Source organism: Poecilia formosa, unplaced genomic scaffold, assembly GCF_000485575.1.
Source record: "Poecilia formosa unplaced genomic scaffold, Poecilia_formosa-5.1.2 Scaffold198, whole genome shotgun sequence".
In the NCBI taxonomy this organism is placed as follows: Eukaryota; Metazoa; Chordata; class Actinopteri; order Cyprinodontiformes; family Poeciliidae; genus Poecilia; species Poecilia formosa.
The window spans coordinates 180,659-314,907 of NW_006800137.1; the positions used below are offsets into that span (position 1 = coordinate 180,659).

General features: G+C 41.2%; 5 protein-coding genes across 13 annotated transcripts in view; 4 read left to right on the forward strand and 1 right to left on the reverse strand.

The window, feature by feature from the left end:
- The window catches only part of LOC103148119 (bleomycin hydrolase), a 21,893-nt gene extending 17,497 nt beyond the window's left edge, over positions 1-4,396 (forward strand). The window contains exon 12 of the mRNA XM_007566748.2: positions 4,097-4,396. Within this exon, the coding sequence (XP_007566810.1) occupies positions 4,097-4,245 (149 nt within the window). The 3' untranslated portion in view covers positions 4,246-4,396. The remainder of the gene's footprint in view (positions 1-4,096) is intronic.
- A 2,003-nt stretch (positions 4,397-6,399) lies between these two features.
- On the forward strand, positions 6,400-27,190 carry slc6a4a (solute carrier family 6 member 4a). Of its 3 annotated transcripts, none has more exons than XM_016678990.1 (14): positions 6,400-6,506; positions 14,446-15,339; positions 17,205-17,339; positions 17,742-17,964; positions 18,838-18,976; positions 19,523-19,657; positions 19,766-19,869; positions 20,615-20,742; positions 20,833-20,945; positions 22,308-22,439; positions 23,338-23,437; positions 23,613-23,713; positions 23,821-23,988; positions 25,544-27,190. In XM_016678990.1, exons 2-14 carry the CDS (start codon positions 14,871-14,873, stop codon positions 25,616-25,618), a joined length of 2,022 nt encoding a protein of 673 aa, XP_016534476.1. In that variant the 5' UTR covers positions 6,400-6,506; positions 14,446-14,870; the 3' UTR covers positions 25,619-27,190. The 3 variants fall into 3 exon arrangements, with proteins under 3 accessions (XP_016534476.1, XP_007566812.1, XP_007566811.1); XM_007566750.2 differs by lacking the exon at positions 6,400-6,506 and adding an exon at positions 10,358-10,516; XM_007566749.2 differs by lacking the exon at positions 6,400-6,506 and adding an exon at positions 12,731-12,928.
- Positions 27,191-36,631: 9,441 nt separating this feature from the next.
- On the forward strand, positions 36,632-73,845 carry ssh2a (slingshot protein phosphatase 2a). 3 transcript variants are annotated; one of them, XM_016678995.1, is made up of 16 exons: positions 36,632-36,838; positions 41,054-41,097; positions 55,730-55,842; positions 56,597-56,661; positions 57,015-57,136; positions 57,359-57,424; positions 57,580-57,645; positions 57,984-58,178; positions 60,534-60,627; positions 60,910-61,038; positions 61,299-61,345; positions 61,662-61,808; positions 61,879-62,079; positions 62,547-63,426; positions 64,238-64,968; positions 72,728-73,845. In XM_016678995.1, exons 1-16 carry the CDS (start codon positions 36,776-36,778, stop codon positions 73,422-73,424), a joined length of 3,660 nt encoding a protein of 1,219 aa, XP_016534481.1. In that variant the 5' UTR covers positions 36,632-36,775; the 3' UTR covers positions 73,425-73,845. The 3 variants fall into 3 exon arrangements, with proteins under 3 accessions (XP_016534481.1, XP_016534480.1, XP_007566813.1); XM_016678994.1 differs by lacking the exons at positions 36,632-36,838; positions 41,054-41,097 and adding an exon at positions 49,650-50,248; XM_007566751.2 differs by lacking the exons at positions 36,632-36,838; positions 41,054-41,097; positions 72,728-73,845 and adding an exon at positions 49,652-50,248 and having other exon boundaries at positions 64,238-66,056.
- A 1,429-nt stretch (positions 73,846-75,274) lies between these two features.
- ankrd13b (ankyrin repeat domain 13B) lies at positions 75,275-121,241 on the reverse strand. Of its 3 annotated transcripts, XR_001664044.1 has the most exons (17): positions 120,770-121,241; positions 99,314-99,449; positions 95,352-95,476; positions 94,394-94,439; positions 93,964-94,107; positions 92,659-92,899; positions 89,378-89,444; positions 88,089-88,170; positions 86,144-86,208; positions 84,935-84,967; positions 84,703-84,842; positions 83,793-83,950; positions 83,410-83,598; positions 82,013-82,176; positions 79,270-79,346; positions 78,325-78,442; positions 76,779-76,864 (listed from the first exon to the last, which is right to left on the reverse strand). XR_001664044.1 is itself a non-coding variant. In XM_007566753.2 (16 exons), exons 1-16 carry the CDS (start codon positions 120,980-120,982, stop codon positions 76,663-76,665), a joined length of 2,082 nt encoding a protein of 693 aa, XP_007566815.1. In that variant the 5' UTR covers positions 120,983-121,240; the 3' UTR covers positions 75,275-76,662. The 3 variants fall into 3 exon arrangements, 2 of the variants coding, with proteins under 2 accessions (XP_007566815.1, XP_016534482.1); XM_007566753.2 differs by lacking the exon at positions 78,325-78,442 and having other exon boundaries at positions 75,275-76,864; positions 120,770-121,240; XM_016678996.1 differs by lacking the exon at positions 76,779-76,864 and having other exon boundaries at positions 78,324-78,442.
- Positions 121,242-123,645: 2,404 nt separating this feature from the next.
- The window catches only part of git1 (G protein-coupled receptor kinase interacting ArfGAP 1), a 23,536-nt gene continuing 12,932 nt past the window's right edge, over positions 123,646-134,249 (forward strand). The window contains exons 1-9 of one of the 3 annotated variants that reach the window (XM_007566754.2): positions 123,646-124,055; positions 129,156-129,289; positions 129,400-129,512; positions 130,704-130,809; positions 132,447-132,533; positions 132,649-132,779; positions 132,864-132,958; positions 133,596-133,638; positions 134,122-134,148. In XM_007566754.2, the coding sequence (XP_007566816.1) occupies positions 124,004-124,055; positions 129,156-129,289; positions 129,400-129,512; positions 130,704-130,809; positions 132,447-132,533; positions 132,649-132,779; positions 132,864-132,958; positions 133,596-133,638; positions 134,122-134,148 (788 nt within the window). In that variant the 5' untranslated portion in view covers positions 123,646-124,003. The remainder of the gene's footprint in view (positions 124,056-129,155; positions 129,290-129,399; positions 129,513-130,703; positions 130,810-132,446; positions 132,534-132,648; positions 132,780-132,863; positions 132,959-133,595; positions 133,639-134,121; positions 134,149-134,249) is intronic. The other 2 variants (XM_007566756.2, XM_007566755.2) reach the window with 2 other exon arrangements.

Genomic DNA, 134,249 nt, shown 5'->3' on the forward strand with positions numbered 1-134,249 from the left:
GGCAGCAATGCGCCATACAAAACAAAACACCCACAGTTTACAGGACACACTTCCTGCTAAAGAGCCCCCTGGTGGTTGAAGAAAAATCCACATATAAACCGGAAAATACAATAAATGAAAAAAAATTCTGAATGCTCTCTGGTATTGTTCAGGGCCGTAGTTTGGGGACCCCTGACTTAAATGATTAAATGTCGAACAACAGTTTATCAGATTACAAGTAGTTCCAATGGATTAACTAATAAAGTCCACCTTGACCTTCTTTCAGTGTTGTAGTGTGGCCACCATCCAGAAGAGGGCGTCACTGGTCATCCTTAAGCAGAGCCAGTTGATCCAGAAATAAAGGTGACGGAGGGATCTTAGAACAGGAAGGTGAATAGTTCCAAAATGAGTCTGGCGTGAGATGCAAGATGCACTTTATGACGTTATGTTTTTATATATAAACACTCGACAAGCTCCTTAAGCCTCATGGAGGATTATGGTTTGTGACAAGTTCGACCAAGGTTTGCAATATGAAGGTGATGTGGTTCATTAAAAAGAGAGAGAGAAAGCGCTTTGAGTTCAAAATTTATTGAGCTTTTAAGGTATGTTCATAAATGTTAGATCTTTACGTGTATTGGTTTAGTTTCTTCCTTTTTCCTTTGTTAGCAGTGCGTCTTTGCTCCTTAGGTCCTCTTGTGTGTTGATTTTTCTATATACATATGTAATCGCCTGTATCGCCTTGCACTGGGAGTCGGTCTGACGGTTTTTTTCGTTTTTTTAATGTGTGTTTTTTTCTTCAAGTCAGTTTGTCTCGGTCTGGTGGCAGAGTACACCTATTGCGTTAATCCTCAAGTGAAAGCAAACGGTGATCTCAAGCTTTATTTCAAGGCTGGATTATAATTATAGGCTTCTGTCTTTTAAATGTTTTTAAGGCAATTTTTTTGTACGCCAAAAAAAAAATAAAAATACTAGAGAAGACGAAACAAAAGTCACAAACGATTAATTATTCTTACAAGAACAGCAGATACTCCTGAGGTTTCTTCAACTCTCTCTGCCGCTTATCTCGATCTCTGGCCTCAACAAGCCTGTGGAAGTTCAGGGTGCCAAACACACACAGTTGTGTGCATTTAGGCACACAACTGTACTCACAATATTTGCTTGAGCCCACAAACCTTAGAGAGTATTAGGAAAATATGTAAAAGCCCCCTCAGTCAAATCAGATTTATTTCATGCAGATCTTATTCCATAAACACCAGCAGACAGGGGATGAACACCCTCCAAACCTAACCCATCTGTAGCTAAATTCATAAAGTTGTCAAGAACAAAACTTTGAGAAGTGGAATTCGTATGAAAGACAGGCTTTCTAGGGTAAAAGGTGAATGAAAGGTTGAAAAATAAGTAGAAGAGGCTCCGCCTGAAGTAAAAACAAAAGCATGTAGATTTGGTGAGAATTTGGGAACAGCGGCAGGGAAGAAATCAAAGTTTTTGTGGTAGAGAGTGAAGAGGGAGCAGTTATGGAGATAATAGTGTTTGTAAAAACCAAATGCCTCCCTTTAGATCTCTGGATATTCCTGCTTATTCCACAGAGGACACAGGAGAGATTTAACTCTCTGTTCTTTCACCTTTAAACTCTGTCAGACGCTATAATTGCGCCGCTCTCTCCACAACTCATTTTTATACCATTTTAAACAAATATCTGGCTACACTACTGTGGGTTTTATTTTATACTTTTAAAGGAACATTTGGCCAAGCCCGAGTCCCAAACATTTAGCATATCTTGTATCTGAACCTGGAATTATTCTGGCAGATAAAGATGATGGCTTAATTTCCCCCCAGTTCTACTCTGTTGTCAGGCAAACTCAAGAATAATATGTTAATTTGTGTGGAAGAACTTTGAATAAGAGGCTTCATTAGCTTTTAACTATGTTTCCAATCCATCACAGTTATTCCCACCCAGTTATCTGTCGCTGCACCTCACTTAGAGTCCCGCTTTCATTTCCTTTTGAAGTAGGTTAGGAAGTGCCATTTGTTTTCACAATTATGTTTTACTGTCGTCGTCAAAGCTACAATGCCTTAGCACCTCGTTCCTCAATTTGTGCAATTCCTTCTAATTTCCCCAAAGTTGCCTTTCACCCATGACCTATTTGTGCAGAACCTGTTTATCTCCTTGCTGTTGGTAGCAGGTCTCGTGCGTCCTTTGGGCATTGGGTTGGAGCATCTGAAATTTGAGCTCGTTCCCAGTGCATTACCTCACACACTGATCCAGTGAGGGAGCTGGAGATTTTTCTATATTGTATGGGCCATTTAATTTAGCCAGGGAACTGATATACAGTCCAGACAATAAGTTAAATATAAAGAACTTCGTGGAATGCAGTAGCTATTGGCTAAAATATTCCAAGTATTGAGTTATCACTTTGCATATCAATATAAAATTCATCCTGCTGGATAGTCTTCCTACAGTCCAAGTCCACACCTGACACAGACCTGACAGAGGTCAAAATGCTAAAGGTCACAGAGCGAGCTGGAATATATACATTTGTGTCCAATGTCTGGTACCCCAGTGTCTTCTCTTTGGCTGAAGAATGAAGCAAATGCAGAAGTATGAAAGCCCAAAGTGCCTCAGATGAGGGCGGCTCCCTTCGGTGCTGTGCCCTGTTGAGTTAGACAGATGAATGCAGTGGCTGCTACCCAGACCCTAAGTATTGTCATTGTTCTTCTAAAACACAAAAATGGAAAGCCTTTTGCTGCAACTTGCCTTTTTTTTATGCAAAATGCAAGACAGCTGTTTTACACTCTCCCAACTCCTACTACATCAATCTGTCCTTTGCTCTGTCAGCCTAAAGGCAAATAACACCCAACATTTCCACACACACCATGCCACCCAACATGTGCGTTCCAGGAACATCACACCAGCTCACAGGAATACCACAGTGGGAATCGGGCAACGTGCCATACGAAGACATGCGTGCTTGGAAGAACGTGAATACGCAACACATGCCATCTTGATGCATTGTTTTGAACTGTGGCACGTTCTTGCAGTTACCCTGACGTCCTTGATAAGTGTACTTGACAGTGGGAGTGTTTTCTCAACTCTGAGCATGTTTTGAAGAGAGGAAAAGCTGGTTGAATTCAGTTTTTAACAGGATTTTAGCTGTTGCCAAGTTGCTTTCCACATTCAAATGCAGACAAATTTTGAAATCATGCTGAGCGATGATGTTGGAGGAACCAGGCAAACATTTTGTTTTTCACTGTGGTTGTGCCATGAATGCCGAGTACAACGTAGAAGGCGGTGTTAAGTTATGAGGACGTCTGCTGAAACAATAGCTTAGCAACGAAGAGCATTTAAAGCCTATTGACATTAGCAAACAAAGACCAAAAATTGTCACTTTTTCTTTACCTCCTCTACGTGTATTTAAAGAAAGGAAAGTAAGAAGTGGTTAATGTAACGTTGCTTGTTTTTTTTGTTTTGTTTTTTTAAAGGGAAAGTGTAAAATTGGTTCACTTTCTTTGAGGCGAAAGATGAATCTGTCTGCACAGGACTGAGAAGTGTTGCATATCTTTCCCATGATAACTGCTTACCCATGCTAACTGAGCTGTGCTCTAATGAAAAGCTCATGAAAGAAATAATGGGTAAAGTTGTCCATGCAAGGAGAAAAGATCATAACGTAACCAGAAAAAAATATTCCGCTAAATCTGCTGGTTGCAGGTTTGTTTGACCAAGAGTCATTTAATGTGTTTGATCTCTAAAATAATGAATCTGCCCTTTGTTTAGACTTCAGCACCTACTACCTGTTTAAACAGGACTGTTAGAGCAGTTTATCATGGATCCCGTCTTGATAGTTTTATATAAGAGAACATGTGCACATATTTTGGTACAGAAGGCGGAGAAAGCATAAGCAGAAAGTCTTTCTGTCCAATAAGATATTTAGACTTCTTTTCCATTCTCCAGGTTTTAGGAACGTTCTAAAATGAGTGTAGGAAAAATCTGTTATTATTGCTACGCACAATGTAATTGTTCAACATAAGTTTGACTTGGATTTGTTCATTTCTGTCTTTTATTTTTAAAGTTAACTGTTGCTTTTTCTCAAGTCTAAGCAGTATGTCCCGTTCTCTGCAGGTTATCTCATCATGACGGATGATTGGTTCTCGGAGTATGTCTACGAAGTGGTTGTGGACAAGAGGTTCCTCCCTCCTGATGTGCTGGAAGTGATGCAACAGGAGGCTGTTGTACTTCCTGCGTGGGACCCAATGGGATCATTAGCATAAATCCAGAAATCCAGAGCCCCAGCCCTCGGTCTGATTGACTCCGCCCTTTTCCTCAGCCGCTTTTACCTCCAATACTTCCCTCACAGCCACACCCACCCTCCAAAAGAGCTTGTTCTTATAGGAAAAATAAAAACTTTTCTTTTTTACTCGACTACCAGTGTCTTTTGTTTGCATCGCAAGTAAATTAACATACACATGAAGTCTGCACTGTTTGCTTTTCATCTTGGTGAATTGAGCTTGTGTTCTATGCTCTGTATAGCAAAGATCAAGAATGTTATGGCATTAGATTTAAGTCATTAAATGACCAACTTCTTCCTGTGGTGTAGGCCAATGAGGTATGGATGTTTGCGTGTTATATGTGGTTCATTCATTACAATCAGGAATTCAGATTTGGCTTACTATAGGAAATGGAGTGAGAGACAGCAATTAAGCTGTTCTGGCTGAAAGCTGAAAACATCTTTTAGGGCTGTTGTTAATCTCACCATAATGCATAGTTAAACATCCATGCATGCGCATAACAGTGGGGAAAATAGGACCTCCAGTTAGCCAAGCATCCAGGTTTTGAACTGCCTAATTACCAGGGGGGAACTCCTGCATGCGATAGGAAAACATACAAGCTCCACACAGAAAAGTCCCAACCTGACTGTGAACCCAGGACGCACTTGTGGTAAGGCGGCTTCCCTAGAGCCTGTTCAAAACACTGGAGAGTGAAAAACATTTGTTTTGAAGTTTCCTTCCTTTTTAACTGTAATTTAACTACCTCTGCTAAAACAATTGAAGCATGTAAATCTTTTACAGCTTTAATCTACAAGTCAGATACCTAAGTATCTGCAAGTATGCTTGTGTATCGAGATTCATTTGATCCTCCGTTTCCTCTCTGACAACTGTGGCTTTGGCAAAAGGATGCCAGTAAACAACTACCCTGAAAGGACGGGTAAAATGCATAATTAATCAGATGTATCATAATTATTTTACGTATGTAGAAGAAAAGATGCATAAAGTAAAGGTTTTTTTTTGTGTGTGCACGCTCATGAAACAATTTTGCAACTTTAGTTTCTACACTTTTAACCAGTTTTTCAGGTAAAGATGGAAAACCTTCTGAAATTATTTCATGATTTTTAGTTTTTACGTCACAAAAGCCTTGGAAATTGATCGGAATGCCTACACTTTTAAGATCCACTAAACCTTGCCATCTCCTTTGACTGCAACTATACGCATGTTTGCAATTTATAAAACCGGTGTTTCATGCGGTTTTCTCTTGCGAATGCAGTCCAAAGGGACTGGCGGCTGTTACATTTATAGGTGCAGGGCGCAGAACAAAGCCCCGCTGTGAACTTACGAACCCATGCAACCGGGCTTACGGGTTCTGACGTCAAAAATGAGTCTTACGATGGTTTCAAAGTAGCAGCTATTTGTGTCTGACAAGAAGAATTAGCCCATCAGTGAACCATACAGGACCAGTCACTACACAACAGGCCTCCTAGCTGTCTGCCAATTTCTCTTTTTCTCTGCTGCCTCCTCTTTGTTGTTTGTGTGTCTGCAGTGACGAGGATTAACCCAGTGCGTCGGCTGATGCTGATTGGAATGACGGTCAACACCGAGCGCAGCTACAGCACAAAGAGGGCATGGTGATTTAAGTGTCACCCTCACGGTTACTGTGTTTTCTGTTTCAGCCCCTAATGGTGTTCCCTCTACCCCTTCTCTCTGCTTCTAATTCACACACACACACACATACACATACACACACAAAATGAAGGCTAAGTTGATTCCACTGTACTACTGTACCTGGCAGGAGGCCACTTGGCTCTGAGGGTTGCAGATGGTTGGAAATGGGTTACTTTGACCAGGGCTCAGACTGTCTCAGAGTTCAAAAAGCTTTCTGCAGTTTACATCACATCTCACATTTTTCTGATTTAATTACCACTGCTATGTTCATACTCATGTTTTTCCCTACACCTTTTGTGTATATTTGTAAATATGTGTCAAGCCGTCCTGGATTAGGGGCAAGGATCTTGTTTTAAAGCTCTGTGTGGGAGTGTGGGAGTGTGTGTGTGTGTGTGTATGCACGAGAAGGCGCACACGCATGCTTTAGAATGTGTGTTTGCGTCGTAAGCCCGACCAAGCAGAATACGGCCTGCTGTAAGCCCAGGCATGTGGGATTTGTGTGATTGGGTTTAGTCAACGCTGATGGGCGACGTCTTGGGCTCTGGATGACCAGACACTCCGTGGACGACGCAGACCGCCCTGCTAAAAATATCAAGGTAAGACCTCACAGTCACCCTGACTGGACTCATTAAAAGCAGGATGACCATTACCAGTCGTAAACTTGAAATTTGTTGCAGGACCTGATGTGTTTGTTTTTAAATTCGGTCTTCTTTTAAAACTACATCTGAAATCACAACGTGAAACTTGTTACTTAAAATATAAATTTTATCTGGATTTTTTTATTATTTTTTTAAGGTTACAGGGTTTATAGGTTTTCAAACGGTTAAGTATTTGTTTTTAGCTAATCTGAACGATTAGTGCGAGGTTACGTTTCACACTCCTATGATCCGGCTCTTGCCTGAGGGGTCGGAGAGGTGGGGGGCAGGGGGTGAGGTCTTCATGTTCTGTTGAAAAATGCAATTTCTAGGCATTAAGCTGTTCATCTTCTGAGGAACTCCTGTCATAATTAACACAACGCCGGTCGTAACCTTTTAACTGCCCCCAGGCTGGGCCTCTGCCGCTTTTCAAAGTGAATTCTCCGTAGCTCAACGCTTGAGATTTTAACCTCAGGAATCTTGCAAGAATGGAAATGTCAACATGGGGTCACCGGGGTGTTATGATCTTCTTAGAGCAGGAAAAGAATATGGCAGCAATTTGCAAGCAAATATTGTGTCTCGTGAATAATTGGGGTTAAGGTTTATGGTCACTCCCGCTCTAACAGTCACATTACTGCTCTAAGCTCTTAGTCTTTGCACCTTACGGAAAATTGAATTTCAATATTTCAAAACAACAACTACAACATTACTTATCAGTTTTCAAAGCCACCACTTTATATTTTTATGTCGTACTTTTTTCAACAAAAAAAGTCTCACCATTTATCACAGATAAGTCAGCCAATCAGCTGCTTCATCAGTACACGCTTGGTAAAACGTTGGGTCTCATCTTTTAAGATATGTGGCAAAATTGATGAAGAGAGCTCGTTCTCTCTTAGACTTTATAACTGGAATATTCAATATTTGTGTGTAACTTCGGATTCACAAGGATTAAAGGTCTTCACGTTCCCAGTTTTAATAACTTTAAATACAGCAACTTACAAAAGTAAGTGTCTGATCACCAGTTTCTGGCTGTAATAACCTAATCTGTGCACTTGCTCTTCATCATTCCTCTTTAGGTGCAAAGATAATTACTTCAGTTTTGTTTCTGTTCAGGTGGAGAAGGTTATGGCACATCCATGCATTGATTCTTTTTTTTCCCCCTAAGCACCTGTTCAGTGCTGCATATCATCCGTGCAGTTATGATAACTAACTTATTACTTGTTATAGCCTGAGCTAGCGTGAGCAACCTCGCGGTGCCCCACATGTGAATTGTCTCTGCTCCGATGAGAAGTTATTTATTAACGCAAAGAAATCCCTGTTCTCTAGTTAAGATTCGAACCAGTCAAGTAGCGAACCAGAGAGTCCAACCCGGCCGGCTCTCCAGTTGCTTCAACAATACATCACTGTCAGCCGTGTCAAATTCTGCACTGAGGTCCAACACAACCAGCACTGTGATTCTTCCACAGTCTGTATTTATGTGAATGTCACTGAAAACCTTGAAAAGGGCAGTCTGAGTACTGTGGTGAGCACAGAATCTTGACTGAAAGTCATCAAATCTGCATGTAATAACTTGAGATTTACATCTTTAATTGTTCTGATTCTCTCAGATGACCGTTCTGCTGTTCCTTGGCTTTTTTTTTTTGATTTTTTTTTAAGTCCTTTATTTCTTCATTGACTAGAAGGTGAAACTGAGGACACAAAACAAAATCTCATCACTGAAATTGCTCTCTGGATGCATAATTTAATTGTGCTTGATGCATATTTATTCTGATTATTTTTTTTCTGTAGCATCTCTGAGCCTCTAGATTACTCCTGGCAGCTTTATTCAATGATTTGAATTTCAATCTGACATTTAAGCTCAAGCACTGAAGAGGTCAGAGGGACAAATTAATTCATGTCTCACAAGAATGTTTTTGCAAGCTGTGCAAGAATTGATAATGAAAAGGAGAAAGATTTCAGACAATTTTCTTATAATAAAGGCCAAAGGCCATAATGTGCTTTTCCCATGTTACCTAACTTCTCGTGCAACTACACCGTCAAGAGAATTAATCTCTCCTTCAGGGCAGGATGCTGTGAACTCCGCTTGCCACCGAAAATGTGTTTTCACATCTGCTTATCAGGCCTTTTCAATACAGCATGTACAAAAAAACCTGTTTTTCTTTTCCTCTGGGAGTAGTTTCCTCATAAAGTACTACAAGTTCCTTTGGCTTGTTAAGTGATGTTTGTGCAGATGTGGTGGCAGTGCTGCCTTTCAGACTCTCAACCATAGTTTTCTCCTCTCATCCCATCGTTAGTTGTTTATTTTACAATTGGCCCTAGATTGGAATTGCATGATGTCAGGAAGGCACAGGATGTTATAGAAGAAAACAAGGATTTTAATTATTAGGGTTCAGAAGACGTTTTGTCTTCCATGTATTCGTGCGTTCAACATGTGAATGCGTGTGTATGTGTGTTTGTGTAGTGAAATATTTTGCATTTTAGCAGCTTTGCCACACATAAACAGAGCTCCTCAGGCTTAAATTTTTGAAATCATTTAAATTATGGCAGGGAAACTTTCCTGGTAGACGTTCAACATAGATAATCAAACCTGACAAGTTGATTTAATTACACGTATTAGTTTATCACACTCCTTCACAGAGGCAGAAATAACAGCTAGATGCAATGAAGAAAAGGGTCCAGTTTTGAAAGGTTTGCACTTACTTCATTTTTTTACTCAAGTGGTCAAAGCTTCAGGTAAAAATGTTGAAAACTCAAACCTTTGATGGTGCATTCATTCATTCAGATTTAATCTGAGATGACCACAAGAGGAAGGCTCATTTTGTGTCTGTCGAAAAGCTTGAGTATTCCCCGGTTTTCAAAGAGCAGACTCTAGCAGATTTTTTAGCAAAAATGCTCTGGTATTTCGAAGAACGAATGAAGCCATTCCCAGAGTCTATGGAAGAAAAACAAACCCACAGCATTATATATCCTCCCCTTTTCTTAATGGGTAACAGTTGCTTTTAGCTTGTGCTATGTTTTATTACAACTTAGAGTCTTTGTTGCAGTCTTATTCTCATCAGGCCAAAGCCGACAGTTCCAGTTAAAATGCCAGTAGAATAGACGTTAGTCCACATGTCTGCATTTGTGATGGAAAGACAGAGAAGGCTTTCTCTTGCCATGCGTCCAAAAGTCAAACCAATCACCATTTGCATAGCCACACAGGTTAATTTTCAAAACATTGTCGCTGCGTACCTGTTTTTTTTTTCAGTCTTGCACTGATGACCACTAAAGGTTAACACACCTCTGCTTAACCTGAATTATATTTTCTCATGTCTGTCCCAAGTTAAAAGTGTGGCTGAAAGAGTCATAGTCCTATTTCCAAGCCAGGTAAGCAGGAGGTCATGGAATATGAATGAAATGTTCCAGTCAGTCTAAGAAGATAAAGTTGAAATTCACAAAATGCTTCGATTTATTTCAGGGGTGCCAATGAGGTTTTTATATTTACTCAAATGAAACCAAATCATGTTTAAGATAAATGTACTGACTGTCAGATTGGAGTCAATCTTCGATAAATCATGCGTTCATTATTAGATCCAACTCAAACAGAAAAGAGGAAAGTTGGCTCACAGTGCTGAAAAGTGTACGTTTGTCTTAAGTCCAGACATTTTTCAGGAAAGCCCCTGGGAGTTGTCGAAGCGGAGTGTGATAAGAGCGTTATCTTTCCACACCCTCTCCTTACGTCTGCAGTCCGTCCTGCAGGGCGTTATGTGTTTAATAAAGTTTTGATTTGTCGTCACGTCACAGAAACACGGAACAGGCACCAACTGAGATCTGGTCGGGACTTCAGAGGAAATGCTTTCTACTCGGGCACTCATTAAACTTCTCGGCAGCGACCATTACCTCAGTCCCACCGTGTGATTGCAGACCTGCAGTCGTTTATGCAACATGGACATGCGTGACAGCGTGAACCCTGAGAGCAGAAGCTGTGTTTGGTAAAGTGTCGGCTTTCATGTCCTTGAGCTTTCCATAGATTATATCACAGTCCAGATGGAAATGTTTTACGTTTACCTTCATCATTACATTTATTTCAGTTTCTAAGAAAAGGACTTTATAAAAAAAAAAAAAATGCTTTGGGTCTTTGGGTGCAACTTGTGCTGAAATAGTTGGGATCCTCTTCATGTTTCTAGATGTCCATAAGTGGCTAAGCTTTTTAATAAGTTCCCACATGGAGTTCCCACATGGTTTCACTTAAAGAACCGAGGCTCAGAGTAAAGAAGCAGTGAATATTTCACAGAAATAAAAACAAATTGGCTTTTCTTTCTCTCCCCTCCCATTAATCATGTTATGACCTCCACCCTTTATTGGAAACCGAGGGCCCAAAACAGTTGCATTGTCTTGTTCGTAGGGGCGGTCCTTCAAGAAACAGTTACTTTTACTGCACGTGTATTTTATTTGCACAAAAATAGCAAGTAATTGAAAAGGGAAAATAATAGAAGTTGTTTACGTAGGTATCAATCTGAATTTACTCCAAGAGCCCTAAATAAAATCAAGTGCCACCAAATGGATTCAAGAGAAACGTAAACACTACATAGAATCCCCAGGCATATGATTCACTCCCAGTATGGACGCAATGTTTGTGTTGGTGGTGTCGTGTTATGTCTTTGTTTTATTGCTTGCGAACATTCACAGAATGAACTTTGCCTCTGCAAACCCACTGAAGTTTATAGCCCTGGAGGTGATGTTTTCTGCAGCTGCTAATTGAATTGTCTCACTGTCCTTTGGTATGAAGGAGATGCTTGAGAATCTGCAGGCAGAGGTGGCAATGCTGGCACTCTGAGGGGGCATCTGAATGTCATCCGTGTAAACCTGGCTGAGGGGCTTTCACCTTAATGGTGTTGGATAACTTTTTTTTTTTTTTTCCATAAAATGTGACATGAGATTTGAATGGCATGTCCTGATCAAAATTAAAAGCAACATTTTTGTACTTTATTACTGGAGGCCAATTTAATCTCATCCAGATTAAGTGACTGACTGAGCAGTTTCGCTTTCAGGGGTTTTGCTTCAAAGAGAACAACTTCTGTCTTGTTGGTATTTAAAAGCAGAAACTAGAGTCATACAGGTTGTTGTGTCTTTCAGCTGCAATTACATCGAAAGGTGGTTCTACAAAGTGCTGACATTCCTTGCGGTGCAACTTGTCGTCCTTCCATGTCACAATTATGTAACATCGCATGAAGCATCAAAAAGATAAAGTGTGCGGTTGCAACATAGCGACAAAAAGCTTCGGATACATTTACAAGGCACTGAATCTCTACTGATTGCCGATCCCACGCTCAAAACATTCCAAAGCTTCTCTGGATTACAGTCATAATTCAGGCTGTTACTCAAGTAGAAGAAAAATTCTCAATTTACAGGAATAACCTGGAGGAGTTTGGTTATGGAGAACCAGGTGGGGGGGAGGGGGAGTTAGTCACTCACGGTGCGTCTTCCCACCGCCTGGCACCAAATACGGTTCGAAACATAATTCCTGGAAGAAAACCTCCGACTACCTTTTTAAATTAGTTTAATTTATTCCTAAAATATACTTATGATGAAGTCACTGGTTTTTTTTTATGAAAAAAATAATAATGGAATTAGAAAATTGGCCAAAATGGCTCAAAATAATAATAATAAAAAAGTTTCACCTCTGAAGAGCAGGTGTGTGTGACTAAATGTAAGTTGGACGGAGGGGGGAAGTAGGAATAGAGATCAAAGTATAACAGGTGGGAACAGGGAAGAAAGGAAAAACATGAAGGGGAAAAACAGAGGGTAGGGTCTCCAGAGTAGGGCTGGTGTCTGGTGTCTCTCTGTCTGCAGCGCCCTGAAAGTTGCCAAACATCTCCGTGAGGTTCGGGCTTCCCCCTGTCTGCACTGTGAGACTCTGTGCTTTAATGTGAGCTCTGCCATGACCGTGCCGAGTCAGAGCCACGCCACACTCCATGGCTTCTGTTTGTCTTATTACTCCATCAATCCAAGCATCTGATACTGTGATGTGCAGGTCTGTGCCTGCAGCACGCTCCTGCATTGTCTGAGTGCGTGCATCCATGCATCCATCCATCCATCTACGCATATGTCTAAGCTGCTGCGGGTCTCTGTATAAAGCATGTGTGTGTGTGAGAGTGTGTGTTCCAAGCCAGTGAGAGAGGGGCAACAAGGGAGGGAGCGGGAGGGAGGGAGAAATGAGAGAGGCAGGAGAGCTCAATGGGCAAACACGACGTCCTGATGAGCTAGTGAGGCTGTTTCTCTGGCAAGTTTTTGCCGCACCTCAGGATTCTTTAAGTTTTAAGTAGAAGTTGTTGCTGCTGCTCTTTGCACTTTACTACTTTTTTTCTACAGGTCTTTTCCTCTTCTTCTGTTTCCATCTTAAGGTAAAGTATGCACCTCAGTCAAGATGAAACAGTTTTGGTGATTTAAACTTTTTTTTTTTGTATATTTGCCATTTAGGGTAAAATGTTTGAAATAATGTCTGCTGTATAGGTTAGGATGAGATATTGGACGATTCAGAAATGGTTCTGTTCACTATGGGATTTCTATATTGTGATGTTTACTCGCATATTTTATTTAAAGTATTTAAATAAAATACTTAAATATTTTTATTTAAATAACCATAAGAAACTGTTGCTTTACTAACCATCAGAAACTGTGCTGGAAGGATTTTTCTGCTGTTAAAACTGGAAAAAACACATTTAATACCTGTATAAATTATGCATGCTGTTTATTTATTTATTTAATAATTCATGAGATATGGGATACATGTTTCTTAGTCTGCCTCTTAGTTGCTTAGTTAGGAATGGCAGTTTAAGCTTTTTCTGAAATTGTTTTTTTTTTGTTGTTTTTTTATATAATTTTTCTGTTATGAATGAGACAGTTAAGTGTTGAGCTTAAACAAAAATTGTTTTCATTTACATAATCAATCTCTAAAAAAAACAGTATTTTTACCTTCTAACTTCTTTTGCTTTAAATAAAAATAAACATATATATATATATATATATATATATATATATATATATATATATATATATATATATATAGTTACATTTCAAATTGAGCAATCTTATTCAGAGTAGAAAAGAAAATGATCAACAGGTAAAAATATAACTTTGTTTGAACACAGTTTCATACACAATGTTTTCTTGGCTTTTTATTTTAACAGAAAGTCAAAAGTTTTGTTTTTTTTTCCCCAACTACTTTTTAAAGTAGCTATTTATCAAAGTAAATAGCTATTTTTATTTTGAGTTTCATAATACCAGTCAGGACTAACACATAATAATGTCAATCATTCTGTTTATTCCTGAAGTGCACTTTAGGTTTTTTTTTTTTTTTTTTTTTTTCTGTGAATCTAACATGCGGTGGAGTTTAAAAAACTGAATGATGGGTTTTCCAAGAATTGCATTTCCTAGTTTGTTTGTTTGTTGTTATACTGTGTCAGAAATGCAAACAGCTGTATTCTCCATGCTTTCTCTATGATATACCTTTAATAACAAGAACGCTAAAAATAGTTGTGCAACTGACATCTTGCATGAAACTATGAAGAAAGCACAACGGTGGGTAAATTGACTTGTCCAAACACAATCCTCCTCAATTTGTGTTTTTTAGGATTAAGCAAATACTAAAACGGTGAGACAAAAACTTTATTCTTCATATGACTACTATGATGGGCTGCCGAGAGTCCACCCCATCTCTTACCGAATGTCCACTGGAGATGTGCACAAACGGAGCTGTTAGCTGACAAGGAATATGTGCAGATAGACGGATGTACTGTACAAGCACTTTTCAGTCATGTCCTGTCGGATAGAAAGCTTCATTTCAAAGTTTGCTGAGGACTGAATGATGCAGATAACCTTTCTGTTTTGAACGATTTTGCTTTCTGTCTGTGTGTTGCAGTTTGCCCTGCTGCCAAGTGTCTCAGAAGACGATCTATTTGTGGAGAAGAGCCAAGATTGTTGAAACTTTTGCGTTACCCTACATTCTCCTCAAGCCCCTTTCTCGTCTTGAACACCCTTCTTTGCCTCTCTTGCTCAACAGACGCTCCAACATTCAATTGTCTCACATACACGCCCATCTGCCCTCATTTCTATCATTTAGCACCCTTCCTCTTTCCCGATTATCTTTTACCTGTATAAAAAGGACAGACTTTACTCCCCTCAGAACTGTCCCACACTGTCTCCACACCCTTTCCTAGCTCACTTTATCCTTCTGGCCCCCTCATGGGCACCGTATCAGCCAACAGCGCCAGATTCCCTTCATCGTCACTGAGAAGCTCTCTCCACCCCTAACTGCTTTGCCAACATCAACACCAACACAGCCCAATGGAGACAAAAGATATGATGATGACTAGCGTGTCAACAATGGACAAAGAGGAGATTGGGGGAGAGCTGGGCAAAGGGAGAGAGGAAATAGAGGGGCAAGAGGAGGAGACACAACAGGAAAATGGTAGATTGGTTCTGGCTGATGGTCTCGGAGAGAGAGGACCAAAGAGCTTGACCTCTGGTTCCGGTCAGCAGGTGTCCAATGGCTACACAACCTCCACCCCTCAGAGCCCCAGAGAGGGATCAGCACCAGGATCGGCTGCAGGGGCAGCGCCCGGGCCCACGGGGGGAACTGGGTTAACGGCGCCGCTGGGAGGCCTGAGAACTCTGGTGGTCCAGCAGACCAGCTTAGAGAGGCCCAGAGAGACCTGGAGCAAGAAGATGGACTTCCTGTTGTCTGTGATCGGCTACGCTGTGGATCTCGGAAACGTCTGGCGATTCCCTTACATCTGCTACCAGAATGGAGGAGGTGAGATTTCAAGAGATGTTTGGAAGACAAATAAAGGTCAGGTAGGAGGGTTAGTTGTGAAGTGAAAGCTTCCATGTAAAAGGTGAAGGATTTCATATTGGAATGTGGACAGCACCATAGAAAGCCTCTAGGTCAGATTAATGAATGGGCAGTTTTTCACTGGCAACATTTTTCACATAAATGGTACAAAAAAGAGGAAAAAGAGCACCATATGCTTAGTTGTTCATGAGTAACTTTTTTGTGCCAAATCTCAGGGACAACAAAGGTAAGTTTGTGCTTCCACAAAGCCCGTGTCACCTAACTTGCTCTCTCCTTCACCATCCACACCTAGCACCAAACGAGGCCTCCCTTTTTATTGAATTTGCAATAATAAAATCTTTGTAATTTCCTGTGCTCCATGCATGTGTGCGTGCCACCGGCGAGGTAAGAGATCGAGACCGGGAGACACTTGATAGAGGCAACAGTATTAATTGTGCTTTTTATGAGCGCGCCCTGAGTCTCAGTCCCTCTCCATGCTTAATAACCTGTCTTCCAGGCAGCTGCTCAATCAACCCCTTATCTTCTCTTTCATGTCACAATGAGGCTCTGAGCATGCAAGTACGCACCGCCCTGTTCGCGCACGTGCACACAAACTAAGTTTATGATCAGATAGCAGGAAAGGCAGCATTAGATCTGTCCAAACATCTAATGTGCCCCTTCTCTGCACTGTTCTCGGCCGTGTAATATTTATTTATTTTTCTTACTTTTGAAGTTTCTCTGTATTACCAAATCCCAGTACTTATAATTTATTTATTCAGAAAAGTGAACAGTTGATAAAGCTTAAACCAAAGAAGACAAGAAACCTTTTTTTTCTTATCTGACATGAAATCAGACTAAGCCTTTCCTGATTATAGGCCAGTTAGTATTTCCAATGTTACTGTTATATGTTGCTAAATGTCTGAACAAAGTAACAAAATTATCTCTCCAATTGTTCTAAGTCAGTAGTTTCTATGCACTAGCACTGCTGGGCCTTTAAACAATTTGAGAAAATCCAGATGATGCTCCTGTGGCGTTGGAAACTTCCTATAGGCTAATTCATAGCATTTGAGTTAAATGAAGGGGAAACTTGGATTATATTAAGGAAGCACCTCCTGGTATGACAGTGTGGATACATTCAAAGAAATCATGCCAGATATATAAATGAGAACTGTGGATTGCCAAAAGACTTTTTTATTGTTGGGTACAACATAAGATGTCCAGATGATGCCACATTAACTGCTAACAATAAAACTCTATGATGGCTTTCATACAGTTTAAAGGCAGCAAATGTGCCTTGCCGAATGAGAGGTGGGAGAAAGAAATGAACCAACAGCCCTCCGTTTGCAAAATAACTGCTTGACCTGAGCCACAGTTTTGACCATTGCCTTTAAAGAAAGTCTGTGATCAACCTCTGACTTGGAAGAAAGTCCAAGCAAATTGTTCAAGAAATCATCTTAGTCGTCCTAACTGACATAAAACAAGAAAAGTCTTACTTAATGTAATGCCTGTAGCCAGCAGCCATTGGACGAAAGGGCGACGTACAGCCTTCACAGTTCACCAGTCCATCATAGGGCAACGCAGAGACAAACAGAACAATTATGGACACATACACACTCAGACCTAAGGGTAACTTGTAGCGGCCAATTAAGCTAACACAGCAGATGTACCCAGAGGAAACCAACAATGATTTTTTTTTTTTTCGGTTAAATATTCTTCCAACATTTTGCTGCCTTATTCATTCGCAGAGATGGTATTTGAAAGAAACAAATAGTGAAATAATTGCTTAACTGATACTTTTTGTTTGGTTTCCACATCTACTTCTCCTCCGTGTCGTTTCTTCCCTCCAGGTGCCTTTTTGCTGCCCTACCTGTTGATGGCTGTGTTTGGAGGAGTACCTCTCTTCTACATGGAGCTAGCGCTAGGCCAGTTCCACCGCAGCGGCTGCATCTCCATCTGGAAACACATCTGTCCCATCTTCAAAGGTAACTGAAGGCGCAGGGTTGCAGGTAGCAAACCACTCCGACATGAAGAGCTCGTAGAGCGAACAAGAAGAACCGTGAGGGTCTGACGGACAGCCCGTTTAACCTCTTTGCCCCCCTTCGGTTTAATCCCTTGGTTCCTTGTATTTCTTGATAGATGAACCAACTCTCTGTTATGGAAATTGTCCCATTTTCATGCCAAATGCCAAGTGCTTAGAAACAGAGTAGTATGTAAATTTGCGTTGTTTGGAAATGCCACCCTGATACCAAACACGGACTTGAATACGCTTGCACACACTCATCTCTTTGGATGGATTTTGACTGACTGCTGTCATGTAATTAAACTTTTTTTTTTTTTTAACCTTTCTGATCTCCTCTAAAAACATTTTTTCTCCACTCACTCAGGAATTGGTTTCGCCATCTGCATCATAGCCCTTTACATCGCCTTCTACTACAACACCATCATGGCCTGGGCCCTCTACTACCTGCTGTCATCTTTTCGACCCACCCTGCCCTGGACCACCTGCACCAACAGCTGGAACACGGCCAACTGCAACCACTACTTGTCCTCGGACCACAATGTGTCCTGGTCCAACTCGTCCACGTCCCCCGCCGAGGAGTTCTATACGTAAGTGCATGTAAGTCAGATGTTGAGACGTGGAGAGAGAGAGAGAGACAGAGAGCCAAGCATCAAGAATGGCGTCCAGAAAAGTGATGGCAGTGGTCTGTTTTGGTGTTCAGGAGTTTTGATAACATTACAAGCATTGAAGAAAAAAAAGAATTCAATTCCCTTTGCCTTGCAGGAGGATGCTAACAGCATTTCCATTTCAGTGTGGTATAATGGTGATTACTTCAAGTCAGGTTCCCCGCCCCCCCCAAATGTTTCATTCAGAAAATAGTTTTGTCGATGTCTCCGCTGCGAATCTCCTCAGTCTTATCAGACTCTTGCTGCACCGCCTCCGAGGCCTTCCATCGAGGGAAACTCAGGCTTCGTTCACGGCTGACTTCTCCTAATGCGCGTTTCAAAGAAACAAATTCCTCAACTCCGTCTGGCGCCAGAATTTCCTGTTTTCAGCTTAAATCCCACAGCTGCATTATCATCCAAGTTCTGTGAGCTTAACCTGTGACCGGATATCAACCTTACAGTTAATTTCAAACTCTCTTTTTTTTTTTTTTTTCCACAAAGCACTTTTTTTCTCCTTGGCTCCTTGACATGAAGGGTTGGAGACTGCCAAGACAGTCTGCTGTGCACTCAGATGAACTCTGTACTCATTGAGTTACTTTTTCTAGCCACCCATATTTGATTAATAATATATATTTCCACTTTCTGTCCTAAACAGTGCCCTTTTGCACAGTCTTATTGTATTTTTTTTCTATCACATTTTCTCTCTTCAAACCTGTTCTCAGAGTTCCAAGAATCCCCGTCCTCACGATTGTTTTTCCTCTCAGCTTCCTTCCTCCTAGCTCACAAGTTCTCCCATCTTTTGCGACCTCTTGCCAGGCGCCACGTGCTGCAGGTCCACCTGTCCCCAGGTCTGCACCAGCTGGGATCCATCAGCTGGCAGCTGGCCCTCTGCTTGCTCTTCATCTTCACCATCGTCTACTTCAGCATCTGGAAGGGAGTCAAGACGTCTGGAAAGGTAACGGACGGGGGCGCCTGCGTGGCTGATGGGCTTGTCAGTTAGAGTCGATGGATGCATGTGTGGATGGCGAAAGAGGCAGAGAGAACGCGGAAACTCGTGTTATCACGTTACCCTTGTCATCATCCATCATTGGTCTGTTGAAAGCGAGCCCAACGTGTTGCAGTAAAATCAACAGGTCTGGCCTTAAATTTTGAGAAATAATCACACGAAGCGTTGGCATTGAAACGAGGTTCATCTGAAGTTGCATGCACTTGACTTTCCTTGTAGCCATTACTCTAATCCCTATTTATTATCTGTTGATAAAAAGAAATGCATATCTAATTCAGTTAAGCTTAATTTAATTTAGAGTGCACCATTGTTTTTTTATTACTCCTGATGAGTCTACCTTATATAGTGTGACAAGTGATCACAATCTACAAACACATAACAGCAGTTTTATAGAGAAAGAAATTCCTTTGTTTTCAGTATTTACACTGCGTTAATTCCTGAGTATGAACAGATGAAGGTTGATCTGTCTGTTTTGTTGCTTCCCACACACGTTAGGTAGTGTGGGTGACTGCAACATTTCCCTATCTGGTTCTCCTGGTCCTTCTCATCCGAGGGGCCACGCTGCCAGGGGCCTGGAGGGGCGTCGTCTTCTATCTCAAACCCGATTGGGAGAAGCTGCTTAGCACGACGGTCAGCCGGATTTTCTATTCCGAGTTCTTGTCGAACATCCCAGATGGCTTTTGCCTTTTTTCTGACACTCCATTAATCGGCATGACTAACTTTTTAACTTGGTCAAAGGTATGGATCGACGCGGCAGCTCAGATCTTCTTCTCCTTGGGCCCCGGCTTCGGTGTGCTGCTCGCCTTCGCCAGCTACAACCCCTTTCACAACAACTGCTACAAGTAAGAACCAAAATTCAGAGTTCACATTGGCTCGCCAAAGCAAACATGCCTCTCTCTGTTACAATGTGCAGCTTACATGACATAAGAAGGGGAAATTTCATCACTGAAAAAGAAACGATTCTTCTTCTGTCAAATAAATTTAAAAAGAATCAAAAACTCATTACAATGAACTGATTGCATAAGTATTTTAAAACCTTACACCAATACTTTTTGGATTCATTTTTGTATTTAGTTCCAGCATTCAGTCATTTTTGGCAGTCGTCCATTAGCATCCAACACTCACTGTAGGTTTGCTGTTTTTTTGATGATGTGCACCGTGCTTTTTGTGCTAATCTTATATTTTGGGATTGTGTTCCAAAAGTTCTGGTTTACTGTCACAGACCATAAAAAATTCTCCTATAAGGGTTTGGGAGAACTTATCCAGGCCTGGAGGTTTTGAACTGATGGAAAAGACTTCTGCGCTGCAACCCAACTTCCTGTTCTACACATGAAAATACAGGATCTTGTTGTCACACGTACAACACATCCACTCGCAGGCAGATATTGACCTTTCTATACTAGGATAAAATGTTGTACGTGGAAAAGCTTTATTGTGGTCTCCCTATTTCCCATTAACAACAACTTAGCATTTTGGCAGCATTGTGCTCATATTTGAGAGCTGCCTTAGTAGCATATCCTCTAAAATTACCGGTTGTTCACTAATAATAACTCTTTTTAAAGCTTTGTTCTTTTATTTTCCTGTTAGAGATGCGCTGGTCACGAGCTCGGTGAACTGCCTCACCAGCTTCCTGTCCGGTTTTGTCATCTTCACCGTTCTGGGCTACATGGCGGAGATGAGAAAGCAAAATGTGGACGATGTGGCGAAGGATGCAGGTAACATCGCAGTCCACACGAAGGTGTTCCTGCATTTATTCTCTCGCTGTTTTCTCTCTCCTTATATTTACCCTCAACGTCTCCTTCCAGGCCCCAGCTTGTTGTTCATCATTTACGCTGAAGCCATAGCCAACATGCCTGCTGCCACGTTCTTTGCCATCATCTTCTTCCTCATGATCATAATGTTGGGTCTGGACAGCACGGTCAGTTTGCTCATTAGTCTACAAGCGGTCCGCTCTCCTTTCTGTTTTAACCCAATCTGTTGCTGCCTACATCCCAACTCCCGTTGTGCTTCATCCAACTCCACACAGAGATTTCATGCTTGCCTTGTTCTCCTTCCCCCTTGCTTTTGAGAGGCTCAGGTAATCTTTTGTCCTCTCTTCCCTTCTGAATGACAGTCAATGAAAACAATGTGATATGAGTTTCATATCCCCGTCTTCGTCAGCCCATCTCCATGAGCCTTTGTTTGTTGGCTCTGAGGCGGCCAGCCAGCGACCCGCCGTGCTCTTATCGTGAACTGATAATCAGTTTAGAATCGGCTCTGAGATACAGGAGTTTTATGAGGAGAATCAGGAGGATATTACTGCACAACGTGTCAGAGTACACAGATTCACATTGAACTGGCTTAAAATTTCATCTCGTTCAGTCAGTCTGTGCTTTGGATGTAGTGCCTTACAAAAAGTAGATCGACAAAAAGTAGCACATAATTGAGATGTGGAAGGGAAATTTTAATTTTTTTTTTTTTTTTTTACAATTTTCTAACTAGTATAAATCTGAAAAGTGTTAGCAGACATTTGTTTTCATCTTCCCTTGTACCAATACCAAAAATAACACCATGTGCAGCCAGTTCCCTTCAAAAGCCACTTAGTTATCTTTGTGTGATTTAATCTCAGTATGAATCCAGCTGCTCTGTAAAAATGTCAGGGTTTTACTAGAAGAACACAAATGAACAAGCAGCGTCAAGGACGCCCCAGAACACAGAAGAAACATCAGGGAGAAAGTTGCGGAGAAGTTTAAAAACAGGGTTGGATTACTGAGCAATATCCAACACTTTGAACATTTCTCAGAGCAATGACAAGTGCAAACCTACCAAGACACGATCTTCTGCCTAAACTTACAGACCTAACAAGAATGTGATTTATCAGAGAAGCAAAAAGGGATATGGTGACTGTGGAGAAGCGCTTCACAAATCTGGCCTTCATTTGTAGGATGAGTGACAAGAAACATCTGATGTTGTTTCTTGCTCATCTGTTGCCATGCAGATGAGAAAACACGGAAAAAAACAAAGGAACCACGGAAGAAGGAGCTTTAAAATTATTTTTGCAAAGTGTTCTATGTGAAGGAACTTTTCCAAAGTCTGACCACACAATTGTTTGCTTGAAATATGGAAGAGAAAACCTGTTGAAAGCTGCAAAACATCTGAGACAGTGCGGGGGTGTAATAGATTTTTTTTTCTTGTTCTAACTTCTTGCTTTCTTGTCTTTTGCTCATTGTTTTCGCCATCCTGCCATTGATCTTCTCCCTATGTCATCCTCCCCGCTCCCTGTGTGTCCTCCTCTCTCCAGTTTGCAGGTTTGGAGGGGGTAATTACCGCCATGCTGGATGAGTTCCCTCATTTCCTAGCTAAGAGACGGGAGTGGTTTGTCCTTGGCCTTGTCTGTGTGTGCTACCTTGGGGCTCTGTCCACTCTCACATATGTAAGTTACTGACCAACGTTTCCCACAGTTTAAAACTGAAATAATTACTCGGGTTATCATCTGTTTCTGTCTACATGTGTAATGTTACTCTGCTCATTCAATGTTTTGATTAGTGAGGTTAGAAGACGACTGGTATCAGGGTACATGGCTGCACATCTTTGATAAATATCTGTTTGTTTGTTTGTTTTTTCCCAGGAAGTAACTTGCACATTGACCTTGCCCTTTTTGTTGCTTTTTTTTTTTAATTAGAAAATCTTTTTTTTTGTTTTTTTTAAGTCGATCCATTTTTTTGCACAGCCATGACTGTGCTAGAATCAATTTGATTTATTCTTAGTCAGCTCTATCCACTCCAAAATTAGTTGCCATATGTGTGTTTGGGATCATTTCCTTCTTAGATCAACTAATCCACCTTTTGCAAAGCAACAGTGGATAACCACAAGCAAAGCAGCCCCACAGCATGATACTGCTACTGCCGTGACATTTACATAATAAATTCTGACTTGTGCAGAAAAGTCTTTTTCCCTTGAACAAATGGACTTGAATTGATTCATTTTTTTTGTACAACTTCATTCATTCATTTATAACAGATGATAAACATTCATGTCTATCCAGATTCATGTAGGTTTTCTCATGTTAATTTAACACAACAGCTATTTTGTCACATGATTAGAATGTTAAAAATAAGATTGGATAAAATTAAAACAGTGTTTGTACTCCATGTTTTCTCAGAATGAATGACTGTGATACATGTTATTTAGCACAATATGCTGCGAATACCAATGAGCTGAATTTAGATTACAGCAGTGTCAATGATGCGTTTCTTCTTTCGCCCTGATTTCGTAATGATAATGATGGGTTTCTGCTCTAGTATTTCTGGATGTCTTTGTGATGCGTTCAGGGAGGAGCATTTGTGGTGAAGCTGTTTGAGGAGTACGCTACGGGTCCTGCCGTCATCACCGTAGTTCTGCTCGAAGTCATCGCTGTATCCTGGTTCTACGGTGAGAGATGAACAGCAGTCTGTGTGTTTACTATCACAGCTGCAACAAGAAATCCACAAAAATACTTGTGATAATAATTTTACAAAGTCTTTCCCAAACATTGCGTTTGTGTTTCAGTACGGTTGTATGCTTGATATTTGAGGTTACAGGTCTGTATGCCTGTGTATGTCTTCAGGTACCAACCGTTTCTGCAACGACATCCAGGTCATGCTCGGCTTCTATCCCGGTGGGTTCTGGAGGGTTTGCTGGGTGGCCATCTGTCCCTGCTTCCTCCTGGTCAGTCTTAGACGTTTAGAGCACCTCATGAGGCCTTTGTCAGAGAAAACTGTTCACGGAAAGGTTTTAATATGGTATCTCGTTTTGTGTGTTTTGTTCCTACACAGTTCATCATCATCAGTTTCCTGGCGTTCCCTCCTGAGGTCAAGCTGTTCCACTACCAGTACCCATCGTGGACAACTGTCTTGGGCTACTGCATTGGAGTGTCCTCATTCATTTGTGTGCCTGCTTACATGGTCTACCACTTACTTAACTCTAAGGGAACATTCAAACAGGTACAAAACTCACCTGCAATATTTATCTTTTTTTTTTTATTATTCCTGCGTTTGTTGTCGTCCGCTAGTTCTTATACCATCATGCATCTTCTACTAATGTCTTTTCACTAACCAGCTACAAGGAGCCGTTCCTCACTGTCAGGGTCTCCCCTCTGCTGCGAACACATGACTTGAGATCAAGATCAAAGGAGAAAGTGCAGACCAGGGATTAGAGAGAGAAAGCAGCATCTAGAGCAGACATATGCACCACGCGCCCAACCACACGTTCGCATTATGCCGTGGATGTACAGCTTATCACGTTACCGACGGTCAAGTCAAAAAGATTAATAACCTTTCTCGATTCAGCCAAATTAATATTTGAGGTATTCGTGAGACAGTTATTCAGATTTTTTTTATGTCTAATATCGACATCACGTTTAGAGTTGTGAGAGGGTTCACAGGGGGGAGAAGGACATCAAAGAGACTCACAGACAGACGTTCTCTGGCTGCTGTCCATTGGTGTCAGCTCACACAAAGGGATCAGCATAAGTCAACAAATAGGAGCTGGGCTTTGTGTGCAAACGCGTTGGAGGGGAAGGAGGCAGCGACCTTGTAGATCAGGAGGTCAGACGAGTACGACCAGGTTTAACTGTTTCTGCATCTGATTATTAAATTAAACGCTGATTTAAAACAGCAGCGTCAGTAATAATGGGCGTTGTTGAGGGCTTGTGGGCAAATTTAGTCGTAGTGTTTTACATGCTTCACTAGTGACAGTAGTTTACATTTTCACCATCTTATTGACTCTAAAAACAGACAGCTTACCACTCGTCTCAATAGAAGCCTTTATTTTTGTTTTTAAACTGCATGAATCTAAGTGTTGTCCTCAGCAACAGCAAAGATGAACATTACTAGGTATAGTCACCAGTGTTATTTTCCACAAGACAAAAACTGAAAATGGAAATGAAATTATTTATAAAAAAAAATAAAAAAATCTCTTAACTTTGGGTTAAATTACTCATCTTTTAAACGTTCACCTTTCTTACTTCCAGCAGCAACTAGTTTTACTGCATTACCATCGCCAGCTTGTACTTGTCCATCGGCAGACTTGACTTCACAATTTTATTTCTGTCCTGTCCTGGCAAGGATTTTAACGATATCTAAAGCAACGATGTTTCCCGTTTACAACTTCATCATCACTTACAGGAGTGCAAATATGATGTAATTTCCCATTTCTGAAAATGCCATCCAGTTGAAGTTGGTATGAAGTTGGCTGATGAAATTAGTATTGAAGAACCCCCAACACGTTAGATCATGTTTCAGGGACTGAGTGCACCCAATAGTCAAAAATTAAACAGTGACAGATAAACATTTTGCAGACACTTCTTACATATGCCACTCTTAAGAGCTAACGGTATCTAAACAACATAGAAAAAAATAGAGTTGTAAACTGCTCTTTTTTCCTGGAAATCTAATATTGTGTATCAAATGATCTCAATAATGTAATGCAAAGTTGCAGCCTTTGTCTGACGGCAGGAGTTCTTGATGATTTTTCTTGTTTGTCTTTCCTTCCCCGCAGCGCCTGTTGAAAAGCATCACTCCTCAGCCCAGCACCGACAACCACAGAGATTTATTTGTGACCAACGCAATCTGACCAAACCCGTAGCGCAAGACGGCGCAAATCCCAATTACCTGGAGCGCCCTCTTCTGCACATACTGAAAAACTACAGGGCAAAGGGGGCTGTCTTTCATCGTTCTCGCATCTTTTCAAACATCTCCTTCCTGTCCCAGTGAGATCTAGAAACGTAAACCTGCTTTGGTTCTCCATGCGGATTCGGTTCTCGAGAACATTTATGTTTCTTTAAAACATACTTCTCTGAGTTTCACCGCTCTGTGGTTCGTGTCCCTTTCTTTGAAACACAAAAAGCGATAAAGTAACATATTTTGTAAACTTTTAAGTATGATAACGTCATGTAGACATTAAAAACAGACACTTAAACAAGGGATGCTGCTCAATTAGGGCAGGTCACATGCAAACACTACTTTCTATTCTCATTACTTATGACTGTAGTCTCATATAATGCTGTAAAGTTATCCATCCCAATATGTAGCAAAATTCAGGTATTTTTACATCTGTTGCTGAAGCCAAATATTCAAGATTTGTTCTGTTGCTGTTTCATAGCTGTTGTTGTGTCATGCTGTGTTGACTGTCAGCCTGTGTTAATCTGATAGAATCTGGAGCGACCGGCAGACTTTTGCAATGAGGTCCCTACACTGTGAAGCACTGTGACATGAGTGTGTGCGTGCGTGTGTGTGTGTGTGTGTGTGTGTGTGTGTGTGTGTGTGTGTGTGTGCGCGCGCGCGCGCGCGCGTGTGAGTGAGTGTGTCTGTTTGCATGATGGACTGTTATACCATCCAGAGGAAAATGAATCACAGACAGGAAAACCAATTGTGTTCACTCTGAGATGGCAATATGGGATAAATGTATTTATTTCTGAATGTGTCAGTGCTGTCACTTGTGTCTTACCTCGCCCGCTGTTGCACCATCATGGGAAACGCTGCGGAAGGTCCTCATTTGATCTCAGTGGTAGAAGCCAAATCTGGGTCAGAGCTAATACCATTACCATTATCGCACTCTGGAAAAAATAAAAAATAAATCAGCATTAAAGCTCTTTATTTTCTACCAAAAAATAAATAGAAATGTGTGCTTGCTTGCGTGTGCGTGTGCGTGCATGCGTGCGTGTGTGTTTTGGGGAGTGGTGTGTGCAGGAGCAGGACATAAAATTTGTGGGAGCACTGTACATCTACATGTGTAATTACTAGTCCTAATTGGTATTAGTGTAATTTATCTTGTGAAGACCTGCTTCCGCCTTCCATGGACGTGGAGCTGCATGTGCGTTCAGTGCTTGCGTGATTGTCTGAAGCACCTTTACATGTGCCTGTCGTGGTGCGCGAGTGCGCATGCGTGTATGCGTGTGTGTGTGCATGTGTGTGTGTGTGTGTGTGTGTGTGTGAGTGTCAGTGATGTGAACTCATGTTGTCTTGTTAAATGCCAAAATATCTCATGAAGAGCGTAATTCTCCCCTTTTCGCCTCTTTCTCTCGCTTGAGCTTATGTAAGATCTGTGTATGTCAAACACGGCTGTACTGATAAAACATCTGTATAGAATGAAGATATATAAATATATGGGAAATAATAAATAATAATAAAGATGTATGGAAATTAACACCTGCTGTGTGTAAGTTTGTTGCTAACTTTTACATATACAAGTTAAGTCTTGTCTTCTTTTTACCTGATTTTGAGGAGCTGATATTCAGTAAATAGTTCAAATAAAAAAACAAAATAGTTACATTTTGACCTAAGTGCATCACTTGCTTCCCCTATTTTGTTTACTAACTAGGAAAACTGGGTCTCTGTCCTGCCATAGAATGTTGTACTAAATAAAGTCAATTTACACTCTAATCATCTTTTGAAAAGGGAAATACATTTTTAAAATTATTCTCATAAATCTGTTGCCACAAAACACATTTTGCAGAAATTCATGATTAAAAGGTTTGACATTCTTTTCTTTTAAAAAAATGAATCTTTGTGTTTATTTAGCTGGTTATAAAACTCATCATGTTTCCTTGTCAATCATGGAATCTGATGCAAAGAAGCCCATCATGGTTGAAAATGAAATAAACTTACAGTTTAATAAATGGATTTGAGATGTTCTCCCCATGCACATGTATGGCTTCTCTCCAGGAACTCCGGCTTCCTCCCACAGTGCAGAAACATGACTGTTAGGTTAATTGAATTGATTGGTGGTTTTGAGATGGCTTCCTTATTGGCTCTTTTCTGCTATCCACAGAACCTGAACCTTTGACGCCTGATCAATAATGACAGCTCTGATCAGTGGAACATAAAACTGCCCAGAGATGGTCTAAAAAAATACCCACTTTTAAATTGGATGTATCAAATCTTCTTTTTGAATTCCCCAGACAGATTGCACACTCACGTTTTTCTGCTCTATGTTGTGACAAATCAACAAACCCTGTTTTTGTTTTCGTTGACCATAGGTCAGATTTAAATAACTTTTTTTTAGGGAGATACAGCACTGCTTTGGTGAGATGATTGTAACAAAACCATGAATTATATTTTAAACATCTTGATTAGTGACTGGTATGAATTAACTTTATCGATTCCTTCATTTATTCCTTCTGATTCAAACAGTAAAAGTATCATTGCCAGCTACGTTCCCATAATTTTCAAACCAAAAGGCTACAATCTTTGGCTACCATCAAATCTTTCCAACTCTATGAAGCGGTGCTCATGGAGAGCAACGCCTCTATTAACTCTTCCTGTCAACTGCATAATGACTAACAGTCCAGATTTGATGCACAACAACTGAGATGAGCCTTTGAAAAATAATTACAGCACGCCAATTTATCAAAAATCCAGCACAGTCTGTTATGACTCAACTAATTTACATGAAAATAGAGCGACGTAGCCGTGAGGAGTGAGCTGCTTCCCGTTCAAAGGCTGCAGCCGAGCAGAAATCATCTGTTACTTTGAGCCTCTTTAAATCCTGGTTTTCCTGGCTCGCCAGGACAATAATGGCTCCCCTGCCAAACCGTGTGTGCCGCATTGTGCGTCTGCACAAAACATGATAGTTGCTTGTCAACACTGATTAATCCAGTTACTGAGGTCTGCAATCAGCAGCTCCGACAAGCAGCCTTATGTCCACATGCAGACAGAGAATACACCGTGGGGACCAAAAGACAGTAAGATTACACTGCTGCTGCAAGGACAGTCGGTTATGAGTTCCAGGCTAATGAAAGACACGTATGCAGACAGGATTTATGCAACCAAAAAAAAAAAAAAATAGAACACTGAGACTGAGTTTTTCATATTTCATAAGATTACACATTATATCTCACTGGGATCCGATTGGGATTTAATGTGACAAACACAAAGTGTAAATGAATAATGAAAGATGACTATTGCATCTGCCTTCAGTTGATTTTTTTCTCTGCTACCCCTAAATGAAACACAGATCAAACCTTCGGAATGCCTTCAAAATTAGAGCATCCTGAGCTCAACCCATCACCCAAATGCAGAAAGAGTGCGTAAACCTACAAACATGTGGTCATCCACCTAAAGTCATGGTCCTGAAAAGGAAAACATTAATTAGAGAAGCTCATGTTAACTAAGGTGGAATTGTGGAGAGTTGCAATTCAGGTGGGAAAATGTGTTTGAAGGATACCAGTAAGTTGTGCATTCCACAATTCTACCCTTGATTTAAGGATGAAACGGCAAGAAGAAGGCCACGTTTGCTGTGTGCCAAGTCATTAAGGGTACACAGGAATACAGAGTTCTTGGAAGATGAAACCAAATAGAGAAACTCTATTGCCTATATAGAAAATGCTATGTGAGACAGAAGGTTAACCCTGCACCTGACCCTGACGCTCTTCATCCAGTCTTTGATTTACGGTGAGTGGGTGAAGCACATCCCCCTGCTTCTTTGTATTGATCAAGTCCATAAAATTGAAATAAAAATACTTTGAACTTTGTGGTTGTAACAAGAGAAATGTGAAACGATCCAACACTTTCGCAGGGCATTGAAAACTTAAGCTTGCAAATAACTTACTCTGTATTTCCACACACCAGCAGTTTGTTTGGTTTGGTTTGAAATGAAAATCCATGTATGTTCTGTGCTTCAATAGCACCAAACTGAGTTGTGTGTTTTGGGGATACCTCCTAAATGTGTGTGCATGCGTGCGTGTGTGTGTATGTACATGCTTTATTGTGGCAATTTCCTCTGAACTCCCTTTCCCTCTGCCTTGCCTTATCGTTCCTGATCTATATTAAACAGCGACAGCGCAGGATGCGTATCCCTCCACCTCTGTTGTTCCTGTCATCTCAGCATCTGCCATCCTGTCTGCCAGCTCCCCTCCTGCCCCCCCATCACTATCAGCCGTCTATCTGGACCCCCAGCTCATTTCATCTCTCCTTCCCGTTCTCATATCTTCTTATTTTCCTCTTTCTCATATTCATATGGTCAGCCAGACCCTGAGCTCTCTGCCCAGGTCCATCTGCGGAGCCACTCTCTTGCTCACGCTCACTCGTGCACAGCTGTGGTTGCTTTGAGTTTGGCAATTTCCTCGCAGGATCATTTCAGGAGAGATAACCTTTACACTTGCAAGAGCTTGCATTGACTTTCCACTTCTCGGAGAGAAGACGGGTTTGACATATCTTTCAACTCCATTTTTGCCGGCCCTTCCCCACAAAATCCTTGTGAATATCCTTGGCGACGATACACAGGGTCGCCCCTTTTCATTTTGCAGAAGAATCCTGACATTTACCTCTCTAACTTACTCTGTCTGTCTTTACGCCGTCTCCATTTTTTGTCCCCCCTGCACCACGCCTCTCTGCTGATGTTCTGATACCGTCGCTGCCTCTGAAGAACAGGAAATGAAACTCCTTTTTTACCTCCAATCTGCCGCTCCCAACTCTTTATCACACAGAAACCTTGATTCCCTGCAAAGACTCCTTCTCCCTCCCCTAATGAACTCATTTTGCACGAAGGGAGAATACCGTCTTATCTCCGTAGACCAAGCCCTCCTTTTTGCAGCGAGACACTCACTGCACTCCTTTCTCCGCCACTTGCTGCTCTTCTTCACTCCTGAGTTCATAAAGGTGTTGCTAAGGTACACCGAGAACTCGTTGATCTGTTTTCTGTATATTAGAAGGGATGAGATTCGAAAGAGAGAGAAAAGCAAATCATGCCTAACTGCTCCTCTGACAAGCATATGCTTTGTTTTTGATAGATTTGAAAAAAGAAAACATGACTATCATCTACTATCAGCTCAGTTTCATTTGGTTATGCCAATATTTCTTTTCACAGTGAGAGCCATCTGATAAAAAAACATTAGACTCATGTCCGCTCCTTTGTGCACTAAGTACATTTTGTTGCAGGAGTATTTGTACTCCTTGACATTTTCCTGTGTTACAACTGCAAACTTTTCACATGTTGTATTAAGACTTTACCGGACAGATCAACACAAACTGAAACATACGTGTTAAGCCCAGAGCATAAAATCCATCATCGTCTACAGCTAGAACTAAGAAAGGTTTGGAGTGCCACCTGAGTCAACACTTTGTAGAACAACGTTTAGTTTCAATTACCTGTTTACATTTGGAGACTGAAATGTTTCCTCTATTCTTCTTTGCTAAACAGTTCAAGATCCATCAGACCGGACATGAGTGTATGTGAATAACATCAGTTTTGTCACTGGTTCTTAATTTTATTTACATGTGGACTTTGAACAATCTCAACTATTCCATTATAACTCAATGTTTACATTTGTCATCGTGCTAAAAGGTGAACCTTTGCTCCAACCTCGAGTGGTTTGCAGATTTTCTACCAGTATTGTTTAGCATTCAGCTCCAAGCATCTTTGTATCAACTCTGATCAGCTTCTCTGCCCCGGCTAGAGAAACACATCCCCACATCATGATGCTTCCAACATCATGTTTCACCCTAATGGTGTGTTGATGGTGTTCAGCTTTAGTTTTCCCACACATTTCACCTTCTTCCACCGATTTCCTGCATTGTTTATTCTGAAATACAAATAGAAACTCCTACAGCTTTAAATAAACTATGTTAACTTTTCAAGAAAAGAACTGATTTGTGAAGGCCTCCAGAAACAAAATGGGCAGACTAGCTGCTCCTCTGATTAAAGCTTCCATTGTGGACATTGTTTTATCACCTAACCAACCCTGCTTTAAGTTTCTCCACAACTTACTTTCTGACCTGTCAGATGTGTTTGTTTCTTTTTGTGATGCTGTTTGTTCACTACTGTCCTCTTACAAACCTCTGAGACCGTCACAGAACCGATGTAGTTATACTGAGATCAAACTAAACATAGGTGAACTCTCTGTAAGTACTGTGTCTTCTGGAGGCAGTTGATCTCACGGGTTTTTCTTTGGATACATCAACGTACCGACTGAATACCAATGCACACAACGCTTCCGACTTGAATCATTTCCTTTTCTCTTCCCTATTATCCACCAATGTAAGTTGGTAAATCGCATAAAATCAAAACAAAAATACACCGAGGTTGCAGCTGTGACAGGAGAAAATATTAAAAAGTGAAAGGGTGTGAAAACATTTGCGAGGAACTGTATGCCGGTATCCATGCAGTTCCTTGTTGCCTGCCACGGCTCTGGTTTTTCGTGAGCTCATATCCCCCCCTGATGGTTTTACGGGGAATTAGGTTCAGAATGTAAGACATTCTCAGCTGTTCTTCATCTCTTCAGTGGGTGGCGGTGAACTAGCGCCACCTTCAGCATAATATAGTATTGTTCTACAGAGTGTGAGGGTGGAACGTGTGAACGCGTGAATGTAGTGCGAAGCAATTTGGGGCCATCTGGACTTGGTAAAGTGTTATTTAAGAACAGGCCATTTACCACGTCTGTTGAACATTCTGTGGATAAAACAGGCAAAGTCACGATTACTGGCACTTCTGGTAAAAACAAACAAAAACGTATGCTTTGATTTTGCTGGACAGAACAAATTAATGGAACAATTAACTTAAGGGGGTATTATGTAAAATCAACTTTTATATCATGTTATTATGTTATTCACTCATCAAAAACATACCTGGGGTGTTGCTTTGATTCTTTCATTCATGTTTGAGAAACTCAAATATATATTTTTTTATGTAGGACCATGTTGTTTTGGATGACATTAGTAAATTAGATTATCATTTGAACACTGCATTTTGCATTCACTCTGGATATTTTTCTGGTGTGAAAATATGTTTGATGTTGTGACACAAGTGTGAAAAAAAATCTGTAAGAGAACAAATACTTTTTCACAGTTTGGCATTTATACCCCTAGGTGACATTATGTTTCTGCTTACTGGTTAAGCTATATTTCTTGCTCTGTTGCATGTCTCTAGTTGTTTGGATTGCAAATAACTGTGAAGTCAGTTATCTGCATAAAAATGTTTTTTCTTATTAAAATAAACCACCAGAGGGAAGCACATGTACCTTTCTGGCAAGAATTTATATTCGATTTGAACTCAATCTTAACACAATCTCTCTCTCTCTCTCACACACACACACACATGTTTGTGTTGCTATCTTTGTGGGGACTTTCTATTGACTTCCATTCATTTCTACAGCCTAAACCTTACCTTTATCCTTTTCCTAACCCTAACCATCACATACCTAACCCTAACACTAACCAAAACTCAATTCATACCTTAGCCCTAAATCTGACCCCTGACCCAAAAACAGGGTTTCCCCTCGTGGGGACCAGGCTCCAGTCCCCATGAGGAGCAATTGGTCCCCACAACGTAGTATATGTCAGGAAAATCGTCCCCACAAGGTATTACAAACAAATGCACACACACACACGCACACACACTGTTGTGTGATCCAGTCTCAGGAGAGGAGCGGAGCTTTAATTACCAGGAGGATTGTCTTTAGTCCTATTGTCTTTACTTTCACAGAGAGACAGAATCATCCTCTCTATCTGATCCTAATCTTGTTGTCTCCAACACGCTCTCACTTTTTCAGCCTCTTTGTTTGTTGTGGGAATCTGTCTGTAGATAATCTATTCTTCCTTCAATCCCACTTTGCTATCTCAAAGACTAGGTTACTTTCTTGACATAAATGTTCTTTTGTTCTCCATGCGCCAATGGCTGGGCCAGTGGCTATATCACAGAACCAAGCACATCTTGTGTGACATTTTGATGCAATCAAAAACATCTAAAAGTGGAGCTACAAACACATCTGCTGGATTTCACACATATTAAATAGGCCGCACTGTAGGATTGGATGTGGTATGTGGGGGTTGTTTGGAACAACACATCATTTATTACATTGTGACTTCCTTCATTTGCAGTTATTTTTATCATGTGCTTTTCCTGTTTTTTGTTTTTAATATATATCTCACTTTCTTGCTCATTTATATTCACTAATTCTGAGTGCAGTGAAGTCGTTGCTACCTATTAACCACGTAATTCTATTTTCTTTTGTTCTTGCTTGTCTTTTGAGCCTTTAACACCAGAGCTTATTGGAGGATTGATGCAAATGCAAGGAAAATAAAAAAAAGGGAGGAGGAGAGGGAGTGCCCCAAACAGAATCATGGGAGAGGAGAAGGAGAAAGACAAGGGAGAGGATGAGGAGGCAGTGACCCAAATAAATGGAATGAAGAGTTTCAGAATGAGTCTCCTGTCCTCAGTGCCACACCCTGTCAGGCCTCCCTCCTGTCTGCTGACAACACTGCTCCCATTCTCTGAATTTTTGTGAATAAGTCAATCAGAGGGAAATATCTGGGTTGTCCCTGTAAGAACAGCGACCATGGGCAGAGCAAAAGAGTTAATCTCTTGGTTTTATGTTGTAGATAAAGGCTTTTAAGGCTCTTTAAAATGTAAAGGTTTATTATTTTTTCACATCTATCTTGTCCTCTCCTCTTCCTGACCCTTTCCTGACTCCACCATCCCCTATCATCTGATTATTACCCCTCCCCCTCCTAAATTCACACCCATCGCCCTCCTCCTCCTCTTCCTCCCATCTCCCACCGGAGGGGTGGTTAAATGCAACACACCATGATGTGAGGCCAGGCATTCTTCTTCAGCAGATTCTATACCATAGAAACATACTCTCAGGTGGATTATTTATGATTCATAATCATAAATTATGATTATGAATCATAATTTATTCATAAATAATCATGTGTGTGATTATTTGTGTAATCACACACACAAATATAGATTATAACTTAAGAATAATTTCAATTTAAATACAATAATGATCTATTTTTATTTATTTATTTATTTGCTAATGATCTCTGCACTGTGACTGAATGTGTGTGTAAGCATTCCTCGAAGTGCTATTACCACGTTTGACAGCAGGTGAGTTCTGCGCATGCGCTTAGTACCGGTCTAATTTGTTAAGCGGGCGGTAAGCAGGGAACCACAGACACTAATTTCTATCAAAATAAAAGTTTCAATTTAAAAGCTTCAAATTTTCAATTGTAGTGTGGCGGTATCACGGTAATAAAAGTTAGGCTAATTATTAAAGAAATAATAGGAAATAAGAGTATCTAATTACGTTTTTTTTTTCCCCTGAGTTAAACATAGTCATCATTTCACAGTGAAAAGTGACATTTGAAGAGTATCAAATAATTGAAATGATCCATCTATTTATTCTCTATAGCTGATTATCCTTGCAGGACTGCAAGGGGCGAGAAGCAGAGTCCACCCTAAACACACCACCAGCCCATCACACCGCAACAGTTAATTTATTTGGGAAGAAATGTTGCCTGGTGTCTTGGATTAGCAGAACATGTTGGTTCTGTCATGTCAACTCAGTCAAATGTTAAGGCTGCTATGTTTGCATGCTCTCATTGTGAATGTATACTTAGTTGGTAAAGGTGGAGGACTGAATAATTTTTACTTAATGGAGGGGGGTCTGGGGGGTGGATTCTTAGAGGCTCCCTGTTATACTCAGCCCCGGCTCCAGACGAACAGAGGGGGGGAATCAACTTTTTGGGGGGCAAAATGAATCGTAGCTGAACATAGACAACACCAGTAGCCTACAAGCTACTTGTTAACAAGCTTAAGGTGCTGTATTGATATTAGCTAGCTAGTCATCTTTTAGCTAACTTTACCTGCATCCAACAGCTTTACTCAACTCATTCGGTTAGTTTGGGGGGGAAAATGTGAAAAGTTCTTTGCGTTTTGCTGCCATGATTCTAACACACCTGTGTATCTCTGCGCAGCAGCAGCAGGTCTCCTTCACTGCCGCACAGGTGTAAACCCAGCGCGAGCGTCGCAGCGCTCATGTTGCGTTTAAAGGCGGCTCGGAAAAATAGGTTACGACATGTTAACAATGGATTAAACAGTTTTAACTCCTGATAAAAGTGACAGAGAACACAGATATGGTAAGTGTGAAAGCCCCTACTGTATCAAATTGACAGAGGAATAACAGAGAGTTGGCCATTCTAGGGTACCCAGCGCATACAGCGTTCATGTTTTTTTTGTTTTTTGTTTTGCATCCAGACAGCTTCCCGCGCCCCCCCTGCAATGGCACAGCGCCCCCCTTAGGGGGCGCGCCCCACAATTTAGGAACCTTTGACTTAATGTAACTTTAATTAGCTTATGACTAATGATAAAGTTAATCTTGCTGTGCTTCTCAATCCTGATGCAATCACTGACTGTAACATTGCAGCTGTAGTTCTGTACTTCTCTTCTTTATTTAATTTAATTTCACAAAAAAATGGTAATTTAGTAACAATCAGTCAGAGCTCAAAGACGATTATTCTTAGCAAACAATGTTTAAACATCTGTTTTTATCCTTTTAATTATGAACTGTTGATTGTACAGATGTTTTCTACTTTTATTTGAATAACAAAGATTGACAAACATATTTATGTCTATAAGAGAAAAATGTACATTTAACAGATTTTAAAGTTGGATATAAAATCCAACAAATTTAAATTATTAATGAAACAATATTTGATTGTTTCATTAATATCAAGAATTAACAGGATTTTTTTTATTAACTGATAAATCTGCTTTAGTACCAAATATTGCTAGAAATAGGATTTGTTTGTAAATGTGCGAAATTTATTTTGAAAGAGTTCATACCGGAAACGGACAATTGCACTGTTTTACTTTACTCGAAAAGGCAGCTAAGCAACCTCCAGAGAAATAACATCAGGAGCTCCTTTTTCACTGTAGTTCCTTCCTAAAATAATGTCTTGTGTCCCGGGTTTCCAGTCTCTGAGGTGACCGGGATCAGCAGCAGCAGCAGGGATGGCGCTGGTCACCGTACAGCGGTCACCGACACCGAGCACCACCTCCAGTCCGTGTGTTTCTGTAAGTACTTGTCATCTGGATTGACATTAGTGTCAGTTAGTCCCAGCAGTTAGCCCCGCTTTTCCCAGTTTGTTGGTCATGTACATGGGAGGCTAACTTTTACAGCTGCCGGTATTTTACTGTAACATTAAAGGAAACTGTTTCAGTCATTCCACAGGACTAGAAGTTTGAACTTTAAGTTGTTTGGCTTTAGCACAGAATGCAGACTTGGGTTTATAGGTATATTAAAAAGTTATTTTTTTAAAACTTAGCTATTCATCGTTAGCATTATGTGGCTGATTCACTTCCTCCACTAGATGGAGTGTTGTCAGAGAAGTCTGTCTTAATAATAGTGGTTTTAAACTCTTTATTAGCTGCTCAAGTTGCTCTTACGCCGTAATCGTATATATATTTTTGGCCATATTAGCTTTCTTTGTGTTTCACCGTATTGACTTTACTGAAAAAAAAAAACAGCCACTGAAAGGTTGTGGGTCAGTAGAGCAATAGAGAGGAGGGTCGCTGCCCCGGAAAGCGGCTAACTGGTTCAGTCTTGTCAGTCTCTGTTGCAGGCTGTGAGGCCGTCCCGTTATCCGCTCTGACACTCAGCAGGCTCTCCAGCCTCCTGGCAGATCTAGTATAAATGTGCTGGTGTGGCTGCCAGAGATAAAAAAAAAAAACAAAACAACTTATCTCATGATTGTAACAAACTGTAAAATGCTGAAGGGGCAGCGCAAATCTGAAGGGCCTTACTGTAAGTTTAATTTATTTGGTGATGGAGAAAACCATCATTAGATGCTTCATGCAGTCGAGCTTATTACAATGGTGGCTATATGGCTATATTTATTTTTTACTTGCAATATGTCAGAACACATATTAAATAAATAAATGAATTTTGTATTTAGATTTGCATGGATCAAATGTTTTGACCGATAACCATTAACCATTATTACAAACAAAGCTAATGTAATGTTAAAATATGTTAAATTGAAAATTTTATTTTTGTTATTTCTATAGCTGATAACAAATGACATGTATTGTAACGCTGCAAGCTACACATTAAACTAATTGCATACATTTTCTCAATTATAATGGATACCACGCAGCCATTCCCCCCTTCTTTACAGAACTAATTGGAATGCCCTATTCCTTAGAAACTTAGGGTTAAAGGTTAAGAGATAAAATGGTATTCGGCTAAAGAGTAGCAAACGCTGACACTAGGGAAAAACAGCACCCTATGACAAACAAATGCATGTCATGCAGAGTTGATAAGATGCTAGAAATTGTGTTGCTTAAACTAAAACATTAAAAATGAACGAACAAACGAATAAAAACATATTAAAATATGCCGTAGTGCAGTTCTTGAGCTGAAACAGGAGGTTCAATATTTTTGGACAAATTTAGTGTGTTGACAAGGCAATTCCTGTTTTGCAGACTAATGGAGTTGAACCATCAGATGAAGGAAACATTGTCAGTGAGAGAGCAGAAGAGAGTGGTGTGAAGATTCATGTTTACCCCAAAATGTTCTCAGCTTCCTGTTGTTTATATCTGGAAAATATCAGGCGAAGAACGATAACGCGTTAAGCCAAAGGAACGGGTGCAATATGACTATTTCAGCAAAAGCTGCTNTATCCGCTCTGACACTCAGCAGGCTCTCCAGCCTCCTGGCAGATCTAGTATAAATGTGCTGGTGTGGCTGCCAGAGATAAAAAGAAAAAAAAAAAACTTATCTCATGATTGTAACAAACTGTAAAATGCTGAAGGGGCAGCGCAAATCTGAAGGGCCTTACTGTAAGTTTAATTTATTTGGTGATGGAGAAAACCATCATTAGATGATTCATGCAGTCGAGCTTATTACAATGGTGGCTATATGGCTATATTTATTTTTTACTTGCAATATGTCAGAACACATATTAAATAAATAAATGAATTTTGTATTTAGATTTGCATGGATCAAATGTTTTGACCGATAACCATTAACCATTATTACAAACAAAGCTAATGTAATGTTAAAATATGTTAAATTGAACATTTTATTTTTGTTATTTCTATAGCTGATAACAAATGACATATATTGTAACGCTGCAAGCTACACAATAAACTAATTGCATACATTTTCTCAATTATAATGGCTCATACCACGCAGCCATTCCCTCCTTCTTTGCAGAACTAATTGGAATGCCCTATTCCTTAGAAACTTAGGGTTAAAGGTTAAGAGATAAAATGGTATTCGGCTAAAGAGTAGCAAACGCTGACACTAGGGAAAAACAGCACCCTATGACAAACAAATGCGTGTCATGCAGAGTTGATAAGATGCTAGAAATTGTGTTGCTTAAACTAAAACATTAAAAATGAACGAACAAACGAATAAAAACATATTAAAATATGCCGTAGTGCAATTCTTGAGCTGAAACAGGAGGTTCAATATTTTTGGACAAATTTAGTGTGTTGACAAGGCAATTCCTGTTTTGCAGACTAATGGAGTTGAACCATCAGATGAAGGAAGCATTCTCAGTGAGAGAGTAGAAGAAAGTGGTGTGAAGATTCATGTTTACCCCAAAATGTTCTCAGCTTCCTGTTGTTTATATCTGGAAAATATCAGGCGAAGAACGATAACGCGTTAAGCCAAAGGAACGGGTGCAATATGACTATTTCAGCAAAAGCTGCTCTTAGTGGCATTGGGTTCAAAAGCCAAAAGTCATTCACCAAATGATTTTTTGGCGAATACGGATTTCAAAAGCGAGACACTGAAGCGATGAAGTGATTGTATATGCAGGGTACCAGCTGCTTGTCATGAGACCCGTTTCTGTTTGGGAGCAGCCATGTGAGCGCTCTTGTGAGGTGTCTGCTGCTGCAAGGGAAGGACGAGGCCGAAACTGTCAGGAGGAAAGTTGTCTGGAAAGCACTTCAGGGCTGACTCTGATTAGGCTCTTCAGTAGTTTTTATTAAAAATGTAGCTAAAAAGGCATAAAATACTTACATCTTTATTTAGATTTTATATGAACCCAAGACTCTATTTGACACCCTGTTTCCATTTATTCTGACCCTGATCCCTGTTTTAAAAACCAGATCGTTTTTTGGAAATATGACAGATTATGACCCCCTCCCCCTGATCTAACCAAAATGACCAATCAACTAAATTCTTAGTTGACTGCTCTGTTTCTTCATCTGGAAGCAGTTGTGCTCTGAATCGAGCCGACATTATTATATTTACTGACAGAGGTGAAAAGCTGTAGTTTAGTTAAACAGGCCCAATCAGCCAAGCAGTAACCTGATCCCGTCTTCTCATTCTCTTTATGACCACTCCCCTACTCTTGCATGTGGAGACATGGTAACTATGGCGATTAGCTCACACCTAACGTCTAATGGGATATGGTTTTAAAGCTATATGACAGGTGCATAGAGCTATATCAGTGTTATGTGTGAGTACGATTAGCCTATGGCTGTGCCTATAATCTGCTGAGAAGGCATTTCCTCAGGTGTGTTTGAACAGGAAGCATCTGCTCCAGTTCCTGCTGTGTATTCTGTTTGGAGCTCAGTTTGCTGATGCAGGGATCACCGTTCGGGCTGCTGCCTCTTCCAGGCCAGCTCACATCTGCAGCAGCACACACAAGAACGGATAAAATCGAAGCTTCGGCTCTTCCTGACCCAACCCACAGCTGCATCCAGCTTCCTCCATCTTCTTACCTCCATTATTATCATCTTTACTTTGTTTTCCTCCCCGTCTTGTGATTGAGACGGGGGGTTTTTCACAGCTAAAAATGTCTCTATTATGTTCGCTTTGGCCTGGTCGGAGTTGGCAAATTGATGCCATAAAGAGGAAGTTGTCAGATTTTTATTTTTATATTTTTTTGGAGGGATTACCGAAGCAGGATGGGATTAAAGCTGTGCTGGTTGCAGTGGTGGGGGGAGGGATGATTGCGTTTTGGAGGAGGAGGGAGCGCATGGTGTGGGGGTGCAGGGATGCTCAGCCTCTAAACGTCACTTAAAATACCAGCCTGGCTCTGTTTTATCTGATGGAAAAGCTCCATGCTGACACTCCACTCTTGCTGCCACCCACTCTAGCTCTTGTTTATTCAAGCATAATTGCATCTTGACACAGCATGTGATGGAAACATGTCGCCCAAATGTTTTTATTCATGATGATTCTGATTGTTCAGAAAAACACTGCTTCTGGTAGCCTGACATGAGGAGATGGAAGCCCTGCATAAATATTTCTGTGTACTTGTTCCTCTGCAGGAGTCGGGGAGTGCAGAGGATGACCGCCGCTCCCAGCCCAGGAGGTGAGAACATTCCCCGTTTGATCAGGTCACTGGGTGGAAATGGTCCGGTTTCTGGAGGAACATCCTGTTAAAAAGCTGCCAGTGCATGCAGACACCACTAGGGGGAGACTGCACATCAGCATTAATGTGTTGTTTTTTTTTCTTCTTCTTTTTAAGGGTTTCAGTGCATTATTACTATCATTGTTATTTAATTGTAGTTTTATAATCCACTTATAGACCAAGTTTAATTTTAGTTATTCAAGACCACAATGTTGCATTCGGGGTGTATCAAATGATGTGTCAATCAATTACACACTTTGATCGGGGATAACATTATGTCCTCTTTGCTGTGGAATCCTTTAGACACCTGAATGTGCAGCGGATCCTTTAAATCCTGTAGGGTTTCAAGTTGGGACCGCCGTCGATCGAGCCCTTTATTCCAGCTTGGTTTTGGTTGAGATCGGTGAACATTGGAGGCCAACTCACAACTTCAAACTTGTGTTAACACAAGTAACTACGCAAACCATGCCTGGGTTATTTCTGCATTGTGTCAGAGCGCATTGTCCTCCTCAGAGACGCCATCACAGAAATCTGCTTCCACCCTGACCGGTGTATGGCTATGCAGACTCTATCCTACACCAGTGGTAGTTTCCCCTGTCTGTTGGATCGAACAACACCGGCCAGTCCTCACTGCCCTTGTGCATTACTTATCCTTGACCCGGCTGCTGGTCAATGTCTTACTTTCAGGAGACACTGACCAATGGTCAGATCAGAAACATCCCACAACGCTGTAGCTTTGGAGATGTTCAATTCACATATTAGTAGTTATATTGTTCTTTCTGATCAGATTTACATGGTTCAATTTTAGGGAAATGCAACCAAATGTGTTTCTGTTTTCATAATCTGAACTCGGTGTGTTTATTATGTCTATATTTAGAACAAAATTTGCAAGAGTTTCGTAAAGCATGATTTTCATGTCATATTTGTGCCAAAGGAACAGCGAGACCTTAGTTTCTGTTACTTGTGCAAAGACAAATGGCGCCTTTGTATGCATCTTTTGTAAATATTTGGTTGGCCTACCAACGTCACGGCCTGTGGTTGATTTGCATAATGCAACCTGACAGTTGTGGCAGAGTTGATTTGCTTTTGACGTACGCAGCTAGATGGTCATAAAAGACTAGGATGTCAACACTGTTGTTCCTTTGTTTTGTTGCCCTTGGTGGCCCTGATGTTGCAGGGTCACTGCCCTCTTTAGATCTGTTTAGACATTACTTTGAAAAATGTTGTTTTTTCTTTTTTTTGCTCAACATCTATTTGGTGGTTTTTGTGCAAATGTGATATTTTTCAGAAATGCACAGGTTTATCATGGTTCCTGATCGCCCTGGAGTTGGTGCTTTGGGAGATTCTAGCAACAGTCATTAAAGAGGGAGTGGAACATGAAAGGCTCTGCAGCCTATCCTGGACTTTGTAAGGGTCTTTTGTTGACTGAGCTAACGGCTGAAGTGCTGTCTTCATAATCTAGATTTATCTTTTCACTGTATCCTGCTTTCATAGGTGCTAACTTATTTATTTTTACTGTAGTTATCACTAGACACTGTTGAATATAGCATACTATAAGACAGTAAAACTCTAAATGCTGAACTCAGTTTAACATCTTGGTTGTGAAGGCCTTCAGGTTAAAAAAAATGGTTTGTGGACAAAGTTTCTGTCCAGTCAGCAGGTTACAAACAACAAACTGAACTAAACAAATTACAGCAGCTTTCTTCAAAAATCCAGCAAGCTGCAGAAAAATGTATTTCAAGACTGCTGTGAGTCCAGACTCTGCAAGATTTAGTGCTATGAGTTTAACTAAGACAGAAACAGACATGTTTGATTATTATTTATTTATTTTAACTATTAATTGCTTTTTTATCCTTCTCGAGTTAGAACTGTTTACAGTAAAGAACATGAGTGAAATGCATTAGTAAGGAGCCTGCTGAGGCTCCCTTTGCCTTGCATGCTGGAAGGAGAGGTTTCAGTCACATGCTCTGTCATACCTCAGAGTTAATGTACACTAACTGTCAGAGCTGGGAAGTGTTCATTCTGCACGCATGCATCAGACTGACGAAGGAATGATATTCAGCACCATTGGGAATTTACTCCCTATACAATGCAGAGATGTAGGAGAAAAACTGTTCAGATAACTGGAGTTTTCTCCTGCTGTATGAAGTTCTGCATATAAAGCCTCTCCACCCGGTGCTGTACACTGCAGATTAGCTGGCTTAAAAAAAAAAAAAAAGAGATTGCTACACTGTTTTTCTGGCTGAGAAGAAGTGGTAAGTTAGCATTCTGCTGGGAAAAGCTCAGGCAATCACGGTGGAGGTAAAAGTTCATAATGTAGTTCATCACCATTGCACCTTAGTCTACTTTTGCTCTATAGCAAACAAAGAAGGAAACGGTCTGATACTCTGAATGTATATTAGTGTGTATGCTATATATTGCTTTTCTAATCCTAAAACTGTAATAATAATTTTTAATAGGTTATTCTATGTTTTCTTAACTCTTGTATAAATATCGGGGGAAAAAACACAGTGAGCATTGTTTTCATACCGCCCCATGCATTTACACAAACACACACATTTATTTTGATTAATACAGAAGTTTAGATCCGTGAAAAAACCTTTCAATTTTTAGATTTTATTTGCCAGCAATATTCTTCTAAGGATAAGAACTGATACAAATTGACACGTTTGTTAAAGAAGTGTATTATCTGTAGTGCATAATATACTGTAGAACTCAATGTGGGATTATTGCTGATATAACTCCTTTCTTTAACATGCCCTGATAGACATTAGAACCCCATATGGTCTCAATTATCGGTTGAACTCATACCTTTGGCGAGTGTATTCAAGCACTCTCACACACGCACGTACACACGAAACACACAAGGCCCCCACTTCACACTGTAAAGTATTTTACAATTTGGCTCAGTTACCCGGCTCCACATTTCAGATTCACTTTAGCGAAGAGCAGGGTGCAGCCAGAGGTCTTGCTGTGTGACCTCTGATGTGTATTACATGAGAACTTGGGTCCAATTAGCTGTGCAGGCCCCACCTCGCATCGATGGTGCATGCCAGTAGGGCCCGCTGAGACCAGGGGGGACCTTCCCCCTGCAGTGCAGAGTTGTTGTTTTTTTGTCTCTTTTTCTCTCTCTCTTACCCAGGCAGCTACTGAGTGACTCTTGCACTGCCTGTCTTTGTGTCAATGTCTCTTTTGCACACAGACGCACTCAAACAGCTGTCTCTCTGCCCCCCTGCACCACGCCTCTGAAGTATAGTGTTGCTGCAGTGCAATAATGAATCTCTCTCTCACTCACACACACACACACATGTAGAGACATATACTTCTGCTGCCTCGGGGCTAATACTGTCAAGGACAGAGTTGGCAAAAAGGTGTTTTTTTTATTCAATGTGCTGCAACCATTTTCTTTTTGCTGAGTAAACATTTAAATGAACAGTGAAAGCAGTGAATCGAGTTTTTCTGAATCCTCACCTTCCTGAGGATAAACTGCTGCAGGAATGTGCCCAAAACACATCAGATTGTCTGTTTGTATTTGAATGCTGGGATTTCCTGAAAATGACCTTTTCAAATGTTTGTGTGTATGCATATTTATGACCCTTTAGCATTGCAACAATAAAAAAAGGCCACTTATTAAGATTTTTTTTTTTTACGGCTAAGTAAAGTAGCTAATGTGATTTCTAAGATTTACACAGAAATAATTTATTGGCTCATTTGTCAGGTTTACTTGCCTAAAAAAATACTTTAAATATTGCAGTTGCCATCTACTGCAGCAATGTGTGGGGTGATCTGATATCTCACGCATGAATTGCATCAGTAATGTCTAACTTGTTTAGTAAACAGTTCCTAAGGTGATATGTAAGCCAAAAATACAGGCTCCTCCAAGCTCCACCTTGTCTATTAGCCTTCCCTCACCCTGGGTGTCCATTGTGTCCATGCTGTGCAGCATTTCACGTCATCATATTGTTTGATTAGTTCTGTTTGCCCACAGCAATAATCAGGGTTTGTTTGAGATATTTAGCCCGAAGCATCAAGAGGCTCTACAGCAAACAAACCTGATTCATTGTGACTGCACTTAGTCATAGGTACTTGCCTAACAAGTCTTTGTATTGTTCTGTATCCATGTTATGGGAGTCGTCCAGCAGCTCCAGTGCCAGGTGCGCACAGGCAGAGCAGGTTAGTCGGGCCAAGAGTTTAAAGTGGCTGCTGCCAGAACAAGAAGAGCAAGCAGCACTAACGATCACTCCGACAGAGGAAAGCTTCTTAAACACAGGCTGCTCCTGTGCGGACATGCCTGTTTGGGTTTAAAGGTTTTTCTCTGTCATTTGCAGCTTTCTGTCTTCCTTTAGTACACCTGCTGTTTAACACGGAGCCCTCCCGCCATTATTGTCCACACTGGCAGTTTTGCATTAAGCGGATGCGGTTAGACTAGCATGGATTGCATTTGCACAACATGTCGATTTAATTGGAATGGGTCCAGCACCTTGCAAAAGTATTCATATCCCTTGATTTTTTTTTCTCCCCCTCTGTAACCATGAACCTCACTGTATTTTGCAGGAATAATAGCCATAAGCCTGTGGTTTTGTATATTTAAAGACTGAAAAATTTGCTCTTATTTCTTTGAAACATAGGCTAATCTGTGTCAGATCGAGTGCTGTTTGTTAATATCAGTTTCAAATCTTGTTAGTCTGTTGAAGTTATGAATTAACTTTGATTTTACCTCTGACTGTATGTTTAGTGCCATTCTGCTAGAACAGAGGTGGGAAATCCTGGTCCTCGAGGGCCGGTGTCCTGCAACTCTTAGATGTCCAACACACTTCAATGAAATAGCTGAATCACCTCCTAAGTGCAATCGAGTTCTCCAGAGTCCTGCTAAGGACTTCATTATTTGACTCAGGTGAGTTGAAGTAGAGATGGATCTAAAACTTGCAGGATACCAGCCCTCGAGGCCTGGATTTGGCCCCCTATCAGGTTTCCTTCCATTTTGCCACCAACTTTACCCAGTTTCACTTTCCCTGCTGAATTAATCACAGCCACGACTTTCTCCCATATGCCCCTAATGTTCCCCATCAGGCCTCTGAAGCCTTCACAGATGAGCTGTATTTACACTTGTGATAAAATCACACACAGGTTCACTTTGATTAAACCACAGAAGCCAGCTCAGCTCTACCTTCCTCCTGTGGTCCCAAAACCTGCATGCTAGCTTAATTGGTTAAGTTGCATGCTTGTTTCTCCTTTGTCTTTCTATGGTGTCCTGTGATGGCCTCTCCAGTGTGTAGTCACAGTGACCCTGCGAGGTAAGCTGGTGTGTAGACAGTTGGTGGATGAATGGTGTCTGAGCAAGGCCCTGTCCACACAGACAAAATTTCAGGTGTATCCACAAAAGTATTTGTCGTTTATTGACCTTCCTTTTGTTTTGTGTTTTTTTTTTTTCCAACTAGTGAGTCTTTTTCATCTGGCCGCCTTGAGAGCTTATTGGTTCTCCAAGGTTAAGAGCCCACATCACAAGTGGGTGGGATAAGTAGCTGGTAAATATTTAAACTGAATGTGTTGCAGTCTAAGCTATTGTGTGGTTTGTTTTTCATCTCCTGGACTCATTTTATGAGCATTTGAAATCATAATTGCTGTTTCAGCACTTTTTTTTATCACAGCACCTTAAAAACCTTTTGTAATTTAGATTATGAATCTTTCTAAATGAAAGGGGAGTGTGTTTATAGTATAACATGGTGCCAACAGTAGCTTATCTTCAGCTCGGGGGTTATGCTAAACATCTGGCATCAATCACGGACTTATCAAGCAGCAGAATGCTGGAGATTCCACACACACACACACAGACACACACACACACACGCACTCACGCATACATGCACCCACACGCACACACAGGTTGACCTGAATGCCTCTGCCCATTCCCTGGAAGTGACAAAAGGGAAACACGCTGCGAAAGGCGGTTGTGCAACTGGCCTGAGGCTCAGCTAAACACCACAGCACGCTCTCATGTTACGAGTCCTCAGAAAAATAAGTTTCCACTGTGCTGGTAAATTTGATGACACTAAACAAGACCGCATGACAAGAACACTTAATGTCTGTTTGCATGTTCAGCCCGCTGCTTGAAGTTTTTCCCAGACCCAATGTGTGACAGAAGCAAAGCGCAGCAGGTGTAGCTGCGTTTGTTTTATCTGTGGCGTGAGAACACCAGGACATTGTTACAAGTTGATTTAATATTTTTTCTAAAATATTTATGCTAGTGCATCATGGAAACATTTTTAATGATTATAGCACTATTGTTAGTTGGTGTTTATCTGACTTCGATGGAAGTAATAAAGTCAGTGAATAATCCCGCCCTTTAATCTTATGGTAGCATTTTATAATGAAGGATTCTGTCATTTATTATTTTGGTGTTGTAAAGTAACTTCCTGGTCATGACAAAATCGCTTTGTGCTATTACCTGTATCAACAATGCATCATCATATCTAGGTGTAATTTCCACCTCTAGTTATAAGTCACGTAGAAAACAAAACGTCAGTGACTACTGGAAATGTCGCACTGAGTAAAATTAGAAACTTGTGTTAAAGTAAGAAGGCAAAAACACAATTGTTCATTGACCCAGACCTCACAGAAAACTATAACAGCATCCTGGAAAGCACCAACTCCTGAGCCAACGTTTTTTTTTTTTTTTTTTTTTTTCTGTAGATCAGAAAACTGTTAGCATTCCTAACAGTGATCCATTTCATTGGGTCAGACTTATGGTGGATAACTTCTCCGATGGATTATTTTCAAACTTGAGCTTCTCCCTCAGTGTTCTGACGCCCAGCTCCACCAGCTAGTCAACAGGTCGTCTGCTGCAGGTGGTTTTGGTTTACAGATTAGGACACTTGGCACACATTGGTGTGAAAATAATGAAGGCTGGGGTTTTACTGTGTTTTCATATTACTGTCAGCTTACATAAAACCACACATGCTGGCACGCCTGTGGAAAGTAAAATGTCGAATTGGCCATAAAAGGAGACCAAACATTACATCTCATGGAGTATCTCAGTTTATAAGTGAGACAACTATGATGTAGGAGTCTATTGGTCCAAGAGACTTCCTCCAACCCCAGTTCTTCTTCTCTTCGTCCAGGATTGCACATGCTCACTGCTGCAGTGGCTCAATAAGTTGAGTCTGTTTCTCATTTGTTCTCTTCCCTTATGTAACTAAACCACAAGGTTTGTGTGTTATGGGAAATGGGTGGAGGGACAATTGAAGTCTGACTGCAACCTCTAAAAACCCCATGTGGATTTAATTCACTATATTACATTATCACAATTATAATTACACCCCAAATTGACTCCCTCTGTTACCAAGGCACTCGATCAGCTGATTGACTGTTGGTAACATCATCGCATAAAGGATTTGTACTTAATCAATAGCTAACATACCCCTTATTATTATTTTTTTAACTTTTGTTTGAAGTACGGTCTTTCCAAAGGAGGGATGTTTTTTTTTTCAAATCTGAAAAGTGTGGTGTGCACTTGTATTTATCCCATTTACTCTGATATTCCTCAATAAAATTTAGATTCAACTTATTCATTTGGAAGAGTCTATCAGGGTTATGTTAGCAAGGAATATACCAAGATTTTAACATCCCACTGAGCATTTTTCCAATCCATCATCAGAAAATAAAAATATAAACACAGGATTTTGGCAAAGTTTTTGAAGAGCCAGTTCTGCCCCTGCCCCTGTTAAATAAACATTTTCTGTAGTTGCAAAACTTACTTGATTCATTAGGGGAAAAAAGGTATAATTTCTTTTTCTTTTTTTTTTCAAGATTCCTTAAAATGTAGCTTTATTGTAAAGTTTCTAACATTTGTAATTTTAAGATTTTTCAATGAGTACTTCCCATATTTATGAAAGTAATATAAAGGCTTGCTGAAAAACTAAAGCACCTAGTTTGCAGCTGAAAAACAAATAGCATAATAAAAACTTGTAAGGATTAGTATCAATCTGTTGTAGAATTTTGCATTCAAAAACTGTTGTGTTTATAATTTAAGCCTTTATAAAAAAAAATGTAATCATTTACGCTTAAAGTTAATGAAAGACATGGTATTCGAGCCGACATCAGGGGTTTACGAAACAAAAATGATAAACGAAAACTGTTAGAGCCTATAAGAGATTGCAATAAATTCAGACCTACAATAAAATGGTTTAAAATAAAATGTGTTTGTGTGAATGGACAAAGTCAGAGTCCTGAACCCAAACCACTCCAGTCATTTGACACTTTAATGAACTATAGATCAGCAACAATGTGACATGTGGTAAACTACCCAAAGTATTTTCTCCAAAGTATTCCAGATAAGAACACAGTGAATCAAAGAGGAGGAACTAGACGGTATAATAAATCTCGAGCGTAAGCAGCAGCCTTGCGATTGTTTTGTGAAGAGCTGTTTTGCTTTATCAGTTGTCCATGCTGAGTTCCTGCGCTGCTGGGTGTGGGCGGGGCTTCCTCCTTCGTCTCCTCATTGGCTCCTCGTTTTTCCCAAAAGCACATGGGCGATGCTCCGCCTCCTTTCTGACTTCTCCACTGAGAGTAGAGTCAACCAAGTCATATGTCTCAGTACTGTATACGGTGACGGAGTTTCTGATGTAACAGAAATGAAGTATGTCGACAAAACGCCACAGGAGTCCGTCTGATATTGGACTTTTTTTTTTGGAAATGATGGACAACCAGACTCAACTTTCGGCGACAGGGAGACACAGCGCAACATATGGTTTCCCTGTTTAATTTATTGCAACAGAGTTTACGGCTTTTCTTTTTTTTCTTTTCCGGTACTGTTTTCGGGGAAGATTTCGCCACTTTTTCACAAGAAAACTCCACTCGCTTGAACTCTTTGGTTGTGGGAGCACATGACTGTGAAAGAGGAGCAGAAGCTTTTCCTCCAACCGAGAGCACCTGACGCCTCTTCTCCTCCTCTCCTTCACCCGACCCTCCACCCTCCAGCCACCGACATGACCCTCGGAACGATGTCCGGCTCTGAGAGCTCTTCGGCGGTCAGCTTCTGCTCCTGCTGCGGGGCGAAGATGGTGCCCTACTTTAACGACGACGCCGTGGTGTCCAAAAATCAAATCAACCAGTTGTAAGTTCAATCAGAGGCAAAGCTGTATATCATCCCCTATAGTTGGAATGCGGTCAAGTTAAATGAATTAAATGAAACTGGACAATTAGTTGTTCAGTGTACTACTTAGATTTAAATCAATTTAGATTTGGATAGTTTTAAAGTGAAGGCTGACTTTTTTCCCTTATTAATTTTGACACAATGAGCTGTTGCATATAACAGTTTTGCAATATGAGAGCAGACCATTTCCTGATGATGTAGTAGCCTTTACTCATCCCTGAGCTTCCTTTTGACCTAACAAAGACATATTGGTGCTCCCCAGGTCCAATGAATCATCCAACCTGTTGAAGGAATTCAAACACACTTAATAAAAGGATGTTTCATGACTAATTCTGTACTTTTTATAAGCAGTCATCATCTGATTGCCACATCAAGAGATTATCAAGGGCATTTTCTGCCCCCATCTCTTTGTTTGTCTTTGGGTGGAGGATATCGTTTGATCTTGAAACTTGCAATAGTTGTTAAATGGAGATTAATGCCCAGTCTTGCTCAACCTGTGACTCACTGTTTGATAATGTATTGTGGAGACTAAAATCATCTGGAGAGCATGTCACTCAGTGAAATCCTAATAGACTAAAGTCACAGACCTGAACATTTGAAACTACTTTGGCTCTGTAATAGAGCAGCTGTAGGCTTATCTCCAATCCTGCTGTGTCTGCAGAGGTCAGTGTTTGTTTTTGTTGGAGATATGTAAGAAATGATTTAGTTGATTTGTACATGTGGTCTGCCCTTCAGAACAGATCAAAGGCTAGCATGTTCCAACATTTCCAAACACTCCTGCAGTGCTGGCTCTGATAAGCCTCACAAACTTGGAGAACCACAAATGAAGAAATCGGTAAAAAAAATATTGGTGTGGCAGTTTTTTATCAGCACAAACTCGTTTCAGGTGTATTGTATGGGGCTTTCAGTAGCCTTTTGCTGTTACTTTCATGGAATCGATGCGACGCAATCGTGTGTCACAGTGGCATTGTTTTTCAGCTGTTTAACTCGTGATGTTGTGGTGTGGTGGTTGAGAAAATTGGACATTTAGCGTTTATTGGGCCTGCAACCGGCTTTTAGGGAAACTTCTTTTTCTCTAAATGCGAGTTTGATTAAGGTCGGTTTATGGGAAGACGCTGGAGCAAGACACGCCATGTACTGGCAGTCACATGTTTGCAAAGCAGCAGCAGATGTGAGAATTTAAAGTGCGCTTGTTCCAAATATGCTGTTTTGTTTTTACGTCAGAAATACTTTACGTTGCACTTTGATATATGGTTTGTTTAAAAGTTAGTGACGTTTTTTTCGTAGTGGAGTCTACGCTCTGTCCACCTGCTGCAGTTCTCACCTGTTCTATATTCCTTACTTAATCTACTGGAATAAAAGCACTTAAGTTGCATGCTCAGCTTAGGAAACTGAGCATGCAAGTTTCCTAAACCTAATAACTCAGGTTTTGAGTAATGACGTACTCAAAACCTGAGTTATTAGGTGGAATAATGTGCAAGCAGCACCTTTATTGGTAATTACAATCCCAGGGTCTGCCCCTGGAGTTAAGTGTTACCTGTGATTCCTTTGCATCCGGAGTGTCAGTATCATCCTGCCAATTTTAGAAATACCCATGAAACCTTTCTTCCGCTTCACCTGTGAGGTTGTGTTATTGTGCGCAGCTTCCAAGGTAAACAGAAAAAGCCCCAGTGAGGAAGTTCAGAAAATATTCTGAGGAATTTCAGCCACTGCTTAAAAGGTACCAGTGCTTGCTCCTCCTTGTCAGTTCCTGCAGCGCGTGTGACGCATCACAGGCTGCAGGGTCTGCGGACATTTTAGATTTTCTGATGTTCTTCACCGTGTCGAGCAAAAATCAGTGTTTGTGTTGCAAGTCAACAGTTAATGGAAGCTATTTTTAGTTTGACCTGGTTTGACAACTCTCTCTTTATCACCCTCCTGTACCCACTTCTCTCCATCTCCTGTTGGTATTTAACTAGTTTGTTTTTGTTTATTTTCAGTCCTCCTTTTTTAGTTACGTGGACAATATACAGTTTTATTTATTTGTCTTCCAGTCATAGTGGTTGTTGCATATTCTCCATTAGGCAGGCACCTCTTGTGTTCGCTATGGGTTGTATTTGCCTCGGGTTCAAACTCATAAGGCCACAGCAGGGCCTGCCACCGTATAGAGCCAGGCCCTATATATATCCCGCTCTCTCCTCTACACAGTGACTAATATGGGCAGGAGCAGGAGGAGGGGGTCACCCAGTTATCTGCCCACTATGCGGTGTGGTCCTTACATAGTGAGGATTGTGTCTGGCCGTTGCCCTAACAAGCCTGCCACCTCACTTCGGTCCAGAGCCGGGGTTGGTTAAAAGCCAAACGCATGACCCGCCCATTCTGGACTGACTGGTCTTCTTTCTTTATCCTTCACCCTGGAAAGCCTGCTGCTCCTTTACACACTGCATATGTGGAGAGCATTTTTAATGAACTTGGTGCCCTCTTCCCATCCCCTGGAGCAGGAGACCATGGGATATTCTTGCATTGGGAACAAAAATTACTTTATGGCTAAAACTAACAATTATTTTAGTAAATGATTATTCTATTAATTGATCAGATAGGGAAGAGAGCACATTCTGCAGATTTACCACTTAAGCCTTTTTTTTAACAGTGTTGGAACACATAGAAAGAGGCAAATAAATATTTCAATTCCTTTTTTAAATAAACACCAGGTGACGCTAAACTTATGCAACTTGAGGAGTTTTGTGTAGAATATGTTTGCAGACAGTTTTTTTTTCTAAAATGCATAATTTATTTAATTCTTAAAAGACTCCAACATGTAGATTTGCTGTACAGTTTATTATTTCTGCTGAGTATGTTTTTTTTTTTAATGTCCTTTTTTTTGAGGCTGTATGCTTAAGTTAATGATGAATCAATTACTAAATTAGTTACTGATTATTTCAACAAACAATTCATAACAGTTAATCGTGATATATTTCCAAACAGACCAATTGATATTTTTGTAAGTCAAATAAATATGTATTGCATTTCTTTCAGCCAGCTGGCCAACAGTGAGCAACAACATATAGAGGGGGACTTTTTAGCTTTAACTTTTTTTTTTTTTTCTTTGAGCCTTGAAACTGCAAGTTTTAAATAACTATCAAACTTTTATCCTTATTTTGGGTTGTGGGTACATAATTCAGTCCCACTTGTATGAAAGTGGAGCTGGACACTGTTTACAGAAGTTATGCTAGTAATCCGCATTTATCAAACAGGTTATTGTTCTTTATCTTTGTGCCATCTCCTCGTGTCCACACAGTCAAATTCATGTTCCTCTCAGTCTGCAGCATGAAAACAATCTCAGTGCTGAAGTGCATCAGTGCGCCTCCACTGCTGTGTCACAGAGAGGCCTCTCTGTACAGTAAGGCGACTGCTCTGATGAATACAGTCTATCAATAGCTGGGACTTTTAAAGGACTGCTCTATTTTTAACCCTTCATTCGAGAGTCTGTCACAGCCGTCACTTCTCCGAGCATCCAGCTTACGTTTCGCTTTCCCTGTTTCTTTCTGCAGGTGTAAAAGCGTATGTATGCGTCTCCATGGGATATTTCCAGAGAGAGCAGGAGTATTGCATTACAAATGACATTGCCCCGTAACCCAGTTTATGCGCGGCCGACGCCAAGTACAGTACATTAGTCAGGAGCGGGACCGCAGCAGGAGATAATACAGTAGGGGCAGGAAAAGGACGGAAGATAAAAAGTGGGACAAACTTGCAGGAAGTAAAGGAAAATATGTGAGAGAGAAGAGAGAGAGGAAACAGCTGGGTCAAGGGTGGGTGGGTTATGGGAAATGAGCTCAGCACAAAGCTGTGGTTTTGTTTTCGCTCCCATGTGTCTGTTGTCTCCAGATTATCACCAAACTCAGGAAGGTTTACTGGATGGAAGAGAAATGAAGTGGATGTCAGGAAGTGGAATTGACTACATCACCATTCTTATTTAACATTTTTTTTTAAAGTGACATAAACCTGACCGCTTGAATGTGGTTCATTGAGTGCATCATCGCAGCCAAAGGCTAAATGCTTTATTCATCACTGTGGTTTACTGTCGCATAAATCCTCCTAAACACGTCACAAGAAGCACGTCAAATATCTTTACTTGATGTCGTCACCTGCAGCCGATGACACCTGCTGAATTGCGCTTTACGCATGTGTGGTCTCATTAGTTCCTACACCCGGAGGCTACGAAACCAATGTTTTTTGTTTTTTATTCCAAGTGGAACCGGTCTGTCTGCTCCATGAATCAGATTGTGCTCTTGGTCCAGTAGCAAGTAGTACGGAGAGAGAGCTGCAGGGTAAACTCTAATTGCATTTGACGTGTTGAAAATGTCGTCATCGCTGGTTGAGTCGCTAGAATATTCAGCAAATAACTGGAAAGGAAGTCCGTTTCTAGTCAAATCAAGTTTATTTGTGTTGCACATTTCAGCAACAAGACAGTTCCAAGTGCTTTACATCATAAAACCATAATACAGTTACAATTATGAAACAAGAAATTGATGTTGCATTTTGTCCAAAATCATCAAGTTTCTGTAAAAACGATGACAGTTTAGCTGGTTAGCGTGGACGAGGCTGCTCGAGTATCTGTGCATAGAATCAGAACGGCAGCTTCTTGTTATGGAATCCGTTTGAAACTCCAAAGAAGTCTATATTGTAAAGACGGTTCCATCCATCACTTTCTCTGAGGTAAAGCTAGAATGCCAGGAATGCTGCGTCTGCCGGCCAGATTGCAACACCTTACTCCACATCTCTAATGCAGGATTGTTGGTCCCGTATATACCGTAAGCACGAAAAGGCCTGTTTTATAGGTGTTATGGGGTGACTCATGCATTCCCAACATGCTGTTTTAAGTTTAGTGTAAAACCCTGACCTCACTCCATGATGTGTCCTTCTCAGCGAAGTGACCTCAGTCACACTTAATAAGATTAGTGAAGAACCAAGCCCGTTTTCATTCAGGCCCGCTCTTATCTTGTGGAGGAGGAGCTCTCTCTCTTGCACCATCTTCCCTCTTGGACCCCTGCTCTCCTCCCAGTCTTCCTCCCCGTCCCTCCCTACTGGCAGCTGTTAGCGCCGTTAGACTCTGTCAGTGTAATCCAGCTGTGCGGAGGAGCAGGGAACATTGTGTTCCGAGTTCACGTTGGGGCTCGGGTCTTGTTTTGCCAGCATCGGCGTGACGATGCTGGGGTTTTGGGAGGCACGGCCCACAGGGCTGAATGGCGCATTGTCACCCGTGACAAAACCGGCCCTATTACCGGTCCAAAGCCCACGCTTGTGTCTTTTTGTGAAGCGAGGGACTGCATGTGCGGAGGATTACAAACATGGTGATCTTTAATGGTCACTTAAGTTCCACCTCAGATTTGTAATGTGATTAGATCGAGTGGCGTTTCAGCTTCCTGTCTGCGTCTCATTTTTCTTCGTTCTGTTCTGTTCCAGCATCAGTGAGAGTTTCCTCACAGTGAAAGGTGCAGCCCTCTTCCTCCCCAGGGGGAAAAGCCCCACGTCCAACTCTGCACCTCGTATCAGCCAGCGCAGGAACAAGCATACGGGTACAGACTTGTGCGCACACACACACACACATCTCCAACACACACACGAAACACAGCTGCAGTTTCTTCAGATAACTGAACTCATTTGAAAGAGTTTACATTCAAATATTTTCTGCTAGTTGTGTGTGGCAGGGTTCATAGGTGTGCTTGAAATCCTTGAAAATACTTGAATTTCAATGAGATGTTTTCAAGGTTTGGAAAGTTCTTGATTTCTGTATAAGGTCCTTGTAAGTGCTTGATATTCAAGCTGCACAGTCTTGTAATAAAGTGCAGTCTAATGTTTGGTTTTAACTTTAAACAGCGTTTTACAAACTTGGTCTTTTTAATCAGATATTTTTGTACCCCTAATAAAAATGCATATTTCTCCTCACTGTCTGAAGTTGAGTCAGACTAAATTCTTCTTGCTTTAGGTTTTCAAATTTAAATTTGTGTAAAATTAATTAAATTATTTTTTTAATTAATATAATTTTAATAATTTCCAACAGTGTTTCTATTTGCTAAAAGCTAGAAAACAAAATACTTTTTAAGAGATCTTTTGTAACTTTATTTGTATATTGTGTTTAAGCATTTAAATAGTTTCTGCCTAGAAATAGACTAATATGGAGGAGACTCTCTTATGAATTCCTTCCTCAGAGGAATGACACATTGCCATGGGTTTTATGTTTCTCTTTGTTTTCTAATCCTTGGATTAGCATCCAAAATAAACTGAAACCAAAGCTAATTGTCTAAAACTTTCTTTTTCTCCATCCTGCAGGCGACCTCCAGAAACATCTTCAGACCATGTTCACTGTGCTGCGGCCTGAGGACACCATCCGACTGGTCAGTAACACGCCACCTCAAACCACCTCAAAACCAAACATCCCGGCACTGCGGCAGGCTGACAGTACGATCAGTCACAGCGTACGTCAGTGTCGGGTTTCACTTCTTTGTTGGCTGCCATAAAGAACTGAAACTTGGCTTTGGGTGTAAACCAAACGCAAGAAAAGACAATGCTTGGAGAAAAGAGGGGTAGTACATCTACTCGTCCTTCACACTGCAGCGGGGGATTAAAAGATGGCACAAACCTTGTAGTGAAGTTTACAATGCGCCTCTAAGCCAGTGCTGTGTATGAAATCAAAACAAAACAAGTCGTTTCTCACGTCTTGGTTACTGTTTTCCATCTGTCCTCGCAGGCAGTGCGTCTGGAGAGCGCCTACCCTCAGGTGACCCGCTACATGGTGGTGGTCTCCACCAACGGCAGGCAGGATACAGAGGAGAGCATCGTGCTCGGCATAGACTTCATCTCCTCGGATAGGTCAGCACCATGGCAACAGTATACCACTATGGTTTTAGTGTTAGGACAACAGCTCAGCAGAGACTTCAGCTCGTTTCGAGGGTGCAGCTCTGTTTTCCATCCCTCTGTGCTTCTTTACATTGGACTTTCCTCCTGTACCCATAAAGCACCAGTTTTCAGTCATAAATGTTTCTGCTGCCCATCATACTAACCAGTGATGTGTTTATTGATGTCTCCCTGCAGCTGCTGCACGGTGGGGCTGGTTTTACCTCTGTGGAGCGACACTCTGATTCACTTGGACGGAGACGGGTAAGTCGCCACACCTACGCCATGCTTCCTGTCGCTGCCACCCCCCCATACCCACTGACTGCTAAGGACTGTGTTTTAACTTGCAGGTCTTACTTGAAGCTCTTCTGCTTACACGGCGTCTTGTCTTATAATCTGTTAATTCTGTGTCTCTGCAGAGGCTTTAGTGTGTCAACGGTGAACAGGGTTCATGTCTTCAAGCCGGTGTCGGTCCAAGCCATGTGGTGAGTAACTTCTGTCTTTAGAACACACTGTGCTGCCCTTTTTGACTTTGACCTGCTTCAGTTTTCTTTCTTATCTTCCTTCTTCTTTTTGGTCTTGCTGTTTCTCAGTTTTCCGCTCCTCTCTCGTACACATGCCAGTGCAGACTCCTCATTTCCTCATTTTGTTATCCCTCTGCTCTTCCTTCTTACTTCAACATCCTCTCATTGAACCCCAGCTCAGCACAGCACAGCCATGTCTCCAGACAAAGCTTTGATCATTCTTCTGGTGTCGGAACATTGAACATTTGTACTCCGTCTTCAGGCTCATGGGGAAATCTTCCTCTTTTTGTTGCCGCCAGGTCCGCCCTGCAGTCGCTGCACAAAGCCTGCGAGGTGGCTCGCTGCCACAACTATTACCCAGGGAGCCTGTTCCTGACCTGGGTCAGCTACTACCAGAGCAGAGTCTCTTCCAGCCAGTTTTGTGTCAACGAATGGAACGCCATGCAGGATGTCGAGTCGCACCGTGCCAACTCCCCCATCCTCTTCACAGACCTGTGAGTGGAACAGAAGCATAAACTCTGAAATCTGAAATGGATTCACAGAAACAAAAAGTTTTTGTTTTTTTTTCTCTTAATGAACTGTATTATACGTAGAGTTTTGCAGAAGTGTTTATGTAGCTTGAATGTTTTGTGAATTTGTCACATTACAACTGACAGAAAAACAGTTAAGTGGTAGCTCTGGAGGAGCTGCAGAGATTCCACAGCTCAGGTGTGAGAATCTGATGACAGTTCATTGATTAATTGCATAAAAAATGCGCAGATTTTCCATTTAACCACATAGGAATCAGAATGCATTATTGTTATTGTACTGAAGGACAACAAAAATCACTTACTTTATTAGCCATTATAATTAACATTGATATGTGGAAAACTCATTTCTTTCCGTTTGACTTAAAATCAGTACTGTGTCGGGGTGATCTTCTCATCTTTTGGATTAAGTGATTAGTTGGATAGCAAAAGGTATTTAATAAGAGTTTGTCTGAACCAGGTGATGCTAAAACTGTCAATGAGTTCTGTGTTGAACACATTTACATATTGAATGCAAAATGTAAATATTTACACTATTTTTTTTTCACAATCCTTTCATCACACTTAATCACTAAAGTCACTAAAAGCTCACTAATTGAGTGAGCTTTTAATTTAATGCATGCCACACTTTTTTAGGAAAAAAGGATTCATGTTAGTTTAGCACATAAAATTCTATTAAACTAAGTTCTGGTTATAATACAATAAAACGTAGAAAAATTCATGGACATTCTGTAATGTAGGCGTTTCCTCTGTGAACTTATGAAATACGCAGTATTTCATAAGTTCACAAAGTGTGGGAGCTATCATTAGAGCGGCGGTGTGAACTCTGACCCCGACACGTGTAAATGCATTTCAGAGGCACTTTTTAGGAGAACATGATTCGGCTTCAAGGAAAGACGGGGGAGTTTCTCTGTAGCTGGCCAGTAGATTATGCTTTTCTGATGGGTGGAAAGTTCTGATCTTCATTTTGCCCGATACTGGCCATAAAACTGTTTTCTAAAGAAAGAAACCTTAGGAAGTCAAGGAATGATGCCCCATGTCTTTTGCTAACAGCAGGGAATTTCCCGTCCGAGCTGCTGGAGTCACACGCCCGGTCACCGAGTCGCAGCGTCTCTCTCAGCTCACAGACCCTCAAGTGTTGAAAATAGCTGAGCCATTCGCTGGCTCAATTTACTTTTGGAAAAAATGAAATCCAGACGGAGCCTCTGGAAGGTAGACGGGGAACGGACGGAGGCAGGTGGCAGGCAGAGTTTAATGAGTTTGGCTATTTACTTTCAAACCTGACAATAAAAAAAGTGTGTGTTTACCACCTGCCTGACCAGAAACACTCGACGCCCTTTGCCCTTAGCAAAGGCGTGCTTGCCCTTGAATGATCTTATCGTTCATGTCACACGTGCAGTTTATGAGTCTCCGTCGGATAATTTTTATTTATTTATGTTTTCCACACGGAGGCGGCTGCCAATGCTCCACGGGCTGCCAGTGTTTGTTGACACATCAGCTGGTTTCCCGGTAAAATCCGGGGAGGTTTGTTTTTGTCTTCGACACGCAGGTTTTACTGTTATTACCTGGAGGCCTCTTATCTAGCTTCAGTTCAAGGAAGCAGTATAAAATTTCCACACTTCAATAGAACCACTCCTTGTATCGTCACTTACTGGACACACACTCTGACTGGGTTTGTTTTTGTTCCTCACACTGTTTCCATGTTCAGCTAATAGCCAGACACTGTTGGAACCTCTGCAGGCATGTCAGGGCTTGTTCCGAGGTTAAAGTTTCACTGGATGTTTGTCGCTTTAGTTTTATTTCTTGATAAGCTTACTTGTGTATTTGTGACTCTTGCACACTCACATACACTGTTGTATGGTATGTTAAATGAGGAATTCATACTCAAGAAGTTAAAGCAAAGCAAAAAGGAAAACATAAGAGGAAGCACACATATATGAGCTGACCTCTCCAGAGACGTAATTAGGCCACTTGTTGGTATCATCAGCGCGGTGTCCAGAGGCTAAACGCGTCTCCTGGCAGAGCTTACAGAAACAGAAGCATACGTTCTCAACAAGACGACTTTGTTTTGGATTTGCCGGCGGGTCGCGCTCCCCTGATTGTCTGTTCCTTCTGCAGTTTCTGAGAATAGGACAAAGTGGTGATTCTCTTTCGGGACAACGGGCCTCTTTATGTCCGTGAAAATAAATGAATGAACAAGCAGAAGGCAATGGGTCACTGTCGTGCCCCAGAAGGTGGATCTCTTTCTGTGTGTTTTTTTTTTTTTTGTTTGTTTGTTTTTTCTTTGGTGGTTTAACATAAGGATTTGCATGATGTGTGCAGGCCTACAGAGAGGGAACGCATAGAGAGGCTGATAAAGATGCGCCTGAGAGAAATCATGATGCAGAAAGACCTGGAGAACGTCACCAGCAAGGAGGTAGGAAAGCTTTAGGTTTTAGCTGCAGAATTTATTTACCTGACTACAATAATGTCACCTTTTGTTAATAATCTCATCTGATGTTTGCACTAGATTTTATTTGTAGGAATCAAAGAATTTGGGACAAAAAAAAAAAAGAAAAACTATGGATAATTTTTCCTCCACATCTCCTTTATGCATTACTTTGTCTTTAAATAAAAATGGCATGCATTAAAGACCAAGTTTAGCTTAAATATCATCTCCTAACAGTGGCTTTATTGTTTTTATTTGTATTTTTCCCAGATCCGAACAGAGCTGGAGATGCAGATGGCGTGCAACCTCAGGGAGTTTAAGGAGTTCATAGACAACGAGATGATTGTCATCCTGGGACAGATGGACAGTCCTACGGAAATCTTTGATCACGTCTTCCTGGTGAGATTTCAGAAGCCTTGATGAATACTGGACTTTAATCCAGGTTACAAGACTTGACACTTTGTACTGGGATGTGTTATTCAAGATCCACTCTGACTGAAAAAGGTTGAAATAGTGCATCAAGTTTTATATGAATCCCCTGATATTAGGTAAAACAATAACTACTAGCTACAGAAACTCGACCAGAGGAACATGTGGGAACCTGATTATTCCGTACAGTCTTGCTGGGAACTGACGGATCCGATTCTATGTTTCTGCAGGGCTCTGAGTGGAACGCCTCCAACCTGGAGGAGCTGCAGAACAGCGGGTAAGAGACTGGTCTCTTTCTAACCTAATTCAGGCGTCCTACAACTGTAATTAGTCGAGAAAAAACACACATTCTCACTCAATTTTAATAACAGAAGAGAGAAAAGTTTCTGGAGCAAATGAGCAAATCCACAGCAGTAATTAAATCTATGAGAGCACCAAACTCTTAAGTGCGTCTCTTTGAAGAGCTTCGCTTCAAATGTTCTGTTCCCGTATTAAACAGATCGGTTCATTCGATAGGCGCTTTTGGTGTTTTTTTTTATTTTTTTATTTCTTGGGTTTAAATCGATCGTCCTCTCCGTCTCTCTTTAACGTAGCGTGCGCTACATCCTGAACGTGACCAGGGAAATCGACAACTTTTTCCCGGGAATGTTTGAATACCACAACATCAGAGTTTATGACGAGGAGGCCACCAACCTGCTGGAATACTGGAACGACACGTACAAGTTCATCACCAAAGCCAAGTAAGGGTCCGGACAAGTTGACGCATAAGCGTGCGGTAGAGTGCGTCTCTAAAGCTGCATCTGACCACAGGAAAGCTGGGGCTAAGTGTCTGGTGCACTGTAAGATGGGCGTGAGCCGCTCTGCCTCCACGGTCATCGCCTACGCCATGAAGGAGTACGGCTGGGATCTGGACACGGCCTTCGACTACGTGAAGGAGAGACGCACCGTCACCAAGCCCAACCCGTCCTTCATGAAGCAGCTGGAGGAGTATCAGGGAATCCTGCTGGCCAGGTAGTCATTACACCGTCCAAACCTTTCTTTCTGTCGTTTTTTCATCCATCGAGACATTTTTCCATAAGTGAAATAATCTACCAATAGAATAAGAACTTTTTTGTCAATATTATGGAATTATTGACTCAAAATCAGCGCATATATCTTGCTGAAAAGTTACTTGTGAGTTATATCATTTCAAGTGGACTAGAAGCAGACCAAAAATACTTCATAGGATTTTGGGGTTTTGCAGTGCAATTTATTGTCTTTTTTTTTTTTTTTTCTTCATTTCTGTTGGGACAGAATGAATGAAATTTGTCTTAAATTTCATTCATAATAGTTTTTAAAAAGTCTTAAATGTGAGCTGGTGAAGCCTCCAGAAACCCTGTCATCATGTTTACTTTTCTTTCCTGCGTCCGTCCATCCTCTTGCTTCTATATTTCTACTCTAAACACTGATCAACTCTTGTTTGTGTTTTTCCTCCAAAGCAAACAGAGGCACAACAAGCTGTGGCGTTCCCACTCTGACAGCGACCTATCAGATCGCCCCGACTCCATGTGCAAGCCTTCGTCTCCCATGCTGCGCCGCGCCGACTCTCACAACAACAACACCACCTCCTCCCCCTCCTTGCATCACTTCCTGGGCGTGGCTGTCCTGCAGGCCCTCGGCGCCGAACCCAGCGCCAAATCCCGAAGCTCCGATCTGCACGCGCTATCCAACGGCATCGGGGAGTCGCCACTCCAGGAGGGACCCCGGCTCCCTCTTCCCAGACCCCGAGCAGCCACTGTCATTCCGGAGGAGAAGCTGGACAGCTGGGCGAGCATTGCCGTTACCGTGCCGGCGGCTCTGCCGCATCCTCCGCCTTCACTCCACATCTTGCCTCCGACCCCTGAGCTCCACCGCCGAGCTCCGTCCACCCTCCAGTCTGATTCAGAAAAATGCAAACCGGTCGAGCCATCCCTCAGCTTCCCGGGGACCCACAGCTCAGAGGAAATCTCTGCTCTCAATCGGGGTTCCGGCGACGACTCTGATGCACTCCAGGAATCTCCGTCAGACTCCAGCGGCGAACAGACCCCGCTCTGCCCTGCCGCCGCCGCCACCGCCCACCCTCTACCTCTCACTCTGAGCGACGACAACAACAACCCCAGCGAACCGCTAACAGGAAGCGCCTCGGACAGTTCGCCCAATCACAGCCCTTCTGACGGCTCGTCCAATCACAGCTCTGACAGCATCGATTTCTTCAGTGCCAGGGAGAAGTTTGTGGGTTTGGCTCAGGAACCGGAGCAGCTGCAGCAGAGGCTGGCCCCGGCGCAGGAGGGGGATGCACAGGTCAAAGGTGAAGAGGAGCCGGAGGACGGGAGAAGTCAGGTGGGGAGCGTTCTGTCTTTAAACAAAATGTCCCTATTTATACATATTGTGTTCATGAGAATCAACCATTTTATTAAGAGGTGGGTGTGTGTGAGACTGTAAATATTCCATGCAAATCATACATTAGCGTGTGTCAGATATTTCTACATTTGGATTTCATAATGACTCAGCAGCAGAGAAAAGTCAGTACCCGTTCCTGTTCCCTCTGCTTCCCTGCAGCCTCGGCTCAGCTGGTTGTTCCAGTTGACTTTTTACTGCTTTGTTTTCGTAAACGCAATCCTGACTGCCTGAAGCCTGTCGGAGCCTCATGAGGCAGCGCTTAGCACAGCGACACCTGCTGGAAAGCAGAGGAACAGTCAGCACTAACCTGTCAGTAAATTACAATCATAATCGTGTTGTTGGCTGTAAATCTGCTTTATTTTTAGCTGGATCACATCAGAGGTGTTTATTACCCTATCTTTCAGAAGAGTTGAACTTTATCACATTTTGTCATGAAACATTGACATTTTTTTATTTTTTTATTTGTCACCCATTCCACTGGCGCTGTTCTCCTGCCTTGCTCTTTAGTTCACTTCCTGCTTTCTGAGCGGCCTGCGGTCTGTTTGTATTCGAACCGCGCCAGAGTTCACTTCATCCAAAACGAGACCGAGGTTTTTAGAGAACCAAATGGCAGCTGACTTCAGTTTTGTCACTGGATTTTATTTGGGAGTATCAGAGAAAAGGGGAACTGAAAACAAATGTAATTGGGAGAAATGTTGACATTTTGCCTGCAGTGGAACTGAAGCGTTTTCTTCTCTTTCTGTCTCTGCAGTCCGAGGACGGCTCTGACCAAACCCGTCTCTATCACCATGACAACGGGATATCAGTCCGCCACATTGTCATTGAGATTGAAGCCATATCGCACTCAGCCTTTCCTCCTTCATCCTCAACATCATCCTCATCATCATCATCATCATCACTCCCTTCATCCTCTCTCAGCTCCCAGCCCGTCCAGCAGGACCACCAGGCGGAACCTGAACCCCCACTGCTCCCGCTCAGCTCCTCGCCTCCGTCCTCTCCATCCTGGTTGCCAGGCGACCGGCAGGCGGGGTCGGTTCGCCGCGCCACCAAGCAGCTGGAGCAGAAGCTGAGGCTGGAGCTGGAGCAGGCGGTGGCCCAGCGCTCGCCGCTGCATTCGCCCGGCACCGAGCCACCTCCACTCCGGCCGGCGCCGAGCTCCCTGACCCCAGAGCTTCCTCCTCTGCTGGACTCCCGGGACCTAGCCGAGCAGACACTCACTCAGGAAGAGAACATGGCCAAAGAAGCAAAGGAGCCCAACGGCTGTCCTGACACGCACATCAGCCGAGTTCCTGCTGACATCATGCTGACATCATCACTGACCTCCACCGCTGAGTTACAATCATCTCTACATACCTCAGCCCGGTCCAGCAGGCTGGACCACCCGAACAGCCAAAGCACACAGCGTCCAGCCGCTTTGAACCTGGATGGCGTGACGGCGGAGGAGACTGAGACGGATGGCTGTCCTCAGGACGGCTGTCCTCAGGACGGCTGTGGACGGCGGTGTGGACCGGGCTGCGACGCCCAGAGCAGGCTGACCAGGAGCAGCCGGGAGTTGGATCGCATCCAGCGGACACTGCGAGAGCTGCAGGCGTTCCTGCAGGACGGAGTGGGACAGGATGGACTAACGGACACGATGGACACCAAATTGGGACGTCCCAGAGGTTCTGAGGCAGCGAGACAGCGGCGGAAAGAGAAAGCAGAGAGCAGGGGTCTCGGCGCGCCGCCCAGCTGGCAGAGGACCCTGGAGCTGGAGGCCCGCATGCGGCAGGCGGGCCTCACGCCGCCGTCCCTCATGAAGAGATCGGCGTCTCTGGCCAAGCTGGACTGCCTGGAGCTGTCCGCCAACGACCTCTGCGACCTGGACCTGACACCGCCCTCCTCCTCATCTTCGTCGTCCTGCCAGGACTCGTCCCACCCAGACGACACCTGGAAGAAGCAGAAAGTTCTCTCTCTCAATCCGTCCCCCGCTGACTCGCCTTCGCCCCCGTCCCACTCGTCCTCCTCCAGAGACAGCGAGGGGGCGGAGACAGACGGACTCAGCAGCGGTGCGTCTCCGTCCTCTCAGCAGGGGAGGGGGCACTCGTCAAGACGCCGCAAAGCATCTGCAGAGCGAAGACGAGCCGTCGCTCTGCTCTACAACACCATGTGACCTCCTGGAGCGAGTGTGTGTGAATGAGGAGTGTGTGTGTGTGGGGTGTGTGAGGTAGAAATGATGCATGTAAACCACTGGATGATTTAACTGGAGCACAGTAATATTATATGAATGTGCAAACTAAAACTGAAGAAGTGCAAACTTTGCACTCTGTCATGTTTGTTTATGTCTGTTTTTTTTTAAGCGAGTCTGTTTTCAGTGTGAGACCCTCGCCGCCGGGTCAAAGTTTGTAAAACTGCAACCGGAGCGGCTTTTTTTTTCACAACATGCACTTTACCACATTGGTGATTTTTGTGTCTTTTATTTGAAATCCGTTTCTTACGCTGGGAAAGCTTGTTTTGCACTGTTCTCAGTAGACTTGTCTCTGGTTTTGGACTTGCCTTTACTCAGATTTTTAATTAAACCAGGACAAAGCTGACATGTTTGTTTTTCTCTTTTCTTTTAATTCGGTGCCTTTTTTAAAGAAAAAAAAAATAAAAATACTTATCTTTTATGTAAAAAAAAAAAAAAGATTTTGTATATTTTTCATCTCCTGTCCTAATACAGAATCTCCAATAACTTCTAAAGAAAATTAGGTGAACGCAGTGCATCAGCACCCCCTGCTGGTCAAGGTGACATGCAGCATTAGAAAAGAAAAATTAAACTGCTGTTAATACAGGTTAAAATGTTGTTGGATTCTTGACATTTAACACAGACCTGGGCAGTTCAACCTTTTCTCCTAGCTGACTTTCTCTGCTTGTTATTTTTACAAGCAGACACACACCACTCTGGTGGTGTGTCTTTGAACACACCACCAGAGTCTCCACTGGGAATGGATGAGCACAGCTTATTTCAGGCTGACATTTCCCCCACTGCTTCATGTGGGTAATTAAACACTCAGAAGTAGGCCACCAGGGGCACTGCTGAGATACGCTCTGACAAAACAAACCTCACATTAAAAGACTTAAAAAAAGTCATTAAAATCAGATAACTGTGGCAAAGAATCTGACATTTTCTACAAAGGTTTGATTGTTGAAAGTACTGGGTGAAAAAACTGGAAAAGTTGGATTAAATGAATCATGATGAGGGTTTCCTAGGATATTGTCCTTATCAATAAAGGACCTGAGAGCTTTTAGCTTTCTCTGGATGTCGGAATTCAAAATCGCCTGACCCTAATCTGCATCTAACATTACAAGCACACAGGGAAACATGGCTTCCTTGACATGACATTACTGAAAGCGTTCAGGGATGTGGAAAATGTCAGTAAAACGTCGAGGCTTGAGGTCATTGGAGGAGGCGGTGCATGACACTATCGTCGTTTCTCTGCGTACCGATGCGCTCGGCTTTTCTACTTAACAGGCAGGCATCTTGTTTTATTCTGGTGACTTTTTACAAATTCAATTCACACCCCAGCGTGTGCACGACGCTGAGGTTATCCACAAAGTGGGGCGAGGGGAGAAATGGCTGCTGATTCACTCCACGTTGCCTTTTTCCTGCGCTGAGTGGTGATTCTTGGAGGGTTTTACAGTCTCTAAGCTCTCCTCTTTTTTTCTTCTTCTTCTTCTTCTTGTTGAGCCTAAAATAACTACAGTCAAAGCCCCCCTCGGATCCGGCTGAGGCGCCGGGAATCCGTGTCACAGGGAAGATGATGGAGGTGGCAGCTGCTAAAAACAGATCAGCTCCGTCTTTTGCTGACTGACTGCTGCTTTGCCTATCTCGTGAGAAATGAAGCGCTTTTATCGCCGTCATTTTGACCGAGAGAAACCTGGAAAACTTGGGGAAGGGTGGAGGGATTTGGAGCATTTCAAAGCTTGCCTAGAAGTCAGAGATTGNACGGAGGCGGCTGCCAATGCTCCACGGGCTGCCAGTGTTTGTTGACACATCAGCTGGTTTCCCGGTAAAATCCGGGGAGGTTTGTTTTTGTCTTCGACACGCAGGTTTTACTGTTATTACCTGGAGGCCTCTTATCTAGCTTCAGTTCAAGGAAGCAGTATAAAATTTCCACACTTCAATAGAACCACTCCTTGTATCGTCACTTACTGGACACACACTCTGACTGGGTTTGTTTTTGTTCCTCACACTGTTTCCATGTTCAGCTAATAGCCAGACACTGTTGGAACCTCTGCAGGCATGTCAGGGCTTGTTCCGAGGTTAAAGTTTCACTGGATGTTTGTCGCTTTAGTTTTATTTCTTGATAAGCTTACTTGTATATTTGTGATTCTTGCACACTCACATACACTGTTGTATGGTATGTTAAATGAGGAATTCATACTCAAGAAGTTAAAGCAAAGCAAAAAGGAAAACATAAGAGGAAGCACACATATATGAGCTGACCTCTCCAGAGACGTAATTAGGCCACTTGTTGGTATCATCAGCGCGGTGCCCAGAGGCTAAACGCGTCTCCTGGCAGAGCTTACAGAAACAGAAGCATACGTTCTCAACAAGACGACTTTGTTTTGGATTTGCCGGCGGGTCGCGCTCCCCTGATTGTCTGTTCCTTCTGCAGTTTCTGAGAATAGGACAAAGTGGCGATTCTCTTTCGGGACAACGGGCCTCTTTATGTCCGTGAAAATAAATGAATGAACAAGCAGAAGGCAATGGGTCACTGTCGTGCCCCAGAAGGTGGATCTCTTTCTGTGTGTTTTTTTTTTTTTTGTTTGTTTGTTTTTTCTTTGGTGGTTTAACATAAGGATTTGCATGATGTGTGCAGGCCTACAGAGAGGGAACGCATAGAGAGGCTGATAAAGATGCGCCTGAGAGAAATCATGATGCAGAAAGACCTGGAGAACGTCACCAGCAAGGAGGTAGGAAAGCTTTAGGTGTTAGCTGCAGAATTTATTTACCTGACTACAATAATGTCACCTTTTGTTAATAATCTCATCTGATGTTTGCACTAGATTTTATTTGTAGGAATCAAAGAATTTGGGGCAAAAAAAGAAAAACTATGGATAATTTTTCCTCCACATCTCCTTTATGCATTACTTTGTCTTTAAATAAAAATGGCATGCATTAAAGACCAAGTTTAGCTTAAATATCATCTCCTAACAGTGGCTTTATTGTTTTTATTTGTATTTTTCCCAGATCCGAACAGAGCTGGAGATGCAGATGGCGTGCAACCTGAGGGAGTTTAAGGAGTTCATAGACAACGAGATGATTGTCATCCTGGGACAGATGGACAGTCCTACGGAAATCTTTGATCACGTCTTCCTGGTGAGATTTCAGACGCCTTGATGAATACTGGACTTTAATCCAGGTTACAAGACTTGACACTTTGTACTGGGATGTGTTATTCAAGATCCACTCTGACTGAAAAAGGTTGAAATAGTGCATCAAGTTTTATATGAATCCCCTGATATTAGGTAAAACAATAACTACTAGCTACAGAAACTCGACCAGAGGAACATGTGGGAACCTGATTATTCCGTACAGTCTTGCTGGGAACTGACGGATCCGATTCTATGTTTCTGCAGGGCTCTGAGTGGAACGCCTCCAACCTGGAGGAGCTGCAGAACAGCGGGTAAGAGACTGGTCTCTTTCTAACCTAATTCAGGCGTCCTACAACTGTAATTAGTCGAGAAAAAACACACATTCTCACTCAATTTTAATAACAGAAGAGAGAAAAGTTTCTGGAGCAAATGAGCAAATCCACAGCAGTAATTAAATCTATGAGAGCACCAAACTCTTAAGTGCGTCTCTTTGAAGAGCTTCGCTTCAAATGTTCTGTTCCCGTATTAAACAGATCGGTTCATTCGATAGGCGCTTTTGGTGTTTTTTTTTATTTTTTTATTTCTTGGGTTTAAATCGATCGTCCTCTCCGTCTCTCTTTAACGTAGCGTGCGCTACATCCTGAACGTGACCAGGGAAATCGACAACTTTTTCCCGGGAATGTTTGAATACCACAACATCAGAGTTTATGACGAGGAGGCCACCAACCTGCTGGAATACTGGAACGACACGTACAAGTTCATCACCAAAGCCAAGTAAGGGTCCGGACAAGTTGACGCATAAGCGTGCGGTAGAGTGCGTCTCTAAAGCTGCATCTGACCACAGGAAAGCTGGGGCTAAGTGTCTGGTGCACTGTAAGATGGGCGTGAGCCGCTCTGCCTCCACGGTCATCGCCTACGCCATGAAGGAGTACGGCTGGGATCTGGACACGGCCTTCGACTACGTGAAGGAGAGACGCACCGTCACCAAGCCCAACCCGTCCTTCATGAAGCAGCTGGAGGAGTATCAGGGAATCCTGCTGGCCAGGTAGTCATTACACCGTCCAAACCTTTCTTTCTGTCGTTTTTTCATCCATCGAGACATTTTTCCATAAGTGAAATAATCTACCAATAGAATAAGAACTTTTTTGTCAATATTATGGAATTATTGACTCAAAATCAGCGCATATATCTTGCTGAAAAGTTACTTGTGAGTTATATCATTTCAAGTGGACTAGAAGCAGACCAAAAATACTTCATAGGATTTTGGGGTTTTGCAGTGCAATTTATTGTCTTTTTTTTTTTTTTTTCTTCATTTCTGTTGGGACAGAATGAATGAAATTTGTCTTAAATTTCATTCATAATAGTTTTTAAAAAGTCTTAAATGTGAGCTGGTGAAGCCTCCAGAAACCCTGTCATCATGTTTACTTTTCTTTCCTGCGTCCGTCCATCCTCTTGCTTCTATATTTCTACTCTAAACACTGATCAACTCTTGTTTGTGTTTTTCCTCCAAAGCAAACAGAGGCACAACAAGCTGTGGCGTTCCCACTCTGACAGCGACCTATCAGATCGCCCCGACTCCATGTGCAAGCCTTCGTCTCCCATGCTGCGCCGCGCCGACTCTCACAACAACAACACCACCTCCTCCCCCTCCTTGCATCACTTCCTGGGCGTGGCTGTCCTGCAGGCCCTCGGCGCCGAACCCAGCGCCAAATCCCGAAGCTCCGATCTGCACGCGCTATCCAACGGCATCGGGGAGTCGCCACTCCAGGAGGGACCCCGGCTCCCTCTTCCCAGACCCCGAGCAGCCACTGTCATTCCGGAGGAGAAGCTGGACAGCTGGGCGAGCATTGCCGTTACCGTGCCGGCGGCTCTGCCGCATCCTCCGCCTTCACTCCACATCTTGCCTCCGACCCCTGAGCTCCACCGCCGAGCTCCGTCCACCCTCCAGTCTGATTCAGAAAAATGCAAACCGGTCGAGCCATCCCTCAGCTTCCCGGGGACCCACAGCTCAGAGGAAATCTCTGCTCTCAATCGGGGTTCCGGCGACGACTCTGATGCACTCCAGGAATCTCCGTCAGACTCCAGCGGCGAACAGACCCCGCTCTGCCCTGCCGCCGCCGCCACCGCCCACCCTCTACCTCTCACTCTGAGCGACGACAACAACAACCCCAGCGAACCGCTAACAGGAAGCGCCTCGGACAGTTCGCCCAATCACAGCCCTTCTGACGGCTCGTCCAATCACAGCTCTGACAGCATCGATTTCTTCAGTGCCAGGGAGAAGTTTGTGGGTTTGGCTCAGGAACCGGAGCAGCTGCAGCAGAGGCTGGCCCCGGCGCAGGAGGGGGATGCACAGGTCAAAGGTGAAGAGGAGCCGGAGGACGGGAGAAGTCAGGTGGGGAGCGTTCTGTCTTTAAACAAAATGTCCCTATTTATACATATTGTGTTCATGAGAATCAACCATTTTATTAAGAGGTGGGTGTGTGTGAGACTGTAAATATTCCATGCAAATCATACATTAGCGTGTGTCAGATATTTCTACATTTGGATTTCATAATGACTCAGCAGCAGAGAAAAGTCAGTACCCGTTCCTGTTCCCTCTGCTTCCCTGCAGCCTCGGCTCAGCTGGTTGTTCCAGTTGACTTTTTACTGCTTTGTTTTCGTAAACGCAATCCTGACTGCCTGAAGCCTGTCGGAGCCTCATGAGGCAGCGCTTAGCACAGCGACACCTGCTGGAAAGCAGAGGAACAGTCAGCACTAACCTGTCAGTAAATTACAATCATAATCGTGTTGTTGGCTGTAAATCTGCTTTATTTTTAGCTGGATCACATCAGAGGTGTTTATTACCCTATCTTTCAGAAGAGTTGAACTTTATCACATTTTGTCATGAAACATTGACATTTTTTTATTTTTTTATTTGTCACCCATTCCACTGGCGCTGTTCTCCTGCCTTGCTCTTTAGTTCACTTCCTGCTTTCTGAGCGGCCTGCGGTCTGTTTGTATTCGAACCGCGCCAGAGTTCACTTCATCCAAAACGAGACCGAGGTTTTTAGAGAACCAAATGGCAGCTGACTTCAGTTTTGTCACTGGATTTTATTTGGGAGTATCAGAGAAAAGGGGAACTGAAAACAAATGTAATTGGGAGAAATGTTGACATTTTGCCTGCAGTGGAACTGAAGCGTTTTCTTCTCTTTCTGTCTCTGCAGTCCGAGGACGGCTCTGACCAAACCCGTCTCTATCACCATGACAACGGGATATCAGTCCGCCACATTGTCATTGAGATTGAAGCCATATCGCACTCAGCCTTTCCTCCTTCATCCTCAACATCATCCTCATCATCATCATCATCATCACTCCCTTCATCCTCTCTCAGCTCCCAGCCCGTCCAGCAGGACCACCAGGCGGAACCTGAACCCCCACTGCTCCCGCTCAGCTCCTCGCCTCCGTCCTCTCCATCCTGGTTGCCAGGCGACCGGCAGGCGGGGTCGGTTCGCCGCGCCACCAAGCAGCTGGAGCAGAAGCTGAGGCTGGAGCTGGAGCAGGCGGTGGCCCAGCGCTCGCCGCTGCATTCGCCCGGCACCGAGCCACCTCCACTCCGGCCGGCGCCGAGCTCCCTGACCCCAGAGCTTCCTCCTCTGCTGGACTCCCGGGACCTAGCCGAGCAGACACTCACTCAGGAAGAGAACATGGCCAAAGAAGCAAAGGAGCCCAACGGCTGTCCTGACACGCACATCAGCCGAGTTCCTGCTGACATCATGCTGACATCATCACTGACCTCCACCGCTGAGTTACAATCATCTCTACATACCTCAGCCCGGTCCAGCAGGCTGGACCACCCGAACAGCCAAAGCACACAGCGTCCAGCCGCTTTGAACCTGGATGGCGTGACGGCGGAGGAGACTGAGACGGATGGCTGTCCTCAGGACGGCTGTCCTCAGGACGGCTGTGGACGGCGGTGTGGACCGGGCTGCGACGCCCAGAGCAGGCTGACCAGGAGCAGCCGGGAGTTGGATCGCATCCAGCGGACACTGCGAGAGCTGCAGGCGTTCCTGCAGGACGGAGTGGGACAGGATGGACTAACGGACACGATGGACACCAAATTGGGACGTCCCAGAGGTTCTGAGGCAGCGAGACAGCGGCGGAAAGAGAAAGCAGAGAGCAGGGGTCTCGGCGCGCCGCCCAGCTGGCAGAGGACCCTGGAGCTGGAGGCCCGCATGCGGCAGGCGGGCCTCACGCCGCCGTCCCTCATGAAGAGATCGGCGTCTCTGGCCAAGCTGGACTGCCTGGAGCTGTCCGCCAACGACCTCTGCGACCTGGACCTGACACCGCCCTCCTCCTCATCTTCGTCGTCCTGCCAGGACTCGTCCCACCCAGACGACACCTGGAAGAAGCAGAAAGTTCTCTCTCTCAATCCGTCCCCCGCTGACTCGCCTTCGCCCCCGTCCCACTCGTCCTCCTCCAGAGACAGCGAGGGGGCGGAGACAGACGGACTCAGCAGCGGTGCGTCTCCGTCCTCTCAGCAGGGGAGGGGGCACTCGTCAAGACGCCGCAAAGCATCTGCAGAGCGAAGACGAGCCGTCGCTCTGCTCTACAACACCATGTGACCTCCTGGAGCGAGTGTGTGTGAATGAGGAGTGTGTGTGTGTGGGGTGTGTGAGGTAGAAATGATGCATGTAAACCACTGGATGATTTAACTGGAGCACAGTAATATTATATGAATGTGCAAACTAAAACTGAAGAAGTGCAAACTTTGCACTCTGTCATGTTTGTTTATGTCTGTTTTTTTTTAAGCGAGTCTGTTTTCAGTGTGAGACCCTCGCCGCCGGGTCAAAGTTTGTAAAACTGCAACCGGAGCGGCTTTTTTTTTCACAACATGCACTTTACCACATTGGTGATTTTTGTGTCTTTTATTTGAAATCCGTTTCTTACGCTGGGAAAGCTTGTTTTGCACTGTTCTCAGTAGACTTGTCTCTGGTTTTGGACTTGCCTTTACTCAGATTTTTAATTAAACCAGGACAAAGCTGACATGTTTGTTTTTCTCTTTTCTTTTAATTCGGTGCCTTTTTTAAAGAAAAAAAAAATAAAAATACTTATCTTTTATGTAAAAAAAAAAAAAAGATTTTGTATATTTTTCATCTCCTGTCCTAATACAGAATCTCCAATAACTTCTAAAGAAAATTAGGTGAACGCAGTGCATCAGCACCCCCTGCTGGTCAAGGTGACATGCAGCATTAGAAAAGAAAAATTAAACTGCTGTTAATACAGGTTAAAATGTTGTTGGATTCTTGACATTTAACACAGACCTGGGCAGTTCAACCTTTTCTCCTAGCTGACTTTCTCTGCTTGTTATTTTTACAAGCAGACACACACCACTCTGGTGGTGTGTCTTTGAACACACCACCAGAGTCTCCACTGGGAATGGATGAGCACAGCTTATTTCAGGCTGACATTTCCCCCACTGCTTCATGTGGGTAATTAAACACTCAGAAGTAGGCCACCGGGGGCACTGCTGAGATACGCTCTGACAAAACAAACCTCACATTAAAAGACTTAAAAAAAGTCATTAAAATCAGATAACTGTGGCAAAGAATCTGACATTTTCTACAAAGGTTTGATTGTTGAAAGTACTGGGTGAAAAAACTGGAAAAGTTGGATTAAATGAATCATGATGAGGGTTTCCTAGGATATTGTCCTTATCAATAAAGGACCTGAGAGCTTTTAGCTTTCTCTGGATGTCGGAATTCAAAATCGCCTGACCCTAATCTGCATCTAACATTACAAGCACACAGGGAAACATGGCTTCCTTGACATGACATTACTGAAAGCGTTCAGGGATGTGGAAAATGTCAGTAAAACGTCGAGGCTTGAGGTCATTGGAGGAGGCGGTGCATGACACTATCGTCGTTTCTCTGCGTACCGATGCGCTCGGCTTTTCTACTTAACAGGCAGGCATCTTGTTTTATTCTGGTGACTTTTTACAAATTCAATTCACACCCCAGCGTGTGCACGACGCTGAGGTTATCCACAAAGTGGGGCGAGGGGAGAAATGGCTGCTGATTCACTCCACGTTGCCTTTTTCCTGCGCTGAGTGGTGATTCTTGGAGGGTTTTACAGTCTCTAAGCTCTCCTCTTTTTTTCTTCTTCTTCTTCTTCTTGTTGAGCCTAAAATAACTACAGTCAAAGCCCCCCTCGGATCCGGCTGAGGCGCCGGGAATCCGTGTCACAGGGAAGATGATGGAGGTGGCAGCTGCTAAAAACAGATCAGCTCCGTCTTTTGCTGACTGACTGCTGCTTTGCCTATCTCGTGAGAAATGAAGCGCTTTTATCGCCGTCATTTTGACCGAGAGAAACCTGGAAAACTTGGGGAAGGGTGGAGGGATTTGGAGCATTTCAAAGCTTGCCTAGAAGTCAGAGATTGTTTTTTTTTTTTTTTTTTAAACATTCACTCACAGGCTCCAGTTCCAAAAGGTGTTTCTTTATTTGGATCATCAGAATCCGCTTTGCAGGGTACATCTTGAAAACATTTTGATGCATTGGTGTTCAACAACGACTGTTTTTACAAAGTAAAAAAAATAAAAAATAAAAATCCTTTTAACATTTTAACACAAAGATCTACTGTAATTAGAGACAGGAGGAGATCATTTTGTGCTGATATTGTAGTGGTAAACAGTTTCAGAGAAATGATCTTAAAAAAGTCCTCTGTATTCCCTTGCATTTTGATTGGCTCGTAACTCACAACGTTTGGATTGGCCTGAGCCTTGCAACATAAAGTTACTTACAATTATTTGCAAACATTCATTTATTTTTGGAGCCTTTTTTTTTGTTTGTTTGTTTTTTTAATGTCAGCTCACTTCGTACCGCATGTCCAGAGCTCCGACTCAGGCTCAGGTCACACAACAAGGAAACCCTCTCATGGGTGCACATCATGCTGAAATATTGTTTATATCAGTTTATACTAGTGAGCGAAGAGAAACACAGAAAAAAAAAAAAGAAAAAAAATCTGTTCTTGTGAGTATAAATTTCTTCCAATAACATATCTAGTCCACAGACAGCTTACAGAACAATAACATTGGTCCTTTATTATTTTCGGTACACTCGTTCTCATACGCTGGAGCTGCTGCGCCTCCTGCAGCCACGTCCTACATCTAAAACCTAAACTGGCCCGGCTTTGCTTTGTGATCAAACTCATCAATTAAAAACCACCACTAACAGTCTTATATGTGATCCGCCAGCAAAGCTAAGTACAGTACGTGTTGATTTTATGGAAATTAAAAGCAAGTAAATAAGCGTACCTGCATGTTATTTTTGAACATTTGAAAAAGTTGAGAACTTTCTCGTGGTTTGTTCACATTCATCTCATTACTGATAACACAAGCCTTACTGGTCAATTTTTTTCCCATTTTTTAAGACTGAAATCAAATGGTTCAGTGGCAGAAAGGCTCAAGGTGTGTATGTGTGTGTGTGTGTGTGTGTGTGTGTGTGTGTGTGTGTGTGTTGGTAATGCTGGAGCAGAAACACCACAGAGGGAGCACTGATGACCCCACTGCAAAGAAAACTGGTATTATTGGTTGTAAACTGGCACTGCTCAACAAGGTACCATGTGGTGCCGCTGAGAGGAAAAAAAGTGTCCCTCTCCAGCTGCCATCTTCATCACTGAGCGGCTTCAGGGGAAAGGTCTGACGAAGGCGAAGGGAGAAAAAGAGAAGGACTTGATTGTTTCACTAAGGTGATTCAGGCAGTTAGAGTGTGCTTAAAGTTTCCCAGGTAGCCGTTTCTTCCCTCTCGTCCCAACATGTCCTCAGTCCAGACCCTTCCCCACCATCGCCGCCGGCAACGAGGCTCTCACTTCTCCATCAGGGACAGCTGGATGATTCGCTGGAGCTCCTCTTCCTCCTGCCGCCGCCGGAGGTCCGCCTCCTCCTGCTCCCGGGCCGAGATCTCCATGGCGATGCGCAGCTGCTCGTCATAGGTGCAGCTGGGCGGCTGCTTCTTCGAGGGGGTGGAGCAGAGGCTGGAAGCGGGGCGGGGCTTGTGCTGAGGCGTCCTGGGCAACATGGATGGAACAGCGGATCAACATATGGGGACATATTTTGATCAAAGCGCAACAGACTAACTACTATCTTAGAGCAAACTGGCAGAAAAACAACAATGTAGCTAAAATTTTGGCAGGATTAAGTTTAAACTTTGTGATATCAGATGAGAAGTGCTGAAGCAAAGAGAAAATTCATAATTAATAAGTGTCACATATGTATAAATGACATTTAGACAATATATTTTAAAGTATTTATCTTTTTTGGTGCGACAACACGAGGCAACAAGCTCCAGGAAGTCAGCAGGACCCCTCAACAACTCATCAGAAGAAGAAACCCAAGAAGAAGAGAGAGATGTAAGCATCACAACCTTTGTGATCGGCTGTCTTACATTTTAGTCTGGAAATGGGATGGGAAAATTCTGTTATTCTGTTGGTCTGGAACTGGATAAAAGAAATAAAAAATCAGGATTTTTCTACATGAGGTTTCACAAAAATTTGACAAAATCTCAAATGCCACCAAACCAATAATATGATTCCCATTGCCGAGCCTTCCTTCAGGCTATGCTTTTATTGTCATCAATAAAAATATAATTGTTTTTCATAGTTTTCCTGGCTTGTTTAGTTCATGACTAACATTTCAAATCAGTAGATGCACGGAAATTATTTGATTCGTCACAATTTTACATTTTGATTTGCAGAGTTTTGCCATTAACCTTTAATGAAATGTTGAGGAAAACTACAAAACTGACATCTGATCATCCATTGGAAAGCAAAATAATTTCAATAATCTTAAACAGATTATTGAAATGTTTGCATAAACTATGTGACTGGTTCACTTAATCACTATGCAATATTATAACTCTATAGCTCCGATAGCCATAATAATGATGTTGTAATAGTGGATCAAATGTAGAGTGCCAAACTTTGACATATCCTCATGTGGGCGGGACATGAAGGGATTTTCTGAAGCCCTACGTTTGCATTCTGTTCAAAATTGTGTTTCTTCAACGAACAGGTGATGACGCCAATTTCAGCATCGTCAGAATCTAAAATCTGATTCATTTTTAAAGCCAGACCGTTAAAAACAGCAGCCAGTGAAAGAGGTGAGAGTGAAAGCACAGCAAGCCTGCGCATTCAGCTCCACACAGGAGCGACGGATAAGGACAACAGACTGAAGTCAACTGCAGGAAACTCTCATCCCTCTCTCACAAACACACTCTCCCAGCAGCGCTGTGCAGATAGGAGATGGGAGAAGAATAGCAGGATGGATAAGATAATAGAAAAGGGGAGGAGAGCAGCAGAATACGGGATGTGAGTCAAGGATGGAAGGAAGGAGCTGCAGTGGGGAGGAAAGCACACAATGGTGCCTCGGAAGATAGTGAGGAAAAACAAAACGCGACAGAGGAGAGGATGTGAGATGCGGGGGAACGGCAGGATATTTCGCCGTCGCGCTGACAGACGTGGAGATTTACATTGTTTTTGTTGAAGGATTTCGGCTTTTTTGAAGATGAAAGCTCCTGTCCTGTTCATTTTCTATTATTCAGCCAGGCTTTGATTTGACTTCTGCCACTCCTTTTATGAGAGGGATTGCTGAAAGACATAGATGTTGATGGTGTTGAATTTTATCACATTTGAGAACCACAAAACCGAAGCATATTGAAAATATTAGATCGGAGTAAATAACAATAGCCTGCCTGTTTTTTTTTTTGTTTTTTTTTTTACAAATGTCTGTATCACAAAGAGAGTCTGTGACGCCGCGTCTCTCTAAAACACACACAGCAGCCCATATACAGGTGAAGCGCTGTGAAATAGTATGTACAGAGCATTTAAACAGCAAATAATGATGATGATGTCAAAAAGAGATGAAGAAAGATGTGCAATTTAAAAAAAAAAAAAAGTTCCTCTAAGGTTACAGTTTAACATCCCAGTCATGACTTGTTTCAAAAGTCTTTCTTTTTTTCCTCTCAGCTACTTCATCCCTTTTGGATTTTGTTTTTCTTCAACTGCCAAGTAGATTATTAAGTTCTCAACAAACCATTATCCTTTACTCAGCCTTGCCCTCACTGTTTCAGTAAGTAGAAGGTTGCTCTCTGTTCAGCTCCATGCCTTCCAGCTTTACTGTCATTTTGGTTCTGGACTCTGGTCTGTCTCTCTTTTTCTACCCTCTCTCTCCTCTTTCAATCCTCATATTAACCATCCTTCTCTGGTCCCAGCAGAACTACTTCCCATTTTTGCAAATTTTAGTTCTTTGAGTCTCTGCGTTTTTTTTTTTTTTTAAAAAGGCGCTTGATTTGTCTCATGTTATACTGTCAGAACATAGTGGCAGTTTGAAATATTCATAAAATGAATATTGCTTATAAAAGTTATACTGCAGTTTTAAAAAAATAAAAGCAAGTCTTTTTTTTTTTTTTTCTTACTTCTCTACACGACTTGGGTCACAGGACAGGGGGTGTGCTCCTGGCTTGCTATTGGTCAGCGCTTCCCAGATAGTCACCTAGAAACAAAGAGGAGGCAGAACAGAAAGTCAGAGAGCGGATGCTGTGGACGAAGAAATGGAGGGATTTCTGGAGAGGGTGAATTCTTCCTGTGGGCATTTTTCCAATCAATCCCCACTAAAGCACCATGCACACACAACATATACATATACACACACACACACACACACACACACACACGCACACACACACACACACACACAAAGCATAAAGGCAGCCAGCTGGCTTGATTTTGACTCATAAACTGAGAGTAAACTAGATCAATCCTGCCTCTAGTTCTTTGGAACACACACTATTAATGAACCGCAGGATGTGGCAAATTTAACCCTTAGTCAAAAACAAACTTTGCTGGTGCAAATCAAAATACCTCTTCATGAGCTCATCTTAAAGTAAGCACTGCGGTTTAAAACTCATTTTCCTAGTGTGGAAAAATGTACACAAACTCCACATAAAAGACGGAAGCATCGTCCCGTCTTAATATTCCAGCTGTTATTAAAGGACTGATTTGTGAACAGGGTCTGTGACGTCTCTGAAAGCGCGGCACCAAACCTCCGCTGTTCAAACGTTCTCTCATCCTCTCAGCTTTGTTTCTCACCTAAAGAAACACATCAGAGGATGTTCTCTGACCTGCCTCCCTGAGACTATTTATATCCCAGACTGCACCCCGGAAGGAGCAGGATCTTCAGGATTTAAGCACAGGCCTTATCCTGAGGCAGCTGGAAATATAAAGCCTCTTGGTTCCACACCGCAAAGGCAATTTATGTTGCTTATTGATTTCACTTCACTGTGATTGTCTGTATTTTGAAACCGACTGCTATTTGTGTACTCAACCACGCACAGATATTGGGGGTCTTCATTGACTTACTGTTGAATTTATTCCTGTGATTTTAAGATGGGGAAACAATGTCTGTCATGACTGATTGTCTGCTATCAGCCTGCAGATACATACAATACCTCAACCGTGTTATTTTTCCCACACATACAGCAGAGGTTATATTTTTAAATAATGTGATTTGATGTTGATGTCATGTGAGGCTGACACAGATTCAGTAAAAAAAAAAACTAAAAGAAGTGACCAAAACGTAAAAGTGAACCTAAAATTCAGTTCTTCAAATTCAATTTCATCTGAAGCCTATTTATATTTTAGGTGTTATTTGATCTTTTCTAATGCCAATCAGCTGCTATGAGTTGTGGGAATAATAAAATAAAAACACCCAGTTAAACATTACAGCGGTCCTATTTATTTCAGAGGAAATAAAAGTCCAAGATGATGAGCAAAAGCTTACAGAAGATCAAATCATAACCAACATAACACAGCTTCTCCAATATGTTGCCACCACGAGCGACACAATGTTAAAAATTCAAATTCCAGCTGTTCTAAAATTTCAGTTTCTGTGAGAAAGTAGAGAATTTACCATCCCTCTTTCTGTCAAACAGAAAGCGGAAAGTCGGTTTTGTTTATCTAAAATTCAGCTTGTTACGTAAATGAATGAATCTCACAAATATGAATCTGCCAAACTTTACATTTCAAATAACTTTGCACCCATAGTGATTATTTATCGGTTATAAATTACATATAAACATTGTTTCGATGGCTCAAATGCATCAGGTTGATCTATGTTTGCATATGTCGAGACATTTGTAGAAATACATCTAAAAAAATTAGAATATGGTGAAAAGTTCATTATTTTCTGTCACTCACATTAAAAAGTGAAACGCATATTATATAGATTTACTACACACAAAGTAGAATTAACACATGGCAGGGCTACAGAAGGCAGTTTTCCAACCCCAAGGAGGCAGCAGAGCAGACATGGCCATCAGGGTGCGCTGTTTTGCTTGATACGTCAGGAAAATCATTGTAATACTGTTCAGGAGAAATGACTTCCACCCTTAAACATCAAACAAGTAATTTATGACACTGCATAGTTTTTGACCTTGTTTTTTTACAGGGATAACTTGCTCATGCATTAAAAAATATTTCTTCGGCCTGACACTTTAACTCCATGGTATACTTTCTTACTGTTGCTGCTGCCTTCTTTGAACACGGCGTTAATAATATTTATTTAATTTCTATTCCCTCCCTTGGCTTCGAACAACGAAAGTACGTCAAGTTGTGCCACTTGTAGATTTTATAAGCCTATGGCAGAGACAAAATGGAAAGATTTGTGGTTCTTAAAGCGATGGTGAGTAAGGGGACAGAGTTGGAGATAATCAAAAATAAAAAAAGATTCAAGTATGACCATAATTATTTACAGTTAGGATTTTTATGGACTGGATCTGAAGTGGCTCCACTGCCACAGTGTTGTCTGCAAAGCTCCATTAGTTTTTGTTTTGTTTTGTTTTTTTGTTTGTTTTTTTTTACAGGAGGCTAAATGAACTGCAGTCACAGCAAAATATAGCTCATACTTTTAACAGTAAAAGACATCATATAGTTAAAACAGGTAAACCCCACAACATCAGTGAAACTGATAAATTTACAGAAGAAGCAATGAATCAGCATATTTTGCCAAATTTTGCCATTTGGCAAAAAAAAAAAAAAAAAAAAAAAATTAAAATATACAAGCACTAAATTTGATATAGAAGAATGTAATATGGGATAGCTAAAGACATACTCATTCCAGCGTTACCGCCAGAAAGCTGAAGGGATTCACAGCGGGATCACCTGATCATATTCGGATCCGGCCTCCAGCAGACTCTGCTGTATAGCAAACTGCAGCAAGTCTTCTTCCTCCTCCCTCATGCTGTCTCTCTGTTTGCCTCCTAACATGGTGTATCCAGGCGGAGGCTCAAACACACACGGGGGAATCTCTCCTGCTCGGCACGACACTGTTCCACAAGACGAGAGTGGGGGGAGGGGGAGGGGAGCAGAGGTCATGAGATGAGCGGGAATGTTATCTGGCTTTAAAAGGACACTGAAGCAGAACAACGGGAAAAGGAAAAACAGAGGAATATGTTCCTAAGCCAAACATGGAGAGATCAAAAGTTAATAAAGGTTGGAGCATTTGTTTTCTTCCGGCAACATCACGGGACAACTGCTAACTCGGAGCGCTTTCATACGAGGAGCCGTGTGAGACGATAACATCGGGGATTCTCCAAGAGCCGCCGTCAAATTAATTATTCCGCTGCCCGGCACAGATGCAGATTTTACACGGTGCTGATGAGGTTCTGATTAAATAAACGCAGGACATGATCCAGCAGCACAAAGCACAAGCCTGTCCGGTAAAATCGAGTGGTGAAAAGAGCTCACATCTTCCTCATCAGTTACACTTCGTCCTGCAAATAGCTCCAGTCCAGGAGGCTCCGGAGGAGGATGCAAGAGAGATGAAAGACTCCATCGTTAACTTTTGCAAAAGTATTCATAGCCTTACATTTTTTCACAGTTTCTTACTCGGAGGTCTTACTGTATTTTACTGTATATGTATAAGAAACACAAAGTAGGGCATAATTGAGCTAATTCCACCACTTCAGTTCAATTCCCCACAATCCTGCACTTCATCACTACAATTGTCACATGACCAAACAAAATAGCACATGATGAACCTCTTACCATAGCCCTCCAGAAACAAACAGCAACAAGATGGAAATAAATAGTGGCTGTTAAAATCGGCCCAGTTTTATTTAGATACAAACGTTATCTAAATAAACTCCCTATTATTATAATTTAAAAAAAACCATACAGTTCATCTTTCTGTAATTTTCCATATATCCAGCTGTCCTGTCAAACACAAAACACGGGTCACAGTTTAACTTTTGATCAAATTTATAGCAGGGTTAGGTTATAAAACAACATCACAAGCTTTGGACATCACACAGAGAACTGTTTGATCTATCATCTCAAAAAAAAAAGAAATGGACAAAACTGCAAACCTGCTTAGAAAGCCTCTGCTGCTACCAGGGCTAAGCTGACGGGCAAGGAGAATATTAACTGAAGGAATCAACCAGTTACTCTGGAGGAGCAGCAGAGATGGCAACTCACTGATGATGCCCTTGATGTTTTTTTGACAAAATGTGAATATTTTGAGTAGTGAGCATATCCGTGGGCAGCACTTTGATGCTTACTTGTGGAGCTAGAGCTGGAGACGCTGGAGGAGTCGCTGCCTGGAGACGGAGTGTCTGTCCTCGGGGAGTCCCGCTGGCCGTCCCCCTCCACCCCGATTTCGTTGTCTGGACGGAGGCCAGCCCCCTCCTCGCAGCCGTTCAGGTTGCTGAAGGTGATCCTGGCGTTTAGTATGTGGTACAGGGGGATTTCTGCAGGGGCGAGAACCGTTTATCCATCAGCTCCCCCTCTCAGATCATTTTGTCCATTCCATCTCATCTGTTTATTAAATATTCATCACCCTGTCTCCCACGCTCAGTTTAAGCAGCCAACATTTTAACCCCCTTCCCCCTCCCCTCCCTCCTCCTGTCCATTCATCCACCCGTCTGACTCGTCCTGCGCTCACCGATCTTGACCGGGAAACCAGGCGGCAGCCGCAGAGTGATGAAGTCACGCAGTTTGGCAAACAGAGCGTTGGAGATGGCCATGAGATCGATGATCGGCACCACTTGTTCCGCCAGGGACAGAGGATGGGCCTCGCACAGCCACAACTTGGCTTTAAACCTGAAACACAACAACACACACCCGCTTTTTACACTGACAACTCCTGGCGAACAGAAATAGAGGAAACCGTCCGAGTCCGACTTGCGCATAATTCAGGCGATTTAGACGTTGGAATCAGCCCGACATTGATCACTTCCACTAACAGGGGCTGTCCACGAGCTGCTGAGTCATGTTCAAAGCCAGGCCAATCAATTGTTAGACTCTAATTTGTGCGATAATGAACACAGAACTGAGAGGCAGCTCTGCCTCCTCCAAGAATTAATCTCATCATGTCCTGTCACTTTTTATTTAGCAGCGATGAGGAACGTAAAGACGACCGACGGCCCAGCAGACGAAGGACGACTGTTCACAAAGCTCCTTCTATTTTCCTCTTTTCTTTTTCCTGTTTGCACATTTTTCTTATGATTGTGTCCCCCCCCCCGCCTCACCCCTCTGGAGATATTGCAAGATTCCTCCACTTCATGTTTTATTTTGTGTTTTTAATATAGCGGAGTGACAACGAGGCGCTATGAGTCATCCATCTCAACCTGCTGGAGACGGAGCGCCTAAACGCCTGACTGCACCGGCTCCGCGAGGCGCCGACACCGTGGCATCTATAAATATGTGTCTCTGTTATCTGTCACCCGCCTCAGGATTGTCGTGGTCAGCTGCTACGAGCGGCTCGTTTCATGCCGGCCATCACACTGTCAGCTCTGGCACTTTGCAGAGAGCGACGCGGCCCGCCTGTTTGTGCTCCTGTCAGTCTGGCTCACCTCTGGGTCTTGGTGGTGAGCTGGCACGGGTGGCCGATGTCCCTCGGCGTCTGCTGCGTCGAGCCGGGGTTGAAGTACTCCTCGGCCGTCAGCATGGCCGGGTTCGTCACCACCGGGGATGACATCTGTGTCACCAGAGCCTGGAGGAAGTACAGTGGGAGCACACAGTGAAGCCGACAGGAGAGGAATTTGCTCAAAGTTCGCAAAATGATTTGGTTTTTTCTCGACTTACTTCATGTGCTTTTTGTTCCTGATGTTTGTTTCCCTGCAGTGACACAAAAACAAAAAAGAGTTGGGACACGACTCAGAATGCGGCAGAGCAAAAGGTGATGTTTACGTTTAGATTATTATTTGTGTAGAACTCGATAGACTCACAGCCAGGAAGACAGAATTTATCTTCAGTATTTTTATGCATCTTTATCAAAGGCTGTTAATATGTGTGGAGGGTGAAGTATATTGTTTTAGAGAAAAATTACATTATTAAATGTAATAAGTTCATAGTGCCCACCCTTAATCAGTGGATAACACAGATAAAAATAAAAAATAAAAAATGACTGGCTGATTGTGGTTATTCCACATTTATGCCATATTCCAATATTTTCATCCCTGAGTCTCTTTGTTCAGCTCAGAGGATCTTGGAAAACATCTCCATCTGAGATGTCAGATGAGAGTCTCTCTGGTCTGAACCATTTCACAATGTTTAGATGAGTCACTGCTTTAATAAACTTAAGCATTTAGTTCATTTCCTAGAAGATGGTTTGAATAAACCATATAAGTACGAGCCTGTTTAACATGGAGGCTTTTAGTGGTCAGATTATTGTCTTCTCATTTCAACAAACATCATATGAAAAAAGCAATTTGCAAGGCAGTGATGGGGCATCATCAGCAGCTTAATGAAAGCTTCGCAGGGAAGCAAAAACTAAAGAGGAAGTTTCTCACGTCGGGTTTTACTGAAACTGTGGATCTTTTAGAGCTCCAACGGTGATTTTCATCTCTGCAAAGTGGCTTTGATGCCACTTTAAAATTTAGGATTAAGAACGCCACTGTACGTCTACATAAGAGATTTAAAGCTGCTCAAAATATCTCTGCAGAACAAACATCAAAGTGGGGGGAAGCTTTTGAGTGGCGTCAGGGGAGAAGCAGGAGAGTGGAAAGCAGCAATGACGAAAAATGAGTGGGAGTGGGAGATTACAGAGGGCGTAAGGAGGGAGGTGTGAGTCACAGAAGCTCTCAAAGCGAAACAAATTAAAAAGCATGATCAATATTTCAGAGCAGGCTGCAAGAGGGCTCTCTTGTCCACAACGCTGGGATTTTACACACTGCCTGTCCGTCCACAGACAGGAAGATGGAGGGGACAGTGAAACTGCAGGGGATCATTTATTCCCGACAACAAAAGCCTCATCAAACATGAGAGACACAAGAATAGAGATAATGCACTTACCACATTGTTAGAGCTCATGTGTTGCTCTGCAATCCCGAGGAAGTTCTGCAGTGGAGTCCTGCCGCCTGCAAAGGGACAAACAACAGTTCAAACAAATTCAGAAGCAACAAAAAAAAAAACCAACAACAAAAAAAAACTTCTTTTATAACAATGAGAAGAAGCCTGGGGCTCATTATCTCCACCGCAGCTGCCCAGAAAGTTATTTTCCTCTACACTGGATGGCTCAGAAGAAGTTACTTTTAGCATCTAATAGCCAGAATCAGGAGCACAGAGAGAGTAGAGTAAATCTGAAGTGCTGTCGTCGATTCGGGAGATCTGAGCTCAACGCGTCCGATTATGAGCGGAAAGGAGGAGGAAACCTGTCTATCTGCTCCGTTCACGAGTCATCCTGTCCCGTTATATATGCGGTATAGAAGAAAAATGCCGTTAACCGAATGATCCTTATGATCAAAAGGTAGATCGTGCTTTTATACCGAGTTCAAAGATGGAAACGGTCGATCCCTGGGAAAAATTTATTCAGCCTCCGTTTTCAAACGGCGTTGAGAAAATAAGCAGCCAGTTTTGCAACTTTGTGTAACACTTGCAGCCTTCGCTTCAGACCCACATGTCCTCTTATAAAACAGACAGAAAGCATCTTTTATGGAGAATATTCCCATCCTTACCATATGAAACATGTTTCACAAGCACACGTTTCCTGTGTAATATATGCAGTCTGAGCAAAACACAGTGAGTTAGTGGAGAAAAATCCACTTAAGCAAAGAGAGGGCGGGGGGATGAGTTTATTCACTAAGCCAAAGAAGAATGTTTTGAATCTCTTCTGTCAGCAGAGACAGGAACCCTGTGAGCTCCTGCTGCACTATGGTAATGCAAATGTTATAAAAGTGGTGCACTTTAAAATTGATTGTTGCAAAAATGACAAAACACACATGATTTAAAAATCCATATCTAGTTGAGTTTGGGACTGCCACTTGAAGACCTTCGGTGTAGACAAACTGGTTGGACCAATTAACTCTTACCACTCTAGTAATCTAAGACGGCATGTAATAAATTAGTAACTGGTTTTATTTAGACAACCATGAGAATTGGAAGGACAGCATTTCATTTGTAGCTGCAGTCTTAGGCAGGACATCTATATGAAAATTGCCAGCAAGTTGCAGGTTTGCATGATTAATAGTCCTCAAGTTTTTTTTTAAAGGCATAAAGTATCTTTTGCGAACAAAGATGGCCCTGAAAAGTCAAGCACTTTCATAAATTAAATACAGTTTAATTAAAATGTAAAACATTCCCAGTCATATACATCTAACATTTGCCCACTTAAATAGAAATTATAACTTTATGTTTGAGAAAATCTGCAACACTTTACTGCAAAAGAAAAAAAGCTAAGTCACAGACAGGATGTCGTATTTTTGCCATGCTGCTTTGAAAGCCGGAGGAGGCGACTTTGTTTGAAGCAAAGCAGAGGTGAGACAAACCTTTGGACATTCCAGAATGCAGCGTTTACATTTTGCGAAACTTTACAGACACTGTGAAGTCACTGAACTGGTTCTGATAACACTTTCCTCCTCCTCCTCCTGCGTAGCAGAAGAATGCAGATAGGGATGTGACCTGGGAGACCAGGAACAACCTTCACATCCTCTCCTTTCAGAGGAGCGTGGGGCGGCTGATCTCTGCTGACAGCCGCCCTCCTGGGAGGGAAGCTGGCTAATCGTGTTTGATTAATGATCTGAACCAGAAAATGAACGAAACACAGCCTCAGAGAGAACGTTGCGACCTGTTTGGCCGTGTCTCTGGGTGATCTTATTGAGCCCAGCAGCTTATCGGCAGGTCTTTCATCAGGGATGTCACTGCGGGCTAAGGCTGGGGGTTACACTCGTGAAGCCATAATGTTCAAGCCAGTCGGCTCCTGGGCTTTACTGTGCTGTAATCCTCACAATGAGGTAGTTACCTTTCGTCTTGTTCTTGTTCTGATCCGTCAGATGGTCAGTTCTGGTCCTGGTGATCAGCTCAACATTGGATGCTGCGTAGACCTGAGGGGAGATAGGCAGCATTAGAAAATATTTTACCTAATAACGGTCTGCGTAAAAGTGTATTTTGAGTAGCCAAGCAGGATTCTATCATTATTAATTGCTAAAAAAATTAAGGGTATATTCACACTGGACAGTCTGGTTGTTCAATTAGGAATAAAATTGCAACATTTATTATATTTTCACCTAGTGCAATATGCGTTCAAACTGCACCCTATCAAACAAACCAAATTCTTCTTCTAAAAAAAAAAAACATGTTTTCCCCATTCGCCTGTGGTGGCGCTGCACCACGAACCACTAAAGAAAACAACATAAAGACCTCCAAAGAAGACGAGCGACATCAGATTTTCATGGTTGTATTATTACTTTTTTTGTTGTTGTTGGTAAAAGATCCCTCTAGCATTAGACTCGTGAGATTTACTTTGGATTTACTGACCCAGAATGCACTGCACTATAGTCCACTTCCTGCTTTTGGACTGGTCTCTGGTCCACTTGGCATTCACATATGCATTCAAACTGTGCCAGAGTTCTCCGCAACCGAACTGAGAACTAGGTCTGTACCCGGCCCAGAGTTTGCAGTTCTTGTACGCATCAGAGTTCGATTACGCGTTCACACCTCCCCAAACAAACCAGACGGTCAGGACAAAAACTACAATTTGATTAAAGCAGACCAAACAGGGCTGGTGTGGATGCACCGTAAAAGATGAGAAGATCCTGAGTCTGACCATACATAGGACCATTGTTCAAAGCGAAAGATAACAGTGTGTTCAGCAGCAGCAGGAGTTGCCTGTTTCCATTTGGGACGCAAAGTCAATGATGCTGAAAAAGAAGCAATTTTCAAGCATCAGGACTTTAAAGTGTTTTTAAAGCACCAACGGCAGATGGTCCGGGGCATCTGACATGACTATCAGTCCCTCCAGGGAGGTCAAAAGAATAACAAAAAAACAAAAGGGCTCAAGGTAATGCCTTTGTTTTTTTTTCGGGGCCATCTGGAGTTGTATGTGCTCATAAAATATCATGTGGATTCTTCACCTTCATTTGAGGGTGACAGATTTGTCTAACTCTTAAATACCGAGAGGATCAAGTAACTTTTGGAAGTCTCCAGTGTGGGTTTGAAACTCCTTAATGAGGACTTTGATAGCATGAGATTGAGCATCAGGCCTGAAGTGGTGAGAGGAAGGTGAGCGGTCTACACAGCCATCACTCGCACCTTGGCCTCATATCCGTTCACCGTCTCCGTCTTCTCGCTCCTCCAGCCCAGGATGCCGGTCTTGTTCCTGCAACAGAATCCAAATAAGTTTCCTGTGACCTTTAAGTTAAGCTCATAGCTACATGAAGAAATGATAAAAAAAAAGAAAAAGAAAAAAAAGAAAACACATCTGTATAATTTATACAGAAATGAATTATGCAACAGTGAGAAGGATTATTCCCAAGTTTAACAACATTTAAGGCCGAGCGCCTTCAGTCAGATGCTTCTTCAAGCTCCCTGCACTGCAGCCTCTACCCCATTGGTGAGACATGCAGCTTGAAAATATTGCCTCCATTGTTCCTGTTTGCCATCAGTGAAGATCAGCAGCTCGCTGTGCAATTAGGAAGCCTGTCGAGAAGCTAGTGAGGCATTTCTCATCTTCATCTGCTTAGTCCCTGTGGAGCCAAGCAGAGGTTTCAAGGATGGTTATCCCCTTCATCGTTGTTCCTCACATTTGCAGTAATAGCATAAATACAAGGATATTTAGATAATAAAAAGTAGCAGCTAATATCGGTAATAAGAATAGAAATGTTAATGTATCTGTTAGCCAACTGCTGTGGTCCTAACCTATTCAGAGCTTTGTCATCAGCAGTAGAGCGATGCTTTCCCTCTTCTGTTCAATTCCCCCACAGGACCAGCTGTAGTATTTTCAAAAGAATATATTTTCTCCTGTGTTTGTAAAAAATTCACAGCTTATGATACGACCACAAACCTGGAGTCGCTTTGGTAGTTCGTGAATTCATACTGACAAGTTAAGGAGGCTAAAATTAGCATTTCATAATCAAACATGTTGAGCCAAAGCTAAAAAACATGACACTGGTACCAGGACAATCTACCTATTTGCTCTAAGACATAAATGCAATTTACTTTTCAGAGTTTTAGATTTTTTATTATGATGATTTAAAGGTTTTGTTTTTCACCTTAGCCTGCATTATGTCATATCTAGGTTAGGTAGCAGTCAGATGAAGCATTGTAGAGTTCAGGTTTCATTTTTGCAAAACTCCAACAAAAGGGGTACAAAGTGGAGTGGTAACAGGGGCAAAAAAATCCACAGTGGATCATCCCTGCTTTACAGACTTCGTATAAAGACACAGAACAAAATGTTAATTCTCCTCAAGGATCCTTTGTCGTTTTGAATATTTTTTTAAACCTATTCCTATATGGTTCTCCATTTTGTCCTCGTTCAGTTACTCATTCTGTGTCGGAACAGAAAAATAATGCCACGCATATCTAAAAAAAAAAAAAAATCCATTTAGTTGAAGAAGGGGTGACGTGACCTCTTTGAACTTCCCTAAATTTCCTTAAAGCCTGAAACCATAAAACTGCACCGCTGTAGTTTTTGTGCGTGACTGACTGAAGATAAATAAACTCCAGAGGTAGATGCCCCATCTGGGCTGCTTTGACAAAGTGGTTCGCTCTGAAGCATCATAAACAGATTATTGGCATGTAGACAGGAGTGCTGACTGGGGGAAATGCAGAGAGGTGACGCTAAGGTGGAAGTCTGACAGGGAGACGATTACCCTCTGCCTGCTCACTTCACTGAGCTGTACTCTGTCCTTCTGCTCACTTACTGTTTATCTCTTAACATTCACTCTTCCTCTCTTTCCATAATTCACCCAAATGTCTCTTTTTTCCGCCTCCTTCCACCAGAAGAACCATTTCTTTTTGTCCACATATTGCACTTCTATAACTTTTCATGTCCCATTCATCTTTGTCTCCATTTCTCAGTCCACTCCTTTGCTCCCATTTTTCTTTGCCTCATCTTTTCACTTCTGTTACTTTTTTTTTCCAAAATCCTCTTTATTTCTCCCTTCTCTTCGTCTATGTCCATATGTTTTATTGTCCCTGTCATCCCTAAGTCAAAAACACCATAGTTCGTTGTAAAGAACTTGAGTTTTCTTCTAATGAAAAGAAGTTAGCCATGTTTAAGTAAAGCCGTAAGAATTCTCATTGGGAATTTTGCCACAAACCACACAAAGGACACACAGCTAACATGTGGAAGAAAATAGCCACATCAGGTCAAAATGTGACTTTTTGGCCTACATACAAGGTGTTTTGTGTGATGAAAATATCTCAGTACACACTTCACCAGAAAGAGCCATGATGAAATATGGGGGTAGGTAGTATCATGCTGTGGGAAGGTTTTCCTTCAGCAGCAACAGGGAAGACAGATGGAGCTGAATACAAAACAATGACGTAAGATAACGTGTTCGACACTGCAAAGTACAAGCAGGATAACGTTCCTCAACAGATGTGTAAACAGAGCTATAACACAAGTCGTTTAGATCAATGCATATTCATGTCCAGACCTCAGTCTGTGCTGTGATGTTTGGACTGATCTAATGCTATTCTGTAAAATTTTTAATCTTTCGATCTGGTGGAAAAATGCCTCAAGAGCGTTTTGGCCGAAACTGAACCAACAACTGACTCAGAGGAGGTTAATCACACACCACACTTATCAGATTTCTTTAGCACATTAAGGTTTTAACAAAATATATATTTTTTGCTTCCACTTCACAATTATACACTGCTTTGTGCTAGTATCATGTAAAAATCTCAATAATATACACTTAAGTTTATTTTTGGAACACGTCAATATGTGAAAAGCTTCAGGAGTTTTCAATAGTTTTAGAAGGTACCCTACGTCCAGTCAACCCCAACCTGGGCCTTTACTCCGAAAGGTTAGACTTTTGCTGAATAAAGATCATTTGATGTACTGTAATTTAACTTTATTCCATGACATTTACATTTTATGTCAAAAAGCTTGGCTACATTAACTTCTGCAAACTTCAGCCGGTCCATCGCAGCTGCATCTGGAAGACAGGCTGGCAGCAAACACCCTAAATCATGCAGTTCCTTTCAGATTTACCAGAAACAGTGTAACTGTCCCTTTCTAAACTAATTATTTATGATGACTTTTTTTGTTGTTGTTTGTTTTAGCTCGACATGTGTGCGGTTGTCTCCACTTCCTGGCAGTGCTGCTGCTTGTGTTTTTCTTGCGTTTTGACGGCCACCGGAGAATGTGCTGAACTTGCTCCCTTCTTCAGCTGTGCCTTGCAGTGCAGGGGAAAGTAACCCAGAAGCACTGACAGAGACATTTTATTGTAACAACAAAGGTAATGCGTTTTACCAAGGCCATTGTTTTATGAATGAGTAATTCATCAGTACGGTTGAGGCTAGCTTCGACGATGTTTACTTTGCAGTTACAAAGCTACCGAGTGCATGCTGGCTCTGGTTCTGACCTCTCAAAGGCGATGTTTCGGGTGTCCAGCTGAGTGGTCACCACCGGCGCGGACAGCCTGGCTGCGACCTGCTCATCGCTGGGCTGCGTCGCACCCAGGAGGCCCAGTCCAGCACAGGTGCCCTTGCAGGCGCCAGCTTTCCCCCTGCCAGGAGAGAGCGCCGTAAGAGATGAGACGCACAAGGTCTCGCAGAACACCAGCTGTCTGTCGTGGTCCACCTCCATCACCTCTGCACTGGAGTCTGAGAGACGGGAAGAGGGAAAATGGGAAGAATTTCAGACAGAAATGCAGGAGAGAGCTGTGCACTGGTGCTGAAAGACACAAAGATGGCAAAGGGATTAAGTCTGATGTCAACAGATCACAGACATTGTTACAGAATCAAAAAGAAAGGGTAGAAAAACACAAGCATCTATATTTGCAGCTCATGCAACAAAGAAACAGAACACCAAGACAAAAATGTAGACTTACAGTATTTAGGTGTGAGAAATTCATGTCAACTTCCACAGTTTGGAATAACTGCTCATTTCAACAGTTATCAACACTAAATGTTAACATTGCTGACATAAATCCTGTTGTCTTTCGAAAGCCATGTGGGACAAAATCAGCAAGTTAAAAATAGTGAGAGGCTACAGAAATTCAATTTCTGTTTCAACAACGACTAAATAAATTTATTGGAAATCTTTACATTTTTCCCAACTTAGAAATTTACACTAACATGAAGAATTTTTGTGGAAATGGGATCTGAAGCATACAAAAAAAGGGTCTTGCATGTTTCCAATTAAACCCAGCTTTACTTCTAACACTCATTAAAACATCACACAGGACCAAAGAGCTGGGCATCACACAATACATAAAACATTAAATGTTTACTCATGGAAAGAGAGGCATCAATTTCTTATCCCATATGCCTAATTTCTACTGAGTGGTACAACTCAGGTTGGTGTGATTTGGTCCCGAACCGTACCGCATTGTTCCTGGGTCCCCTCCTGTTGTAGGTCTGTAGGACAATGGTACGGTGGAGTTAGGGCAGAGCTACTGGCGTCACACAACTTAGTAAATTTATTGGTAAACAGAGAAACTTCACTGCTTGTGAGGGGCAGAAACATTCTCATGTCTCATGTGCGTTGTCGTTAAGCAAGGCGCTGTCTCTGGCAACTGGGAAATTATCACTTTCAAGAACGAATACCACCACTGCTTTGCAAAGTACTGCCAATCCAGACAAGCATGAACTCTTGGCGAGGGAGGTCCTCAAACCAATATTCAAACTAGTAGCCTTCTGGTTGAAGGGCTGGGAGGCTTGCTGACCTTGGCCCCTGAAAATGAAGCTCCGGTTGCCTCTCTGCCAGGTCATCTGCTCAAACCCCATCAGCGTGGTGTCCACACGGAGACACTGTCCACTCTTCCACACTCTGTAGGTGTCACTGGGGCAAATACGAGAGACCAGGGGCACTGTGGACAAACACAACGTCTTAACCAAACAGTGCTATTTGTCATGTCCAACATTTCAGACAACAATTCTTGGTTCTTCTTGCAAGTGTTGCCATTAGGGTAATTATTGGCCTCAGTCATCCATTAAATCCTCTTTACTTGTACAGCAATGATACCATATGCATACAAAAGCATGCAATTAGTCTACGGGCCAGTGTTATTCAGCTCAACAGGAAGAAATGGGCATAAACATGTCATGGGAATAATATATGACAAATTGGTTAGAAACAAAAAAGCTGAGACTCACCCCAGCTGGTAAATTCCCATTTCATCTCCACGTAGAAATCCTGCGCCTGGACAGGGAGCAGAGGAGGAGAGACAGACATTATGGATGAAGAACAAAACGAGGAGAATAGCAACGAAGAGTAAAAACTATGCAGTCGGGCTGCTTCAGCGTGTACGCCAAGGACGGTGAGGAAGACTGGCACTGAGAAGCTGAGTGTGTTTGTGGAGGGTGTTAATAATAGAACTGATGGATGGAGAGGCCAGTAGTGTGGGTGAGGGCAGCAGCAGGTGAAGAACGCTGGGATGTGTGTGTACTGAAGAGTCGTTTTAAAAGTGTCAGGGTGTTTTGTCTGCTGTGCGAGGATGCTTTAGTGAGAGCATCATTACGTGTGTGTGTGTGTGTGTGTGTGTGTGTCTCTGTGCGCGCACACGCGTGTGTGTGTGTGTGGTTGTGTGATAGGGAGCCAGCTGGATCTGATACAGAGACAGACTGTGTGAAGGCAGTTCTCTGCATCTCTGCCACTGCTTTGCGCGGCACTAACAGGATGATCTGCTGGTGCACCAGTGCTACCATCAACCTATCATGTTCCGGCACAGGTCACCTGAGCTTTGTAAGAAATGCTCCTGTGCCTTTAATCATGCCAGTGCTTACTCCTCCCGGGTCTGAGATGAGTCAGATCACCTCGGGACACACTGCCGTGAAACATGGAGACATAATCCTTTGTGGTCCCCTCGCTGACTAGTAAACAAAGTTATAAATACCATCAAAAAGAATATTTCATCCTAAAATGAAGACATATCTGCATTTCAAATGACAGCTGGGTAAAACCTGACATTTTATGCAACTGTAGATGGATTATCTTCTCAGCGGCATGCACATTTATTTCTATACAAGCATGTGTGTGTGTGTGTGTGTATGTGTGCGTCCGTGCTCCTTGGAGATTTTGTGCTAATGTGTGTGGGTGCGTGTAAAATCCCACTTGGCGTAGTCTCTCCAGCAGGACGGGGATGCCCGCCAGCCTCTTGGCAGTCCTCTGGTAGTCACGGTAACGCAGCACGAGACGCACCAGCTCCGGGTCCCTCGTGCTCACCGCCTCTTGAAGAACTGGAGAATGGAGGGGTGTGGGGAGGGGGAGCAGACAGTAAAACACTCAGACCTTATTCAAAATTTATGTGAGCGAGCAATTTAAGGGTGCAGCGGGAACTGCTGAACGTGAAGTAGGCCAAAGGAGAAGCTGGTTGGCCCAATTACTGCCACGTGCCCATCTATCATCAGAAAGACTCTTTACAAATAGTTGATCAAAGACTAAGGAACACTCCTCCCTTTTCTTCCTTTTCAGATAATCGATTTAAACTCAGCCCACACACACACACACACACACACGCACACACACACACACACACACACACACACACACAAGTCCACAGAGGGTTTACGTCTCATAATCTGTCAATGAACCAAAGGATCCAACACACCGAAGGCTTGGATCCTTAGGTGTATTGGATCCAATCCAATCCAGAGAGATTTCCGTACTCTAAAACCACAAGTTAAAGAGGCAAAATTATGTGTTTTCCAGGCACATTGTTTCATTTTTCACCACAATCAAGTAACTATGTTAATGTCATCTGTCATAACAATGCTGCATACGTCAAATATAACTTAAAAGAAATTTGACTTTGCAATTTAACGCCTCGAAATCGGGCCTTTGTCTCTTTAAGAAGCTTCTGCTCTTTCCGACACTCTGCCTTCAGCACCTCATCACAGTGTTCCTCCATTAAGCCTTTACTATTGTTTCTAGGAGTCTTTGCAGTGAGAAGTAGTTTGTAATGATGAGCTCAACAGATGCGCAGTTGCACCAGGTGTTTGCTAATTGCTGCTGCTGCTAATCTTAAGGAGCAACAAAGGCTTTGCTTCGCTGAACTGCATCCATAACTCTAATGGAGACAGATAAAACGACACCAAACCTTTTATAAAATGGGAGTGGAGAACTGGACTGAAGTTTCATGCTGTTTTACAACACAAATACTTGTCCACCCTGAAAAAAAGTAATATAAAGGTAATTTCTCTGTTCTGTGTATACAATCCTTATTCATTTGGCAACTTCTGACCAAAAGAAAAGTGGAGATAGTTACAAGAAACATGTTGCAGAACATGTTGTGGACGCTCTAAGACAGAGATTCACTCAGTAAGCCACATGGAAAAGAGACCAGTACCATAAACTAGTGGGTATCCCACCACTGGCAGAAGGTGCTTCCTGAATAATAAACCCTGGATCCACCAGGGACCTAAAGCAACTGCTTAACAAGAAAAGGCAAATTCAGGGCGGCAGAGTGAATTATTGCAGAGTGTACAAAAACATCTCGAAAACAGCTCAAAGTCAAGATAAGAAAAAGAAAAAAGCAGAGTACAGGAAATACTAGGGAGTAAGCTCTGGCGTAACAATATAAGATATGTGTGGTCAGGGAGAAAGAACATCACAGGCTTCAAGTAGAAGGAGGATTAGACAGATAAAGTGTCGGGAGCGCTAATGAACTAAACACGTTCTTCATTAGCTTTAGTAGAGGAACAAGCTTAGTATCCGCTTCTCCTGCCCTTCGCCCACAGCTTCCCTGTCACACCTCAGTGGACTCATTTCAAGTCAGTTCTGGAACTTGGTGCCGTAGCTCCATCTTCATCTCCATCTCCATGAGACGCTCTTGGCTTCCTTTGTTTTGGGGACAGAGGAAGGGGAACAGTATGGAACTAAACTGAGCCTATAAAGTTTGCTCCAATATTTTTAAACTGAAAAAAAAAAAAATGAAGCTGAAAAAAATAAATAAATAAAACATCTAGATTTTTTTTCAGATTAAAGTTTATTTTTCAGTTTCAAAAAAACGGTGGAGCAAGCTTCATGGCCCCAATTTAGCTCCACGTAGAGACTGCAGATCCAAATGGTATCGGGGGGGGGGGCAAAGTCCTTTGCTTTAACCTGACCCAGAAGAAGGTTCTGATGCAGCAGAATGCTTCCTTTTGCATTCTGGTATCTAAGAAATCTCCTTCATTCGTCTGGAGGTTCTGGCGTTACTTTACCCGAGGCCCACCTCAGCAAATCAGAGACAGCTGTTATGTCAGAAGCCATCACACACCTGCTTCAATCATCTTAACATAAACAAAAGAGAGTAAATGACTGCATGTTAGGACAATGTCAAGCACTATTTCTATGATAATGAGTGCAGTGAGGTGGTGGATGCTAATAATGTCAGTGTTCATTGGTGGGAGAGTAAACAGGAGCTACAAGAGGGAAGCCCATCACAAGGAGAAACAGAGCAGACTGTGTCTCTTAAGGAAGCTTAGTTCCTTGAGCTTGTACAGCAAGATGTTGGCTTTTCTCTGTGAATCTTCCATCATCTGTTGGGGCAGCAGCATCAGAGCCAGCGTTAAAATTAAAAACTCAGCAAGCTAGTAAAGAAGGCTTGTTCTGTTCTGGGAACTGCGCTGGAAACACAAGTGATGATTTTTGCTAAAAAAAAAAAAAAAGATTCTTCATAAGAACATAATGAACAACCCTGCACATCATCTTCATTAAAACTGTTATACATACAACAGGTTGCTTCTGATCCCCTGGAACAAGGAGTCGCTGCTGCAGGATGTCCTTCCTGCCCACGTCTACAACCTCATGTAATGACTCTTAAAGGAATTTAGATCATGACCACTCCTATAATGTGTACTCTCTTTTATAGTATTGTTGAATTAAACCATGAACAATCTTGTAATATTTACAGATTTTGTATAACTTCACTGAGAGACATGGAAGAGTACAAGATTACTTAGACAATTAAAACTATAAATAAGCTAAAAATGTTCATTTAAATGATCTTGTTTTAGTCCATGTCACACCTCGGCATACTGAAATCTTTTTTTTTTTTTTTTTTTATAGGGTTAAGGAATAAAACAAGAAGATTCCTGGGGAAAAGTGGACTGAGATGAAAACAGTGATGGCTAATAAAAAAGCATAATGATCCTAAACCTGCTTCAGGTGTAAAGATTTTACACTCATCTCAAATATAAATATTGATAAAACTCCCCCAAAAGTAGGGAGAGTAAAAAAAAATCCACAAGTGTCATTTGATGAATAAAAGGTTAAAACTGAGCAATAGTTGAATATCTTGTAAGGCATTTTAAAATACATCTTTACAAAGATGGAAAGGAAACATCAGATTGATTCTTTTCCTAGTTTGTGGCCGTCAGGTGTAAACGTAAAGTGGCTTCAACTATAAATCATCACTAACTGTTTCTCGTGTAAATCAGGTCATCCTCATCCGTTTACCTCCATTCATATTTCAGGCTTTAACAAGTGATCCATTTAAAGCTGCAGAAATCTTGACCAGGCATGCGATGAAACAGTGACAATTTCAAGGTTAAAATATTAATGATTTCACACTCCCACATCCTGCCATTGCCAGATGTCCATACCACGTTTCCACAGAGCCAGCAGAGAAGAGCTGCCTGACAGAGTCTGCCTAAAGAGCAGGTGTGACTGGAAAAAAAGTGCATAGAGCAGCAAAACGAGTCAACGTAATAATCTTACATACATTCAATTCAATCACATTTAATTAAGTAAGATTATCATTTCTATTTTCTGTTCATACAGGAAGCATAAGCCTTTAACATTTTTTTAAATAAAAGCAACAAGAAACTTATGAAAAATTTTGTCAACTGCATTGAAAAAGACACTTTAATTGTTGTCAATGTCATTTTTCTTTATAAAGCAGACTTATAATTACATCAGTATGGATATTTCGTTGAACAAGATGCACCTCACAGCACATTTATCTTAAAACATACTCAAGCCTCCGATGGGCCAATCTGTATACAAAGGCTTATGCATAATGTAAAATATGTGCATTAAGGCAAACAAATGAAATTTTCAACACACACACACACACACACATGCACACTCACCAGTCCAGCCATTACGGTTCTCCTTGCTAACGTCAGCTCCGTGCTGCAGCAGGATCCTGGCACAATCCAGGTAGCCCAAAGTGACAGCCAGGTGGAGAGGAGTCCGTCCACGAGGGTCCAGAGACTCTACATCCGTCTAGATCAGTGGAGGCAAGGACAAGAGGGGTGGAATAAGGAGGAGCAGACGTGAGCGTAAGGGCTGACAGAGAACATTTAGATTTATAGTTAACCGTTGTCGTACAAAAGGAGGAAATGTTTGAGGAATGACAGAAAGAACAAAACGAGACGGTGAGCTATGGTAAAAAATGTCTCGCTACCTTAACAAAGACATTTAATCATGCTTCACTGAACTTTAACACTACACGGTTTCTTTTATTTAAAAAGTACAGACTAGACTGTTAATCAGGCCCAAACTCCCACTTATTGTCTATAAACCGTAAAACAATCTGAAATGTTTTTCCTAAGTCACAAATTTCAGAAATCAGAAGTTCAGACTTTCACTTTATCAATGTTTCAAAAAAAGGTAAAATTGATCTTAGAGGCTTCTTTTGATTTCTCAACTCTCTATTATAGAACATAAAAAAGCTGAAATTACAAGCTTGTACTAGAAAAGACACACTTAATTACTCTTTTGAACCCCCCTTTGGTTCAGTTCCAGCATTGAGTCTTCTTGGATACAGATTAACTGCATCTGATCAACCATAATAACATTTAGCTGCTCAAGTCGCACCATTTGTTCATTTGTGTTGTTTAGCTTCTGCCATAGTTTGAGCATCAGAATGATCTCATTGGCCAAAATGTCGATCTGAAGAAAAGCACAAATGCACAGCAACATGTCTGGACTGTGGCACGGAAAAGTCAGTCAACATTAGTTAGAGGAAAGAAATGACATTAAATAAAACTGGATGTTTCTCCATAATGATAAAAAGAAAGATCAAGGTGGATGGTAATAGGCTTACAGGAACAATAAAGGACATGATGGAGTTTCCAGTTGCTAGTGATTGTGTTGTATATGTGAAAACAATTCCTTACAGTCCCCACTATGTCTGGACTAAGAAAAAAGGCCAGACGGCTTTAATTCCAAGGAAAAATATTGGTCTGATTAAAATCTCCCAAATTAATGTGTGAGGATGTGTTGTGGTTTGATTAGGCTAAAACTTTTGTCTACAATTGTGTGACCCACTAACAAAAGAATGACCCAGAATGAAGCATGGTCATGGCAGTATCATGCTTCGGCTTACTTTTCTCCAGTGAGCACAGTAGTTTGAGAAAAAGTTGTAGAAATTAATGAACAAATACCAACTGGTTTCAACATTAAACTGGTTAGCTAGGAAGCTAAAGACCAACAATGTTTTGTTTTCCAGAAGAGAACGGTCTCATCAGAAGACCAGGAAAATCTCTGGGGTCACCAGCAGCACAGTTATTGGGGTGGACTACGTGGATTTTACCATAAATATAAATATTTGACATTTGTGTTTTTCTTTTGAAGTAACTTTTGCAATTACTGTTTCTGACTTTTGCTTTTTTTTAAAAAGTTTTCTGGTGATTTATTTATTTATTTAACTTGAGGCCATTTTAGATTAGATGTATGCCCATCATGAGCAGGACTCAGAAGAGATGTTGTATCTCTTTCAGTTGAATTCTCGTCTTGGTGTACATCACAAAAACTTGGTCGGCAGGTTTTTTGTTTTACTAATTATAGGCGCAACATTTGCCTCAGTGATCCTAGATCTGCTGTAAGTAGAGTAAGTGATCCTAGATCTGCTGTAAGTAGAGTAAGTAAGTGGAGTTTTGATGGTCACAATTTTCTGGGGAATGGCTGATCCAAGGTCAGTTCTGTTAATCCTAAGGGCTCGACTCTGATTAAGGTTTACTTTTTGAGATAAGCATTTGCCAGCATCAGCAATATAGCAGACTAAAAGGAAAAATCTGCCTACATAATGATACTAATACTAAGTACCACAGGAGAACACGGGAAAGTGCGAACATATGCCGATTTTTGGGGAACTTTTAAAATCAGCAGCTCAAACAGGACAAGTCAGCATGAGGAAGCTGCTTTGATGAACGACAGTGTAACAGAAACGCTCAGCAATCAGTAACTGCATTCTTCTGTTTTGCTTATTTGCAAGGGAAATAAGGAGGACCACAATGATATACAGAAAACCAGAATGCATGAGCGCAGAAAGATGCTCACAAACACACAACAAGCACATGCTCTTACGCTGTAATATCTTGGATCGTGTTACAATAACTGAATTTAGTGAGCGAAACATAATACCACAGTGCATGTCAGCGGATGAAGCTACCTCCATTACGCTGCTACCTCGTAATCTTTGGCTAACAGTTGTGTGCTCTGTCATTTGAACGAAATAAAAAAAAAGAGAGAAAAGGAAAAGACTCTAATCAAAAACAGAAAGATTTCCATTGCAGTAGGCTGTGCCCGTCAGCAATACATACAAAATGGCACCTAAGGGACGGAGATGAAGAAAATAAATGGGACAGCGTAATGAGGGAGTCCCCCAGGAGCTACGGAGACAGGGGAATGGATGCAGATACATAGCAACTAAAGCAGCACAACAAGTCTCTGATAGGAAGGAAGGGGTCTGTTGATTATTAGTTGCTATTGGTTTAATGTACAAACACAAAGGTAAGCATTTAAAACCTAAAAGGAACAAACCTCTCCCCCCCAATTGGGTATTATTATTATTATTTTTATTTTTTTTTTATCTATAATGTCCTTCCTAAGGTTTCTGTGTTTGTAATGCTTTAGATTATCAGCTTAAGCTTTTGGGTGGGGGGTTTGGAGCACTGCTCAGTTTCAGCTAAGGGTGAGCAAATAATATACAGGACAGAGATAGAATATTAGAAAGAAGCTAATAAGGGAGAGCATAAACAGGAGCATATGGCAAGGTGAAAGGAGGTGGAAGGAGAGAGAAAGTGACGGCGGCTGGGTTGTTTCAGAGGAAGCAGAGGTTGTTGAAGGAGACAGTTCAGATAAAGCACAGAGAGTTGCCAGAAAACAGTGTGTACCATGTTCCTTCTTTCACTAAAGAAGGAAGAATGGGAATATACAGAATTTCATAAGACTCATTGTCATATTATTTATTCTACAGCATTTCGCATTGATGGATTATGCTACAAGCTAAATGGCGTGGCAAGTTTAAGCAGCCATGATAAATGGGTCTCTCCAGTGTCATTCAGTGTAGATTAAACTCTTAGTCCTTTTATGTACCTCATTCAAACTCCGAGCGAGTTAACTCAAAACATCCCAAAAGGCTTGCTGAAGATTTCCCGGACTCAATTACTGTCAGGCTTGCACTTGTTTATGCCTCTATTTGGGTTGATTTCTTTGACCCAGCCACCTCTTCGTTGTCGGGCCTCCAATGACCCGTAACCAACACCGAAGAGAAAGAAAAAAAAAAACTCCTACACTCAATTTTTCAAAGTAACACAAGTCACAATGTGAGAGATATGTTGCGATGACACCTCCGAGGAGTATCTGCAAACAGCAGCAGCCTGAAACTGCAGCCTCGGCCTGATTGTTGATCCGTGTTGTCCGGCTTACTCATAATGCTTCCAGCACATGTAGCAATTCTTACAGACAGAGGGCAGAGCTAACAGAGCTAAGAGAGAGAGGTGCTCTCATTTAGCCCATTCTACATCAAACTAACTTTAATACAAATGTCATCTATGAAAATGAAGACCGTGTTTTGCCATGTGGTTTTGACACAGAAGGTAGCTTTAAATTAAAATTTCTGGTAATTTAATGGTGTAAAAATCCCTGACATTATGCAGTTCCATCGATTTACATAAATGTTAATCAATAGTTATAATATTTTTAGCCACTTTGAGCATTCTTCCTCTCCTCAAATTGAATTCAAAATGTATTTTTAATAAACTAAAGTTGTGATGATTACCGATATAAAAGCCAGTGCAGCACATACCCATGAAGTTTTGCATTATTAAAGTACCCTCCAGAAGGGCATTTTTCTACAGAGCAAATCATAATAAAAACATGAAGAAATGTCAGTTTTTACACTTTCAACAGAATATCATAACACTTTTACAAACTCTGTCAAAAGATGCATTTGCGGACGCAAAGCACTCTTTTTCCAGGAACCTATTTTCCTGTGTCTTTTATTTACCTCGGCTGTTCGCATGCGAGCGTTTTAACTGGGGAACAGGGTCGATACGTCAGCAGTAATGAGCAGAAATGAGCGGTAACACCACAAACCGAAGCAGTGAGCATCAAACTCTCACTCGCAGCTCGGGAAAGAGGATCACATTGTGAGCTTAACAGCCACGGTTTTCACTTGCAAAGTATATATTCACACGTTGGTCAGTTTCTCTTTTGACACAGGTGGATTTAAATTTAAAAATATATCTTAAACCATTTTAAATTGGTAGTATTGAGTTAAAATCTTGAAAACATTCGATCAGTTCAACATCTCTGATGAAGTCCCTCCACAACAACATTTTTCTGTTAGTCTAGGACAGTGGTGTCCAAAGTCGGCCCTCTGTATACGAGCACGCAAGCAGCTAAAGGAGACAGTGGGAAACACAGAATTATTTATTCCTATCACCACAAGCTTAACAATATATCAATTACCAAGTATTTCATTGCCTGATTGCAGAAATGAGGGCCAACCGGTGTTTTGTAGTCTGCCCCCGGTGGCCATTTAATGATCTGCAGTTTTTAGTTCCTCTGGTTTTTGGCACTTTAGCCAGGCAAGACAAAATGACTCAGAAGGATCACTTAAGCCAACTAAAAGGAAAGGTTTTTCCAGCTCTACACCCTGACCTGCAGACATACTGTCATAATAACTCATTCAGATGGGAACAATGTTTAGTTGAAAAACAGAACATGCAGTTCATTAAATCATGATGAAGAACTCTCCTCCTCTCACATTAACAAGATAGGAATTCTCAGGAGGCAATACAGATGTTTACAACTAATGGGCCGTGCACTCTGTCGACAGTCTTCTCTTTCTGTTTCTTTTAAACAAACAAACACACACACACACACACACACACACACACACAGAGACAGACAGAGTTTCGCTGGCCCCTTTTCACTTGTGCGATTCAGGTTTCAAAGTGGAAACATGATGTCATTCCAGGTAATCTCTTAGTTTCCACTCACCAGTAAAATTGACTGTGTGTGAGGATAAACTACTTTCACAGAGTAAAGCAGAATATCTGCTTTGGATTTGTAAAACTAATTCACGGCTTCCCAAGTTAAATATAAAGCTGGGGGTAGCAGTGTGTACCACAGACTGACAGAGAGGCATTTCTAACATATTTCATGCAGAGAGTAAATCGATCACTTGGTCAATAATGTCCCACATTCTAACTTGCCATATAAAGATAAGATGGAACAAATAACCTTATCTCAGCCCTGTCTTAATAAGTTATAGCAGTGAGACAACAGGCTGTCCAGACCTTGTTTTACGGCAGATTTTATGACTTGCTGTAAGAGATGAAACAATTTTCTTTTATGTTTCCAGGAAGTCACGTGAGTTTCTGGCTCTGGCAGAATGGTAATTAAACATCCTCATTATTAGATGCAGTTAGTTTTAGTCGTCTAGAAAGAAAAAAATGTTGAAGGCTTAAACAATAACCAGGTAAACGGTAAGAATGGACAACAGTATACTAGTCACTCAGATTATATGACGAAAAAAGGGTTCCTCTAACAAACACACACGAGTATCCCGTAGAAAATCTCTTATCACATAGATAGATTGTAAGAATACACCACAGAACACCAGCAACGATAGTGAAAAATTATCATCTGTGAAGAGATAAATCTCTTTGTTATATCTACGCTTTCAACGGGTAAAATGATTAGACAGCATAGGATAAATTTACAGTGCTACACTGAAAATACTGAGTTACATTTATGCATAAATCTTGATTAATCCAATCAGTTAGGTAGACTTTAAGGGTAGACTTTAAGACATAAAAACCAGAATGACTTTGAATGTTCTGCTTTTAAATTCAGACAAGACGGGAGCCTATAAAACACAAACTGCTTAGTCAGTCGCTTGTTTTTGATGGTGTTTACTTGGGCTCCAGTAATAAAGTAAAAAAAACAAAAAAAAAACAACCAGGTGTCATTTTTGAAAAGGTCGTGTTATTTAAACCCCATATTAAACAGGTTTCTAATGCATCCTTTTTTCACCTCCACAATATTGCCAAAATTAGAAATATTCTGTCCCGAGTGATTAAGAAAAATGAGTTCATGCATTTGTTACTTCAAGGCTGCGCTTTTGTAATACTTTATAATAAGAAAGTGCAAAAAAAAGTTTTCTGCGTAGCCAGAACACTGCGGCAAGAATTCAGAAGAAAATTAAATAGATATATTCTCAGTTTTTACCCTCTCTTCTATGGCTCCTTGTTAAATCCAGAATCAGAGATACAATTCGCCTTCTTGAAAATAAAGCTTTTAATAATCAGAGTACTGGTTGTAACGTAGCGAGTTCTGAATGGCTTAAGAAAAATTAACAAAGATAATGATAGTATATAGGTGTCGGAAATTCCAAGTCAAAGTCTGAAAAGAAATCTGATTGAGGTCATGTGGTCAGAGTCATGCAGTCCCTGTTCTGTCAAAAGCTTTTTCTCTTATTCATTAATATTATCTTTTGAAACCTGCATTTTTTTTCTTTGGTAATTAAAGGCTGGGTGCAATCAAGCAACAGAACAGTGAAGCAGTGTTAAATTTCATACTGGCATTTTGCTCAAACCAATGTAAGGCAAAAGAATAGATGTAAATCATGTGCCAGTTTTCTCACCCGTGAGTCTTTTGTATTTCCACAGGTTCGATTAGACAAATTAAAACTACTGATGTGTGAACATCTCTCCAGGCCAGAGTCTCAGGGCTGCAGACGGAGTGGTTTTGGCCCACTTTGGCTTCCTACTACCGAGGGAGTGCTGACGCAATTTCCAGGATTCCAATGAGAAGCAGACTATTTATCAAATAAAGAGCGTTTAGTCTGGTTTACACTGTTCTGGTAATGCCTTTATTGGCGTTCTGTGGTGTGTTATTACAATTTGAGTGGTCTGACTGCCAATACCTTTACAGTACAGAATAAATTAGAAATAAATCACTCTCAAGGCTTATTGACACCCCTTGAATATATGTGTAAAAATCCTGCAAATGCAACTTTTATCTTTATGTGTTACGTGTTACAATTTCTTTGTACATCCATTGTGTCAGATGAAAAAGTGTCACAAAAAAAAACATAAAAAATATTGTTTTATAAAAATTTCTGGTGGCACCCTTATTGGAATCAATTTAATTTTTATTTTTGATTAATTTTTGCTGCTGTGATCATTAAATTAGGAATCCATGGTTAACTCTATCCCACGGGTATAAATGCCTGAAAAAGTACCAGCATGACTTGAAGTTCTGATTTCTGTGTAAGTCACTGAGATTCTGTATAACAGACCAAGACAAAGAATCATTATGAGGTAGAAGGAAAACGATGGCATGTTTTGAAAAGGTGAATATTGGACCCATGCATTAATAATTGCCAAGTGTTAAACTTCTTGTGGTTTTAATGCGAAGAAATGACTAAAAAGTTCAAGAGTTGTACTAAATCTGGCAACGTACTGAAGCTACGGCATGACAGAAGCCAGTCAACCTTAGCCATTCTTAACAAAACAAAAACAAAACAAAAACATATCAAACAAGCAGGTCAGTTTTGTGCTGGTCAGAAAATTCCTTTACAAAAGTAGCCCCTTTTCCATATTTACAGCAGAAGGAAGATGGTAACAGGGGTACAAAGAAAATATATCCAAAGCTCACGTTTGGAGAAATGCAGCAAAGAGGTGCATCTTGGGATCATCAGCTGCCTTTTATTTTAAAGCTTTTTACACATCTCCTCCAGAAATGCCAATGGTAGCAGAGGGACCCGTATATGTAGCAGCAAACATCAACGAGTGAGTTAAGCCAGCAGAAGACATCAGGATTATTGTTATTAATCATATTCATTTTATGTATAATTTTTGTTTCAGGGATTTTTTTTTTAGCTATGTCTTTATACTTATTTTCTGTCATCCTTATCCCTAATCTCACCATTCATCCACTCTTCATTCTTGCTTTGCTTTCTCTACTTTTTCCACAGTTACATAATTTGACTCTTTTTCCATAGCCCACATCATCTTGGAGAAGTATCCAAAACAACTCCTTATTTCTTCATCTATGGTCCCTCTCTCTGCCTCATTTGTTCCTGCCCTCCTCCAATTGTGAGCTCACTGGGGGTTGCATTATTGATAGGCATCTCTATCTGTGGCATCTGCTCCTTCTCCTCCTCCTCCTCCTCCCGCCTCGGTTCTCTCCCTCCTCTCTCCCGCTCAGCGCGTGGTGCGCCTGATGCAGCTTGGCAGGTACTTAGGCCGACATCAATCTTTCATAAAAAAAAACACAACACACATGTATGTAAAAAATTTGCTTATACACGCAGCAGCCTTCCCAAATGTTTGTGCATGGGGCGCATAAGAGACCCATCAGGGGGGTGGTGCTATAAAAATAACTTGTTCCTCTTTCTCCTGCCTTCCTTTTCACCTCTTGATAGCCATCCTGATGGGAGGTAGACAAACGCTGGACTGCAGTTAAATGCTAATCACTGCTTTTAGATGAAAAGGACAGTGCTAAACCTACGTCAACAATGACTGAGGGAGAACAGAGCGAAGAACAAAACCTCTCGAAACGTCTGACATTCAACTCAACACAGCCGCAGTGCATCTCCGCTCGCACAAAGGCATTCGAGGCCCGAGAATGAAAACAGTGGAGGAACAAAAAGAAAGACCAAACCATCAAGTGAAAACACTGACCTACATTGCGGCATATTTAATGTTTCTGTTTCTCACCGCACTTCATCTGTTTAGCATCAGAGCCAGTTGAGGCTGACGGCTCAACAGACAGATGGCGAGATAAAAAGAGAAGTGGAGAGAAGGATGAAGACGCCGCTACGATGCGGATTGACCCGGCGGAACGGCAGCGGGAGCGAGGAGGAAGACGGTGGTTCTCTGAAGGGTGCTGACACCTGTTTAGTGCGTACATAAAACCACGGAAGGCTGACTCTCATAGCATAAACAGGTCATTTAAATAGTGCAGGTAGATTATGTGTTTAATTACATAACGTAGCCTCTTTAAGGTAAACAGCACAGCTGTTGCCTTCTCTGTGCATGTCAATGAGATGAATTAGATAAAAACACCAAATGATCCGGCAAGACACAGCTGCAGTGAGCCTCGGCTGATAATGAAATCAAAGGGTCATCCTTTTCTAGGACAGTCTGCTTCCGACTTGTCAAGTTCAAGAGCCTCCCGAAGCTTAAATGGGTGGTAACAACACAATTAGCATTTCCCCTTGAACACGAGGAGGGAGGCTGCTCGACGAATTCATATGTTTAGAAATGTCACAGTATTGATTTGTCTTCTATATTCAATAACACTTTTGAAAACTGCTTGCCTGTTTTAACATGTATACGCTGCAGACATTGCCTTCGGCTGAATTTAAGCTGGCGGAAAATGTCAGGAATCACATTTTTGTAGAATTCATAAAACTAAAAAAAAAAAAAAAAAAATGAAAGAGTGCAAGTTATAGAGAACAAAGAAAATGTACTTAAAAATGTAAAGATGTTTTTGCGTAAGGTTTTGGGGTTAAAGCTCACGTCATTTCTATCAAAAGTGGATTAAAGTATTAAATGCGCAATGAAACCAATAAAACCTAGTGAGTCTTTTAAGTTTAATTCAGTGTCTCCCATGACACTGTCAACATTAAAATGTAAAATGTACCAGAAAGGTTACTTTTTAAGAGATAATGTTACTGCTGTTCTTCATTTCACACCCTTGCAGTTACTTCATGTTCTATCACTTCAAATCCAAATCTTTTTTCCTGAACACAATCAAACTGTCTTTCACTGGACCTTTTGTACCAACCATCCATTGAATCCTTGAGTGAAAAGTTTTTCTTACAGTTGTGCCTGGCATATTTCACAGGTCTGGCAGATGTAATCGTTTAAATTTTACCAAAATGTTCTATTATTGCGAATAATTGGACATTTGTTGCAGTGAATGCAATTGGTAGTACAGACTTTTCACTTTTTCAAAGGAAATACAGAGTAACATAAACTCTTTTTAAAATAACATAATTAAAATGAAATTATATATAAGATTTAATAATTCACTATGGCTATTTATCATCAATACCTTCAACCATTAACATTCGTGAACTGATTAAGAGAAGTTCGTGGGCATGAAGTGGTTTGTTTACTACAAATGTAAGTAAGTTGAGATGAAAAGGCAACACGTTGCTACAAAATGTAAGTGTCTCTTGGTAAAAGGGTGAATGGACTCGGCATCAGCTATAAAACATTATCAAAACCAAAACTAGTCACTAATCTTTCCATAAAAGATTTGGCACTGCATTGTTACTGAAATATGTGTTAAAATCTATTACTTTTTGGGCTTGAATAGTTTTTAGTAAAAGGAGGTTGTGTTTACCTTTTATTTATTTTAAGATTTGATGCTTTTCTTAGTTCAATATGGTGCTCAACGTTTTCAAATCTTTGTCATAGGATATCGCAACGTACAAAGCTACTGGATTCACTAAATTCAGGATGTTTGAAATCACGCATCGCAAATGACAATACAGCAGTATTGAACGAAATCACCTTTAATATTAGCTGGATGTTTTGGACTTTGGACATTTTTAAAACAAGCATCTATCAGCCTGTACTTGTCGTTCCTTTTTAAAACAATTTTCTTTAATCTTCTCATAGTCTACTGTAAGTGTTGTTTTTGTTTTGTGTCTCCGTGGCAATTCATCTGAATCCAGCTGTATAGCAGAAGCAGCTGACAGCTAACATACTTCTTTCCCAATGCCTAATTAAAAATCTGATGCAGTAATAAGAGAAGTAGCTGCTATCCATCTCCTACATCTGCAGGAGATAAAGCGTCACGTGCGATAGATGAAATTACATTAAATTACTTGTTGCTCATTACTCATTAAGTGCATGGGTGTGAAATGGTTTCTTGATGGGTTAGAAATTAAAGTAGGATGGTATGAAACGGTAGTGGATGGATATTAAATGAAAACTTGACATGGCGGCAGTGTGTAGTGCCCCAGAGCCAAATGAAGCCCTCAAACATCTTTGCGCCTTTCGCGTAAAATCTCCATCATCACGTTTGGATGTGAAGAAACTCAACTACAGAAACCTGACAGATTTTTGTACCAATGACAAGAAAATGCTTACATCGCCTCCTTTTTTTTCTTCCTTGTAATCTTTCACCATCTTTTCTATCAGGTAATGTTCCAAACTCCACAACTACCCCCAAAATTAAAGACCTCTAAGTTCATTTCTAAACTGATTCTTTTACAAGAACATAACAAAAACGTCTGAACTGGTATAAAATATTATGCCCAACAAGCCATTGAATATTACGTTTTATAAAACTTCATCTATCCATTATCTTCCACATATGCTCCTATAGGCATCCTGATCCTGAACCTCTGATTTCTTTTGATATGAGCAGATGCTCTACAACAAGTCTCCTTCAGATTTACATACTTGGAAAAAAAAAAACAAAAGAAAAAACACACAACTAATATTTTAGTATATTTATGTGCAAGTCAGGTACATACATGCTCAAAAAGACTTGTTGCTGTATTTGCATCAAAAGGTGACACAAGGTAGCTAAATACGAACGCATGCTACTTTGAGGGGGAACAGAGACTCATGGATAGAAGGAACCGGATTCTGCACACCGGTCTTGTTAAGTTTCCCTTCCTGAAGATAAGCCAAACTGTCTCCTGAGCAGCTCAAAGTTTGATCTCAGTTTATATTAGGACACGTGCGCCTATGCTGAGCAGCAGCTGCAAGTCCAAATAAAGTCTTATGTCTGTGTTGTCTTATCTAACAAAAAACAGGCACCAAAGTAGAGTACACCAGGAAAAGTTCACAGAGATGAGGCTCTGACCTCAAGCCCTGTACCTTTAAATGCCTAAATCCCATGGCTGATTCTTGTTTTTTAAAATTAGATTTTTTGTGTGTTAAAAAATACTGGTGACAAAATCTGCTCTGTTCAAGCTCTCATGCAATAGCATCCTTGCTTTGCTGTGCTGAAATCTGACTGAGATTTCATCGAAGTGAGGGAAAAAAAAAGACAAGTGGGGACGGATGAATGGGTCCTTGCAAGAAAACGATGGATAGAAAGAGTTGGGGGGAAAAACTGTAAGAAAAACTAAATACATGTCACATAGAGACAGACAAAGGACAGAAAGTGGAGATGTTTGAAGACAGGTGCATGCAGAACTCAAGTGATTGACAGAGTTGTTCAGGACTGGAGTGAAAGCAATGAAAATGTAAGGCTAAATCACGGCCCTGTTCCCTTGAGCCAGCAGCACGGAGAGGGATTTTATAGTGCTGATCTGACATCGGCTTCATGCTGAAGATGTCATAATTAAGGTATACAGAGTGAAGGGTAGAGACGGGGGTCAAACAGAGACGCGGGCAGGAAACAACACTTGAGAAAACTTCATGTCATTCCCTGCCTTTGCCCTTAGACAGACCAACGCCACTCAAATAGTCCTGTTCTCAATCAATTAGATGGTTCTATTTCTAGATAAAAAACAGACTCTGCTCATGACTGAGGGACCGTTGTTACTTCCTCTACACATTCTGTCTTTTCTCCAGTCTATATTATGTATAACTTTAAACTTTTTTTCCATCACTCCCTGGTTTAGTTTGTCTGTTCCCTCTTCACTTCTTGGAATTCATTTCTTCTCACTTGCTAAATATGTTATCCTCTCCCTCACTTCACAGGAAAGCAAACTGTGAAAACAAACTCCACAGTTTGTTTTCCTTCCTTCCTGGTTGTATATATTTTCTCTGTGCTTAACTGTGTGACTGTATTTAATATTCCATTCCTCCTGCTACCAGTTTTTGTTCAGACTGCAGGCATGTATTACTGTTTCAGATCTCACTTGTTTACTTAGCTAAATCAAAAGTCAAGCACTCAACACAGTCTAAACACCACCTACTATCCAATATGATAATGGGTTTGTCATGTTAGGTTAAAAATACGACTTTCTCTAAGGTGTCTTGTTGATGGCTGGCAGGTTAAATACGTGTGTAAGCACATCCCATAGGCCATAAGATGATTAGAGTCTACTGCAACCCACTGACAAGTACAACTCCTGGTTACCATAGAGACTGAACACAAAAAAGGTGGACAGACATTGCTGTTCAATGATTTAAACTCATTTGTGTGGTAGATGTTGATCCCTTCCCAAGTGCTGTTAGATCTCCTTCACCTGAAAGAAAACCTTAGAAAATAAAATTTATTTATCTTGGCAAGATAAATAAATTTTGTTTCATCAAATATTTTTTTTAAATATATATTAAATAACACTGTTACTTGTTACCAGTTTCTAGCAGCTAATCCTTAAGTCACTCTTTATATTTTGAGCCTGTTGAAATGGTAGCATTGTCATCAGGTAAGAAAATGTCTTCAAGGAAATCTTGCTATGACGTAGATAAAAAACCTAGTTTAGTTTTTTGTTTGTTTTTAGAAAAACAAACAAATCTGGTCATAAGCTTAAATCTATGGCTATTAAACATGACAGACCCACCAAGTGCTCTAAACAAAAACAACCTAGGGCAAATTTAAAGAAAACTCTGAAATTTTCTGGTAAAATTGTACAATATGGCTGCTGCCGGGACTGATGTCTAGTCTAATCATCTTTTGTCCAGCCATGAGGACATCCACAGCTCTCTTCTTATCCTCATCTTCGTATTCTCTTGTCTGAATAAGATCATTAACACCCACAACTTTCTGTCCATTCTAATGTTGAATCAATAGTTTTCTCTGACCTGTCTGACATGATCCTGCTGCAGCAACAAGTTGAACAGTCTAGTATCTTCAAGTGCAACAGGACAGGAGTCACAATAAGATTTTATAAGGCTGAGCTCAGAAAATCCAGTGTGAAATGTTTTGCACACTGTCATTTCCTGTCAACACTATAAAACCAGCACTATACTCCTCTTATTTTCTTCCTCTTATGGAAGAAAATAAGAAGAAAAAAAAAGCATAGTTATGTTTCTGGTAACATGATATACCAAGGTTTTAAAAGGTTACGATTTTATTTATGTTTTCCATCATATAATTTTGACAGTATTGCATTTTTTTTTTGTGAGATACACAGCAAATGGTGATCTAAGTTTTTTCAAACTGTGTTTTGCACTCCCCCTGTCCCACCTGTGGCAGCACAGTGCTGGTTGCTCATGAAGAATACAAAGACATACTTTGGAAACTAAAGGAACACCAGCCTTTATGGAGCAACAGACCATACGGCAAAAGCTGCTTTTGATTTCTGAAAAGCAGCTGTCAGCAGACCCTACCTCTGTCGATGATAGGCTAACTAATTACCAGCTAATGAAAGCTTTTTCTATTCCCAACGTATACAAATGTTCTCATTCATAAGGGCTACTGTTTTTGCTGACAGTAACTTTCAACTTAATCTAACTACTTGTGTGAGTCATGACTGAAGTAGAATGTAATCCTTGATGTCCAGTGTATTGTTAGGATTTGCCAAATTCTTTTAACTTTTTTGAAGGTCATTGAATGGTTGACCCTTCTAAGTCTCACCCAATGACAGGTACACCTTGGACAAGTTTCCAGTACATCACAAAGCACGGCACGTGCCCAAATATTAAGTTGTTTGTTTTTGATAAAAGGTCAAAAAATATTTAGGTTATTTAAATATTAATCGTGTTTCCACCTCAGAGAGGACGGTTCAATTATATCTTTTCCCAACTGGACACAAGGTTGAATGGTCTCAAACACAGTTTTTTTACGAGCTCGGATTTAGTGCCAAATATAATCAATAATTTTACTCTTCTGAATAACATGTTCATGTTTTGCATGAAACAAAGTATAAGCTGATAGTCACAGCATCGAGTCACTAAGCTTTTCAAATCAAACAATCAGAAACACAGCTGGATATTTCATATACATGAAAGTGGCAAATGGAAATGAATATAGAGTCATCATCTAAGTAGATCTTGGACATGAAGTTCTGAAACAGAGAGATGTGTATATTACTTTTTACCCAGAGAGCCATGCAACCATGCTTACTTCATTGTTTGTTATCAACTGAGAGCCACCAAAGCTATCAGAGAAGAAGAACTATGATGAAACAGCTACACATTATTGCCTTCATAGCTTAGCTTGTCAGAATACGACTGTAAAGTGACATCTTAATGCGTGCTGTATAATGTGATGTCATGGGCGCTATCAAGGCACACTCTGTCATTATAATAAATTGATGCACTTGATCTGTTCCTCTCTCCAGTCTCTCTGTTTTTGTGTCAGAGCGGTTCATAACATCTGCCTTTCCGCTCCCTAAAAGTGGGTCAAAAACTTACTTTAGTTTGGAAAGTATGTCAAGTGACGGGATGAGCCCTCCGTTTTCCCACTAACAGAATGTAGAATAAGATTCTAAATGTTTTAGTCACAGTATATCTGATATTTCAATTTGATTTGATCAAAACTGGTAGTACTTAGTACTCTCTTTCTGAGACAAAGCCAGAAAGATGACAAAGCCAGAACCTCAACACAGGAAGCAAAACTCACAGTTAATCAAAGAAAATCTGACCAATTTTTATATTTTGTTTTGCTTAGTTTGTTGCTGCAGATCCATTTAACATGAATAAAATGCCCACTTTCATGTGACATTCCTTTCACATATTTCCTTGATATGTTACGGATTTATTTCTCACTGTAATCATTAAACTTTAAAATTAGATTTAAACTTTGATTCAATGGTCAGCTCATGGTGATTTTCTCATTGTCTTTGAAGGATATATTCTTATCTCTGACTTAAAGTAAAAAAAATAAAATAAAATAGCATTAAACACCTGGTCTTTAAAATGTGTGATAGTAATGTTTTCTGGAGGGTAAAAGCAAAAGTGAGATAAATGACCGATTAATTGGTTCTTAATTGAGACTAATTGATTAACTAGTTTAATTTAGTGCTTCCCATATTACTTATTTTTTTCTCTCTTATTTTAAAGGAATCGTTAGAGGTAACATAAAAGTTGCTAGTGATTTCTTAACAAGTTTGAGCATATTTATTTAACAACTTGATAGTTTTGACACAACTTCACTAATGAATGTGGAAATTGCTGGAGATAAACATGAATGTAGTTGAGCCATCCCAATGTTTGTGTTTCATCCAGTTGACCTCCTTGGTAACAAACATAGTAGGTTACTGTGAAATGTAGGTCGGTGGCCCATATTAGTATGGTTGGAGATTTCTAAATCTAAACATGGGAATCTAAGTCTGGCTAGCTCAATCCATGTCATGCAGTGTCCTGGTTAATTACAGCCTGAAAGGTCAACTAAGCGTCAGTCAAACTTTGAGAAAGGACATATTGTCCTGATTTATGTATTGGGCATATAATAATTTATATTTACTAAACATTATTGTAGTACCAGTCTCATATTCCCCTTTTCATTTCTATTCCAGGTCATGGAGTTTACTATGACTAAATTTGTTTCCTTGTATTGTAAAACTGTATTTAAATTGAAATAAGCCAATGACGTGCCAGTTATCCAAAACACTACTTTGCATCTGCCAGTATCTGTGCGTGGTTTTCCAAGGTTTGTTTGTTTTTTTTCAAAGGCAAAAGCTTGGGTTTGGGCTGTGTTATGTTTACTGTCCCAGATCCTTTCAGCAACTGAATGTAACTGAATGTAAATGTAACTGAATGTAACTGAAAAGTACATAAATAATCGATGATTTCTGAAATCTGATGTTTGCTATATAGTAATTTTATGCTTAGTCTCACCTATGAGCTTTTAATGCATGTGAAATGTTTAAACATGCAAAAGAACTCTTTCTATTTCACAGTTAAAATGGCAATGCAAATGTGAATACACAACCTGATGTAGAAAGTCAAACAGAGAAAACAGGGTGGCGAAAAGAGACAAAGCTTTCATTCACGACCTGCTTTGTCACACAGCCTAGTACCTTACTGAATAGAGGGAATTACCAAGATTGAGAAAAAGACATCTTTAGCAGTTTTTACATTTTAATATGCAGTAGTCTGGATTTTCTTGTGTCGTTCCAAACAGTCCCCATGAAACATGATGTGGGCAGCATATTGCTAGCTGCTCATAACTGATGAGAAGATGGAAACAGCTAATTATGAGCCTCAGGAGTTGGGATGGTCAGGAGCTGACATGAAAAAAAATAAAAAATAAAAAATCATCACCCCAAAAAACTAAACAAAAACAAAGAACAAAATCTCTTGAGACTTTCTACACGTTTTCTGTTTTGGTGTTGAAATATTGTCTGGGCAGTTTTTTTTTTTTTTTTTAAGTTGCTTTAAAAACAAAAATACAAGCTACCGTTTTACAAAAGGAGCTTGAAACTGCGACTTTTACTATTCAGTTCAGTAAATTACCATGGCGGTTCGCCAATTACCTCGGATGCCTTTCATTGTAATGAATAATCTAACCAATTAAAGTTTTACTTCAGTAATAACCCACATATATATATAAAACATTACTTGGAATTATGGCATCTCATTATGAAAATTTAGAGAAAGCGTATAATGAATACTTCTTTGTTAGATTTACTGAAAGCCACTGCCCCACACCACAGCCTGTAGCTTTCACTGCAAAGGTATTCTTAGATTTCCATGCAGCAGCAAAACGGACTGTCACCGTTCTTAGCTCACTCAATTGGCTTTACTGAAAACACTTGGCGCTTTCCCAAAAATACTACACCTGTGGAACAATAACTGCAAATTTATGAAGATACATTTGAATTATGGTTGGTTATGATTCTATGATGGGGGGTTGGCAGAACCTAGAACCGCATACTTGAAGTTCTTTTATTTAAATAATTGGATCTCACAATGACCTCAAAACATAAATGTTCTGGTGTTGACAGACATGAAGGTCTGCACGATACAACTTTTCATCCATTATCTAAACATATTTACCCTTGGGAGGTAGGGAGGGATGCTCCAGAGGTCTTCAAGTAAGAGGTGAGGTGCATCCTGGACAGGTCACCAGTCCATCGCATGGAAACTTTACAGCTTGTTCCCGTAGAATGGTTTTATTAATGAGAGTAATCATGTTTTCCTAACCAGTTTTCTAGTGCTTTATGTCAGTAGTAGTAGCAACTAAAATCAGAAAGTATTTTAAAAACAAAGTAGCTTCATAAAGTTTTAGATCCAGCACAATATGAACCTGTCTTTTATTGATTTACAGTACCAAAACCTTCCAACTTTGTTGTCTATCTAATTTAATACCATATACAGTCATTTCTAAGCACATTAATGGTAAAGAAAAATACAATACAATGAAGAGAAAGAAACGTATATACCAGGACACAAATAGTTTGACACACAAGGTTTAGTCCAGAAGGTGTGCGAACGCAAAAGTTCAAAATAAAAATGCTTTCAAGTTGATAAAATCCATTAAATGCCAATTTATATACAAGGGTACCATATCTCCCTTTAACTAGCAATTATCATGAAATCCATTAAAATATTATTGTAAACCTGTAGCTTAGAATTACTTTTACAGGAACATGATTTCTGAAGTTTGATATTCATTAAAATTACACAATGAACGAATGCCTTGTTTGGTGGATATCAATGAAGTTGCATCCCTTTAAAAAGAAAATGCTAGCAGAAAGAATTTAATTCTATTTAAAGCTCACGGATACTTTATCAACTTTCGTTCAGGCTCCATGGTAACCAACCGTTTTACAGTCCCCCCCTATTCATTCGCTCATTTGGGTATTAGCGCTGACACCTACCACAGCATCAAATTACAGAATTTACAACAGACGTACCTTGTTGCGTTGTTGCCTGGATAGAATAATGTTAGCATTCAGCACCACGTATGTCCAGGTGGATCCAAAGGTGTTGCTAAGGAGTTTTTATCTCAGGCTACTTTCACAATGTAGAACGAAATTCCAAATATTTATGCAAAAATCTTATCTTTCGTCGTTTCCAATGTAATTTTTATGTGACCACCAAGTGACATGTGGATCTGATAAGCATTAATGCACATTCAAATGATGTTATTCATCAGGGAGTGTAAATGAAGAAACAAAGCAGAAACCTAGAACTCTGTACAAAGGTGTGAGTGTGAAGTCATGAAATGAAACAGAAGTCACAGCATCTGCCGTGCGCGTTTTTGTCCATTGTGTTTGCATTTGATCTTCCTACCTCTTTCAGTGGAAAATTGTGAGGTTGTCACATCTAAGTGTGAAAGGTGGGTTAAAGGCACTTTCAGGTTGGTTTGACCTAAATCAGTTACAAGTTAAATTTAGAACCACATATTAAAAAAAAAAAAGTGATTCAACCTGTTTGGATTGTAGTAAAACAAAATAATATTTGGAAAAACTGTTTTACACAGGTCAATCCTCAGCCACACCCTACTCCTGTTTTTTTTCCCCGTACCCTCTGTAATCAAAGCCCCAAACATTGAGTACGATCTGACTCGGCCAGCTGTCTGCCTTCTGAGCAGTTGTCCTTGAAGAACTTTCTCCAGAAGAAGCCCGCTGTTATCTTTCATCCATCATCAAAGATTATCTTCACCTTCATCAAAAACTGAACAAAGAACCCTGCAGTGTTGTGCGCAGCCATTCTCCAACTAAGGTGTACATAATTATTAAAGACCATATAAAGTATTTACATGGACTTCCGTTATGATGGAGCTGCCTTTCTATGAAGAGGTTCTGCATCCATCATAACCCTGGAAGCTGCTACTTAAATGTAACTTAATGGACCTGTTGGTGACTTCTGTTTCAGGACATATATGGGATATCATCAAACTTCACGAATAAGAAAAGAAATGAAAAGTATGGCAAAAAGAAAAATTGTAAGTCTGACATACAATGACAAACCCTTGTGATAATGGTTTTAGGTCCAAGATGCATTGGTTAGAAATAAAAAAATCTTCTAGGTTCCATGTGGATCTGTCATAAATAGCATTCAAGAGCACCCGCCCTGGTCTTCTAAGGTGCTGCTTTCTCATAGTGAGCTGAACACTTAAATTAATAAAGAAATTCAATAAAAAAAAAATCAAATGCAATTTTTTTCTCAGTCTACCTTTTTCAAAACTTTGTCATTAGTGAAATCCTCCTAGAAATTCCTGCTTCGCTACACGTGTGTGTTTTCATAGTCAGTGCACGTTTCTTGGTGAATCAACAGGAACTGCTACAAAACATATTTCACTCAACAAAATCTTTTTTAGCACCAACTTCTACATTAGAGATTTCAGTCAGTCGTCTGCCAGGCATTCTATGCTTTTTCAAAAAATCTGTTTGATATAGACATTAACTCCAAATGTTTTCCTTAGTCACTGTGACTGTAATCTTAAGCAACAGAGTTACATATTCATCATAGTTTCAAGCAGCTGTGGTGTAAATGAAGAAGCTTCTTGGTATAGGATTTTGAGCAGAAAAGGTAAAAAAAAAAAAGTGTGCAGACATAGGCAAGCCTGCATAAGTGTGCGTGTGTGGGTAAATCCACCTGAACACGTGATGAAGTGTGTTGTCCTGTCTTCGTAATGCTGAGCCCTAAAAACCTGCAGCCATCTCATGTGTAATAGGTCAGTGCTTTAGAGCATTTAGAAAAATAAAAAATAAAAAATCCCAAGCAAGTGTGCTCTTGATTAGCCTCCCTCTGGCTCTCACAACCAAAATAGTGTAATTCTTATATCTGCCGTGCTCTGCTTATTGACTCCAAGGACAATAACAGTAAGCCACACATAGGGAAATAAATGTTCTATTTTATGGCATTTTATTGCTCATACGCGTTGTGCTGGCTGGCAACTGTTCGCCCACATTATCCATCAGCATCTGCATTGTTTCACCCACTCACCAGTGGACTGGATGCTGGTGGGAAGGTGGAGAGCCTGCACAGTTTGGAGTAGACACGGCAATAATGCTGCTTGTATGCACACAAATAAAGAGCCACTGACTGTGACATACACACACCCACACACCCCATTTACACAGAGGAACACCATCCCGCGCCACTCTGAATTTGCAAGGTGCGGCGGGGGGGGGGGCAAAAAAAAAAGTCGAGATACAACTTCTGCATTTTAAAAAAAGACAAGCAGGGTGGATAATTTTTTCAAACATCAGTAGCCTTCGTGGCGTATATTGACATCTAATGCATATCGGAACATTGAATGAATTCCAGTTTCACAAAGTCCACAAGTGTCTCCCTCCACCCTACTGATAATAATTAACTGCGCTAATATTGGCCAGGTTCCTCACGCGAAACGCTCCACGACTGGCGTGGAAACCACCACCCCTTCACAGCAATGTAGAATGATACATAGGGAAGAGAATATTGAAACAGGGCCATGTCTGAGAGGTAGAAGAGGAGGGCTTTGATCGCTCTTCTCGGTCTTACCTGCTCGCTGGTTGCCAGCTCCTTCTCCAGCTGACGGTGCTTGTTGTGCCACACCAGATAGTGGACAGGATAACGACTCTCCTCCAGAGTTTTCTTTGCAGAAATCATCCTCGGATCATAGTTTGCCCCCTCCTCTTTGTTTATTCCTCGGCAGTTCGCAAAAATACTTTGTGGTGAAATTACCCCTACATAGTCGTGCCCACCATCCTTCATCGACGGTGATGCCCAAAGGCGTGTAACCTTACGCGTCAGGAGTGACAACGAACCGACACTCGCTCGCCTTGAAATAAAGTGAAATTTTCAATAATATGTCAAGATAGTGGAAAAAGGATAACACTCCTGTCTTGATTGTCTCAGCAGATTCAAATAATACACCTTGAGTTCTTCTCGACTCGTTCCTCCACTCCTTTGCCTTTCTCTCTCCTCTTCCTCCTCTAACACATCTATCCTCCGCCTCTCCTCCCATCCGGTGGTGGTGACTGAGAAAGATGCACTGACAAGCCGCAATAAAAAAAATGTGCTCACACTCAGCCAATCCGCTGTCGGGGATGTGAGTTAAACACATGACTAAAGGACTATAACAAGAAATTAAAATCACAAATTGCCCGTTTTTAAAAATTAAATACACAACTCATTTGTTGCCCATTTTTTGTGTTATTGTTTGTGAATGTGCTGCACTTTTCATTTAACTAAAAACAGCAAAAACGCGATAGTTAGTGTGTTTTATATAGTAATGATGTCACATGTATGGATTAGTGAGTCTGTTTTGAACGTATGGATGACAAAACAGGACTATAGACAGCTACAGGCTTATAAAATATTTAGTCTCAATCGTACTAGGCAGTTTCCATCTTATACTTTTTATTTGGGGCAACCTGATGCCTGTGGGGTTAGGGGTTCATCCAGCCCACGGTAGGAATGACAGGATCGACCCGCCCTGTCCTCCCATGGATGTTGGATACGTTTTGGCAAGCCGTTGGTGTATATAATAGTTCTTGATGATAGACATTATTCTTGTACACTTCACTAGTAAGATGCTTGCTCAGTTAAATATTTTGGAGCACTACTTAAAAAACACAAAATAAAACTAACTCATAATAGTAATTTTCCTTTGCAAAATATTGACTCTTTGGTGAGAACAGCAGTCCTTCAAGAAAAGGCAAAATACTAGTAGATACACTTGTCCATGAGTAGACTGGAGTGAGTCAAAGACAATGTTTAACTAGTAAATCAGCTGACAGAAAACCCCAACTTAGAAGTTTAATTAAATCTGCCCTCAAGTTTCCCAGTGACCCTTAAATTAGCACCCTAAAAATATAAGAAGATAATCAGTAAGAGTATACCAGCAGCTGGCAATGGTAAGATTTTGGTATAAAGTTGTTATCAGACAAAACTTCCTATTCTGTAGACTCTATTCCAGCCTTCTCTCAACAGCGTAGTAGGCATAGGATAGAAAAACACATCCCCGTATTTTTTCCTGGAAACAAATTTTACATTTTCCTGTAATCAATTTATTGTTTAGACCAGAATAGTTTTAGCCAGTTGTTGACTAATGTTTCAAAAAAGAGTAATGCCGTTTGGCTAGTGCTACTAGTGGGACTTTTGCCTTTGTTGAGGAACTCATGTGCTCATACTAGTTAGTTGGACAAAAGAGCAGCATTTCACAACTTCAAATCCAATCATCTTGACCTTTCCGGGTATGAAAATGTGTCATCTACAGTGGTGTTGTATGGACTGGCTGGCAGAGAGGTTAGGGTGATGTAGGACATGTATCAGAGCTGTAAGACAGTAGTGAGGTGTGCTGTAGGAGTGACAGAGGCGTTCAAGGTGGAGTTTGGAATGCATCAAGGATTGCTTTTGTTGATGGACAGGCTGCAGAACTAGATATGATACATGTGTGTAAATGGGAGTGGCACAAGTAAAACGCTGACCTTGCAGGGAGTAGATGTAAAGAGGGTATAAAACTTTAGGTACTTAGGCTTAATGATTCAGAGTGACAGAAAGTGTAGAAAAAGAGTGTAGAAGTATGTGCAAGCAGGTTGGGATAGGTGACAAAAGATGTCATGTGTGACAAAAGAGTATCAACAAGATTGAAAGGAAAGGCGTACAAGACAGTAGTGAGACCTGAGCTGATGAACAGTTTAGAGACAGAGTTGACGAGGAAAAGACAGTAGGCAGAACTGGAGGCTGCCGAGTTCAACATGTTGAGTTTCTCTTTGGAATGTTTTGGAGGTAAAGTCAGAGAAGCCAGAGTGAGAAGGTATGGAAATGTTCAGAGGAGAGACTGTGGTCATTTCGGTAAAAGGATGCAAAGGTTTGAGCCAGGAGGATGAGGGAAAGCTAAAAAAAAAATAGATTTATGGATGTGGTGAAAGAGGAAAATAAGTTGGTTTGTGTGAGAGGACAAAATGCAGACAATAAGACTAATTGGAGACGGATAATTTTATTGTGGCGACCCCTGAAGAGTAAAATCAAAAGAGAAGACACCAATCTTATGTTTACTTGTTTTGACAATTGACAGTAACTTGCTACATTTTATAAATAAACCTTTGCAAAGAAACATGCCTATCCAACAAATAATATCTACTACACTTCTATTTTGGGTTAGACCTGAGATAATAATTTGAAATATTTGATAAGAGTGGAACAGCTCATATTGAAAACCGAACCAAAATTGACTGGAGCACAAATTAATTGAGATTTCAGTATTTTAAATAAAATTTTACATATTTAATTTATTTTTAAAATGTCATATGACATTTATACGAAATTGTTTATTTACTGGTATAAAATCCAACTATGAAGGGACAAAATGGGAATAAGTAGATAAGGAATGGGGGTACTTCGAACCAATAATGATACAAACAGCTTACCATACAGACAAAGTGGCAGGTGGAGAGCTGCCGTCTCTCGGTGAATCGCAGGCAATGCAGGGGCCAGATTTAATTTAACGCATGTAGCTTCTTAGCAAGATGCGATTCATTTACAGACATTAACTGTGTCCACTTAACTTGGCTCTAGACTTGGAGTTCAGAAAGAGACCCACGAAGCAACTGGAAAATCAGTTTTCAGGCCGCCGGCAAAGCAAACCACGCCACCCGGCTTCCGGGGATTCAGGAGCCGCAAGCGATTGACGGCAGACGTCGGTCGGTCGGTGGCTCGAGGGGGAGGAAAGACGGAGCGAGCGTTCACATCGGCTCAGACATCCACCTCTCGGTTTCAGCCACCTTCGAGATGTCAAGAAAGCTGCACAGGACTGAAGTCTGCGCTGACTGCAGTGCGCCAGGTAGGGAGGGGGTAGATACATAAAAATAGACCATTGTGTCGGAACAATACATAGGAAAGCCGACGTGGTGGGCCAACGGGGCCGAGGTTTCTGTCACTGTCATGGGGTCTGCAAAGCAGGAAAACGGCCTGGACTCCTGAGCTTCGCTTAGGCCCAAAATAAATAGAGAAAAATAGGCGTGTTATCGGACAAGGGAACATCATTTAGCTAACAGCTGTACAGTGATAATGTAAAAAATTACTGAGTAGGCTGGATTTGACTATGATGGTATGTTTGGAGGACCGGTTTATTCACCGCAGCGGAAGATTTGGGTGTCAGATTTATGCTTGGAGGGACGTTTGTTTTGATTTTCCTGACAGGGATGGACCCCTTTACAAGTTAGCTTAGCTTAGCTGGCGATGTTGCTTTTTCTTTGCTGTTTTTTTTTTTTGGTCAGGATAGATGCCCTGACTTATTAGATCACACTAATCTTTAAAAGTAACCAATTTTATTGGTGAAATTTGTTTTTAGGTATTGGTTTTTGCGTACCGAACACGACTAGCTTAGCTTAGGACGCTAGCCATTCCTGCTAACTTTCGCTAAATGGTAAGTTGCTGCCACCTCGTAGTCTTGACTGCATTTGACAGCAGTCCCATTGAAACCCAAGTTAAAGTTATAATATTTGAATATAATTTCATATTTTTAATTACATTTTTAGACTTGGGGAGTGGGCAGTATATGGCGTTAAATGAAAAAGTTCAGTACTGCAGAACACAATATTGAACGCTAGCAATAGGTTTTAAAAAGCTCACATTAACCTTTAATCCATTCGGTATGGGATCCTTTTTATGACCTGAATGACTCCTTCCCCTGGAGCCCTTTAAATGAGATGGAAAGAGACAAAAGGGCAGGGAGATGTGTTGCAAAATTATCTTAACAGATGCACTGATCATGCTTTTCCCGGCCAACATTGATTTTCAATTTTCTTTGCCTGACCTGATTCCAATTTTGACAGATTCCAGATTTTCTCCCTCCCTTTTTTACTCTAATAGTCAATAAAATAAACACAAAAAACACTGGTCAAGATAATAGCATTTAATCACTAGTAATATCCTTATTTATTTTTAGTAGTCTCCAACAATTGCTTAAATACCAGAAATGATTGTTTTCTTCGTTTTCAGGTATTTAAAAATGGGGAGGGAAAAAAAAAAGATTTTCCATTATTTGATCTGCTGATCAAAAACAATTTGGTTGATTGACTTCAGACAAACCTTTTTGTTCACTTTCACAAATATAACCACATGTAAGCAAAATTAGTCATTCACAGCCAAATAACTATTACAATCCCACCCTTTTGAACCAGTTTTTGCTGTCACGTTTCGCCAGTTTGTCTTACCTTTTGCTTCTCGTTTACATTTACTCTAATGTAATGTCTGACATCAGACCAACTGGAAGTGAGCTCCTATTTTCTTGAGTGGTCTGACATTGTAGTTAGAGTAACGCATCCGTTTTTTCATAGATTAACTAGCAATATAGCTAAAAGGGGAATCCTGTTTATATTTAAGCATAATTTACATGTTTCTATTACTTTTTTTTTTATAATGAAATTATTTATTTTCATGCCGATGAGTGTTTCTTGCTACTTGCAGCATGTTTTGTATCAGATCTGTGGGAGCATATCCTCCTTAGGGTAGACATGTGTGAACTCAGACTGTCAGTCCATTCAGCAAAACGTCCACCTAACCTCTGGTGACATGCCACCCCGCTGCTACCGTGCTTTGTGTCGCACAAGGGGATCTCTGGTTGCCTCTGCTTCAAAGCACAACTTGTTCTCCTGATTCTGACCAAGTCTTGGGTGCCTTTAATGTCACACTTTGTGCACAGTTTTATAGCGGCTATGAATCATATTGTCATCCTTGTTAAACTTTTAGTAGAACATTGATTGTTTTAGAAACTGAGACTCTCGTTTGGTTGGGCTTGCCAAGATGTGTTTGGTGGCGTTTGTCTTTTTCTGATCCTGTTATTCATCATTAGTCCTTATTGTTTTAGTGCCTTTGGCAGGCTTTATGAACACTTCAATAAACAGTTGTCAGTTCTGGATTCACAAACTGGGGGCAGTTTTAGGCAAAATTATGTCATTCAGCAGCTTTGGCCAATAAAGCAGCGCTAATAGTCTATGCAGGTCTAATAGCTTAATGGTGTGTAGCCATCACATTGATTGGTGGGTGCGGAGTGGGTAGCCTAAGCTCTAAGAGATTTTATATTTATTTTAAAGATTAAGTAATTAAATTGCTGCTCTCTGAAGTTTGAAGCTGGTTTTCTAAACCAGGCAAACGGCATTCATCAGAGCTGTTTTGCATTTGCTGCAGCTTTTTCTGGTGGCAAACAAAACGTCCAAGTGTGTTGGTTCATCATATGATGAACCTTTTTAGCTCCATTAATACTCTGAACTAGGACAGTTTTATCCCAGTTTGAGAGTGACTAATGCAGACAGAGGATGAGTGTGTGTTTGCATTATTTGCAGCTAAATGTGGAGATACTTGTTTTGACATCAGTGTGCTAAGTTGTGTGCTGCTCACCACATCATCAAGGTCCTGAGAGTATGAATGTAGTCCAGACTCGATGATTTGTCTTTCAGTGTTTTTTATATATATACATATATATATATATATATATATATATATATGTATATGTAATTTGTTTTAAATCAGGGGAAAAAAAACATGTTACATTTTGGAAGCACCTTGTAAGTAAAAACTCAACCTGTATGTAATCTGTTTTTTTTCTTTGAAGGCTCCAGAGATTGTTTGGACCCCGTGATTTTTTTATTTATTTATTTTTGCCCCTGAGATGCGGATCAAATTGCATGTAGGCATAACCACATAATTGTTTCTCAAACATTTTGGCCGCTGCAGGCCCCTGTACCCATAGCTACTGGGTTAAGTGTGTGTTGGGTCTGTTTTTGTCTCCACACAGATACTAAAAAAAGTCTCGCTAAGACACAGATGTCCTCAAAAAAAACCCCCAAAAAATCTCAAAGTTTGGGATAGAACAATACATCATCAGTTTTTATAAATGAGGAGTTTTTTTCTGTAAGATTTGTCGGCACGTATTTAAGTAGATGCGTAAAAATGCATGCATACGGGTTGGCGTGGGGCGCTGAGAGAACACAAGAGCTAAACATGAAAAGGCCGACAATCGTGTCCTTCAGTAGAGACGTGTGTGGCACATTGCAAGTGTGCACAAGGCTTCACTGTTTGCAGGTTTTATGTTTATTTGAGATGTATTTTGATGTCGAGTTGAACTCTACGGAGCCCTCCAGGGGACATGGGGATTTTTGTTTTATTTTGCGTTCCTTCGCAAAAGGTTTTGCGTTCGCTCGCAATAATCTACTGATCAGTTCATGCGGCGTAATTGAATACTGTAAGCCTTTCTTACGGTGGCCGCCGTACTTTCTGCTTTAATACAAGGTTATATAAGGTTTTTCCATGAATATTAATATCTCGTTGTAAAATATCAGACATTTTATATCTTTTTTTTTAGTATAGAAAGACACCACAAACCTATGATATAAACAGAAACTTTCCGTAAGTAGGAAAGAAATAAAAGTACATCCAAACTATTTCTGAGTTATTGCAGGGTAATAAGTCATCTGACAGTTTTAATTGTGTCTCTGTTGTGTTCGTCTGAATGGTTTAAAGGGCTGCTTTCAGTGCCGTTCCATCTCAACCTTAACAGACATAAACATGCAGTAAATAAATCGATTTTTCAATCGAGGGGAACAGCTTAGGTCAGGGATATCAAACTCCAATCACTACAGGCTAATGTCCTGCTGTTGTACTTTTAGATCCCTCTCTGCTTCAACACATCCAAAATAAATATTTGTCATTAGTTAAACTGCAGAACTATATCTGAAGAATCAATTCAGATATAATTCAGGAGTTTTGGTTCATGGATTTATCCCATTTTGTCTGGACTGTGATTTTACATGCCTGGTTTAGATCAAATGGCTAAGATTAAGCCTATATTTCAACTTGGAGCATCTGTGGCAAGGCTTGGAAAACCACTATTCATTGACAATCTATCCAGTTTGACTGAACTTGAGCTATTTTTAGTTGAAAATCAGTCCGAAGCGTCAATATCTAATGGAAAGTTTCCCTCAAGGAATGCAGGTATTTCTACAAATGCAATGAATACAAATGGTTTCCACACATTTCAGATATGTTTGTTTGTAAAAATGTTTGAAAACCATGTATCCTTTTATTCAAATTCACAATTCAGCACTGCTTTGCTGTCACATCAAGCTGCAGTAACATTTCTTGTTGTAAATAAACAAAAAAGAAAATGTAAAGGTTAAGAGTGCTTTTTTTATTTGTAATGTATTGTTGCACATCCACAAAGTTTCAGCACTTGCATGTGTAAAAACACTTTGATATATTATCACAATTGTCAATCTTATGCGATTAACAAAAGATGCTTACCGCATGCACCGGACACTCAAAACTCTAAAAGCAAATTAACAAGGTTGCAGTGCCATTCCGAAATGTACTGCATTGAAAGGTCAGAGCTGATTTCATTCAATTGTCTTTAGCCATTTTGTGTCTATTGATGAAACAAAAGTGTATTGGATTTGACTGTAAGCAGAGCATGGATTGCAGCTTTCCAGGAAGAGCAGCAAAGTTTGTAATTGTTCCCTCTATTTTCCACATTTGCTTCAGTTATTCTGGATAAGCAGAATAAAATGATCAAAAGTAAGTCTGTCCCCGTTTCCATTGTTTAGGAAGTGTTATTGTGACATCATCCCGTGGCAACCCCCATCCCTTTTTTTGTTTTGGTTAAATAGCACCCAGGGGGACAGCTGGTGCCACCCACTGTTTACCTCGAGACACTCAACCTCTAATCAGTTTGCCGTATTTAGATCACGATCTCTTTACACTTACTTTTTTTGTGGACATATTGCTACATCAGCTTTTATGCAGTTCTGGAAAATAAATTCAGATTCCAGATGATTTGCTAGACATCAGCTCCAATTTTGCACCAGGAAGCTGACGTACTAAGCCGGGAGGTCTGTCACACACACATCCACTGATTGTGCTGTGCATCTTTTCGTTTGTTCGACAGACCCGGGCTGGGCCAGCATCAACCGAGGGGTTCTGATCTGTGATGAGTGCTGTTCAGTCCACCGCAGCCTGGGCCGCCATATTTCCATAGTAAAGCACTTGAGGCACAGTGGATGGCCTCCAACACTACTCCAGGTAAGAGCTGAGAGCTGAAGACCGTCTCTGGAGGAAGTAGGAAAACGGAGAAGTTTCCTGGATTTATGATGATGAACCTTCACGGAATCGTCTCATTGATTTCACTGCAGATGGTTCAGACTTTGGCCAGTAATGGAGCCAACTCCATATGGGAACACAGTCTCCTGGACCCTGCACAGGTGCAGAGCGGTCGAAGGAAACCAAACCCTCAGGACAAAGTCCAGTAAGTACACGACTTTAAAATACACAAAATTACACAGACACTCAAATTATTGGCCGTTTGTGAGCATAATTAATGTTTTCACTGACGAAGAGCAGGTTCTCTGAGTTGATACTTTAAATTCTGCAAAATGTTGACCTTTATTTATTATTTATGGTTCTGCTTTCTTGCAGTTCTTACTCCGCTCTCACAGACGTTTTGTCCCAGTATATTATTTGGCCTCTTTTGGGTTGAAATGTGTTTATAGGAGGGTCAAAACAACAGCAACTTGATCTGAAGGAAAAAAATATTTTCGCATTTCTTTCAAGTTGTATAAATCTGGAAGAAGTATTCCCTTTTACAACTCATTGAATTTGAGATTTGCAAAGCGAGTAGGAAAACTGTTGTATCCCATCAGCTCTGGTTCAGAGACCATTTATCTGCTGCTGGAGTTTATGTACAAAATGTGAAAATAATCCTTGACTCTCAGTTTTTATTATATTTTAGTGTTAGCTTTTTTTTTTTTCACGTAATAGGAAGGTATGAAAGTGGAAGGAATAGAAAGTTCTTTATGGTCAAAGTACAACAATTGTATTCATATTGGCACTTTCACTGAACCAAAAATGCATTGGTTTTGCAGCTACATTGTGATTCTAAAATGTATTTTGCAGCAAGAAGCAAAGATAGGGATTGCAGAGATTCCCTAAACCTAATTTCCAGTTTTGTTATGATCTGCCTCGCTGATACTTATTTTGCTTGTTCAGACATTCCAAGGAATACGACACAAATCAATCAATCAATGTTAATTTTGTTTTAATTCAATTCAACAGTCGTAATGTATCAAACATTTAAATGTGCAGCAGGTTCTGTGGTAGGAGTTAAAGATTTTAATCCAACAGAAAATGAAAGGACAACAATATCACCCCTGTCATATCAGAGCATATGTCCCTTTATTTTTTATTTTTTTTACCAAACTCAAAACAAGGTGTATAAAAATGTAATTATTTGCACACCTAAAAATAGTTTAGTTTTGAAATATTTTACCAGCTGATTGCCAGAAGAGACTGTATCAAGAGCAAATTTGTCAATTTTGATCACTAACTAGCCAATGGATTGGTGCATCATTATTCAGTCTTTATTTGGCATACTACTGCTACATGTGTTGCCCTGGGAACGATCTTTTTGCTAATCATCTCCTGTTCTTCTCTTGTTCAGTACTGCTAAGTCAGAGTTCATCAGAGCCAAATACCAGATGTTGGCATTTGTGCATAAGCTTCCATGTCGGGATGATGATGGTGTCACTACAAAGGATCTCAGTAAGGTCAGTATTTCACTTCTATTCACCTACATCCTTCTTTCTAAGTACAATATGACTTTAGCGCACAGACAATTGCCTGTAATAGTTTTGGAAAGAAATTCTGATCAGTTTGCTGAAAAAAATTATTGAATGCAGAGAATCGTGACCATGTCATTTATTTTTCCTCATAATAACTTTAGCTTTCTATTATTTTCAAATCCCTGTGAAAATGTGTCTAACATTGGATCTTAGAATATTTCAGATTCTCATAATCAAGTCGGATTCGATGTTCCAGTTAAAACTAAAAGTAACTTAACACTGATTCACTTTTTATTTTTAAACTGTTTTATTTACTATTTATCCTCATTTTGTTTGTTTTACCACATTATTGTTACTAATATGTTGCAGGTTTCAGTTTGAACAGATTTTTACATCCAGAATGGAGAAGTAATTGTTTCTCCAAGTACAAGTAGCACAGACAGTAGTCTGCGAGTCAACACCAGGATAGCTGTTGTTTCTCTCACTTTAAAGCTGCTTGTAGCTGAGCAACAACCTTCTTCACTGCAGAAATTTGCACTTTGTTCTTTGGAAACTTGTTTGTGGCGTTTCTAGTCGTAAATAAATCCTCTTTCAAGTGATAAGATTTTTAAATTTTTATTAGATGAAAAAAAATCATGACTTGTTACAACGTGTTATAATCCCTCATCCCAATGTGAAAAGACAAAAAATAAATACTAAGACAGTTACATTTATACAGAATCAATAAACGGTTAATAAAAAGAAATTCACTAGACGAGATTTGAAAAGTCAGTGAAAAGAAGCAGAAGACGCCTGAAATGGACGACTTCTGACCGACGAGTCCATGGAGGTGTTTGGCTGTGATTGGCAACAAAAATATATCAATTGAAGTGTTACTGAAGAATAACAATGGATTTTATTTTATGTTTTTTTAATGGTTTGATGTTGAGAATGGTGTTGATTTGAGCTGTTAGTAGTGGATCCGGCTGACTTGGCAAACTAAGAGCAGTTTATCCCTCTAGGACTAAGAGCCCCTTTGATCCATTTCGTTTGCAGTGGGGTGGCCTCCAAATGCAAATCGAACCCGTTTGAATGAACTTCAGACTGTTTTTGCTTCTGCCTTCTCCATATTTTAAGAAGGAAAACAAAATTATTTGACTCCAGGTTTATTCAATTTTTTAAATTGATCTTGTTATAAACATTAAACTATCCCTTAATTGAAATGATGAAATGGACACAAAGCATTTTTCTATCTTACCTTCAATCTGTTTTTGATTAAAAATGTGCAATAATAAAGTTTATTACCTAGTATGTCAGAGTCGACCTTCATCGTCTTGCATTCAGCTGGTGGGTAAGACGTTCGGCGGTTATGAATAGTTTAAGCCAATTAGCAAAGATGGACCTATTCATACTGTGAAGCAGCAGGCCCAAGCTGCAATGCTGCTTTTATCCACCGTTCACACACAAGTGCGCACACATTCTGTCTTCCTTATAATCCCCCCCACAGCAGGATGTGTTCTGGATGACACAGCAGGATGTATAATGATCCCTGATGCTGGGGAGTTCCAGCAGGTTAATAAAAGACTGCTGTCTCGCCTCGCCGTTTCTGCTCACTTCATGTCCTCTCTGCTTTTATTTGCTAGCAACTTCACTCGAGTGTGCGGACTGGGAGTTTAGAGACGTGTCTTCGCCTCTTGTCCCTCGGTGCTCAGGCCAACTTCTTCCACCCGGTCAGGAAACAAACATCCTCTTGCTAGCTTAACAAAAATAAACAAAAACAAAACAGCAGCAACCAGCTCTGTTCTGCGATGTGACTTGTGTTTGCGTCCGTTTTCGATGCTGCAGGAGAAAGGCACCACCCCGCTTCATGTCGCAGCGAAGGCGGGGCAGATCCTGCAGGCCGAGTTGCTCGTTGTGTACGGCGCCGATCCCGGAGCTCTTGATATCAACAGGCGCACACCGATGGACTACGCTAGGTACAACTGAAAACACAATCATTGGAAACGTGATTGGAACGTCGCGTGAACGACGATAAAGGATGATGCGTTTATTGTTTCCAGGCAGGCCGGCCACGTCGAGCTAGCAGAGCGTCTCGTAGAGTGTCAGTATGAGCTGACGGACAGACTGGCCTTCTACCTTTGTGGCCGGCGACCAGGTAATCGATTGACTTGGTCGAACAGTCCTTTAACTAAAACTGAAGAAAAACTGGACATTTCCCCGAAGTTTCTGATAAGACAAGACTGACACATTTGAGTTTGATTACAAGACAGAATTGAATATCTAAAAGAATATCTAGGGCTAGCTAACATTTCCCAAAACCTTGTGTCTGATGAAAGCACCTCTTGAGCAAATGTTTCATGATGTATATTTGATTTTAAGAAGCCAACAACAAAGACCACAAGAATAGAGGGGAAAAAAAACGCGGATGGTAGCATTCTGCCTTAAGATGATTTTTCATGGACGAGAGATGTCCTCATAATCTGATCAAAGATCCATCTGCCAAATATTGACAGATGGAGATGATGTTGTTTACGCTTATCCAACTGGGTCATTGCACATCTTTTATCTTCTACTCTGTTTGCCTTTTGAACAGGTTTAATTTGTTCTTCGCTTTGATTTCACAAGATAAATGCCACATCAAAAATGACAAACATTTTGAAATACTTATCAACATTTTTTCTACCGTATAGAAAATTATCATTTTAGCAGGGATGTGTAGATTTGTGAGCTTCTGTATATTCTGTTGTAGCTTTCAAACAATCATTAAGTCTCTACCACTCATTCTTTTTTAGATCACAAAAATGGCCACTATATCATTCCTCAAATGGCAGACAGGTATGGACCACGCCCTCAATTTTTATGTTTGAAACTGATCTCATTGTTGCTCAAATTGTTCTGATAGCATGAAGAATATCTGTATTAGCACTTGCAGCTGCCTAACCTGCTGCAGTTTCCGTTCAGATGTTAAAAGTGATGCAGTGTATTGCTCTTACCACATGGTGTCCTCATAGTAAATGTGTAGTTAGTCAAAATTGAAATGCGATGGTTTAATAAACTAGTTGAACACAAATTTCTTAATATTTTCTGTCAGAAAACAAAATTATACCTTAACCAGTTTTACCCATTTTACTGATGTGAATCTGGTTTCTAAGCCGCCATCTAACCTCCCCCTGCATCTGTTCTGTTCCGGTGGTTGATTCTTCATTATAACTATTAAAGCTGTTTTGATGTGGCATCTCTTCCCCTTCTTTATCTCTTTCTTCCTTTTTCTCACTCTTCTTCTGTTCTCTTCTCTTTCGCTGCGCTTGGTGGAGCCAGAGCTCGTCCTAAGTGCCCAACACAGAGGTATCTTTACTTTCCTTGTTCCTCCCTTCCGAATATCTCCTCCTCCGCTTGTTCGTATGTCTGTGATTTTTTTTTTTTTTTTTTTTTTTTTTTTTTTTTCC

Bases quoted from the DNA above. Each gene is read 5' to 3' on its own strand.
- slc6a4a (XM_016678990.1), top strand. From the start codon at position 14,871: ATGGAGACAAAAGATATGATGATGACTAGCGTGTCAACAATGGACAAA. The intron at 15,340-17,204 runs GTGAGATTTCAA...TCTTCCCTCCAG, and splicing joins CTGCTACCAGAATGGAGGAG to GTGCCTTTTTGCTGCCCTAC. The intron at 19,658-19,765 runs GTCAGCCGGATT...ACTTGGTCAAAG, and splicing joins AGAAGCTGCTTAGCACGACG to GTATGGATCGACGCGGCAGC.
- ssh2a (XM_016678994.1), top strand. From the start codon at position 50,019: ATGACTGTGAAAGAGGAGCAGAAGCTTTTCCTCCAACCGAGAGCACCT. The intron at 58,179-60,533 runs GTGAGTGGAACA...TGATGTGTGCAG, and splicing joins CCCATCCTCTTCACAGACCT to GCCTACAGAGAGGGAACGCA. The intron at 62,080-62,546 runs GTAGTCATTACA...TTTCCTCCAAAG, and splicing joins CAGGGAATCCTGCTGGCCAG to CAAACAGAGGCACAACAAGC.
- ankrd13b (XM_007566753.2), bottom strand. From the start codon at position 120,982: ATGAAGGATGGTGGGCACGACTATGTAGGGGTAATTTCACCACAAAGT. The intron at 94,108-94,393 runs GTGAGTCTCAGC...GTTTGTCCACAG, and splicing joins ATGGGAATTTACCAGCTGGG to TGCCCCTGGTCTCTCGTATT. The intron at 88,171-89,377 runs GTGCGAGTGATG...ATCTCCCCTCAG, and splicing joins TGAACGGATATGAGGCCAAG to GTCTACGCAGCATCCAATGT.